This window comes from Platalea leucorodia (genome assembly GCF_965183815.1).
Source record: "Platalea leucorodia genome assembly, chromosome: 19".
NCBI lineage: Eukaryota > Metazoa > Chordata > Aves > Pelecaniformes > Threskiornithidae > Platalea > Platalea leucorodia.
Genome location: NC_138841.1, coordinates 14,872 through 156,277, shown reverse-complemented (window position 1 = coordinate 156,277; position 141,406 = coordinate 14,872). Strand labels below are relative to the sequence as shown.

At 45.2% G+C, this 141,406-nt stretch overlaps 6 protein-coding genes across 19 annotated transcripts; 2 read left to right on the top strand and 4 right to left on the bottom strand.

Moving 5' to 3' along the window:
• Positions 1-1,027: 1,027 nt before the first annotated feature.
• Positions 1,028-24,978, bottom strand: FKBP5 (FKBP prolyl isomerase 5). Of its 5 annotated transcripts, none has more exons than XM_082330217.1 (13): positions 24,917-24,978; positions 18,860-18,952; positions 17,996-18,092; positions 13,037-13,195; positions 11,969-12,113; positions 11,589-11,731; positions 10,580-10,694; positions 6,164-6,320; positions 5,540-5,630; positions 4,356-4,439; positions 3,613-3,798; positions 2,446-2,685; positions 1,028-1,269 (listed from the first exon to the last, which is right to left on the bottom strand). In XM_082330217.1, exons 4-13 carry the CDS (start codon positions 13,139-13,141, stop codon positions 1,162-1,164), a joined length of 1,374 nt encoding a protein of 457 aa, XP_082186343.1. In that variant the 5' UTR covers positions 13,142-13,195; positions 17,996-18,092; positions 18,860-18,952; positions 24,917-24,978; the 3' UTR covers positions 1,028-1,161. The 5 variants fall into 5 exon arrangements, with proteins under 5 accessions (XP_082186343.1, XP_082186342.1, XP_082186345.1 ...); XM_082330216.1 differs by having other exon boundaries at positions 13,037-13,165; XM_082330219.1 differs by lacking the exons at positions 17,996-18,092; positions 18,860-18,952; positions 24,917-24,978 and adding an exon at positions 12,524-12,891 and having other exon boundaries at positions 13,037-13,167.
• Positions 24,979-33,332: 8,354 nt separating this feature from the next.
• Positions 33,333-34,390, bottom strand: CLPS (colipase; the record flags this gene model as incomplete). The annotated part of the gene is made up of 3 exons (XM_082329913.1): positions 33,333-33,470; positions 33,551-33,673; positions 34,295-34,390. The coding sequence occupies 3 exons, from the start codon at positions 34,388-34,390 to the stop codon at positions 33,333-33,335; spliced, it is 357 nt and encodes a 118-aa protein (XP_082186039.1).
• Positions 34,391-36,266: 1,876 nt separating this feature from the next.
• On the top strand, positions 36,267-39,689 carry LHFPL5 (LHFPL tetraspan subfamily member 5; the record flags this gene model as incomplete). Its single annotated transcript, XM_082329912.1, has 3 exons — positions 36,267-36,678; positions 39,234-39,515; positions 39,673-39,689. The coding sequence occupies 3 exons, from the start codon at positions 36,267-36,269 to the stop codon at positions 39,687-39,689; spliced, it is 711 nt and encodes a 236-aa protein (XP_082186038.1).
• Positions 39,690-41,173: 1,484 nt separating this feature from the next.
• Positions 41,174-69,162, bottom strand: SRPK1 (SRSF protein kinase 1; the record flags this gene model as incomplete). 6 transcript variants are annotated; one of them, XR_014230188.1, is made up of 17 exons in its annotated part: positions 41,175-41,662; positions 41,879-43,696; positions 44,608-44,700; positions 45,142-45,211; positions 46,601-46,708; positions 47,641-47,741; positions 49,208-49,633; positions 49,926-50,139; positions 50,643-50,668; positions 51,700-51,865; positions 52,560-52,666; positions 54,143-54,230; positions 54,426-54,513; positions 54,945-55,053; positions 56,853-56,971; positions 68,691-68,751; positions 68,877-69,162. XR_014230188.1 is itself a non-coding variant. In XM_082330256.1 (16 exons), the coding sequence occupies 16 exons, from the start codon at positions 69,160-69,162 to the stop codon at positions 43,512-43,514; spliced, it is 2,247 nt and encodes a 748-aa protein (XP_082186382.1). In that variant the 3' UTR covers positions 41,174-43,511. The 6 variants fall into 6 exon arrangements, 2 of the variants coding, with proteins under 2 accessions (XP_082186382.1, XP_082186383.1); XR_014230189.1 differs by having other exon boundaries at positions 41,175-41,620; XR_014230190.1 differs by having other exon boundaries at positions 41,901-43,696.
• Positions 69,163-70,103: 941 nt separating this feature from the next.
• SLC26A8 (solute carrier family 26 member 8) lies at positions 70,104-93,624 on the bottom strand. 2 transcript variants are annotated; one of them, XM_082330252.1, is made up of 21 exons: positions 92,834-93,624; positions 91,258-91,514; positions 88,540-88,679; positions 87,687-87,803; positions 86,622-86,797; positions 85,962-86,126; positions 85,110-85,259; positions 84,793-84,875; positions 84,282-84,429; positions 83,214-83,327; positions 82,349-82,426; positions 81,041-81,136; positions 80,388-80,494; positions 78,880-78,949; positions 77,981-78,073; positions 77,762-77,896; positions 76,162-76,521; positions 74,744-74,798; positions 74,411-74,589; positions 73,001-73,257; positions 70,104-70,770 (listed from the first exon to the last, which is right to left on the bottom strand). In XM_082330252.1, exons 2-20 carry the CDS (start codon positions 91,425-91,427, stop codon positions 73,045-73,047), a joined length of 2,649 nt encoding a protein of 882 aa, XP_082186378.1. In that variant the 5' UTR covers positions 91,428-91,514; positions 92,834-93,624; the 3' UTR covers positions 70,104-70,770; positions 73,001-73,044. The 2 variants fall into 2 exon arrangements, with proteins under 2 accessions (XP_082186378.1, XP_082186379.1); XM_082330253.1 differs by lacking the exons at positions 70,104-70,770; positions 73,001-73,257 and having other exon boundaries at positions 74,419-74,546.
• A 178-nt stretch (positions 93,625-93,802) lies between these two features.
• MAPK14 (mitogen-activated protein kinase 14) lies at positions 93,803-121,507 on the top strand. 4 transcript variants are annotated; one of them, XM_082330259.1, is made up of 12 exons: positions 93,823-94,533; positions 102,390-102,519; positions 106,069-106,127; positions 106,500-106,611; positions 107,130-107,159; positions 107,612-107,659; positions 108,112-108,226; positions 109,248-109,319; positions 117,439-117,518; positions 118,065-118,143; positions 118,455-118,628; positions 119,100-121,507. In XM_082330259.1, the coding sequence occupies exons 1-12, from the start codon at positions 94,418-94,420 to the stop codon at positions 119,165-119,167; spliced, it is 1,083 nt and encodes a 360-aa protein (XP_082186385.1). In that variant the 5' UTR covers positions 93,823-94,417; the 3' UTR covers positions 119,168-121,507. The 4 variants fall into 4 exon arrangements, with proteins under 4 accessions (XP_082186387.1, XP_082186385.1, XP_082186386.1 ...); XM_082330258.1 differs by lacking the exon at positions 117,439-117,518 and adding an exon at positions 115,152-115,231 and having other exon boundaries at positions 93,826-94,533; XM_082330260.1 differs by lacking the exons at positions 109,248-109,319; positions 117,439-117,518 and adding an exon at positions 115,152-115,231 and having other exon boundaries at positions 93,824-94,533.
• Positions 121,508-141,406: the final 19,899 nt, after the last annotated feature.

Below are 141,406 nucleotides of genomic sequence, written 5' to 3'. Positions count from 1 at the left end.
ACAACCGGAAAGCTGTTCTTACACAGTAATGATGTCGTCCCTTTAGGATGGAGGGGGACGATGGCTGAGGCGGCAGCAGCACCAGTACAGGAACACAATGCACGCCATGCACACTGCTGTCCCCCCTCACCACAGGAAAGCTGCTCACCGATGAGCCATAAACCCACAGTACCAGCTCAGACCCAGTCACTTCCTTTCTGAACCACAGTACGTCAACCTGCTCTTTTTTCTCCCCCATGTGGATCCCAAATAAGCAATAAAACTCCCATTTAAAGACGGGAGCCGAGAGATGGGCTGCAGGCTGTGGACTGAGCACCTGTGAGCAGCAGAGCTGGACAGGAGGCTTTTGCTCTCCAAGGAAATAGAAACCAACTTCTTCAGAAGATAAAATCCACCCCTCAAAACAGTGCTTTAAAGGCGAATTACATCCCTGCACCGAAGGGCTGCAGCGGAGGTGATGCGGGTCCTCACCCTCATGCCTGGCTCCGCATCGCAACCCCTTCAGCCACAGGCAAGAAGCCACCAGGAGAGAAAACCAATTTCCCCCCCAACCCAGTGAGCACCCATAGGTGAGCAAGCTGCCGGGTGCTCTGGGGTGCTGGGTCCCTCGTGAGCCAGCTGCGGGCTCCAGCAGCCAACTGTGTCCGTGCTGGTGGTGCTCCCCTCCACGCTCGGGGCTGGCGGAGGCACTGCAGCACCCTGTGCTGACACCGGTGCGGTGCAGCGCGGTTGCGTGCCAGATACAACTGGAGGTAGCACTGCAGCGTACAAGGAGCATCTCCCACATCCCAGCTCATAACGGAGGACCTGGGATGCTGGGCCGACACGAAGCCAAAAGAGCCGGGATGAGCTGTCTATGGAAACCTCCCAGGAGCCAAGAGTTTCAATTTTTATTTATTTTTTTTTCTCTTTCTCTCTGTTAAAAAGCTATTTGTTCCATGTGCGGTGGTCCCACGGCATCCCGCCACTCCCGTTCTGCCCCCGAGCGCACCCAGGGTGGTGGGACAGGGTTCATTTCTCTTTGTGAGGCGCTTTTTGCTTCCACGATCACACAAACTGTAACAAGCTTTACAAGAAAACACTGGCGAGTCCCGAGGTCTGGCAGCAACCTTTTTCTGCGTGGGCCGAGGGCAAGAGGCTCTCCCTTCCCCTCCTCCTCCATCATACGTGTCCTTCGGCCTCTTCTTCTTCAGCACCAGGAGTTTTCAGTCCCTTTTCACAAGCTGCTTTCTCCACTGCTTTTTCGACCCCGGTTTTGCTAGCTGCTTCCTGCAAAATAGCAAATAAAGCACATGGATGAGAAACAGGAGTGAGGAGGAAGCAGCAGACAGGTGATAGCGATGCTGGGGATGGGTACAGGCAACCAAGCCTGGCAGGGCAGGCAAAATTCCTCTCCTTGGCTCCCCCCTGCCTATCGACCACTGTGGCTCACCCCAGAGGCTCCCGTTTTCTTGGCTCAGCGGCTGGCAGAGGTTAAACCTCATTGGCTCAGAGAGCTTTTGGGGAAGGTATGGGATCCCCTGGGAATGATGTGACCCACCTCGACGGAAGCAGGGTGAGCCCAGACAGATGGATGCAGGGGCACAGAGGAGGGGGACAAGGAGACAAGGCAGCAGCATCGGAGTGGAGATATGGGACCGAGCCATAGGTGCAGCCCATACACCCAGCCATGGGTGCAGCCCGGCCAGCAGGTGCAGGAGAGGAGTGCTAAGGCACAGTAAAGCCTTACATCTGCTCCAGCAGCGACTCTCCTCACCACAGCCAGCTGCATGAGCCAATGCACCATGGTGCCAGCAGCCAGCCGGGGCGGCTCTGCTCCCTGCCCTGAGCCAGTTACCCCAGCACACTGCTCCCCAGGGTCTGCACTGGTAACTCATTCCACAGCCTCAACCTCCAGGCACCAGTTCAGAAGAGATTATACTAAAAATGACCCATGCAGATGGCTTGCAAAGCTGTGTCCTCTCTCATTACAGTACACCAGGTTTTGTGCAGAGGAATTTTGGATGAGAGCCTGTTACAAGACAGCAATCTCCCCGTACGAGCAGAGGAGCAGGCTATTGCCTTACCAGGTTCAGGAAATCCATACTATCATGTCTCAAAGTACCCTTGGCCTTGCCAGAGACAGGATGACTTTTCATTTTACCAATGACCAAGAGGTCAACAGTCACTAGATGGGAACAGCAAAATTATGTACAAATGCCAACCCTGTTATCAGCCCTCGTGAGCCCACATCGCAAATACTTCTATTGATGACTGAGCATCTGATAGCAGTCTCTGCATAAGAGAGACCAAGAAACAAATCACTTCCCATTGCAGCAGGCTCTATCCCTCCAGCCTCAACCTGATCTATAATGTAACTGGTTTTAACCCATCCCTTCTCATCACAAACCTGCCGAGCATCCTTCAGCGCAGCCTGCTAGATGGCCAAAAATGGGCAACACGCACCTTTGCATCCCTCTCCGCAAACTTTGCAAACATGTTGGCATAGATCCTCCGGTCCCGCTCATTGTGCTCCTTCGTCTTCTTCTGGCAGACGGAGATCTGGGATTTCGCTGCTTTGTTCTGTGGATTCACTTCCAGCACTTTTTGAAAGTCACGTTTTGCCAGCTCAAACTCGTTCATCAATAACCTGGCTTCGCCCCTCCGGTACAAGCCCTTCTCGTTGTCCTGGTCCAGTCCTAGCGCCTGGAAACACACAGGTCCCTGTTAGCAACTTGGGGATCCCCCAAAGACCCCCTTGTGGTTAAAGCCTCATTAAATCTGCCAAAATTAGGACAAGGTGGCTTCAATTCTCCAGAGCACTTGTATCTTGCTCAACAAAAATTGACTCACCTCCATCAGCAGCTGGCACATCATTAATATAGTTTAGTTATTTCTCCTTGCTTAAAATCCCCCCGAGAGTGGCAGAGTCGGTGGGAGATAAACCCACAGACAAGAAATCAGGTGTAAAAACTAAACCTGAGCCCAGAGGAGCACGGAGAGCTCAGAGACAAGGGAGCTGGATTAAACGTGGTTTTGTCTCCCTGCTTTAGCAATGACATCATTGTCCTTTAGTAAAAGCCACATATGCATCTCAGAGATTATTTACCTTTTAGATTAAGGCAACTAGCTTCACTGTCTTTCCCATGTGCAAGATGCTTAAATTTAAGCCTTTTATAAAAGAATTAATAGTTTCCTGACAAAGACAAGGTTGCAGCTCTTTTAGGGACTGGCAAAGCCCCATCTCACCCCTCAACGGATGTGGAGATCCGCTGCAGCTCTGGCAGAGACTGCCTCTGTCGTACCCAGATCAGCACCCAACACCCAGATCCAGCCTGGGCAGACCCAAACAGCATCCTACGGCTGTCGGTCCATGCAGCATCCATTCATGTGGATCTGGCTTTGGAAGAAAAGCTGTTGTAAGTGCATGCCCAGGTGGACTTTGAAGTTTTGCTCCTGCAGTCTCTGAGCACGCAGCATCCACAGAGACGCCAAGATGCAGAAGGGATGCCACCATCCCACTGCTGGTTGGAAATCGCTTCTTATACAAAAAGAAATCTAAAAAACCCAAACTCCCAGTGAAAACATGCAAGAGGAGAGGATGCTCCAACGCCCAGGCTCGTGCACCTCTACCTTATCGCAGCACTCTACGGCTTTGGCATACTCTCGCAGCTTCAGGTAGCACATGGCCAGGTTGAGGAAGGCAGCCAGGAGGAAGGAGTCGGAGGCTTTTGACTCTTTCTCAGACAAGCCGTACTCCATTTCCAGCCAGGACACGATCTTCCTATACTGAATCACTGCCTGCAGGTATTTGCCTTCCTGGGATGGAGCAAAGAAGAAGAGGCTAGAGGAACCCCCAACAACAATGCTCGGTCTGCTCCCAAAACATCCTGCAAACAGGTTATGAGTTTAATGCAGCGTGTTAAATAAATAAATGAAGGAAGGAGGATGCCAAATACCTACAACCACACCGGGGCTTGGCTGGAGCTGCTGGTGTGCAGCCCCTATGAAAAGCCAAGTCAGAGCTTGTGTTCCTCCTCTGTGCAGAGCAGAGGAGCATCAGAATGCCCCAGCCCGGGAAGGGGAACCGCAAAGCCCCTCAGCATTAGCCCTGGTCACATCCACCCCTGGGAACAGTCCAATCTGCCGTCCTGCTCCGCAGGGAGCACACACGGGCAAGGCAATACTGGGAAAGGACAAGGTATCTCAGGGAGTGAGAAAAAGGCAGACAAAGTGCAGGACTTGCCTTCCCCAGCACTGTTTGGGAGGACATAGCTTCTCCAACACTGACGACTGCTAAGTCGTATATCCAACAGTCACCCCGAATTTATTTCCAGCTCCCTTGCTCCACCTCCGCCATCCCCAAGTTTACAAACCTTGAAGTACATTGTGCCTTTCTCCTTGACGACGGCAGCCTGCTCCAGCTTCTCTTTGGTGTCCATCTCCCACGACTCCTTGGCCTGCAAATAAACGCTCGGCGCAATCCCAGTGGAGCACGAAGCACAGCAACCTACCGCACCAGCAGAACCACATGGCTTTCTAGGATTGCTTGTTAAGGAGTGGGGCTCCTCAGGGCAGTATTACAGAGGGCAGGTCTGGCAGCTTTTTTAATTTGAGAGGCTGGGGACAAGGAGACACCCAGAGCACAGTGGAGGTGCAGACCTGGAGCCCTTTACAACAGAGAAACCCCCACCAGGTTCACGACTTCACCCCAAGCAAGGTGGTTTGTCCACCACAACCCCACAGTAGGAAAAACCCTGACAAAAATAAACCCCAAAAAGGGAAGAGGAGGGTGGGGAGAGACATCCCTCAGCAGAGAAGGGATGCAGTGGGTCTCGCTCCGGCCAGGGTGATGGGGTGGGGAGGGGACCCAGTCGGGGATGCGGCACAGCAGCACCTGCCCCATCCCATGGGCATCTCCTGCATCCCGTCCCCAGCCTCCCCACAGGCACAGCCAGCTTGGCATGCCAGCTGAGCTCCTCGGGGCCAGCTGGCCAGACACACCAGCTTTCATCTGTGCAGCCCAGGGGAGGCGGGGGGGGGGGGGCGAGGGGAATAAAAGGAAAGGGAAAAAAAATAAACGGAAAGGAAAAAAATAAAAGGGAAAAAAAAATAAAAGGGAAAAAAAAATAAAAGGGAAAAAAAAATAAAAGGGAAAAAAAAATAAAAGGGAAAAAAAATAAAAGGGAAAAAAATAAAAGGGAAAAAAAATAAAAGGGAAAAAAAATAAAAGGGAAAAAAAATAAAAGGGAAAAAAATAAAAGGGAAAAAAAATAAAAGGGAATAAGGGAAAAAAAATAAAAGGGAAAAAAAAATAAAGGGGAAAAAATAGTAGGAAAGGAACAAGGCTAGGAACAAGTAAGAGAACCAATGTTGGACCCCAGCCAGAAAAATAAAACAAACGAGCAGAGGAGGACAAATTAAGAACACAGAGATCCTTGGTGACGTATCCACTTCAGCAGGGGCCAGGCTGCAGCCACGCCAGGGACAAAGGGTGGACGCTGCAAAGGGACCAGCGTTCCCATAACCTGGGAAGGGACCAGCACGCTCCTACCCTCACCTTTTCAAAGCTTTTCAGCGTAACCTCGTACACCAGCTCTGCGTTCGCCTGGATGCCATATTTCGGCTTCCCTGCCTCACCAAAGCCATACCTGAAAGGGTAGAAAGGAGCTATCACAGCAGGGGGGGGGTGGAAAAATCTTCATTTTGGCAGCATTTGGCTATAAACACAGACCCAGGTTACTAATTCTGGTTTCACACCCAGCTCCACGCCTGCAGCTTTCTAACGCTTTGGGGTCAGGGTGATGTTGTTCTCCACGAGCAAAGATATCTGACAATGTACAATGCATTATGTATTGGGAATCATCCTCTCTGGATACATCAAATCTGTCTATTTATACAGGTTTCTCTCCAGTGGAAGGACCCAGCCCTGGCGATTTCCAGGGAGACATTTTCCTTTCAGCCACAGGACCCGGATAAACGCCTTTTACCTCATTTTTTTAAAGCATCTCGACATTCCTGCCTACATGCCCCTGGTCACTCTTGCCATCCCTGCTGGCATTGCTAACCCGAGGCTCTCTTGGAGAGTCCTATTTTCAGGATCGCCATCTTCCGCCAGTGCTAAAATGACCTCAGATGCTGGAAGCCTAAAACTAGACAGCATCCCTGTGGGAATGCTCCTTACCGTGGCCCGAGGTAGAGGACGCAGTGCTCTCCCCTCTGCATCTTCTCCAGGGCTTTGTCGATGCCGATGGGGATGTCATGGTCCTCCCCTTCACCCACGACAAATTTCACGTCTTTGCAGTCAAATCTGGTGCCGCCGCAGAATCCCTCCAGGTGAACTGCAGCGGGGCGAGAGGGCATGGGGCAGGATTGCACCCAGAGCCACCCAAACCAAGGCAAGGTGGGTTCCAAAGGAAGCATCTTTTAAAGCATATCTCCCAAAATCCAGCAAAACCTCCAGCCCTGGAAGCGGGAAGACACGGGGCTGGGGGCAGCCGAGAAGCCTCTGGTGAGCAGAGAGGGATGGGGAAGGCTTGGAAACATTGCTGAAAAGCCGGACAGGCATATCTCATCTAACCAAGGACCAGACAACAGATAAACATCATGACTAATATGTTCCCCTCGTACTCAACTGCACAAGTCAAGTCTTACTGGAACTGGATATTGCTCCTGGCACGCCGCCACACAGTTTATCACGGCGATTACAAATCTTCTATACAGTGCTATACTGCCTTGCCTTCTACCTCGAAAACAAGGCTATGTTCTCCTGCCTGTAAGAACTCAAAGTACAAGATAAACGTTTTTTTTTTTTTTTTTTAGTCTTCAACCAATAACCACACTGTTCCAGCCCCAGATGCTGGCAGAAGCACAGCCGGAGCGGACACCGGGTACCTGGCACATTCGCCACCTGGTACTCCTGGCTGGGTTTCCACAGCAAGATTATTCTTTATTTATTCAGTCCTGAAGATGTTCCAGGCTTTGGGGACAGTTTTATGTTCTCTGCACTCTGCTTGCAAGGTACAAGGCATACACATGCAGGCAGGTATAAAGTAAATGCAATTTCATAAGGAACTCCTATGTACTGTTAAAAAAAAGCTGAAACAAACAAAAAACGTTTTTTAAGAGGAAAAATTCACAGTAGGCATTAACGTTGTCACAACTGTGCTTAAAGGCTTTCCAGCCTGGAAGGACGCGAGCTTTACCTTTGCTCGCTGCAGAGCAGAGAGAACAGGATGTGACCCGAGCTATTGCAGGACACCTAGCAGCTCCTCCCAGTGGCAGGGGTAGCAGGAGGCAAGCACAAGGACAAGTCGAAACAGACACCGTGCTGGACACAGCCAAGAGGGTCTGGGCTCCGTACAGGAGAGCTGCAGCCTGGGCTGAAGGAAACCTGCCCATCTCTGCCCCATGGACACTTTCCTGCCCTGGGACCTACGGAACGTCCCCAGGATGAGACGCATGAACTAAGTGAGACTGCAGGCAGACCCCCGTTCCCAGGTCAGGTCCATCCCTCGGGCGTTAACCACCACTGTAACACAACCCAAGGATGCTCTCCCCACCGTGGGGACAGGACTCCAAGCTCTGCCTCGTCACCCCCCTCCTGCCACCAAAGCCACGCTGGAACTCAAGTGCAGTAGACGAGAGGATGCTCATGTGCTTGCCAGCATGCCAGGATGCATCCTGCATCCACCACTGGCATGCAGTGACCACGAGGCTCAGGCTGGCGTGTGCTCACCCAGCTCATAACAAGGACAAAAGGCAAATCCAGTTCCTCTGGGGCTGACCTCTATTTTTGCACTACCCAAAACCAAGGTGGCTATTTTCTTCGGTGCAAAAAAGTGGAAAATTCAGCCTAAAATACAGGTAACCCAGCAACCCCACAGCACCATGCCATCTCCCTGCATGTTCCCAGTAAGTACAGATCCATAATCCCTCACCCCAAAAGCAGCACTACAGCTCTCCCAGGTCCCCTGTCCCCAGCGGGATGTGGCAGCGACGGGAAGATCCTGCTTTAAAACAGGACACAGGAAGATGCTGTGATTCTTCCCTTTGAGGATAGTTTTGCTCTATTTTAATTGCACATAAAATACACTAGGTAAAAGGGGGGAAAATCTCTGCTCAGGTTTCCAGGAGCAGGTCAGCTGATTGCAGCCACTCTTGGATTACAGGGAAAAAAAAACTGCTGAAGGAACATCACTCTGGTTGCAGCCCTGACTTATTGTTCTCTCGGTGCCTGCAGCGATTTTGTTTTTGAAGAGCTGAGAACAGAGTGTACCGAGTGCGGCTGGCACATGAACTTGATGTGCTGACAGCAATTTGTACTCAGATTAAAAATGAAGAAGGAGGAGGGGTGGGGGGGAAAGGTTGTAACAGAAGCTGGAATACCAGATTTCAATTGCAGCCCGTGTTTTAGGGACCGGAACTGTGAATTAGGCTCTATAAAACTTAAAACCTATAAAAATGCTTTCAAAACTCCAGCCTGGAGATGCTCACTTCTGGAAGCTTGGTTTCTTCCAGCTTAATTCCAGCGGCGATGCACCTCCCAAATACATGGCTGAGATAAACCATCGCTGCTCCCCTGGGTCACAGTCTTGCCCCGGGGCAGGCTGCCATGCTGTCCCCACGGCTGCCATGCCGTCCCCACGGCCACTCCATGCCCACAACAGGGCCCATCATAAATAGCACTACATTTGTTAAAAAAAAAAAAAAAAAAAAAAAAAAAAAAAAAAAAAGCGCCTATTTGCACCCAAAATGCTCACTGCGAGGCTGCCTGGTGCTGCTTCTCCTCATCCTCTCTCACGGGGATATATTTAAGGGTCTCCAGCCCCTGGATGTATACGGATGTACAGGAATGTACAGGTCCAAATGAATTAAGTGCCACAGGAGCAGGTGGCGGCGGACGGAGTGGCTGGCGCGACAAGCGGGCTGCGGGCGGGATCAGCGCCACGTTCCCCATCTCTGCCCTGCACAAGCAACACCAGTTACGCAAGATCGCCTCGGAGGGCATTAATCTCCATTATTCTGACTGACCACACGTGTGCTCATGCTCGCAGTGTTTGCTCCAATGGACGCTTTCGTTTGAAACACGTAAAGCAGCAGCAAGCTTTGGGGCCTCAGGAGTACGAGGAGCCTTGTTATTTGGCTCCTTATGTCCTTTCAGAGAGATGATTCCTGGCTGGTGCTCCCCCCTCCCTGCCTCAGCCACCTCCTGAGCCATTAAAGCATCAGCATGTTCATGAGAACCTTGAGCTGCAAAGGGAACAACCACAGAGGGACCAGGGGTCTCCCCATCCTCCGCACTGGGCATGGCGCTGCTTGTAACACCCTCAGACCTAGTCAAAATAAAGAGGAACGCTAGATCTGTGATGATTTCAATTATATTTAGTCTTTTAGTTTAACTTTTGGGGTAGCAGAGCCAGCTTGAAGCTCGGCTCGTGGCTGGTCCCCAGCTACAATGCTCACAGTGGGAGAGGCAGACAGTAGAGGCTGAGTCAAAAACTCATTTCTTGTCAGAAAAACCAGCCGTTCAAGGCGGTGAGCTTTACGAGCTGTCACAGCTCAGAGTCAATTTCTCCTTTGCTAAAGGGAGTTAATCTTTGTGTACGGGAGCTCTGAAAGGGAGAAAAGAAAGTAAATGCCTCCCATACGGAGCGAGCTCTGTGTCTGTGGCCAGGTTGTTCCAGGGAAGGAAAGAAAAAATGAGCCTGGCTTCTCCCGTCCAGCCCCACAAAATGTCTGCTCCAGAAACATGATCAGAACGCGGAAAGCTCAACGGGACTCGAGCTCCTCCTCCTCCCATGTCAGCTGGGACCACTCTGGCCTCAGCAAACCCTCTGTATTAATTTCCTTCCCCCCACCACCAGCAGCAGTCCTCTAGCTGCAGGGAAGGAAAAGACAAGGCTCCGTTCTGCAGCAGATGCGATAAAACCCACCAAAATGACGATCAACGTTGGAATAACAAGGCCAAAGAAACTGCCGAGCACCTGCATCAGTGCCCAAAACACTTAGCAACGGATGCCATCAAGGGAAGATGTCCCTGCTACCGATACTTTCGAGACAAGGCAGAGCTGCGGTTTTGGCAGCTGGTGCATCCCAGAGTGGCTTGGACACTGCGATGGATGCAGAAGGGTCGGAGGAGAACACAGAGCCCCAAACCCCCACGGGAGTTTTCTCCCTCGATCCTCCCCCAGCTGCTAGCTGAGCAGCACCAGGTCTTGCAGGGATGTGTTTGCCAACATGACTAAGAAAACAGAGCGCAGGCTATATTCGAGTGGTCGCTCCATCACTGCCTGGCTGCTCCCATGGCTTGAGGTTTTCCAGTCAACCCTCCCAGCCAGCAGCTCTGGCAGAGCCACCTCCGGGGCCATGCCAAGGTGAGCTTGGAGCAGCATCCGTGGGCAGACAGCGAACCGCTGCTCTCCCAGCTCCTCTCCATCCCGTCCAGCCTCCGGATGGATGCAACTGCATCCCACCGTGATGCATGGCCACCTACAACCTATACAGTGCCAGCAGCTCCTTGCTAGGGAGAAGAAAGCAGGGCCACTCTGGGGCAGGCTCAACCCTCCAGCCCCCCGGCTCCAGAGGGACCAGCACTCACTTTCCACTGTAGCACCTTCATTAGGGTTAGAGTAACCTTCTCCCTTCCTCTTGATCCTCCGGATTATCCCTCCATCCTCAAACAAGTCCTCACCTTTGAAGTCAAGCAATTCAACCTAAAAAAAATTAATAAAAATAATAAAGAAAAGGGGGGCAGAGCTCGGGGAGCGGGGAAGGAGAGGAGAAAAACAACAGAAAAGCCACATAGCAGCAGTTCATCCTCTGGATGGAAAGCCAAGCCAGCTAATTCTCCATTCAGCTGACGAGCAGAAGTTGGCCATAAAAGCCAGCTCCAAGCCACAGCATAATACACCCGATTTATTAGAAATTGGGACACATCCAGTACCTGAAGCATAACACAAAGTAACAGTAAAAATAAATTTATTAAGCCTGTAAGAGTACAACACAGCCGGTGCTGGAAGATGCTGTGAAAGCTGCCCGGGACCAGCACAGGCAGGAGTTTCCCCTTCATTCTGCAACAGGACCAGCTCTGACCCACAGCTTAGTCCCCACTCGACTTGGAAGGACTAGGCCTTAATTTAGGACAGACCCATTCCTCCCGCCCCATTGCGTTGGCCCAATGAGCCCTGCCCAGCAAGCGCACCATGCAAAAACCTTGAGTTTCTGCCACCCTATGGCACTCATGGGTTTTTAGCACCCAGAGGCATTTCCCAGCCGCTTTCTCCTTCCCATGTGCATTTTTAAACCGGGAATCTGCCCACTCCCCCCCTTCCCGGGACGAGGGCTCTCACCAGCTGGAGTTTCAGTCCCAGCCTCACAGCTCAGACACACATTTCTGAGAAAACCCTGGCAGCGGTTCCTGGAGCAAAGGGACACGTTTCAGGAATCCAAGCTGGTTTTTCTGTTGGGTTGGTTTTTTTTGGTTTTGGTGGGTTTTTTTGGGTTTTTGTTTTGTTTTGTTTTGTTTTGTTTTAATTTCTGAGCTGGCTGGCAAGTCAGAAAGGGAGCAAGCAAGCTCATCCACGTGCTGGCTCACTGGCATTACTTGCCTCGAAAAAGAGGGTCGCGTTGGAGGGGATTTTGGGGGCATTTCCAGCAGAGCCGTATGCATACTCAGGTTTGCAGAGCAAGTAGCAGATCTCTCCCTTCTTCATGGTAGCCACCCCGATGTCCCATGCTTTGATTACCTGACCTAGGAGAGAGGCAGATGTCAGGCAGGAGGGAGCAACCGGCAGCCCAGAAAAAAAACCAGCCTGGGTGCTGCGAGGATGGCACCCCAAAAAACCTCACCCTCAGAAGTCACTTAAGGCAGGGCTGACACTGTCCATCTGTCCTGCGACAGGGTCCCACCCTCCCAAGATCATCCCACCCCCCCGGGATTATCTCGCCTTCAAGCATCCCCATGGACGGACGCCCCAGACTGGCTCACCCTTGCCCAAGCTGAAGACAAAGGGCTCGTTCCGATCGCGGCTGGAGTCAAATTTTTTACCGTTGGCCAGTTTGCCTTTGTAGTGGACGTAAACCTTGTCCCCAATCATGGGGGACTCATCTTTGCTCCCGGGTCGTTTAATGATCTGAGAGAGAGAAACCACCCATGAGAAGGGACGCTATGGGACAGCTAAGGATGCATATGGAGAGAGAGAGAGAGAGATACACAAACATATGCATTTTTATATACACACACACACATACATGCATATACATAAAAATATATATACACACATCCATATACACCCCAGTGCTGCTCTAAAGCAAAGGGAGGCTGGAGGGGGAGTCATAGAATTTGTCCTCCCATCAGCCCCTAAAAATAAATCCCAAACCTGAGCCACGGTGACAGAGCAGGACAGGGCTGGGGGCAAAGACCTGCCTGTGCTTTGCAGAGGTGTCTGGATTTCCGTGGTTCAAAACCTGAAGTGAATGCAATTACACTCACTTTCTGTCCGTACGCATTTTACTCGCAGGGGTGTGTCATTTCACTACTCACTTCTTGTCAACACTTTTTTTTCAATGCTACAGCCTGGAACAAGCAGTTCTCGAGCTGAGGATGGCACAGGGGAGGATACTATTCTTAGAGGAAAGGTCCTACTCAACTGGAGAAAAGCAAGCGCTGGGGAGCAGAACTATCCAGAAATGGCGCTGAATATGAAAAAGGGGTTGTGGAGCAGACTGGATGACCTCAGTAATGTGCTCTTTCTAATGTCTGTGAGTCACACACAGAAATGCTTTGTGGATTTACAGCTAATAATCTGATTAGGAACACAATAGCAGTGAAATTCATTGAGCAGCCTGAATCCATCAGTCTCAAACACCACTCCATCCTTCTTTATTCCAAGTGGTGCTCATCTCCTTTGCCTTTCAAATAAAAAAAAAAAAAAAAAAATCAGTCCTACAGCCTTGGAAGTACTACAGGACCCCAAAGGCTGGGGATGCAGCCCACCAACATGACCACGCACCCCAAAATGCAGAAAGGCAAGACCCTCCTGGAAGTCCCCCTCACCTTCAGGACCCCTCGGTCTCGAGCCGGTGTAATGTCCTCCCCACGCTCAGCAAGAGCCACCGCCTGCACCTCCCCTTCGCTCTTGGTGGCCTCATCAGTGGTCATGGTCTCCTTGCATAAGCCCCGGACCTGCGGAGACACGGCATGCACCCCCTCAGCCTGCCAGGACCACAGGAGGTGGTGTAAGAGGAAAGGGTTAAAGAAAATAAGCAGCTCGCTCTGCTGCGGGCCAGGGCAGGAAGCTTTGAGCACATCTCCAGCTGCAGAGCGGAAAATCCCTTCCCAGGGGCCACCCAGGCTCTGCTGAACCACAGGGCACAGGAAACCCCGATGCGCAACGCCAGCCATCCTCACCGCCTGGGGACAGGAGACAGCCCCGTGGCTTCATCTGGCTGCAGCAATAGGGATGCTCATGAAGGTCCCAGCCTTCATCTTCAGCCTCCCTAGGTCAACATTACACCCCTGGCATTGCCCCGGGAGGCTCCCCCAGCAAGAGTTTTACCCAAAAAAGCACCAGCAGGTAATGCACATGCCAGCCAACTGACTCCTGACACCAGGCAAAATGTGGAAACTCATCTTGGGGTGCTGCACTCAAATCAGTGGGATCTTCTGCGGTGATGCTCTACCAAGCACCCATGTTGATGCAGGACTAGCATTGAAGCACCTACATTAGCAGACACCAAGGGCAATGGTGAAGCCAGGAGAGATGAAAGTGCTTGCAGGAGAGAAGCAAAGGGCTGATGGCCACCAAGCTTCACCCATCCCTTCTGGCTCACGTAGAGGTGGGCATCCCTTGGGTATGGGTGCTAGAAATATGTGCACCAGCCTATCATTTCCCTTTTGAGTTATTTTATACAGTTTAAGATTATTTTCCACAAGGAATTACCTATTTATCAGGGACTCTCTTATTCGGAAAGCAGCACCTCAACCCCAGGCAAACCTCACTTTCTCTTGCTCACCAAGAACAACCCAAAAAGAGAGAGCAGGCTTCAAGTCTCAGGCAAGCAAAGCATCACCTTGCACGGAAAAACCTGAACACACAGCAAGTATCTTCTCCAAAAACTAAAGCAAACCCAACACCAAAAGAATCCCAACTATTTGGGTGGATAAAGAGAAAATACACAGCAAGACTCTAAGAAACTGGGTATTTTTGGGCAAACTGCTAGAGCACCATGCTCCCAATGTCACCGTGCGAGCAGCCGAGGTGCTAGAAAAGCCACGTTTTATGTCAAATGCAGACTTTTTCCAATGGTGCCTGGTGAAAAGAGAATTGCCTACGGTTTAAAAAACGTATTTCCTGATGATTTCCTTCAGATCATAAGGCTATTTTGGTAGCCACACTGCTGTGCAACATGTAATCAAGGAAACATGTGACGGAGAATTAGAAAGCGATGGGTTTTTTAAGACATAAACCAGATCTATTAAAGTCACTCTAATTGCAAAATTTTCCCACAGTCTTTGGTGTGGAAGCTGATGTTAACCAGCAGGAGAAATCATTCATTTGGGGGATTCAAAAAGAGCAAAGAAAGGATGTTTTCAGCTCCAACGGCAGATAAGTTGTGCTGCAAGAAGAATTGTGCTCCTCACACCCGGGTGGAAAGGGAAGAGCTGGAGCCTGGCTCCCCCAGCACAGGAAGCCACCGAGACACAAAGAGCCCTACCATGGAAGAAGGAAATAGAAAAATACGGGAACTACTTGCTGCAATGCTCAATTATCACAGTCTTTGGGGTAATATTTAATGAGATTTTGCATCTGCTCCCTTTCCCCTGCTCTGCTGAGGTTTCAGATGGGAACATCTAAAAAAAACACTTAAAAAAAAGCAACTTTGGTGGTGAGACTCATCATCTGGCAGGTATTTATACAGTGGAAAACATGCCACCGGTTACTTTGGAAGAAATTTTTTACAATGAGGGTGGTGAAACACTGGCACAGGTCGCCCAGAGAGGTGGTACATGCCCCATCCCTGGAAACATTCAAGGTCAGGTTGGAAGGGCTCTGAGCAACCTGATCTAATTGAAGATGTCCCTGCTCATTGCAGGGTGGTTGGACTAGATGACCTTTAAAGGTCTCTTCCAACCCAAACTATTCTATGATTTGGGCACTGAGATGGTCTCCAAGCCACCATGGTCCACTCTGCCATGCCTGCACCATGGCCATCCTCTTGGAGATGAGCGAGGAGGTGTTGGTGCCCATCATGGCACGGGCACGCTGCCAGCACCGGCTCAGAGCTTCCCAGCACAGATCCTGTGCAGCACCAGGGATGCAGCATCTATAACCCATCTATCAATGAGCAGGAGGAGCCCGAAAAAAGGGGAGCAGCTTGCAAAGGAAGTGTCACCTCCTGGGGCAGAACCTCCCGAGCTCCACCAAGCAGCCACCACTGGGATGCAGAAGACAGATGGGGAGGTGCTGGCTCCGGCTCGCCGGTTGCTAAATCCCACCAAGAGACATCTAAAAATACATCATACGCATCCTTCTCATTATTTTTCTACGTAAGCAATTAATGGAGTCATCCAGGGAAGCTAGCCAAGGCGAGTGGGAGGGGAGACGCTCTGCGTCAAAAGCAGTGGGAGGGATGGAGCCCACAAGACTGGCTATTAAGATGTGGTCCATGTTATGAAAGAGCTTAAGACTTCTCCGTCCAGCGAAGACAGCTCCAACTAGGTTAGAGAAAAGACCACGCTACTCCCGCTTATCTCTGGTTTCAAGGGAGAGAAGGAGGCTGGCTGGGGTCCAAAATCCCAATTAATTTGAAACAAACAGTTGTAGGGGAAAAAAAAAAATATCTGCTACTCCCCAAGATTTTATACCAGCAAGCCGGGGACTGTCGCCAAGAGCTGTGCAAGCTTGCTGGAGGTGTCAGAGCCTGAATCTTCTCATTGTGGGACCACATGTGCTCCGGATACAGGGAGGGGATTAATTAATTACCCCGTGCAAAAGCCTTTGGGTGTTTCTGACACCCCAAGCAGATCCCGCTCTCCTGTTGCTGATACCCACAAGCTTAATGTTGTAAGTCTGTAAATGAACCCAGGCTAAATCATCCTCCCTCCTCCGAACACCCATGCTGCTTCGGTTCCCTGGGGTGTAAATACAGATGGGTGGGAGGAGGATAGAGGGTGGGGAAGGATTAAACCCCCCCACGCTGGGGGTCCTCCTCCACCAAAAGGTGCAGCAATTTGCAAGGCATTGGGCATTGCTGAAAGGCCACCAAGAGGGAAGGGATTTCCGTGCACAGAGAATAAAGGCAATGGGAAGGTGACTCAAGAAATGCCCCAGCAAAGGTGCACACACACGACAGGGCGGTTTTGCACAGTTTGGGGTGGTTTTGCACAGCTTGATTCTTCGCATCCTGAAGCAAAGTCCCTTGCAGGAGCCTGTAAACCCCCCAAAAAAGCCTCTGCTCGAGCTCTGAGCCCAACACTGGGGTCTGGTCCATGCCTCCAGCCACTGCCTGGGCCCTTGTGGCTGGGCACAGGGCTGCCTTGCAGCTGTAGGGACCCAGAGCTTTGCAGCCAGAGGGACCCAGAGCCGTCACCTCCACCCTCCCCAGGCCCTGAGAAAGGGCCAAGTTATGCCTCAGAGCTAAAGGAAAGGGTTTGGGGTTTTCACTTGTTTGCTTTTAATCAGTCCCCACTCTACTGGACGATCTGAAAATTCAGTGTAGCTGTTTAATCTGTAATTTAAGAGCTATAATAAACAAGCTTTAAAATCCAGAGGTTTTGACACCTGGACACAATCTCTCCTTCAAGTGCAACTATTTCAGTGTTAATTAATATGAAATACATTAAAGAGCTTCTAGCTGAGCAAAGGAGGAGGCTTGCGAGTTCAGAAGACTCCTACGCATTCACAACACGTGCTTCACTCGGACCAGCACATCCCGACCCACAGCACCAGCGCATGCCTGTTCTCAGGCCCACTAAACTAATATAAACTCCTTGAATTGATCAAAAGCAACAACTGCTGCATCTTTCCTTCTTGCAAATCCACTGTCTCCCCAAACGCTGCCCTGCACGCCAGTGCAAGCAGTTGCAAATATCATTTCCCTCCTCCAAACAGAGAGCGGCATCATCATGATTAACGCTCATGAACAAACGAAGCCTCGATGGATGCCCATGAGCAATTAAGTCACAATCGATGCCCACGTGCAATTAAGCCACCTGCAGCAGGCACAGGCTGCCCGGGCAGAGCACCCACCTGCACAGCCCAACACAGCCAGGCAGTGCTACGGCTTTGACCTCAATTTTAGCACCTCCATACAATCAGACATTAATTCAGCTGCTGCTTCAGAAAAATGAATTCTGAGCTTTTTTTGTCTATTTTTTTTTTAAAAGCAGGTATGACAAAAGGCGCTTTTTTCCTCTTTTTAAGCTGTGCAGTGTCTGGTGTCTTCCCCACCTTTGTTATCCTCTGAGCGCTGTGTGTTTTTCAGGCTGTCTGTCTGTGTGTTTTTCAGGTTGTCTGCAAGCAACGCCAGACATATGCTCGTGGGAAACCGAGCAATTGTGACCTGCAACAGGAGCATCTTGAAGCCCTTTCCCCTGCACGTGCCTTTCAAACGATGATCTTTTCAACAAAAACACTGCTCCGGGAGGATGCACACCATACGACACCAGCACATGATGCGCAGAAATCCACGCCATAAAAACAAGCCATTTATTTTTACAATCCCCTCTCCGCATGGATGTTGCTAACTTCCAGCCCGGAGAAACATGAGAAAATTCAGAGCGGAGAACAGGATGCAGATGTCCAACCCCAGGCTGAGGACAGACAGGTATCACACATCCTAGGGTTTTACCAAGCACACGATCCCGAGCCACGTTTCCTAGAAATCGGCATAGCAGGAATTTGCCAGCTCCAAATGAGAACTTCACGTTGCAGATCCCTCCCAGAGGCTCATGGGAGGGGAAAGGAAGGGAGGGAAAGAAAGGCTGGGGTGGGGTGGGGTTGAGGGGTCTCACCTTGCCAGCATGCAATTGCTAGAGAAGGTTTGAAGGTCCAGGGTGGGGTCCTGGGAGGCACCCACCCAGAAACACAGTGGGGATTTCACACAAATACCTGGTAAGAAGCGAAAAAAAAAAAATAAATAAAATAATAAAATAAAAAACCCACATATGCTTTATTCCAAAACAGGATTTAAGAAGAAGGGAGAACTGAGACGATGGTTTTAAGCCACAGACCATTCTCCAGCATAGGCAGAAAGGGGTAATGAGACCATGGACAAAACCTCCTGTGGCAGCTCCTTTGCTCCTCACAGCCACGGGAAGATGCTTTGACTCGCTGTTTCCATAAGACAGCATTTAGCATCTTAACATCAGCTTAAAAAAAAAAGGGGGGGCGGGGCTATATTCTGTCCAACTTTTTTATTGACCATTGCTGAAAGTCAGGATGAAAATTAACAGGCTGGAAAAATAAGAGCTGACTGCTCTGGGGTTTGTTTTTAAGAACCACTTAGCACAAAGCGCTTTCGCTTCCATGGCACCGCAACAGCCCTAAAAGCTTCAAATTGCAACACGGGAGGGAGTTTCTTTAAAATGCAAAGGTCAGGCTAAAAAACAGCGAATCTAAATGCACAGGGGGGAGACGCGGGGCCCCAAATCCTGGCCAGCATCACCCCAAATCCCAGCTGGCATCACCCCAAATCCCGGCCCTTCGAGCCAGGCAGCAGCACGGGGATGCACCTCCATCCCCCATCCCCAGCACACCCACTGACAGATAACGAAGAATGACCCAATTAGCACAGCAGCTGGGGTGTCTCCACCATCCCACTGTGGTTTCGCTTCCCCCTCGATTGAGAAAACTATTTTTTCTAATAAAATACCTACTTAGTGCAAACTGTCCCCGTGCAGCAGGAGAGGGAAGACCAGAGGAACGATTTTCCCTGGACGAGGGTGTTTTCAGATGCCTGCAACGCCAGCCTATGGAGCAGAGATCCAGGGAGATGGTGTTTGAGTCGGTAAGAAGTTAAAATCGGGATTTCTAATAAAACATGACCTTCCTAAGCCCAACAGGGCAGCTCCACATAATCCTCAGCTCCATCCCAACACATAAGGATGCAGACATCGAGTGCCATTTCTCACACTCATACATTACAGCTTGATTTAAAAATTAACTTTTTTTTTTTTTTTTTTAAATCCTGGCCACTTGACTTTTCCCCCCCTCCTTTAAAATAAACGGGGAAGCCATAAAATTTAAATTATCGCTGAATGAGACTCACATGGATTGATTTACTTCCTAGCATGCACATTGTGCAAGCAGCTAACATCCCGGTGGGGCAGTCATGGCAACTTTTATTCAAACAAAAAAACAAAATGCAAACAGAGCTGCTTTAATCGCCCAGCACCCTTACGAACCTCCATCAGGCCGAGGGCAAACCTTGACTCACTGGGGACCAAAGAAAACTCCCTAGTCTCCTTTATCTACAGCCAGTTGCTGCTCCAGGGTTAACTCATTCTGCCCATGGAGACCCCGGTACCCTCCTGAACAACCCCGTGCCATCCACCCCATAGCCTCACATCCCCTCCCAGCACGGGACATGTCAGTGAGGGATGCGGTAGCCTTTATCCCAATCCACCTCCCAAGGACCAGAGGGTATCGGTGCTATAGCAGCAAAGGGAGGTTTTTAAGCAATTAAGAGAATAACGAAGGGAGAAAAGGAAACTACTGCGTGCGGTTAACTTAAATACAACGGTATGTGTTCCCGTCACACTTGCTTAATCATTTTGCCTAGCTAGTATTTTTAAGCTTCTGAAGTGGTTTTAGTTAAGATCCAACTCATAACTAATTCCCCCCCCCCCCCTTTTTTTTTTAATATGTTGAATAAGAGGCTGCCCTCAAGTTTCAGCTGCAGCAAGAGGAAAAGTAAGCAGGACGGCTCACAGCTCACTGCTCCCTGCCAGAATAAATATTTCAACAGAAAGCAAGATGGGTTCAGCCTGTCTGCATCCCCCAGGAGCGAGGCGAGTGCACCCACACCAGCAATATGCAAAAGACTTTCAGAAAGGTTTTGGGTTTTTTTTCCCCAGTTTACAATATAAACCCATTAAAAATCATCTGGCTCTTCTCCTGGTTATCTAGCAAGGCACCAGCGAGGAAATGCTTGCTTGGTGGTTTTTCAGGTTGCTTCAAAATAAGAAATCACAGGGATAAAGCTCCTTTGGATTCAACCCTCTTGTGAGCATCCCACCAGCAGCCCCTGGTCCATTCCCCTCCAGCGTGGGTACCCAGAGACACAACGCCCTCCACTTTAATGTGAAATAACCAAGCAATATTTTTTTTTCCCCTCTTTTATTCTGAACAACAAACATATACTGGGGAAGGCAAAAGCCCATAAACATTTATGGGTTATTGCTCTTCCAAGGGGAGAAGGTGCCAGGGATGGGATGTGGTTGAGGATTTTACACAGTGATGCTCCATGGCTTGTATCCTGCCTGCCCCTGAAGCCGGCCCCGGCCCCAGAGAAGATTTCAGCTGTTCCCACCACAAAAATCATTACAAGCCTCTGCCACAAGTGGCATATCCCAAAAATACTGGAAAAAACAAGAATGCTGGGACCAGCAGCAAAGCCTCTGCTCTCCATCAGCAAGGAGAGAGGCACCAGCCCGCAGCCATCCCGCTCCTGGAAGGGCTAACACAGCCTCACTGATGGCAAAAATATAAAAATAATAACAATAATAATAAGTGTATAACTAGCTGTTCCACACCTGCCTGAGATTCCTGGGAAACAGCTGGCAGAGGGGCCAAGCACAGCATCCTAACAAGCTCAGTGGCCATTATATACAGACACTCACGTAACAGCGGGGAATGCAATTTCCGAATGCTTTCATAAATTAGGATTATGTAACCGGAGGGAAAAAAAAAATAATAATATAGCCAAGTCAGTTATATAAACCATCTTTAAAAAGTGAGAAAGTACTTGACATCCTACTACCCACTCCCTGGCACCCTCTAACTGGTTTTTTTTGCCATCAAAAATGAGCAGGCTCCTTTCCATCATGTCTTCTCCCCTGGTCAAAACAACTAGGGATAACAGGCCCAGCCAGGCTTTTGGGGACACTGGAAAGAAATATTCCACCTCTGGCTAGTAAATGTGAAGTTCCCCTCCCCATACAGCACACCCCAGTAAAGCTCACCCCCTCCACGGGCGGCTCAGAGCATCCTCCTGGCAGCAGCTACACCAACGCCAAGCAAATTCAATTTTAAGAGACAGCTTAGGGAAACTAAACTAAATACAAAATGGGAATAAACAAGAAACGCCTTGTTTGCCAATTCTGTTCAAATTTAGCCTTTTCTCCAGGATAAATCTGACAATTAAACTTGGATTTTTTTTTTTTTTTAATTTCTAAAAGCATCTCATTGCTTCCAACAGATTTAGGGGTTTCTCCAACAAACTTTCAGCCAGGTGACCCTAAACGACAGCAACCCCCCAGCAGTGGAAATGCTGTATTTAATCACTTATTCCCCACACACAAGAGCTTGGCAGCATCTTGAGAGCCCTGGTGCCAAATTCCAGAGGGGATCCCCAACTCGGCATCCAGCATTGCTGCCGGCAGTGCCACACACCCAGAAATAACCCAGCACCCAAGACCTTTTTTGAAGGCACGTGTGCCTCACGATGGTCTATAAATGCCAAATTATATTGGGCAAACGGCAATTCCCAGCATGTTGTGAAACACCAGCCTGTTGCCACGCCAAACTGGAATTTCTTGGAGAGGACAAGGAAACACCATGAGCGGCCAAGTTGATGGAGGGAGACCAGGACCGCCGCTGCCATCGCTGGGGGATGCTGCGAGATGCAGGGAGCTCAGCCCTGGGGCGGCGGGGCAGGAGGCTGCCAAGGATGCTGTGGCTTTGGGGATGATGCTGCACCGCTGCCGGGTCACCCTCGTCCCCGCCAGCCCAGAGGAGCAGAAGCATGCATGTACCAACTGTGCATACATGTGTGCGCACACACACACACGTGCATCACTCGATGACGGGGAGGGACCCTGCATCTCGCTAGGGCTCCTCACCGGGACAGGAGTCACATCCCAGATGTTATTTGCAAGGCCGTGCCTCCTAGGGCTTGTTTTATTGAATTATGTGATTAAATTTAACATAAATAAAAAAAATACTTGAAATAGGAATACTTTCAATGAGGCTAATTTTCTAAGAGTGATACTACTATTTATGAACAGGGGACATCACAGGCAGAAGATGATTTAATTGCAGTCCCTCATCATCCCATCTCTTCACTTCTGACAGTTACTTTACTACTATTTTCCTAATTTTCCAGTACACTCACTTGCAAAATCAGAAATCCTTATTTCAGCCACAATTACTGATTTTGGAAAAAGCTTGTCGGCTCCATGACAAACAAGTTACATGAACAACTCATACATTAGAGCACTTGTGGCCATTTCTTTACGCCCACAAACATACAGCATTAAAATAAAAAAAGCCTTGCTAAGTGATTTGTTATTTCCCTGTGATATGCATGAGATTGGTACGAGCTCCGCAGCTCCCTCAAGGGGCTGTAACAACTTTATATAAATATATATAACTGAGAGTGAATATAAAATAGAATGAAATATTAAATAGGATAAAAGTATAAATAACTGAGAACAAATTATTCTCCAAATACTTTATAGAATATTTTCCCCCTGAGCCAGCCTGGGGAGCCATGGTCGGACAGAGGGTGGTCTTGGTGCTGAGCATCTCGAGCCTTACAGCAAACTTTCTCCTTCTGCAAGCCGGTAATTAAAACATGCCTAATTACACAGCAGTGATGTTCCTGAAGGATGCAGTTTGGTTTTCACTTGGGAATTGTCCTTATTTTCTGGTTTGTCCCAGCAGGGAGACACTTTAACAGTGCTGGGAAAGAACCTCAACGTAATTCAAGCGTATGCTCAGCAAATACAACCTTGGGAAGCTACGATTATTTGCTTTTATTTTCTTTTAAAAAGAAGAAAAAATAATCGCACAAGCTGTCATCCTGGCAGACACCTCTGCTCCAGGCAGGATGGGCATCATGAGCGGCCCACATCATGCCAGCCTTCTGCCCCGAGCCCACTCCAGCACTGGTCCCGCTCCATCTTCCAAGCCCACAGAAGAGGCCATGTGCTGTCGTCCCTTCCAGCAAGTCTTGGCAGAAGTGGTAACTTCTCCACTAACTCCCCAGAAATCTGCTTTTTTTCCTCACACCATCACATATCTTCTCCAGCACAAGCCCTGCCTGCTTCATCACCCCAAGCCCCCCAAGACATCTCTGGCCACCCCTTCCTCCACCAGGACCCCATTGCCTCTGGCTCCCATTAGCACCCAGCTCCATCACACCCTCGCCTTCCTCCTCCTGCGTCCCAGAGGTTGCTGTCATCACCCATCACACTGCAGGGCCAAGGACCAGCATCCCCACCAAGGACCCCAGCATCCCACCTTTGGGCTCAACACCACTGAAAAGTTATTCCTGCCCAGCCCCATACTCCTGGTTAACCCCTTGCCAGCAGCGGCTGTTGTTCCCTCTGCTTCGGCAGCGTTTCTTCCCTCCTCCCTGCAGTTTTGTCCCATCTCTGGAGTACCAGGTTGGAAATAAAACCTAAGCATCTTCGAGCTGCAGCATCACCACCTGACCCAAACCCACTGCATCTCCAGGAAAACACCCCATAAAAGCCAGATATAGACTCTGTCAGAGGGATTTAATGATTTTCTTCCCCCCGGCCCTTTGCAGGGCAGGGAAGGGGGCAGGAGGGACATGACTTGTGCACGTTTTAAGAGAAGGAGCGATTTGTGCCTTCAATTTTTTATTTTTTTTTCATTTTAACTTGTAATACCAGTTTCCAGGCTGGATTTGATGCCCCAGTGATGTCCCAAATCCACCTCAACAGTTTAATAGCTCATTATGGAGAGACATCGTTTACACTCTACCTTAAAAACCCTCAAGTATCAGCTCCTGGCCTTCCACACACCCCCCCCCCCCCCGGCTTTTTTCCACTGGCAGCAGCATGGCCCCATTTGCTTAGCATGACAGCACAGCGAGGACAGAAACACAGCTGCAGCATGGAAACCACCGGCCAGGGATGCACCAATGATGGATGTATCGCCCATGAGCTCTTATAGCTCATCACATAAAATACTCTTTCTTGATAAGAGCAAGCTCACCCAAATATGCATTCTAAAAACAGAAGCTTTGAAAGAGGTTTTGCACCCGGAGAGGAGGGAAAAATAGCAGAAGCTTAAAAAAATATTCACGTTTACCTTGTGCAATTGCTTACACCTACTGCCAATGAAACTACACATTTATGCATATGCCCTATAGAGTATTTTTGGTAGGCAGCATTAGAGGAAACATTTTAGCTGAGCACAGGAAACTCATTTTGTGAGGGAAAAGTGGGAAAAAGAAAAATCCCCTCCCTTGAGCACCGTCCCGCTGGCACAAATGGCGGGACACCAACCCCCATCCGGTGTGATCCTGTGCCGCCAATGCCACCGCGTCCCCCGTCCCCATCCCAGTGCATCCCAGTGCCCCCAGCAACACTCGGGCACCTCTGCATTAACTCCCCTCAGACATCCGTGCACTGGGGTGGGGACCCCCATCCCACACCGCAGTAATAGCTGGGGACACCATCCCCTTCTCCACGGGACTCCGCAGCCCCACGCAGGACTCCAATGGCCCCCATGGAGCCCCACGCACGCCTCCCTCCAACCCCATACTGCCCCACGCTATCCCCCCCAGCCGCACACAGACCTACAGTATTTCTCCAGCCCCACACAGCCACACACACCGCCCCCAGCCCCACACAGACTTCCCGCAGAAGCAGGCAGCCTCACGCAAGGCACCCCCGAGTCTCTCCCCCAGCCCCATGCAGCGCCCACGCAGACGCCCCCAGCCCCACGCACGGACCCACCTGCCGCTGCCGCTGCCGCCCGGCTCCGAGTGACACCGCGGCCCCGCGCCGGCCGAGTCTCCCCGGCCGCCGCGCCCCACCGCCCTGCCCCTCCTCCCGCGTCTCATTGGTCGCTCCGCCTGCCCGTCTCGGCGACGGCGCCCGCAGAGCCTTCTCATTGGCTCGAGTGGCTGCGGTATGCAAATCAGAACGTTCTCCCCTCCCCTGGCAGGCCGGCCCGGCTTCACCCGCCCCGCCCCGCGCACTTGCCGGGGGCAGCCGCGGTGAAGCTGGGCAGGAACTGGGGGAGGCCCGGCCGTGTGCGATACCCCAGGGGATCCGGCCCCATGCAATTCCCCTGGGCGGGTGTTTGGTCCCGTGCGATGTCCCGAGGGAGACCTGGCCTCGTGTAATGCTCCAGGGGGGTCCCCAGCCCCGTGCAATGCTCCGGGGGATTCCTGGCCCCGTGCAGTGCCTTGGGGGGTGCTCGGCCCAGTACAAGCCCCGGGGGGGGGGGGGGGGCGGCGCGGCCCCACGCGTTGCTGCAAGGACGCTTCGGTCCCGTGTAGTGCTCCAGGGTTCCCCCAGCCCTGAGCAGTGCCCCTGGCGGGGGGGGGCAGCTTTCTGCATCCAAAGGCACCCCAGCCCCTGAGGACCAACCAACCCCGTGCAATGCCCCGGAGGCACCCGAGCCCCCTGCAACTTCCTCGGGATTTGTTAAGGGAAATATCGCACTAGAAAGCAAATAACAATCTCCCGCCGCTGGGGACAGGGAGACACGGGTTTGGAGGACACGCTGGCTGCTGGGACACACAGAAATGTTCCCGTTCAGTATGAAGGAGATAAGATTTTTGTTAAGAGCTGCCTCAGAATACCCCCCGAGATTAGAAATGACGTGCATTTGCAATTAAACATCTGATTGCTGCTCGTGCATGTTCAGCTAATTGCAGCACCTGAGATGAGAGGGGCAAAAAAAGCTGGGGGGGTGGATCACTGGGCAGATTTAAAATGTGGCATCTCTGAGTATTTTTATAAACTGTTCGTTTTTACCAGGCTTGTGTTGGAGCTGGTGCCTGCTGCTCCCAACCTGTGCCCTGATTCCCACGTGTTGATCCATCCAACAAACTCCCCAGGGCCGGACTTAAGGCAGCACTGCCTTTACAGATGCTTGCTCACAGGCCTGCTCTTTGATGCAGACTTCGATTTTCCCAGCTGTAATTTAGACACCAGTGGCACTCACTGGAAATCTGGAGTTAAAATTAAAGCCCACTTTAGAAAAAAAAGACTTATTTTCACAACATTTCATTTTTCCCTCTCTTAAATAACCCAGGTGAATCTTGCATTTTGCTTTTAAACATTTCCCGGCCTGAGAGCTTTAAATTTCCATTTACCATAGAAATATTGTGGGTTTCCAGTATCAGGAAAAATCCCATGGGGCCAACAGGAGCAGTGGGGGGTCGTCTAGCCTGGTTTGCTCTTTGCACCACAAAAATGGTAAATTTGTTTGCACAGAAAAAGAAAAGCAAAATAGGATGGGAAGAAAGCACCAGAATGTTTTTTTTAAAAGACACCTTCCAAATCACTGTGATACCAGCACCAGACCCCCTGGCTCACTCTGCTTTCTTGGGTGGTGGGATGCCTGAACCCCTCCTCCAGTGCCAGGGTCTGCCCCATCCCCCCCATCCCTGTAACACAACCTGGAGGAAATCTGCTCCATAAATAATCCCGGCTGGCTTCAGGGCAGCTGCCAGGGGCACTGCTTGTTCCCCCTTGCCATCCAGCTGGCTGCACATGTCCTGCCCCAGCCCTGTGCCCACCACGCGGCCATCACCTTGGCCGTGAAAGGACGGGGGTCTAGGGAAAAGCCTTGCCCCCCTCCTCATGCCGGCGCCCAAGCACCTTGTGTGATTTGAGAGCAGCGGTTCCAGGAGAAAAAAAAAGGGGGGGGGGGGGCTATTTTTATTCATCCTTGTCTTCTGCTAAAAATAACCAGCATTAATCTGCCTTGAGAGCATCGGGAGGAGAGGCGTCCCTCCGCCTCGGCTTCACATCTGAAAGCCGCATCAGTGAATCTCTCAAGTGCGTTGGAGAGTGGAGGAAATGGGTTTTCTCCCAGGTTCCTTCTGCGTGTGATGGCACAAATCCATGGCCCCAGGCGTAAATGGATGGCCCCGGGCAGATGACCCATGCGGGATGCTCTCCCTCCCAGGGGGACCGAATCCATCCTTCCCCCGCTGGTACCCAGATACCCACCCGCTGCCCATTTTGGGGAGCAAAGCAGTTTTTTGCAGCCTGGCGATGCTGTGGCCTCACCCCCCCCCACATCCCCTCAGCACATGTACCCCTCCGAGGGCCTGGTTGTCACCTGGGGCGGGGGGTGCAGCATGGTGGGAGCCTGGCAGAACTGTCACGGGAAGCTGGGTGTTTACGGGAGGCACAGCCGGGTGTTGCACAACAGGCAGCAGAGTACAGGAGGACACCGTGTCCTCGCTGCCGGCCATAGGTGCAGTTGTGCCGGCGGCAGGGACGGGTGGTGGGGACACAGGGGGACACGGGGAGGGGCAGCAGGGCAAGACCACGCACTTGGCATGGGGCTGCTTGACCCAGGGGGTGCAAAGCAGCCAGCAAGCTGCTTTCTGCATGAAATTCCCCCCCCCCAAATCTTCCTACCGGAGAGGCTGTGGGAGGGATGCTGGGTGTCGTCGTGGTGCCTGGCCGGCGGCAAGCTGCCAGATCCAGGCCGGGGCGATCCCTCCTCCAGCTGCAAACCCCCTCTCTTTGCTCAGACTCACAGCTCCTGCAATGAATTTTTACAGGCAGAGGGGCCAAGGCATCCCTGGCACATGGGGACCCCGGAGCAGCCCCTGCTCCATCACAGGTCTGATCCTGCTCCGTCCCCCAGAGTGGCCAGGGCTGGCCCTTTCCCCATGCATTTCCAAACCATAAATTTCCAGGTTGTGATCCAAATGCTGGGCCCCGTTGCAAAAAAACTCATGCAAGCAGGCACGGGCACCTCCAGCCAGAGGCTTTGCTGAGGAGGGATCTGGCCCTGAGTCCCCATCTCCCCCACGGTGCTTCCTCCCAGACACCAGCTTTTTCTGGCTGAAAGGACACAAATATTTTCCCAGATTATTTCCACTCTGGTCCAGGGCTCCCCCAGCCCCGCTGGAAATCCAACCCCGCAGGATACAGCGGGGCTGGAGCACGGAGGATAAATAAAGTCCGGCTTTGCTGTCCTGGCTTGGGGCCACTTCTAACACAAAGTACATTCCGGTCTGGACGTAACGAACTGTACCAGCCTCCACTAGGGCGGGAGGGTGGCCGGGGGTGGCCGGGCCTCCCCGCAAGCCCCGCCGGGACGGGGGTGTTGAGGGGAGCAGTGTGTGTGTGCAAGGGTGCAGGGGTGGCAGGGGGGAGGAGCAGAGGGTGCCGCACCCCCAGGAATGCTCAGCTGTGAGGCTGTGCCGTGTGATGGGGATGCTCCTGCTGGAGTGATCTGGACCCCAAAAACACCCTGGGGAAGATCCTCCCAGGGTGCCCTAATGCTTGTGGGGTGCCTGGGAAGCCCCGGGGTGGGTGGACACCCGGCAGGGACATGTACAAGCATGACTCAGGCCAGTGCTACGGTTGCACCCACCCCCCCAAAAAAAAACCAAAAAAACAAACAAACCACCCTGCAGCTCCCAGGGCTTTGCTCCTGGACACAGCATCGCCAGTCCCATGAGCCGCATCCAGGGAGCCCAGAGGGGCCGCCCGGGGCCGGGCCGGGAGCAGCACCGGGCGGGCGGGCGGGAAGCGTGCCAGGCGCCCGGCGTGGGGACGCGATGTACCGGCCGCGGGAGCGCAGGGAACAGCCTGACTCAGCAGCCGGGGCAGTGGGTGTGCGGCGGACGAAGGAACCGCTCCGCAGGGCCCGCCGGCAGCCCCAGGCCTACCGGGGGGGGGGGGGGGCTGCCTGCGGCGGGGGAGCTGCCTGCTGCCTCCGGACATGCAGGCAGGAAACTCCCTCCTTGCTGCTAGCAAGACCCGCGGAGCAGACGGCCCCCTCCAGCTTGGTCCCCACTGCATGGTGGGGCATGGCATGGCCACCAGTATTGCCCGCACAGCATCCCCCCCAGCATGGCTCCCCGCCCCCCCCAAGCCCCCCCCCAGCATCCCCCCCAGTAGCCTCCCTGCATGTCCCTCCCACCCCTGGTGCTGGTCCACTTTCCCAGCCCAGCTCACCAGCATTTCAGGAAATTTAATGCTAAAAATACACAGCTGGGGCGAGACACACACCCCCACCCCCCATCCCCCCCCCCGCAAAGCGCCCAGCCCCGAGCTCTCCCTGGGCTGACGCGTCAGCCCCCCCTTGCCCTCCCCACCTCCCTGTATCACGCTAATTAATTCCTCCAGTAGCACAAATAATTCAGCCAGAGGATTTTTCCCACTTGTGCCCCGCTGGAAAGCATCCATGGAGGGGTTCATAGAAGTGCATGGGGTGCCTGGATGTCCTTCAGGGCCACCTCTGCATCCCCAAATCCTGCTCACTACTGCCCCAAGCTGGGCAGTCCTCAGCCCTGGGGTGCTTTCCTGGCTGCTCTGGGCTGGGGGAGCATCCTCAACGGACCCCACCCCTGGCCATGCTCCCAGCCCCAAAGCCAACCCCGAGGATGGAGGGGGGGACGGGGACCAGGTTTCAGGTCCCCCGGGGCTGTGGTTTGCCCAGAGTTGGTCCCTGCCCTCCCGCCAGGTCCTTCCCCTCCTCCAGCCCCAGGGAAAAACATCAGAGCGGAAAAACAGGAGAGCATCTGATATTGTTCCCTCCGTCACATGCGAAGGCAAAGCCAGAGAGGCCAGGAAAAAATCTTCAACAATTGGTTTTGGCAAGAAGAGGCAAACCAGAGCTTTTCATGATTTTTTTTTTTTTTTGGTTGTTGCTAGAAAGGTTGCTTTTCCTCCAGCAAGGATGGCTTCTCACCATCTCCATCCCTAAACCATCTCCCCAAGATGGTGCAAACCCAGCCCAAATTTAGGAAAACCCATTGGGGTGTCACAGGATCAGGCCCCCGCATCCCTGCAGCTCCTGCCTTGCAAATGCAGCAGCCACATCCAGCCAAAAGCCACCCTGGCTGAGGGATGCCCTTAGAGGGGACACCACCCCCCCCAGCTGTACTGGCTACTACCTTGCGATGCCCCAGCTGAAACCAGGGGGGAAGAAGTCATCCAGAGCAGGGAGAAAAATATAACCCAGCCCCAAAAGCAAGCAGGCAGGCCCAGATGCCTCTGGGCACCCCCAAACACCTCTGGGTCACCCCCAAACACCTCCGTGCACCCCCAGATGCCTCCAGGCAGCCCCTCAGGTGCGTTTCCACAGCACAAGCCTCCCACAAAGCACAGGCAGCCCCAGCACCCTCCAACCCAAACCCCATGAGACCCCCTGACCCTGCTGCAGGATCAGGTCCCTACACACTACCAGTCTGCGGCAAATGAGGCTGGGGGGATTGGGCTGTGCCTGGGGTCTGCCCCCCTGGAAATCATTGCCCCAGGCTGGGTGCTACAGGGTTGCTGCCTTCCTGGGCTCCTCTGTGGGGGCTGGGGGCAGTTCAGGGGGGTTTCTTTGCTGGGGGTGTCTGAAGGGATGGGCATCGGGTGGGCACCCCACTGGAGCCCCCCCTGCAGCCACAGCTCGTGATGGTATGGGGTGGGGAGCACAGTGAATTGGGGGTGCAGGGACACTCCAGGATGGGGAAAGAAAGAGCTTCACCGCATCTTTGCAGAAATGAAAAAGAAATTAATAAGAAGAGGAAAAGGCAGTGTTTTGCAAAAAAAAGGGTTAAAGCAGCGCGGAGAAGAGGTGAAGGCCGAGGGCTGGCGGAAAGGGGAGGGGGAAGAGAGAGGGAGGAGGGAGGTTGGGAGAGGGAGCGCGGCTATGCGAGAACATCCTGTACCCTCCTGGTAAAAACAGCCCAGGCGGGGGGGGGGGGGGGGGGGGGGGGGCGGGAAAACGTTCCGCCACCACCCCCCAGTGTAAGGGGGGGGACACAGTGCGGGCACCCCCGTGGTGAGCAGGCAGGGATGGGGGTGCAAAGTGGGGTGCAGCCCTGGTGATGGGGTGAGAGTGGTGGGGGGACTTGGGGTGCCCCCCCCGCAACACCCCTTCAGCGTCATACGCCTCCTCGTTTCTTTTTAATCAACAGGGGGACGCTGTGCAAAGCAGGGTAGGAGGAAGGGGCACCCCAGTGCTTGCACCCTCCGTCACCCAGGGTGAAGTGAGGTCTCCAGCAGAGGGAGGGTGCCTCTCTCCGTGTCCCCCTCCCGGGGGGGACCTCACTGCAGCTAAATCTGCCCGCACAAGGATGCCCTGTTCATACCCCTCCCTCCCAGCTCAGGGTGCCCCCACCCTGGTGTAGGGCCCCTGTCCCGTCCCCATCCCCAGGGCTGGCAGCACCCCACACGCACCAGGGGCCCCTTCCTGTGTTTGTTAAGACTCCGTGAGTCAGGCGTCTGGTTTTCGGTTTAAGCCAATATTTACCAGCCGAGAGCTGCCAAAATAAAGCTGCTGCTTCACCAGTAAATTTAGGGTGGAGATGGGGGGGGGGGGGCATTCATGTGTCGTGTCCCCCCCCAGCACAGCCACCCCCTTCCCACCTCTCCGGTGCCCCCATCCTCCTGCCAACGTAGGGACACCCCAAAAATGGGGACACCCCAAAATCCCCATCATATACACCAGGAGTTGGCCCAGGCTACCCCCTCCCAATATCCCCCCCTCCAGGGAGGGTGTGATCCCCAAAGCGGGGCTCAAGGTGTGTCAGGGCTGTGTCAGGGCTGTGGGGCTCGGTGCATTTCAGGGCCCCCCAGGGCTCAGCTGCCCCTGGGGTTGGGGGATCCCTGCTAGGCTGGGGGGTCCCCAGGGCTGGGGGGGGTTCCAGGCTGTGGGCACGCTACGGCTGCCCTCTGCTGGTGCCGACATGGCCAGAGCCTGGGCATTGGCCGCATCCTGCCCATGCCAAGGATGCAAAGCCCCAGGGGAGGCTGGCCCCTCTTGCAGTTCCACCAAGCCAGGCTTGCAGAGGCCAGCAGGTCCCTGGAGCATCCCCTATCCTGTCCCCACACTGCCCCCCATCTCCCCCCCCCCCCCCGGTGAGGACACACACCCCCCCCCCCCCCCGGTTGTGCCACCCTCCCAGCCACATCCCTGGTGTTTCTGCAGGTGCAGAGATCCTGAAGCTGCTGGTCATCCTTGTCCTGGAGAGAAAAGTTTCCTGCGGGACATCCTCAGCTGCATGGTATGGCCCGCAGCCCCCTGCGGCCCCCCACCCAGTGCAGAGCTGCCATGGGGCGCCCAGCCCCTCGGGGTGATGGGGAGCAGTGTTGTAGGTGCCTGGTGCTTGGTCTGCCCCCAGGGACAGAAACATGCGGGGTGAAGACGGCACCGGAGAAGCCAAGAACCCCTGCCTATGGTGACCCCCTCACCTCCTGCTGTCCCCCCAGCTCTGCCAGGCGGGTGCCTCCTCTTCCTCACCCCCCTGCAGCATGTCTGTGCCCCCTCCCCATGCCCAAACCACTGGCTCCAAGTCGGGCATCGCCCCCCCGCAACCCACCCTGCCCAGGGCACAGCTCCACCGGGGGCAGAGTTAAGGGGATTTGCTGCCTTGCTGCCAGCCAGGGCTGCTCCCAACATCACCTCGCCCCAGATCCATCCCAAATTCCCAAAGCTCCTGCACATCTCACAGCCAGAGAAGCTGCTGGTGGAGGTGCTGCATGAGGGGCCCCCACAGCACATACAACTGCTGCCCGTACGAGGTTCTTTTCAGGGAGAACTCCCACCTGGCCTACCACCTCCTGGCCACATCTGCTCACCCAGAGGAGGAGGTGCAGCTCCCAGTGTGCAGGGTCATCCAGAGCCCTCAGCATGGCATGGCAGAGGCGGACACAACCACCAAGCACCCCAAGCACCCACAGCTTCCACACCACCTTCAAGTCCCTCTTCTCCAGCCACAAACCTTTCCCAGGGGAAGTTTCCAACCAGAGCAGCTGCAGTGGCAAATAAACCGAGTCCAGCACAACCCAAGTAGCTCCCTCTGATCCTGGGGCTGCTGCATCTTCCCCTCCCCTGGACCCCCTTTGCTAACGCTCCCCCCAGGCAGAGCTCCCCCCATGGCTTGCTGCTGGCCTGGCCCAGATTATTATACCATTGCATATGATGTGCACGCATGTATAGGTAAAGCCATCACGTCCCTGCAGCATTTTCCAGGACCTTCTGGCCCTGCAGCCCCTGTCCCGGGCTGAAGGGACGCGTCAAGTGAAACGCCGGCTTGCAGCTCGGCATAAGATGCTCTTTACTTGAACGTCCCCCCTGCAGCCGTGGCAGCACGGGCAGGTCCAGGCATCCCTGGGGAGGGGAAAAGGCAGGGTGGCAGGGGCATCACGGGGGTGCACTGGGGGTTGTCTTCCTTCACCACGACCCATCAGAGCCCTGAGGGTCCTTGCAGACACCGAAGTCACTGTTGGTGATGGAGCCCACGATGGTCTTATCAGCGTCACAGGTCAAGCCGCTCTCGCAGGGACACTTATAGTAGACTCCATAGATGCTCTACGGGGAACGAAGGCACAGTGCAGTGCAGGGGACATGCCCCTGTCCCTGGCCACCCCTGGGAGCAGGGGAGCACGTACCTTTGGGGAGCACTCCTGGAACTCAGCCGCTTTTGGTGCACATCGGGCCAGGCTCAGGCCACTGCCCCGGTGGCAGCAGCCGCTCTTGCACTGGGCGCTCTGCAGGCACAGCTCCCCAGTGTCCTGCGTGGCGAGGCAGGGCATGAGCACCAGGTCCCTCTCCGTCCCCCCCTTAATCCCCCCCCAGCCTTGGGCCTGGGGGGTTTGGGTGGGTGTCGGACACCAGCTCTGCCTTTTGGCTGGGGCTCAGCACTGCTGCCAGCACACCCAAGCCTCCCACCCTGCAGGATTTCTTCAGTCTGGGCCAAAATTCCACCTGCTGAAGTGCTGTTTTCTGCTGGGCTCGTGGGAATAGGGCTGAGACACTGCAGGGAAAGCGTCCCCCCTCCCCATTCCTTGCAAGCCCCCCCAGGGAGGGGGTACTGGCTGGCACAGGCAGCTGAGAGCTTCAGTCCCATCTACTTTTAGGCTTCCCTGGGCCTTTACACAACTGCTTTCCCAGGTGTCGAGATCCCTCACAACCCCAGAAAAACCACCACACCATCCCCACCTGCCTCAGTTTCCCAGCTGCAATAAGTTTTGCTCTTGGTGCATGCAGCCATCACCCCAGGGCTCCCCCACGTAGCTGCTGCCAGAGACTAAAGTATCGCAGACCCCTCCAACCCCACAATGTGCCACACACCCCATTGCAGCACTCGGGGCACCCCCTGGACATGGCAAGGAGGGGTTTAGTGTCCCTCTTACCAAGTTGAAGATGAGCCCTCGCTTGTGCCGCGCTGGCAGGGCTGGGGCCAGGAGCAGTGGGGCCAGGAGCAGGCAGAGGGGCAGTGCATTAGCCATGGTTGTCTTGCTCATGCCTCCTCTACAGGGCCAGTGGGCACTTTATAGCAGGCGTCCCCATCAGCTGATGAGGCTGCTCCTATCACACTCCAACTCGTGGCATTGGGGCAGTGCCACAATGCTCTGCCCAGGGCAGGAAAACAGCAATGCCCGTGCTGCCAGGCAGTGCCACAATGGAGACATCTCACCCTGTCCCCAGGTGACCGTCCCACACTGGTAATGCCAACCTGCCCTTTGGCAGCTCCTTTGGCTGAAGTGAACGTGAAGTAACAGCACTCCTATACTTCCCCCAAGGGGGATTTCCAGTCCTCCCTCCTCTCCTTCACCCTGGCTGCAGGGAGCCATGAAGCTGGGGTTCTCTGAGACACCCTCCTTGCCGATGGGTTCATGGGCAATGCAAGAGCCAGCGCCATGGCAGGAGCTCCGCTCCGTGGGAAAGTGCCCACCTCCAGATCCTCCATCGCTCAGACGTTATGATCACAGACGCCAAGAAACCTGCTCAAGAAAGCCCTAAGCATGGCAGGAGTGACCCCACACCCCTGCTAGCATCCTGCTGGCCTCACTTGGTGTTCCAGAGCCCACCCATGTCCCTATCCCATGGGTCACCACCGCATCCTGCCCTGCCAGATATCTACTTTCAGTGCTTCAGTGCTTGGCAGGTGCAGCTGATGAAAGGAAAACAGCCCCAGGAACGGCACAGCTTTTCACACCTGTGTTGGTCTGGCTGCTCTTGGCAATGATTAACACCCAGGCAGCCCTGGCCTTCGGCAGCCGCAGGGGTGACACTGAGGCTGGCGCTGGCTGTGGGATAGCTGTCACGCTGCCACGTGGCATCTGGACCCCATGGCAGGAGCTGAGCCTCTACAGTCCCTCTGGATGCGGGACAGATGTGGGTCCTGGAGAAAGGTCCCAAGGTGGCCACGAGTGCCTACAGCCCATTGGGGTAGGCTCTGGGGCTGTCCACACTCCTCTGGCAGCAGGACACGGGGGCCAGACAGAGTCCTGGCCCTGCTCCAGGTGCTGGCTGATGCCCTGGGGTGTCCCTTTCTGCAGCGGGGATGCGGGGATGGTCCCCTCCCTGCCTTCAGCCCCAGCCAGCCCTGGAGCTGACAGTGGGGGTCCAGGGGCCCACAGCCCCCCCACCCCTATGATGTAGCACCCCATGCACCACCCCTCCAGTGGGGGAAGACCCTGGTGACGCCAGCTAGGAGGGCAGAGGGGAGCAGCCGAAGGGGCACAGCATTTGGGACACATCCTGGGGCGCACAGCACAGCCCAGGTGGATCCCGGGGATCGCGGCAAAGCCCATGGCACATCCTGGGGCACACGTTGGGGGGCAAGACACATCCTGGGGAGCATCCCACCCCACATCCTGGGGCATGTGCACATCCTGACACACATCCTGGGGGTGCATGGCACTTCCCAGGGCACACAGCATGGGCACAGGGTACATCCCGGGGCACACACACAGTGAGGCACAAAGCGCATCCCAGGGTGGATCCCGGGGTGCACGCTGGGGACATAGGGTTCATCCCACAGGCACTGGGCACATCCCAGGCTGCATCCTAGGGTGCATAATGGAGGCACAGGGCGCATCCCGAGGGAGCATCCCAGGGATACAGGACACACCCTAGGGGCGCATCCCGAGCCGCGCCGCCCGGCTCCTCCCGAGCCCACCCCGGCTCGGGGCGGGGGGGGTCGTGGCGGCTTCTCCCGGGTCCTCCCCGGGCTCCTTGAAGGGGGGGGTCGCGCCACCGCCCCCCGGGGCGGTCCAGCCGCAGCGCCCGCCGCCGCCGGAGCCTCCCGCCGCCGCCGCTGCTCTCCGCCGGGGCGGGGCAGCGCCGGGCGCCCCGGGGAGCAGTGCCGGTGTCCCCGCGATGCCCAAGCTGCTGCCGGCACAGGAGGCGGCACGGATCTACCACACCAACTACGTGAGGAACGCGCGGGCCATGGGGGTGCTCTGGGCCCTCTTCACCCTCTGCTTCTCCATCCTGATGGTGGTGACCTTCATCCAGCCGTACTGGATCGGTGACAGCATTGACACGCCACAGGCCGGCTACTTCGGCCTCTTCTCCTACTGCATCGGCAACGCACTCACTGGCGAGCTCATCTGCAAGGGCAGCCCCCTCGACTTCGGCACCATCCCTTCCAGTGCCTTCAAAACTGCCATGTTCTTCGTAGGTATCTCCACCTTCCTCATTATCGGCTCCATCCTCTGCTTCAGCCTCTTCTTCTTCTGCAATGCAGCCACCGTCTATAAAGTCTGTGCCTGGATGCAGCTGGCAGCAGGTGAGCGGGGCTGGGGGTGGTGACTGGGGGGCCAGGGGCTGCCAGTGGTCTGTCCAGAGCTGCTTTTCCCTCTCTGCCCCCACCTCGACTCTGCTGGGGGGATGGTGGCCAGGAAAGGGACACCAGCATAACCCCTGTGCCCCATTTGCTCCCCCTTACTGGTTACCAGTGGGGAATTTGCAGTAAGTAAAACCTGTCAGAGCAGCTGAAACCCAGCAGACGTGCCACGTGTGGGCAATGCTCCCCACCGTGTGCTGCTGCTGCTGCAAAACCACGCAGCACTAGCGGCCCAGCCACGGCCTGTCCCCGCTTACCTGGGGGAGCTTTCCTCTGGCCATCGCACAATGCCGTTGCTTCTGCTCTGCCCCATGGTGCAGCGGGGTCGTGGCTTCAGAGTATCAGTCCGAGAGCCCCGAATGCCACAGGGCCAGGGCACAGGGTTCCCTGCTGTGTTAGGGATCCTGCGGCAATTAATGAGGGATACGGTGATAACGTTTGCTGGGTTATTTGGTGCCTACGATATCCCCTGCAGCAATCGGTAACTCCCTGAGCTCAGGGGACAAGATACTGGGGAGGTGGAACAGGAGGAGGGGACTGGCTATAGGATTTGATATCATCACCCACATTTTCCTACTTTTCCGCTCGTCCTCACATCCCTCCGCTCATCCCTGAGGATCTCCAGCCTTTCCCATTCCTCCCTGCAACGCAGCAAGACACCTGAGATGTCCAATAATCCAGCTCCTGAATTCGAAGCCTCAGCTGAAACCCAACCCAGCCCTTTGCTGCTCTTGAATCATTCATGCCGGGACCAGCCACAGCCCCCGCTGTCTACAGATACTCTGGCTGAAACCCTGCAGGAGGACAGCCGTGGCATCGGGGTTGCTCCAGTTGCCAGCTAAAAAAATGAGCTTAAGCAAAGATTTAGATAAGAGGCTTGGGGCAGCTCAGCCTCCCAGGGAGTTGGAGCAGGGAAAGGCTTTGCTGTCATATTTGGGGCTTTTACATACGTTTTTGTGCTGGATGGGGGAGAGAAACCTGGCGCAGACAGCTCTGGCTGCATGGATGAGCCTGAATCATCCCCTACAGCCCAGTTTCTCTGCACCAGACAGGCTCTCAGGAGCTTTCGAGCTGCCACCAGGCAATACAGGTGCTGCTGCATTTCTGGGAGTTATTTTAAGGGGGCAGGTGATAAATGGACCTATTTTCTGGCCTTTGCTCCACACCAGGGTGTGTTTTCATAGGAGAAGCAATTTCCTTCCAGCTTCCCCTGTTTCTCCATGCCCCTCCTCTCTGTTAGCTACAGGGAAGAGTAATTAAATACAAGAGAAACCAGCTGCTTTGCAATGAAGAGAAATGTTCTCTGCAGACCTAGGAAGCTGCCCGCTGGCCTTGCCACTCTCTTGTCCCAAAACCAAGGGAAAAAAAAACATCGGCAAAGGATGAGGCAACCACCCCAGAACTGTTTTCTGGTTTAGCGAAGACCCAGTGACAGAGAAGAGGCACTGCTACGGGGCAGGGAGCATCTTGCTGCTGCAGGAGGCTGTGGATGTCCACAAAGGGCAGGGACAAATGGCCGCTCATCCAGAGCTCCCACTATGGGGTTGTTTCTGGCGTGAGAGGAGCCTCAGAGGTCCTCACACCTGCATGAAAAGATATGAAGGACCAGTTACTTCCATGCTCTGCACCAAGATAACAGTGGAGGATGCAAAGAGTCTCTGTTTATCACATCCCAAAGCCTTGCAGATGAGCTCAGCTCTTCTTCCTGCCGAACCCAGTCACTCTTGTCCAGCAAATACAACAATTTCTCTGAGCACGTGCGGAAAAAAAGCACTTCTGAGCTTTTGGGACATGAGCTGCTGGGCAGAAGACAGCCCTTCGGCAGCTCGCGCTGGGTTTGTTGCAACTCCCATGGCAAAGCCGCAAGGGTGACGTGCCGAGGGCCCCGCAGCTGGGCTGGAGCGGCAGTCGAGGTCATGTGTGAGCCAGGGTTGGGCAACAAGAACGGCTGCAGGAGGAGCCAGTGGCTCACGGCTGGGCTGGAATCACCACAGCTGAACAAGCATAATTAATCTGCCTGCAAAGCTGCTGCTGAGGACGGTACTACCTTGGCAAAGCATAAGCTGAAATCCAGCTCCGCATGGGGCAATAACAAGGTTCTCCACCTTGCATGGACTAAATCCATCCCAGTTTTGTTGGGAGAAAATATTTCTTTGGAACAACATGGCCAGGGATGCATGCGGAGGCAGGAGAGGAGAGATGTTGCCTGGGCAACAGAGTGATGGGAGTTGCTGCCGCAGCATGTCCTTGATGGGGAGCAGCGTGCCATATCCTGCTCCTCCCTCGCTGCAGCAGCATGAACGAAGCAGAGCCCATGTGCGATGGGCAGCTGCAGGGCGTAGGGAACCTTTAGGCCTAGTTAGCTGGTCCATAGTATTTTCTCTTTGTAGCATTGTGGTTGTGGCTGGACGCAGCACTGCCATACTCCTCTACCTGCAGTATTGGCTCAGCAGGTAGCTCGTGGCCGCTGTAATGTCTCCATCTCCTTCTTCCTGCAGCTACAGGGCTGATGATTGGCTGCCTAATCTACCCCGATGGCTGGGACTCGAGTGAGGTGAAACGCATGTGCGGGGACAAGACAGACAAGTACACACTGGGTGCCTGCACTGTGCGCTGGGCGTACATCCTCTGCATCATTGGCATCCTTGATGCTCTCATACTCTCCTTCCTGGCCTTTGTGTTGGGGAACCGGCAGGACAACCTCCTCCCATCTGATTTTAAAGTGGAAAATAAAGGTAAAGAGCTTAGAGCCCCCATCCTGCTGCAGAGTGTTTCCATACGTCAGGGGAGTACTGTTATTTGGGAGGATGGTGGCTTCCTCCAGTGGGAGGAGCAGGAGAGCTGTCAAGGTCATCACACTGTAGGTGAAAACACACCTGCACCTTTGTTGTTGTTCCTATACTCCATTAACACAGTAATTATCTTTTTGTTTTACAGAAGAGGGCAACGACTGACAGAGCTGATCACCACGTAAGTGATGCCCACAGGGATTTTTAATGTTTCTTCCAAGCACACGTCATGCTGCTGTTGTATTTTGAGGATTACTGAAGGATTGACAACTGTATAGATTTTGGTGCTAGTGTCACATTGGTTTTATTTGTGGTTAAATGGGAAGTAGTCTTTGCTTTGCCTCCTGAAACCAGGAGAACATAAATCCTTGCCAAGTGACCAGAAAAAAAAAAAAAAACAAAAACCAAGCACCAACTTAAAATTTGAAGTCATACTCCATTTGGCAACAGCTGACTTCTTCCTTCTCTTCCCAGGGACACCTAGAACTCTTCTTCCATCAGCTTCAAGAGACAGCCCTTTTCTTTAAAATGACTTTTCCAGGAGCTTTAAACTTACCAGTTTCTGTGGATCTTCTACAACTGTTCTTTTCACCTAAGGGGCCACTATCAGCTCACAACTCTCATGGAGTTTATTTGATGGGAAGAACCCAAACTGGACACAGTTTTTTTTGAGTCCATCAGCAAACCTGGGGAAAAGGGGAGGGATGGCAATTTGCTGCTTCTTGGGGTTTGTACACCTTCTTTCAAGGAAATTACTTCTGAATAAAAAAAAAAGTTAGCGTTTTGGATTTTGTGCTAGTCTTCTTACAGCAGGAGAAGTCCTCTGCTGTATCCCAGGTTGCCCTTGTACTTGAAAAATACGACACAGCCAATTCCTAGCAAAGCCATGAATCAGCGTCCCACTCTGGGCAACGATAACCAAATACAACCTTTTAAAAAGGGCACTTTTCGGGGGGGGGCAGAATCTGCCAGGCTGCAGCAGGCCTGTAACAGTACCTGCAAACTGCAGCAGGTGATGCCAAGCAGCATCAACTCACTGCACCACCGTAACCTGCTGATTAATCCAATTTAGCTATGATTTCTCATCATATCGAACACCCACCTGCAGCAGCCTTCAGCACAGTCCATTTTTGCAGAAGACAAAGCAGCACATCATCCCATCCAGCTCTTACCTGGTCAGAACCCCAAATTAGCCTGTATTATGATTTTTCGTTTCTACTTGCTGTAATTTTTTGGTTCCTGCAGCAGTCAATTCAATTCTAACATGCACATTCCAGTTTTATGCTTCCCTATAAAAAAAAAAAAGTGTTTGGGAAGGTTTTGTTAAGAGTCTTTACTAGGGAAGACAGCAGAGAGATGACAGACTCTGAGAAAAACATATTTTAGAATGGAAAAATTCCAGCAGAGTTGCCCTGCCATTGACTACTCTTCTCCCTCTTTTAAAATAGACCACAATACCAGCAACAAAATCTTCACCTACACCATCTCCCTACGTCTCATTCTGAAAATGAAAACTAAGTGCTCACTAGCAAAGAAAATGCAATCAATGGGCCAGTAGCTCAGAAAGAACAGACTTGCAGAGGGAACATATGAGGAATAGGGCTCAGTTATTAAATAAACTGTTTATTGTATGGCTTTCACAAAGGAAAAAAGACAAAGCACCCAAGTAGAAAGAATAAAAATGTATTTTCCTTCAGGTTTTAGACTGACACAGCAAGTATAAATCCTTTAGTGTGAGCACTTTACAGCAATTTGGAAATTTAACAAACCCCAAGTGAACGAGCACACAGTACAAGACTGAATCCTGACAGCTGCTTCTGCTGGTCTTCAACTCACAAAGCTGGCTCTAGCCTTGGCTATCACAGTAAAAAACCTCCTCCTCCAGTCAGGGGTGGCAGAGGGTAGGGAAGGACGGGAAGGAGCTCTCAGAGTCGAAGTACGCAGACCCCTTCTAGGAAAAGTTCTTTAATCAGCCAGTCTCAAGTACACAGGACCGGGTGAGCTTTCAAGACAACAGAAGTTGTTTGCCCTGCCAACGTATCTTCACAGTATGTAGACAGTAGGTATTTTGGAACCCAGTCCTGTCTGCAGTCCTTCTGTAACAGATATGGAAGTGACACACAACTGGAAAACTCCAGCTGAAAGGGAAAAAAAAGTCAAATCAACAGTTTAAAACTCTTTTGGTAGGTTACCTTCCTTTAATTTTAGATTATATGCATAGAGAACCTGATCTACCCCTAAAAGAACATGCAGCATCATTGCATTAATAAGCCCAATCAGACATTGGAGTGGAGAAACTCTTTTCAAGTGGATTAAATGACACCAAGGTTTATGAATGAACAATCCTTACGAACCAGGATTTCCAGACACACATACAGAAGCGACACATAACAGTGGTCTTGGCAGCTTTGGCAATGTAATCGTCTCGGATAGCATCTCTGTGTGGCCTCCAGCATGCTCCTGCAGCAACTTCTGTCCTCTCAGAGCCACCATGAATCCAAAGGCCTGTTTGGTCCAGGGTAAGGAAGTGCCTCTGAAGTCTCAACGTTGCCAAATTTTGCTTTAGAGTAGAGTAGGATGCACTGAATCTGTAATAGGATGGGCAAGTCTAAAAGAAGCCATCATAAAACTATCAAATGCCACAGTGATTTAACTTTTAATTAAAATTAACCCATTTACTCATTATATCCAACCCCCTCTGAGAAGTTTATATAGAAACCCCACAGAACATTTTTACTTGGGGTAACTCTAGAAACAGCTTCTAATCCAGTATCTACATAGAAAAGTCAGTTCTGTTCCACTTCTGCTAGCTCTCCTTGTGCTAATGGCCCAGAAAATAAAAGGCAGTCCCATCCCAGGAAGTTATTTCTGAAGGCTAGCACCTGAAGCAAGCTAAAGGAAAAGAAATCTTTACACCAGGCCTTTAAGTGTTGATTTTGAAAGTCAAGGGCTATAGCATGGCTGCCACCCTTTTCTTGGGAAAAAGTGAATGGTCAAAAATTAAGAGCCAGAGTAGACTGCATCAGTGAAAGCCAATCTCTCACGGCTACAGCAACCACCTCAAGCAAGGCAAAAAAGTGCCAGTAAGGGATAAAAACAAAAAATCTTATAGCTCACTAAAACATCAGAAGAGTTGCCTGCAACAGGCTACCTCTCTGCAGCCAAAGGGTGCACCCATCTGCATGCTGAAGATTGTGCATTGAGTCAGTTCCAGCTTTTGCTCATTTTGCTTGTCACCTTTTAGTCACAGGCATTAAAGTAGAAAATATCACCGAGTTCAGAAACTATTTTGACTATCTGGCACGGGGAAGGAAAAAGTAAAGGGGCAGGGCACTTTGAAGAAAGAAAGGATACTAAAACCTAGGTTTAAATAGCTCTTTTGAAAAGATTTAAGCAGCTAGAACTAAAGAAAAGTTATGTGACTGGAAAGCAACGAATACAGGAGACACCTAGAAAATGATGGAGGATTTGGAGGTCTTTGCTCTACAAGGAACTAGCACCACCTTGGTGCCATCTGTTACTTCTCACCCCATTGCTAGCTACTGGATGAACAGCAAGAAATTGACTCCTGAGTCAGTGAGATAAGGAGGCATTCAGATCTTCACATTCCCCTCATGAAGAAAGGAGAGTTGAAATTTAGCTAAGGGAGCATATCTGAGCACAGGTGAGCTCACATCTGTAGCACACGGTGATTAGCAGCGAGGAGACTCAGAAAAAAACTTCATATTCTAGTCAATTAGTCTTTGGCGAAGCCCAATCAAGGCAAAACACAGATGATGGCCACTGGCTGAGGAGAGTCCCCATTGAGTCACACAAGCAAACTCAGCAGAACAGTTTAGATTTATCTAAAATCTTGGAAGCCTTGAAGGAAGAACTTCACACTGAAAATGAACAAGGAAAAAAAAATGGATCTGGGAAGGGGCAGTTGGGTGCGTGTACACTATGCTGTAAACCAGAGTGTAGTGCTGTAGCATTGGGTTGAAGCCTCTATGAGTTAAGCCAGGGGTGCCTGAGACACTCTGCTGCTGTAGCTCGTTTCTCTGGGATCAGCTCCAACATCGGCAATAAGAAGTCTGTGAATGCAGCTGCCTCATCTTGGGACCACTCGTATTTTTCCACCAAGACTTCAAAAAGGCCCCAGGGCTTCAGTTTGGTGATGTGCTTCAGATCACCTGAAAACCAAGAGAGACAGGTTAAATGCAAGACATGGGAACAGAGCAGCTGAGTAAAATAGGCTGAACATCTAAACAAGACAGACTGAATGCAGAAACTGTTCTGAATAGTCGGGCATTGGGAGTATAAAACGGTAGGGCATGCTGAAGGAAGAAATACGTTACACTAAAACACCTTTTCTATCTGCTTTTGAAGATTGTTCTAGAAATGTACTTCCTTGAAGGCTTCTTTTTTCCCTTCTGCTATTTCTGATCCAGTATCAGCAAATATTGTTTAACTTCATTAAATCACCAGTTATACCGGTTGACATGACAGATAAACACTGTGCCATTGACTTTGGAATACCTGCAGCACTGTTTGAGGAAGCAATATAGTACTAACAAAAAAGGGTTTGTTTTACGAAAAAAAAGTATTAAACTAGGTCAAAACCTTCTTCTTGAGACTCAATACATTTCTGGGGTATTTAGGGCTTTATGATAATGGTATAACGTGTCCTGAGCAACATGGCTCAGGATACAAGGCACTATTTAGATGACTGGCATGCTAGAAATGGAACAAAGTTGTCTAGAGAAGACTTCAAAAGTGAGTCAACACTTCTAGTTGACAAAGATCAGCTAAATAAAGCCAAATCAAGTCTGAAGAAATATCTACAGTACTGTTTTTCTACCTGCTGCATTTGATCTACACCAAGATGTCAAGTACTAGGACGCAGGGTACTTTTAGCAGTTAGACAAGAATGCCTTATATTTAGCTGCAGTTTCACTGAGAAAGCCTTTCATAAAACAAAGGAAAGACTTAAAGAGGCATCTTTGCTAGCATCTATTGTTAATTGGTATTTTCAGCAAGGCACTCTTGTGTATTTGGAGCAGGGGATGAGGGGATAAGTGACATTTGCTTTGTTTCCTTTTACCTTTTTTGGTGAAAAACTCCTTGGAATATTTTCCTGCCAAAATGAGCTTGCGAGGTATTTTCCCCAGAAGTTCTATGATCAATGCAATGTGATCTGCATTTTTCAAAAGAAAAGACAATGAGACCCATCCACACATCTCTATGCCCCAGTTTCCTTCTCTGGAATATAAGAATAAAGACATTATCTTCCTTAAAATTATTTTGAGATCCACCTGAAATCAGATTACACTAAGCAACAACAAAGTCAAGGGGCAAGGAGGAAAAAAGGTAAGGGCAATTTGAGGCATGATCAGTTTGAGAAGCAGGATAGAGAAATCCAGTGGTAAGAGGAATGGGAAACACCAGAACAAGAACATGGACTTTATTGCATGGTGTTTTACCACAGAGGCTCGAGCACAGTTGGTGCCAATTTCAGTAAACAATCTTTTTGCAAGGAGTCTTTGCATTGCTAACTCATAAGAGAAGGCTCATTCTGAAGAAGCAACCATTGTATTTCATGTCCCATTTTAAAAAGGAAAGACTTAGACAAACACACCTTCATCCCGTGAGTAATCTTCCCCAGAATGAGGCTCAAACAGATAGTCTCCTGTTGCTAACTCAAAAGCCTAAACAAACAGAAATGAGCACATTAAATCACTTTAATACACTTCACACACTGTTAGACTTGCTGCAGGTTGATTCTGCGTATCTCTGTGGGCCAGAAGCAAAGCAGTGGGAAGAATAGCCTGCAAGACTCTAGTACACCATTACCATCTTAAGATGTGCAATTACTTTGCAACATTTTAACAAATGCATTAAAAAACATCATAGGCATATCTATGATGAATTCTGGATCACAGCATAATGCAGTACACTTGTGTGAAACTGTACAAAGTTAAGGCATTTCACATGCTTAGCCACTCTTCCACCTCAACAGCATTTTGCAAAATGATGTCATGTCCAAACTCTAGTGTGGGTTTTTTTTTGTTTTGGTTTGGGTTTTTTTGTTTTGTTTTGTTTTTTCCAAAGATTCTCCTCTCTCCCCAAATTTCAGATATTAAAAAACATTTTTCAAGCAGTTAATCTCTGAACATTTGTCTGTAGATACAAAAACATGTTCTAAATGAGAAAAACATTTGCATTCATTTCAACTCACCACTCCTAAATTCCATGACACATTTACCCTTTACATATTCACTTGTATGCAAAACAGTACCTCTGACCTTCTATATTCTTAGTTTTCTTTACAGACTGCTGTTGTCAAACTATTGAACTAGGCACTCGGAGTAACCACTGTGTAATTTTGGCCACGCGTTCTGCAGAGTCAACGCGACCCCATAGCATTCTCTTTTACCACATTCATCAAAATCACAGTTTGTTTTCCAAGACAGTGAAAATTATTTTGATCACTGTTTTCCAAGCTTAAAATAGAAAAACCAAGCTTCGATTTGTAGAAAACACAGAATAGAGACATCAAAGAGGCACACGCAGTAACAGACTAGACTTTTTTTTTTTTAATCGCCATAGTTTACATTTGCCAGCTATTACAGGAACAGCTTCAGCCTCATCTCAGCATTACTCAGATTATAAAATCATTCCAAACATGCAGAGGATGCATATGATTAAAATATTAAATTATACTGAAGAAGACATCTGTGAAACAGTGCCGGATGCAGCAGAAAGGCTCTTTATATAAAAAGATTCTGTCTTCGGAATTGCATAGTTGTCTCATTTTTCCACAAAGCGTGATGACAAAAATACAATCATATTTGAAATCTGATGGTGCTGTACAACAAAACTAACTTTCAAAATGAAAGCCACACATGGCAAAAAAAACCCAAACAACTTCAGTATGGAAACTTGGTATTCAGCAAGTCTGGAAGCTGGCTGAACACCTGTGAGGGTTTTTTGCCAGGCTTGGCTAGTGACTCAGCAGTCCAGAGGGCACAGCATACATGAGTTTCCCAGAATGCTCTGCAGAAACAGTTTAAAATCCCCTGGATGACACCACTCACCATACATGCCGTGCTCCAGATGTCAGCAGGGGTATTATACCCCGATCCTATCAATACCTCCAAGGATCGGTACTGTCTTGTCTGAATGTCTTCAGTGAAGTGCTTGTGCTAAATAGAAGAAATATTTTACTAAACAGTTAGAGACTGTTTAAAACAGGAGAATCAACAACCTGGAAGGCCAGAGCAGATCAAAGCTCATTCCCATTACATTTCATCTGAATTTTATATCCTCATTAAATATTTCCTTATATTCCTACAAGTACTGTTTAAATGCTCTACATGAGACACTCCTCAAGTAAAACAGTCCAGCAACTTAGAGGAAAGCAAGCCACAGAAATAGAATACGGGAAGACTGTTCCAGAAGCTGCATCCTCTCCTATCCAATCATGACAGATAGATAGGCCATGATTCAGCTACCTTAAAGCAACACCAATGTAAGAGACCACGTTGCCAGATGCTGCAAGCCTGATGTGCAATTCTGAGTTTGAGACTCATCTCTTCCGTAAGATCTGAAGTATTTTGCCATTTAAGACGACAAGCAAAATAGAAGTTTCTTCTATTTGAAATGTCAAACATTTAAAAGCAGCACAGCACAACCATCAAAGAATAAAACTATTTATGAGTCTCTTTCATGTGCTCATGAATCCACTGAAATGGTTTGACAAGATTATAAACTACAGAACTAGCACATCAAAGCAATTGCTTGCAACTTTCTCATTCTGCAGGAGAGCTACAGACCCTTCAGAAGTTTCACATATGCAGACTTCTACACATTACATGTGACACTGTTCACAGGCCCATCAGAGGTAATCTAATGACCAGTGAGGCACCCAGAACGCAGGCTGAAATCCTATGTTAGAGGACCATTTCCTTCTTTGCGTCCCTGCTCCCCCCTCTTTTCCCCAACATAGTTTCAAACTGTCACCACTTTGACAGACAGGTCTAAGATAGATTCTATTTTACAGATTCTTTTCCATCTTGGCATACTGCAAATGAATTAGCAGGTTTAAACAGCCAATGTGAAAAGATTGTAAACTTACCACCCAGCAGGCATTTCCTAGGTCAGCTATCTTCACTTTGAGCTTATCTGCATTCTTGGGCTCAAGAGGATTAAGAAGGAAATTCCCAGCAGTTGATTTTCCTAGAGGCAACATGTACAACAGCTGATTAAAACTATGCAGACAGTGTCACCATCTGTCATCCAAATCCTATTGCCCTCTCCCTACCCAGGAAGGGTTTTGCTTATGGATCTGAACTTTCCCCTCCCCAAAGCCTAGGTATAAAAATCAGCACCAGTCTGCACTATGAACACCAGAGCTACCACCATTAAGACCTGACTGGTGTTACAAAGCAGAAGGACAAGTAAGCATATGCAACAGTGACTGTTTCCCAGCCCTCTTTGCACAGCCCATCTACATCTAGACAGGCTTTTTAAATAAGGGCATTGCCAGAAACAAAACAAGCCTCTCAACCCTTATGTCTTCCTAAATCTTTGAAGAAGGAGAGTCTACATATTATAGCATCTTTTTGACATACCCATCACTCACTGCTGCAACGCAAACGGTTACAAGAGCTAAAGTATATATTGGGAAAATCTCAATGACACAGCATTGTCAAGAGAGCAAAAATATTGAGTCACTAAATTACATCCAGCTGTAGCTCTAAAGCAATTTGGGAGGGAGCTGCGAGAAGCAAGATACACCTAGTTATCTAGCAGGGGCATCCAACTAAATGCAGTTCAAGTTTCAAAATCTTTAAATTTCACTCGCTACTTTTCATCTATATAACTCCCCAGCAGTACTCTGCCACAGAAATGCTACAGAAATTTTTTTTAAAATGAAGTACAAATGTTAGCTTCTCCCTCCTTCTCCAAGCAGATATGCTTCACCTGACCTTGACTCAAAGATGCAAAAAAGGAAAGTTTTATCAATTGATTCAAGTTTTTAAAACACACACACCTGGAATGCGTTTAAACTGCTGTACACTATTGCATGTCTTATGTTCTCCTAAACCTACAAGACTTACAGTTGGTGTCCCCCCCCCCCGAACAAATTATATTTAAACAAAAGCATTGGAGAAGTTTTTTTTCCTATGCTGTATAAGCTTTGTTTCAGTCACGCTGCATTTCCAGTTCTGGGAAAACATTTATTCATCTCGAGTAACTGAGAGGAGTTACCTGTGTTCCATGTTAAGAACAAAACTATCAGAACACACTGAACAGTACTTATCCCGTAATTTAACAGCCAGTGACAATTTGTAGATTTACATTTCTAACTACTAATGAAAATCACATAAGCAACACCTGATACAAAGGAGGAAATGTTCTTATACTGAAAAACAAATGCATAGGTACTTTTAAAAAGTGGGAATACTTATGCATTCAATAGTCAAAACTAAGGTACAGCTACAATTGGAAGCTACAAGCAGCAAATGTCTGAGTAGGACTGTCAGGTTAATTACTCCTGGCAGGAAAAGTCTCAAACAGGTGGTTCTGATCACTTCAGCCTACAAAACAGAGGTTTCTATTAATACTCTGATGAAGTGTTGCAACACCACTCTCCCACATCAAGGAGAAAGGAGTCCTTTCTCACAGGGTTCTTCTTATACCTTTGTCATCTGACGGGCTATTATTCTCATTCTCATCCTCTGAAGGTATCTCTGTCCGGATGCTTTCTTGCAAATGGTTAATCTCCTGCTCATTGAATGATCGCTCTTCGTTGGACGTGGGCTGACACAACATGGAATCTTCTGAAACTAAGGGCACGAACGAGTCCAACATTGCTTCTTGAGGCCTGTTCTCTGAGTCACCATTACGCTGACTGTAATTACAACTATGGAAGTTCTCCTTCTGTGCGTGACGGTGATCGCCACAGTCATTGGCATTACGAAGGTCATCCTCAAGTCGCACAGACCCTTGACTGCCGGAGTCTGGGAAGTCTGTCATTTGTATCACTCCATTGCAATTTATTTCCGTTACACATTTTTCCACGCTGCTTTCCATTAGAATAGATTGCTCTCGTACAATGACTTCAGCTGGAAGAGTGGAAAAGGAGAAGATAGCAGAATATGTCTAAATAAAGTAATAGCTGAGGCTTGTTCAGGGAGCCCTCAGAAGTAGGTAGTTCTCAAAATGTAACTAACTGAACACAATCATTCATTAATTCAACTTGTAACAGGAAATTTCCTAACCTCTTTAGATGGGTAGAACACAACGCAAACACATTAAATGACAATGGCCACCTGTACTAAAGGTGCTCACTCTACTCATGCCAGCATGAGTGAAAGGACAACACTATGCTACTTTAGCAATACTTTAGGTCCATACCTGTCTTTTTGCTGACATTTTCCTCTGGTGGACTAACTTTTACGAGCATTTCCAGAGGGCTCTGAGCTTCTTCCTCCTCTTCAGGCTGTGTCTGGCCAGGGCTTGCTTCCTTCTCCATTTCCTCTATCTCTTGCATTCGCTTCTCTAATAACTCAGCCTGCCGTTTCTGCTTTTTTTTCAATTTCTTTTTTTTATTCTTTGACATTTTGTCAGCCTACACAGAAGCAAGCAGGGGAATTGGACTTAGCATTTCATATTTCAATAAAGCTAAAATGCATCAAGTTTTAAATTTATTTTAGAGCTGAGGAAGCAGTCCGGGATGAAAACTCTGGAGACCGTTCTTCTCCCAAATAAAAAGCAGATATTAAGGTTTTTGGAGCAGTTGTCTATGGCTCTTATCAGTGCATTTCTGTCCTGACCTGAGAAACCTACAGTATTTGCCAAATGAGGGATCTCAGACTCTACAGACAACAGTCACCTTCACAACAGACCTTGAGACCACCAAAAAGACTACTCGTTCTGGTGATATATGAGCTAGTACTACTTACATCTCCAAGACAGCATTGAACCTGATGCTTATGTCTATGACAAACACAAATCAGACTTTTCCTTCTGATACTATAAGGTTGCTTTCCCTTAATGCTGACTGCATTATCAAACAATGCAGCAGATACTGTAAGTAGATGGATGCTTACGCATGAAAGCTATTACACTTACTGGTTTTGGCTGTGGTGCAGTGCTCACTGAAAGGGAAAGGAAGATCAGCAAATTAGTATGTTTATAGTCAAAAACTGCAACTGCATTCTTATCCTAATGTAAGCTTTTTGCTATGTGGTTTGGTAACAACATTGTAAAGATATCAGCAAATGTTATTTTGAAGGCTCATTTCTCTACAAAAGTACAGAAAGAATAATAAAAAAAAAGATAAAAACATTAAATGAGTAGATGCATCATTAACATTCCAGATAGTAGACTTGCTTGACTGATATAAAAGACTTAAACTTCCTGTCATGCAGCTTCTTTTACTGCATGCATTATACATTCTACTGAAAAGAAAATGCAAACCAAAGCATTAAAATACCAAAGTTAAGGGAGCTTGCCTGAGCTAAGCTATGCTATGATGGGCTCAGCTAAACATTGGTGTTGTGAGATTATGACTGACAGAGCTTTCGAATGCACACTGCAGTAGTTCTTGAAAAACTACACACTGGTACAGATGGATATTGCGAGGAGGAACACAAAGAAGTAGGAACAAGAGAAAATTTGCTCTCAGATCTTTAGGCATGTTAGCATGTCAAGGAAGCTGTTTCTGTTACAAGTTTTTAGGACTTCTGCAAACTGACAACAGGTAAATGATTTTCTTGAGACCTTAATGAAATGCATTTTCAGCATCACACAAAGAAAGAAAATTAACTTTTGAAGAAAATCTGTACCTCACCACATTTTCACTCCAGCACTATTTTGAGTGCATTAGCATTTATGCAGGGGTGTGCTATATAAGACTGATTGCCCTACCACTTCATCAGTGCCAGATTAGCTGTGTTAGAAGCAGGTGCCAGCATGCATGTAATCCTCCCTCCATTTTTCTTATGCAAATGACTGCCTTCCTGATCATCTTTGAGTTTACAACTTACAACTAACTTCACAATTTCCAGTTGGCTTTTCAGAGGTTATTTGCATTATTGTTCCACTGTACTCAATTAGGAAGTGTTCCCTAGTGAAATCAGTTATGATTTGGGGGCCTGAGGGAGCCAAATTCTCAGGAAAAAAGCACCTGCAGAGCCAGATGGTGGGGGAGCCCCAGATCTCTGCCACTCTGTTGCTTCTGCAGCCAGCCTGCGGATATACTGGTCGTTAACACACAGAAGAATGTTCTCAGGTTTAATATCTGTATGAATGATTCGACATTTTGTGTGCAAGTAATCCAGACCCTGAAGAACCTGCAGACAGGAGAGAAGGAAATTAATCATTAGAAAAAGCAGAGAATGAGTAAATTGAGAGTGAAGTGAAAATGCAAAATTGCCTAGGATGACCAATACATTGTCTAGGGTAACCAATAAACCTGAATGACTTCCATCTTTGAGAATACTCCAGATTAGAGCTGATGTGATTAGTGTTACTACTCAGTTCCAGAAAATATAGATTCACATACAGATTTCAGCTCTGAATTTAAAATATTGTCTCTTTACCTTCATAACTTAACTTACTACAGTTGAAAGTCTAATCTTAATACCCTACAATAAAATCATGTTTTCCTCCTCCCACATGCAGAAAGATATTTCTTCTTAGGCAGCCATCCAGTAGGAAGAACAGGTTTCTCTTGCTCTTCCCATCATTAAGCACTGTACTTACTGTGACAGAGTTTTTAAAAAATACTTGCACTTATGAGGAATAACCAGGGTAAGAAGAGGTTAAAAGCAAAGCTGGCCTTCCGTCATGGTTTAAGTGTCAGAAAATAAATAATCTGTAGCAGAAGGCTTTTGCAGTAGAGGAAGGAAATATTAACCCAAGAATGATTTGGTTGCATGCAGGAAATACCAGATTTTTAACTTTTGTTTTCTTGGATCTAAGAAAGATTAGTGAGAGAGTTCTCACCGGGTCGAGGGGAACAGTGCAGTCAGAACTGGAACTTACCTGTTTGATGATCTTTTTGACACAAGGGAGCGGAAGCCCCTGATAATTTGACTTGATGATCCACTTCAGGAGATGATGCCCTAGAACTTCAAACACCATACAGATATCTGGAACTCAGTCAAGGAAAAATATGGACAGTCTGACCCAAGGAGTCCTGAATTCCCAAGACTGAGGATCAAAAGAAATCCATACCAGTTAAGCATTTTATATTAAAGAACCCTCATCCTTCTGACACAGCTTAGAGAAGCTGCCTTCCTTAACAGCACCACCCTATCCTACACGTCAGTGTTGTTATCTAAAACCTAAAATACAGAAGGATCAAGTTGGGTAGGACAATGGTCCTAATGCAGCAGTAGCAATCTCCTGCTTTGAGTGGAAGCCAGTTAGACAAGCAAGTGTGTATTAGTATTTCCTGCTAGTATTGAGACAGCTTCAAGCCAACACTGTACATTTTGGAACAGCCTAGGCTCTTGCCCCAGGCAAAACTCGATGCCAGATCTCTCTGTACCAGCATTACCTGAAAAGATAATAAAATTTCCATTTCATAAGTCATCTTTAGAACAACTGAGTTACCTTCTCCGCCCTCTCTTGCCTCTTTACCAGCAAAACAAACTTTTGACAAGCCTGGACTTCAGCAATATTTACATTATCTGCTTTTTGTCTATAAGACCTCAGCAGCTACAGTCACTCTAGTGACATATTCAGTATTATGCCTTTTCTTTAGAAGTCAAACTTCTAGGAGTTTATTAGGCTGCTTTTCTTCTACACTGGCAGAAGGCATGCGTTTCACAAGAGTGAAAGAAATACAAGATCAAGTCAATGTTTACTCGGTGCTATGTACCAGGAAAAAGTTAGAGGAAATACATTATGGAGCTACTGTTTGCTAAAAGCGTTAGAACATTTATAACCTACAGCTCGATTCTCTCAAGCAGCCCACTAATTCTCACTGAAATAAAATTCAAGGTACTGCAAAGCGGAAACATCCACGAAAGACCAACTTTCAAATTTTAATGATGCATTATTAGGCCTTGCCAGAAATCGCTGCCTATTAGAAGGCTGTTCACAGAACTACAGGGGGTTTTCAAAGCAATACACTTTAAACATCCTAACAATGTTTATAAAGTCCAAGGTAAGATGCTTCTGTAACTGGAAAACCACCTTATTATCAAGCTATAGACTGCATGTGTTTGCTATTTTTAATTACTCATCTTAACATTTTGTACTGCTTTACTTGCTGCTTGCAAAATTGAGGCATTGAGAGAGATGGGCTCTCTTTCCACAAAGGTATCTTGGACACTAAGCCATTCAGTCCTGATTCACAAGTCAGATGTAGCGACCCCATCTCTCATATCTCAAGCATGACTAAGCAGTACCATCTCCATGACTTAACGCACATTATGTCAGATTGACTGATCATTCTGGATCTGAGCTTAGCAGGCAGTTTTGAGGCAGATGATTCTACAGCAGGTTTCCTTGGGCAGTGAAAGGGATGCCTGGGCATTGCTCACCAGCCCCGACATGATGGCTACCCAGCAAACTCCCATCTTTATGCAATTCTTTGCCTTTATTCCACAAAAGGATATGAGAACCATTAACCCCTGAAATCTTGAAGTCATCTAATAACTGAACAACTCTCTCTTTACTTGGATCATTTGGATCACTGTTGCGGACCTGCAGAGAAAAGGAGGATTAATTTTGTGTTCCTTGAGGTAATTACCAGGCAAGAATATATTTTGAAGCCAGATCTACAGCACTACTGTTAGGTTCCTATCCAAATTCTTTGCAGCTAGATGATCCAGAAATATCAAGCACGTGACTAATGTGAACTCTCCAAAATTAATTTAAAAAAACCTCTCAGGCACTCACCGATTTTAGCAACTTGATTTCATCCAGTGCTGTCTCTGTGTAGTGCTCTGCACTCTTCACCACCTTCATTGCCACAAATCTCCTCCCTCTACACACACGGTAAGTAAATTGGAGACTGTTAACACTCATACAAAGAACTTATTCTCCAGGATTATCCTAATTCCTTTGCACAGAAAAAAGTGCTACATATTTAAGGCATCATGGAAAAAATAAGGTTTAAGCACTCATGAAGATTGTCTTTGGGTCTCTTTTTATAGGACATCCATGTTAGTCATTTCTCAAAATGAAATAATAGGTCAGAGACTGCTGAACACAAGAGCACTCTTTCCACATATATGGTTTGTCCTGTTAACTCCCTCCCACACACTTGCATGCACAATATCAAAAGAAACTTCTGTATCAGGATGTGGACAGCTATGTTTTGTGTTTTTATCTAAAAGTAAAAAGATGCCTTCTGATCATGTTTGTGCAATGCTGTACATTCCCACCAGAAACACTAACTGGATCAGAAAGACTTACTGGATATCCCAAGCTAGCCACACAGTGGAGAAGTGGCCCCATCCAAGCTTCCGAATCACATGGTATCGTCCATTAAAGAGATCTCCTATTTTCACGAGGTGATAACCACCTAGAAAATCAGTGGGAAGTTTATATTCCAAGAGATCACACAAGTGCTGAAGGGCAGGCATGTGGAACAAGCATCACAACTTGAGGCAGACTTATTTGATGTGCTTAAATTTTTAATCATATAAACAAATGCAAATGTTTCTTTAATTGGATCTTGCTAGAACAAATATACAGTATGTCAGAGGAAGAGCTGTTAACAGCCCTCTAGTTGACTGAAAAGTATCTTTTTAATATAACTGAACTAGAATGACTGACTTTTCCTCCTTTTCATTGTAGGTCATCACTGCAGCATCACAAAAGATTATTTTCTCAGTGAAAGCATCTGAAGTCTGCTAGGCTGACCACCTTTGGAAAACACAGCTTATGACGCTCGGTAATAGAATCTTACAGCTAAATATCAGCATTGCTTTTGCATGCTCTATCCTTGTAACGTGAAAGAGTACTGAACCCAAGATCCCAACAGAGTTTCCCATGCAACTGCTTCCCTGACTGAAAGGCACATTGCCATTTAACATCACCACTGGAAACTGAAGTCTCCTCCCCATAGCCCTAGTGTCTCTCAGCTGCTGACTATGCAGGAAGATTCCATGATGGAAGTGAAGATGTGAAAAGCCAGACAAAGACACAAGGGAACTGGCAGAAAACCAAATGAAGAGAAGAATCTGTAATTGTTAAGGTATAAATTTTTGCCAGAACCTGGAATTACACCCTAGATTCCAGGCTCTTACTATTCAGTTGTGGTCAGCAAATATCACCCATGAAATGCATGCTTTGCCAGGAAATTTAATCTCTCTTGATTGACTGGTTCACAAACAAGACATAGAATTGCTATCCATTACTTCATTAGCTCAAGCAGCAGAAGCCTCTTTTCTTCACTTAAAGATTTCAGTTACAACAGTGACAGCTGCACCAATTGCTAATTCACACAATGGCTTTCTTCTTCCCACTTGCTTTACAACAAACAAAATCCCACAAATATTTGGATAGCATGCTAAAAGTAACATAAATGCTTTGAAGTAAAGCACTGAAGTGTAAGAAACATTGCAACTGAAGTTCCCTGTGCTATTTCTACTTTGCTTTTTGTTTTTATACACATATATGGCATTTGTTATATGCTCATCCCTCTGTCTTATTCAATATATACAATAAATAGTATCACAGAATTAATCTTACAGAGCGCTTGGAGGTGGTGGCACACATTCAAGCTTCAACTAATTGATCAGTTGAATTTGTATGATCAGTGTTACGTCTTTTTTAAAGTATTTGCTATGTTAAAAAACAGCCTGACCCTTTTGATATTGGATTATATACTGTAGTATTTCCACTCGCTCTGTATTTAGCTTCTACTCAGAGAAACAATGGAAGACTATATTTGCAGACACAAAGTTATCTGAACAATGGCTACTAAGATTATGATCTTCAAAAGAAAACAGTGAAGAATTTGAAACTGATTTGAAGGATTTGAAGTTGCCATTTTTCTGATGAAAATCAAAAAGAAATTGAATGCCTACTTGTTTTTACCAATTTTGAAAGCCCTCTGGCACAGAGGAAAAACTAACAGGTTTAAACACATGCATTAAAAACAGCTCTCCAATTCAAATCTTGACTGATGACAGAGGGAACCTTGGAGAACAGTTTTGCCGTTTCAGGTTAGCTTGAAAAATGTTATTATTGTCATGCAGTTTCAAAAAACACTTTAAGTAAGAGGGAGTCTCTTTTCATTCTCTATAGTAGATGGGAAATGGAGGGAATTTCTTGGTTATATTGAAAATTCTGCACCTTAAACTGGCAAGTTCTCACCTTTACAGTAATCATTTGGATCCTCTTGTTCATCGTCATCTGATCCCAGGATTTCTTCCTCTTGCTCTGGAAGATCATTCTCTGAATGAGCAGCAGGGCCTCGATGCTGAGTGTCGGGTCTGAAAGAGAACACACTGCATGTCTCACACACATTACTCTTCAGTTCGGTAGCTTTCACTTCATGTGAGGGATTGCTGATAATGGAGGAGATGCAATATTCAGCCTTCAGAAAAACTATTTTCACATTTAAATGCTTTTACTCCTGAGCTAGTATCAAGGTAGATAGAAACAATTTTTCATATACTAGTGAGAAATACAACTTAATGCCCTAGATTTGCTTTTACAGAGGAACAAAGAAAAGGCCAGACAAGATAGCGAGTTAAAAACTCAGTGATCCCACCAAAATATTAGTCTCTTTGAACCCCTTCTCAGCCTTTCATTCAGTGAGGACTTTTCTAACGCAAATTTATATTTTAAGCTGTTACCTCATATAAAACCTTAATATTTAAATGTTGATGAATGTTATTTTAAAGACTACCATCAATTAATTCTTACTCCTCTTGAAAAAAAATTTACCAAGTGTTTTAGAACTTGTGCCCTTTGTCCCTTTCACTCAAATGAACATTTAACAATCCTTCTGCTTCTACCACTTTAGAACTCTAAAATCCCTAATATTGCCCTCGATTGCTCCTGTCTTCATGTGTTAGCTGTGTTTCTAGTTTGTCTCTTCACTGAAGGTCTAAAGTTTGTTACAGTTGTCTGAACTAAGGAGAGTGGGCGTATGCAGAGCAGATGTTCTATAAAGCCATCCGAGAGCTTGCCATTGCAGAGGGATTGAAATCAGGCACCGAGATGGTAATTTTTCTTTCCACTCCTACATTCATAAAAACATTAACTTTGTGTGTTTAACTTTTCACCAAACATGCTACTCTAAGTTCCTGCTTGTGAAGATCACATTGGCAAAGGCCACCTCATTGCTCTCACGCATTTAAGATGTGTTCGAGTTCCCTGAGCCAAAACATATTGCTATCGCCCCCTGTGCCCCAACTCCTTCTTCATGGCAGCACACTGCTTACATCCAAACAGCTCATGAAATGATAATACTAAAACAGGTAAGTTATTTACTTCACAAAGCATTACAGGGAATGGTTAAATGTCTACAAAGCTTAATCTTCAATATTCTTTTGTACAAAGCAAGCATTTATAGTAAAAACAATGCTTACAGCCCGTTTGCATTGGCAAGATTTAATGGCAAAGTACTGCAGGATATCAACATTAAGCTTTTCTTTTCTTAGAAGTATGAGATATTAAAAAAGCTGGAGTTGTTGAAAGAGGTGGGCAATGATTTTCTTTACAGCAATGACACACAAGCACGAGATAACATTCTTTACAATGAGCTTCCCGGTCAGTGTGACTTAGCAGAAGTTTCTTGCATTGAAACTATCGCTCCAGTGAAGCAGCAGATATAACTGATGCCTTCCACCACTCTATTTCAAATTCAACTCATTTTGCTCAAAGGAGTAACTGCTGAGACAGCCACTGGTTATGCCAGTGGACATGCTAATGCATGTGGGCTTTCCGATGCAGTTTTTATAGCTTCTAACCGAGTTGGAGTCCTGTGCATCATATCATGGCCATACTAACTAATCTTAATCCATGGGGCAAATGTAATATTTCAATGTTGAGTAGTTAAACAGTAGAATGAATGTTCAGCATTTACCTGCTACGCATGCACTCTGCTGAGACTTCGTACATTAAATACATTATTACACATTAAAACTACAGCCATCTTAAATATCTATGGAGCATGAAAAGGAACAAATCACATATTCTGCCATTTACAACGTGGAACTGAAGTTCATTAAAGCAAAGAGGAGCTACAAAGCTCATCCTGGGCATGACCAAACCACCCGACATTTACTTTCAGTCTGTTATCAGAGCTATTAAGTCCTGCTGATTTTTTAATTTGGGAACAGATAAGCAACACGGATTAGTGGTCCCGAACCATAAAACAGGACTGCCAGGCAGTCCATTCCACTGCTGCCAAGCTAATAAGACATTTATTAACAACCCCATAGCTTGATCCAGCCCCAAGATATTTAGCATTTAGACTTCTTCCCCCAAGAGCCACAGAATTACAAGTTGAGGGTAAGAAGAAGGAAACCGGGGGTGGGGCGGGGGGCAAGTCTTGGAGGTCAAAAAGCTACTTTAGAACTGCTGCATTCCTTTGGGGACAACTGAGCTACGAATAAAGTCATAGACTATCCCCAAATTAAGAGCAGATAGCAAAGGCAAGAAAGGGCCATGGACAGAATGGTTGAAAGGGAGACTGGATGATCATATGTAACAAGTCCTATAGACAGGGTAAAGAAAACCAAACCACAGAATTGGATAGAAAGGAGAATTTAAGACCAGTAGCCACACCCATAGCGTAAGTAGTAAAGAGTAATTCTCCCCAATGCTGTTTCAAGATTTTCACTTCTATAAGTGTGCAAGATGTAAGGCATTAGAATGGATTCAAAGAAAATTCATCTTAAGAACCACTGATGCAGACAGAAACATCATGCCATTCTGCAGTCCCAGTGCTTTTCAATAATAGTAATATTTCATGCATCAAGGAAGAAGTTACTGGAAGCACTAAACCCCATTCTCTTCAAAGCTTTCTGTACACCTCCTAAGAAAGGGCTGACGAATCATGCCACTGACAACCTTGTACACAACACACCCTGTAGTCTGCATCCGAGTCTGTCCTGGGGATCCAAAAGCATTTCACTATATTATAATCTATTACACCAACTAATGTGATAGTGAGCCATATTCAGGTCACATACATTTCTACAGTGCTATTTCCTTTATGAAATCACCTCCAAAACATATCTCATTCCTTTGCCTTCCTGTGAAAATTCATTAGATGTTACTACATCCCACTATCTTCTTCGCCCAAAATGACCATGTCAACTGGAGATACAGATCGAGAGAGACTTAATCAGTGCAGAATACATATTAATACCAAACTGATACACAAAACCACAACCCTCATCTGTCTGCTTCGCTCACACAGACTGTACTATAGAAGGCACAAAAGGCTGCTAAGGACAGCAGAAAAATCCATAGCCAGTATTTAAAGATGACAGCTGAAACAGCTGTCAGCAATATTGCAAAATGCAGATAAAATATATAGGGAGCCTATAAAAAACGGTTAATGGTTTATACATTAAAAATCAAGTGTTCTAGGGTACTTTTTTTATAGCTACCTCTGTTCTACTTAAGAACACCTTTTACTTTTGCTCCCTCAATGTGCTAATTAATCATGAGAATTAACTGGATTTGCAGGGTCTCTCTGCAACTACATAGCAATATTTTACTTAAGGAAAACAATGCAGTACAGCAATGCTAAGGCAAAATGCTAGATCTTTTATGGGATTCGTGTGAATCCACATCTAGAGACCCCCCAAAAGTCCTTATTCTCTCAGGAATGCCTGAAGAACTGCAGATTCACGAGACAAAAAAAAAAAAAATTAAAGAGGGTAACCTACCTGCATGAAGCACGGCCTCCCATTGATAAAGATATTCCCGAAGACAGCCCAATAGTTTTCGAAAGAGCCATTAAAAATCAGATGCCACACTGTTCAGGAAGCAGGGGGACATCAACGGCAGGCGGAGGGGCTGGTTCTTCTCGAACACAGCAAAGCTTTGTGCAAGAGTGAGGGAGAAGAGGGATTTGCCTCCACCACCTAGCTGCAGATGTACAGCACTGCATTGCAGGTAAAGGGCCTTGCAGCAAGGCTGGGGGTTGCTCTCAGATGATCTTCCTGCAAATTCAGTCATGTTAGGGGTTGAGCATAAATAGATTCATCTCATTGTCTTGATGTTTACCTGTCTCAGTCTTCCCTCTAATGAAATTAGAAATTCAGTCAGATACTTTGTTTCATCTTCCTGAACAAGCCTGTTTTATTTGTGTATTCAACAGTCCACTGGATTCAAAGCTCAGATGAAGACAAGGATCATGGTAATTGCCAACAGTCCAATCCTTTTGATACAGAAATGCCAGCACAATCACACAGAAGAGAAAAGGCGTTCAAAGTAAAAATTAATTTTTCTGAAGTAATTCCAAACCTCCCCATCCAGAGTAACAAGAAAAACTTATTCTTTATGCTTAAAAGTAATAAAAAAGGCAGGAGAAGGAGTCAAATCTTTAAAAAGGTGAACTGTTTTTCACAGCAGCAGGCACTTAACATCATCCTCCCACGACGTAGAAGAATTACCAGCCATTTCCTGTGCCTGTTTATCCTGCTGGTTTATGTAAGTGATAGGGGAAACAAGTCAGCAACATTGTGACATAGCAAGTAATAATTTAGAGATTTTTCTCTGCTAGGAAGGACTGCTTATTAGTGAAAGACATGCTGAAGCTGGCTCTGCAGTTTTACATCAAGAGGTTTAAAAGAAGAATTGGATTCATCTGATAGTATATCTAAAGTATTTTCACCTTAAAAGCTCAATGAAGTTAGAGCATCCTTTTAAGAGTTTAGCAATGCCAAACCTCTTCACGTTAGAAGAGGTGTTAACAACATGCAAAATTTTCCACTGTAGACAAGATTTCGCCCCATGTTCATTGAATGTATCACCTGACAACTCTGCTCACCTCTGCAATGCATAGGGACAGTAACAGTTATTTGCAGGAACTAAGATTTCAGTCACTTGCTCGTTCATTACAAAAGGTGTTCAAAGAGTCTGGAAAACACACTTTTGTATTCTCTTGCCAGTTTCCCATAGAATCACTTATCTGGTCCACATGCTAAAAATAAGGTAAAAAACAATAAAGAAGCCTCAATCGCACAACGTGTGTTCTTACAGATTTAAACTGAGGTAGATCCAACAGCATCAGGAGGATGCGAAGAAGGGAGACCACAGCCATGCCCAGTAGTACAGACAGTGCAATTAAAAAGCAGCGCTCATTGTGCTGTGGAGAGGCACTGGCATGGGCTCCTTTACTGTTCTCTATAAATTACTAGTCAAGCCATCATAACAGCCAAGTCTCCACATGCAACTTCACCGTCAAAACTCAGAACTTGTTTTCTCCACCCCGATAACTTACATGACAAAATGCTGGAAGAGAGGTGTTTTGTTCTCCTATTTAAGAGCATTAAGAGCAACTTCTTCAAAACTCTTATTTTGTACAGGAAATAAGTATTTTTCCTTGTCCCCAAAACAGCAGAAATACTGTCCATGCTACCTATCTACCTGCTTTGAACAGACACAAAGGCAGACCCCGTCCACCTTCAAGCAAGGAAGGCAGTGTACATTTAATAAAAATCACTGTTGCCACACCTATCTTCTTTACATATGTGCTAACAAAAAAGATAGTCCTTACTCCTCTTTACCTCAGTTTGCCATTCCCTTGATATTAGCAGAGATGACGCCTACCCGCAGGAAAGTGAAGACAATTGCTTTCCTAAATGACTTTTAAGCCGCCTGCAGCACAATCTTTATAAAGTCATCCTTTATTTGTGAGCTCCAATTACACACATGAAACATCCCCAAACAGAATTCAATTCGCTAATGTAAGACTAATGACGAATCCAGCTCATACTGTAAGAGATGCAGATAAGAGTACTATAACACACCCTGGGACTCTTGCTGAAGGAAGCGTTGCTTTCCACTTTAACCATCCAGCCAATGATTTCCAGGGCTGTACACCCACCACAGCAAGATCTTGCTTCAAGCGCTATTAAGGATTCCTTGTTTTCATTTGGGGAGGAGGATAAAAAAGCTCCGTATGGCATGGTGAAAAGCCAGGATTTAAAATCTCTCTCCCGTATTCACATCCGTGCACCAAGATAATGTCTCTTTAAGGGAAGTATGCTTGGCCAGAGTGCATCTCATGATCATATTAAGGCACATGTAGTCAGAATGACTGCTTCTGGTGCCAGCCTCCAACATGTTGACATGCAGATCCGCTGGCAAACTGAGTGTTCGATAAATATTTTAACTGTTTAGACTCAAACTTTCAGTATGAATTCAGGTCTGAAATTATAAAAGTACTTTCCTGCTAGTATGCACTTTACCCTTCTGCTCAAGAAATTTTTAAGCATTTGAGGGGACTTGGGGGAATTATACATCACAGATTGTGGGGGACTTACAAGTCTACAATCCACATTATATTGTGATTATTGCAATTCACTCACTCTTCCATCCCTATTTTTCTGAATAAAGAACTGCCATTTTCTGCCAGCATGGCAGATCCACAATACTTGCTGCTGTAGGGCAGCCATCCCAGAGCTACCAGAATACCACTGTTGAGAACTTAGAGAGGACTGGAGATGGTCTAACATTTAGTTTTGAAAGAATGGCATTCAGAGGCACAAAGACATATTTTTGTTTAGTGGATCTGTGGGAGCTCAGTTTGAAGATAAGTAATAATGAATTTCACATGAGAACGGTACTAACGCACAAATAACAGAGGCAATCAAGTTTCTTGCTCCCCGTACCCACGCACCCACAGAAGCATTTAACAAGCTGTTTGTAGAACCATCTGCTATTCCAGCTATTACAAAACAAGGGACTTCCATGGAAACCAGCAGATCTTCAAGTTGTGTCCTGTCATAGTCCAATAATCACTTCTGTATTCGAATGAAAAAAATCTTGTGGGCAAAGCATTCTGACTCTACCTTAAAGGTATGTTCAAAATACTTACTAAAGATGTAGCCCTGGTATTAATTATGAAAGACGAGTGAGGAAAACATAATCCAAGATCCTGATCCCAGGCAAAGTTTTGAATAAGGAAGCTGAGAAAGAACCCGAGAGGCCTCTCAGAACTCCAGGGCTCCTCAAAGACAGCAGGAAAGTGATACAAGCAAGACATGCAATAACAAACTGGAAAGTATCAGACTACTAGGAATTTTCTGCTCCCCAGACTGCATAGATGGAAAAATTACCAACTTCCTCTCTTCATAGCAATTCTATTGAGGAGGAAGAAAGAAGTGAGGCTTCACTGCATGTCAAGAGCCTGGCCAGAAAATTACAAATAACTGTAAACCAGCTTCTTGAAAATACTGAATATTGCATGCATTTGGGAAGAGGAAGAAGCAGCAAGACAGCAGTACTGTACCAACTCATCTCTGCCACTGCCCTCACTCTGGGAGCAGAGGGAGCCAGAGGAACTATTGAAAGTCCTGTGAAAAAATATATCCCGCTCAGTAGAGCCTGTAAGAAAGGATTAAGTAAATTCACCAGTCCACGCAGAATTAGAAGAAAGTACTTCAGATCACGTACGTTTTTCAGAACAAGCCACATACTGTAACTGTATGGCTGCCATGACCTTTGTAGTTATTCATGCTTACAGTAATAAAATGTTCTGCTTTGAGGCACAATCAGTTCAACACCGCTTACACAGAACTGCTGGTTTTGTGCATGAGTAGGCCAACTTTTCCTGAAACATAGAAGACTGCTGAAGCAAGACACTGGACTTGATGAAGCAGTATTATCATCTGGGCCTGCCAATGAAATACCCATCATCTACACATCATACAGACTTGTAGCGCAGTTCTAGTAATACACTTATTTTCTTCATTTCAGAGAAAGTGAGCTATAATACAGAACTATTTGTTCAGTTTCTTGTCTGTTTCTCTAACTGCTTTGAATCTGTGTGGGTTTTTTCACCTAGTTTTTAAATTCTGGGTCTTAATCTCAGTAGTAACCTAAAGAGTCATTTTTTCCTAGGACAAAGAGAACAGTTTGCACTTCTAAGGGTTTGCAACATACAATGTAGACAGAAAAAAAGCCACAGTATTTTACCGGCAATTATGGTCTAACAGTCACAAGTGCCTGATTCCATTACAAATTACCAGAGCCATTAGCAAAGTACACCTATATTTGTATTTTAGTTCAAATAGAAGCTTTTATTTTCAAACAGAAGCCTAGTTTTGAAGTAAATACCAGATCTTCCTCACATATTGGGCTTTTGTTCACATAGCACAACAGTCTCATAGCATAGGAAATTAATCTCTTTCAAATGAAACCATGTAGATGGCATGCTCCAGCACCACTTCAGCCAGGAATGGATGTTCTATCCATGCTAGAGCTAACTCAAAGCAACATTCCCCTCCAAACAGCATGTGGAGCCTTCAAAAATCAAGCTTGTAATCTCCTGTTAGCCTGCACTGCTTCCTAAACACACACTACCTTGCTGCACCAAGGTATTACAAGTACACACGTGGCCTGGTCTGTGCTATTGAACGTGCAAAGCAAGAAACAGCCACCTCGTGGCCGATGAAAGGCTGAACTGTTGGAACGCCCATCGCTCCTTCCTCCTGCTGAGTTCATGGACATCCCCATCCAACACAGCTCACAAAACACCGGAACACAGAAATTCTGTTTTCAGTTCCCTAGAAGTCATACGAGGAAAACTAGCACAAAAACTGTTCCCGGGAAAGTACTGTGCAGCTTCCCCACCTTCCTAAGGACCAGTGCATATATTACGCCTAACACATTTGTCTACCAATGCTGAACTCCAAAGATATTGATAACTGCTTCAAACTAAGAACTGCAAAAATCTTCTGCATTTTTGACAACTGGGCAAAAATAACTACCTGAATGCACCTCACCAGATACAGCTGTCCGAAGAGTTCACAGTCTAAGTTACTAAAGTTTTAGTAAGAAAAAAGCTTGTAAGCCTACAAGCTCCTTTTTTAAAGACAGGCTTTTTTGAGTGTCTTTGGGAATCAACTGACTGTTAGTGCCTGAGATGTTCACACCTCATGAAATGCTATCTTTTGGCAGCAACATACATTGCAGTAGCCTACATACCAAACTCCCTATGTTTTATTAGCAACTAAAGCTTTGACATGCTTATTTCCTGACATATTCTTGATATTAAGGAAAAGGCCAAGTAGAAGCTTGCTCTCATTTTCTAAAAATAATTTAATGAAAGCAATTTTAATACTAATTCCTTGCCTTTTTGATTGAAAAGGCTGAGATAAGAAGAAACTGACATCAGTGTTTCACTCAAGGCCACAAAGCAACCCAGTGATAGTCAACATTAGAACTCAGGATCTCCCTGTATCTAGGCTTGCTTTTTGTCCCTCCAAGGCATTCAGCTGTCACTCTCCCTCTCCTTCCTTCTCCTCAATTCTTATGGAAACAGGAGCTGAGCAAAGGTACACAGCTATGATATTCTTCCTACTCTACAATGGCAGACATGGAACCAACAAGCAGGCTAGGCAAGAAGCAGCTTCCTAAGCAAATATTTGAGACAGCTGCTTTAATAATTCTTCCAGATTACCAAAAGATTTGGGGTAGTTTTACTGGAGTGGGAAGACACAGGTACCTCACCTTCATATTACCAAGAAACTTTGCCTGCTCTCTTTCTACAGAAGAGCATGTTAGGATAAATGCACTCACTCCTTCACTGATATCAAATAAAACTTTTAAGATGGGAAGGCTGGGAAGAAATAGGAACATCTGGAATTTGCAGAAAATTAAGAACTTGGTTGACCTTCCCATTAAAAAAAAAATCTTATACACGGAATCATAATTAGTATTTACAAGGGTTTTCTGTAAATAACCAGTTTAGGCTGGTCTTGTCTGAACCTAAATAGCAGCAATTTTAACTACTGAATGATGAAAGAAGCAGTAACTTTTCAGTTTTGTACTATACACAGTCCATTTTAATTATTTTAACTTTTCCAAGTGTTTTTTTTTCCTGTTTTTAACCAGATTGGGTTGACAGGGAAATTTAAAGCAGGTATAGCTCATTTCTAAAGTGAAAGATATTTTGAATTGCTTTAAATCCCTTCAGAACATTCTCTGCATTTTTATACTTATCCATAATAAGATAATTCCTAATACTTACCAACCCTAATCTTTTAAAATCAGCTGTTTCATGCTTTTTACTGCCCTTCATACAGAAAAAATTACATGTGTGTGATCTAACCAACTACCATGGAACATTAGATGTTAAAAGGACATTCCATGTGGTTTCAGGTTTACATTTTATGGAAAAAGTCTTGTAACAACCCAGTTAAGCTTATTTTAGAAGATCTAACTAGAGCAGCTTTGTATGTAAATAGCATAAATGTCATGGAACTGCATCTAAAGTTAGAGGCTGACACCGGGTTCTTTTTGTTGTACAACGTACAGCATAAAGTACATGCAAGTTTCTTTCATTGCTGAGGCAGGATCTAATAAACCTATGGTACCAGAAAACAGAGTTGAAGCATGTAGTTTAAGAAGATAAATGCAGCATTTTACAAATAGTATAGTTCTCCACTCAAATCAAGGTTAGTGGGAAAATCAACAGCTAATCAGCAGTGCAGTTAACCTGTTCTGGCTACATGGTTAAAAAAGAATGCTTTAAAAAAACATGCTAGCACTGAAAGTTACCATTCAGCAACCTCAGAATTTACACAGAAATCAGTCTTCGCAACTGCAACTGTGGACTCTATGGGCAGAGTCAGTATTGTTTGTCTGCAGCCGGACAAGGAAAAAGAAAAAAAAAAAAAACAAAACCAAAAAACAGTAACAGTTATAGAATTAAACAATGGATTATTCATTCAGAAATTAGGATGCAGATAATACTATAGAAAAAGGAGAGCTCTTCAAAAATTGTCCTAATGCTATCTTCAAGAAATACCAGGAACATGTACAAAATAGCACGAAAACATAATGCACATCTCCCAAAGAGTTTAGTTAATGCTCTTCACCCCTCAGAAGCCCCATCTCAAAACAACTGAATCACTGCTGGAGACAACCAGAAAATTTTTTAAAATCCCTGTGATTTGTCTGAGGAAGTGACTAAGAAAGTGTTACTCTAGGCCTAAAGAAAAACCCCTCCAACTCCCACCCTCAAAGCCTTACTCACTAAATACCTTTGGTTCCTAGGCACCAGAGAGTATAAAACCTCCTGAGGTACCAGAGATTTTACACAAATAAGCAGCATTTTACTGAGCACACAAAACCGGCTCTAGGATTTACATCACTTTTCACTAGAAAGGAATCCACGACCAGCACTGAATGCGGTACTTAATGCAGTCTGGTGGGAGCCATTGTTTAGTATTTACTCGAGATCTTTTAATTTTTGTATCTGCATCCAAAAGTTCACCACATATAAAGACTTGTGAAATTCCTGTGGTAGGAGAGAAGCCACACGAGAGCATCAAAGTTAGAGAAAGAAGTAAACAACACATCACAACATTCCTATGGCAAGATTAAAAAAAAAAAAAGGGGGGGTGGGAGCGGGGAGAGAGTCAAGAGAAGCTGGTTCCTAAAGCCAGCAGTTACTGAACTGCTCCGGGGCCTCCAGAGAGGAGAGGGGACACTAGAACCCCCAACGGGTACAGTCTGGGGCTGAGGGAAGGAGCCTGGAAGGACAGAGCACGACACGAAGCGGGTAAGCACAACTGCAGCTCTATCATCGAGTTTCAGGGCAGACGCATGGAAGAGGGAGCCGCCTTACACAGCCAGGCAGCTCCGCTCCCCCGTACACAGCCCGCCAAAGAAACCACGACAGGGGACGGCGAGGAACCGTGAAGTTCTGGGGAAAACCAGCCTCGGCGGAGAGTAGGGCGGCAAAACCCGCCGCCCCGGGCCACTAGCCGCGCCAGCTCCCTGCCTATGCCGCGAAACGTGTCTTCAATTAAACTCGTGTTAAAAGCCCGTTTAGCCCGAGGGGTTTGCACGCTCCTCCGCCCCGGGTGTGCTCGGCTCCCGCCAGGGCTCGGCAGCCGTCTTCCCCGCGAGGAGGGCCAGGGGATAACAGAGGCGGCGGTGCCGGCGGGAGACAGCGACGCGGCCCAGCAGCTGGAGCTGCCGCCTGAGGGGAGCCGGGGGGGCCGTACTTACTTCCTCTGGGCCTTGTCCTTCTTGGCTTTGGTCCGCTTCTTTCGGGCCTGCAGCGCCAGCACTAAGGGAGAGAGCGGGAGAGAGAGAGGCGTGAGGGGCGGCGGGCCCGGGGGGGGGGGGGGGGGGGGCGCGGGCCCGGGGGGGAGCACCGCCCCGGGGGGACGAGGGGGACCGCGCGGCGCTCACCTTTCCGCTCCATGGCCGCCAGAGCCGGTAGCCCCGGGTGCCCCGCGCGCCTGCGCTCTGTGCCCGCCCCCTGCGCCACGCCGGGCCGCGCCGACCGGAGCATGCGCAGTCTGGGCACCTTCGCGCACCACCCGGCGGCCTCGATCTCACCCTCGCTGGGGGCGCCACTCGAGATCGAGCTGTGGGGGGAAGCCACGCCCCCACGCCCCCGGCCCCGGCCCCGACCCCGGCCGCCCCCCGCGGGGCGGTGCTCCCCGAGCGCCGGCACCGCCTCCGGCAGCGCCATGGCGGGCGGCGCGCAGGCGCGGGGCAGCGCTGGTGTTTGAAGTCGAGCGCCGCGCGTGTGACGAGAGCCCCGCGGCTGTGACGTCAACGCCGCGCGTGTGACGGGCCGTTGGGCAATCCACCCTACCCGGGCTGTCCCTTAGCCCTGCCAGGGAGAATAACGGCGCTGAGGCCGAACCGCCGGAACGCACCGGCCTTCCACACGCCTCACCCGCTTCTCCTCAGCGGGTAAAGCTTTGCATCAAAAAGATTTGTAAATCGTGTGCCTTCAGCAGAGTGAAATGCCCGTTACAATCAGAGATTCTTAATATTAAATTATTTCTTTAATAATTGTCACAATAAAACCCTTTTCGGCTACTGGGCCATTCAGGCATTTCACTGTAAACTCTGAACAAATACATGTGTTTTAAGGGAGTTCTGTATTCACCTTAGAACTTCGGCAAGTTCTATTCCTATCCGCAGTTTTGCTTAACACTATTTTACTCCTAAAAACTTCTCACAGCTGTTAGAAGCACATTATATATTCTATCACGTTTCTATCAGGGATTCTCACCCCGTTCAGCTGCAGCTCCCACTGCCCCGTTCCAGCCAGGAAGCCACTGGACAGAGCTATGGCCATCAGCCGTGACTGGCGCATGAGCCATGTCTGCTCTGCTTTTGATTTCTAGGACACGGCATTTTAAAGTGTGCCTGAAAGCAGGGCCCTTTGGCATCAGATTATAAATATTTTCACGGAAAGGCAGGTATGTGTCTGTGCAATTTTGGAGATGTTTATAGTACCGCTGTCTGTTCTCTTGCAAAGAGCTTTAAGTGAGAAACTGCAGCATAAGGTTTAATGATGATAATGCAACAGTGAGGGGCAAATTTCAGCCTTTGCACAACTACTGCATTCAAGGTAACGTTGAGTTGAAAGACCTCAAGCACAATGGAGTCCCTCCTGCTTCTATCGCACAGCAACTTCCTACCTCAAAGAAATCACAATATAAACAGACCACAGAAGCTGTTACAATTTCAATTTATAGGTAGCCTATCTGTCATCCCATATTTGTAATGAATGACTCGTGCAGTTGGCTCTAGGAAGGTGTGTGCTCACACCTGCCATGACAACCGCTCTGTTTCATACTTCTGCTGGCCTAGGCCAGGTTTCTTCATGTGAGGACATCAAAGACGGCACATGGACAGATTTGGAAAGCCACACAGTGAAGCAAGCGTATCATATTCCCTCGAACAGTAGCTGCCACCACAGTATGAATGAGGAGCCTCATGCAGAGGTCTCCTACAGAAGCAAGATATTACTGAGCATCTTCACTCCTGCCAAGTTTGTTCCATGACTCTTCTAATTTGGGATAGAAAAATGCAGTCTGGGGTAGCACCTCAAAGGGTTGCTGAGCCAGGCCTAAGCCAAGATACCCTCATCTTTCCATAACCAGCCTGGAACTAATCTGTAAAGCAGAACAAATGCCCCCGAACTATACTCATATGTAACTAGTTTACCTGGTCCTTCCTCATATCTTCCTGCGCGGTGTGACACACCGCAGCGCATGGCCCCAAGAATTGCTTCTGCTATGCTCTGCGTGACTCCCAAGGTTCCTCAGCTGCTTTACGTCTTCTGCAGCCATTTTTGCACCAGAGTAATATGTTAATAAAACAACAACAAGATTGAGGATGGTTACGTACACTTTGCACTGTCTGCAATGGTAATGTGCACATTTGGGGATCTTTATCCTCTAATTCAATGCAGTGGGAGAGCTGCCTGGGTTTCTGAAGCCTGCCCCGCTAGGAAAACATCATGGCATCACACTAGCTAGGAACTGAAAAGTTGCTGTGTGCACAAAACAATTGTAGTTGTTGCAACTAGGTCAGGTAAGAACATCAAGCTGCCTTCAAACACATGATTATAGACAGGCCTTTGAACTCTGACTTCTGTGGCTTTTTAGAGGTACAGGCGGAGTCCTTGGCCATAAAGTACGTGCTTTGTCACTTCACAGCCCGTGTCCAGGGATCTGTGCTTGGCTAAACACAGAAGCCTTGTGTACGTATACGGGAGCAGAGTTATGGCATCGCACAGCTATAAGGGAAAAAGATCAGGATTGTCTGGACTTCCTCTCAGCAAGATATTTGTTTTGCAACATGAATACCCATAATTTGAATGCTAACATACTGATGTCTGAGTTGTCCCCAGGTGCTCAACTCTGCAGACTCATGGGGGTAGGAAAGAAAGATTCAGAACTTTGCGGAACAAGCCAAAAAAAAAAAAAAATCTCTTAACTTTGCAGTGGAGACTTTTGATGGTGCCAACAGCTAGGAATGCCATTTCATCTTAAATCAAGGCTGCCGTACAAGAGCCAACAGAATCTGGGAATTAGGGCTATACTTTTCATGGGTTTTGTATTACTCTGTTTTTAACAGAGCTGAGAGGAGCTTGGCGTGAAGCCACTGTCCAAAACAATGTAGGGAAGCATATGTGGTTTGAGAATTACTCAATATCATTTGAGCTTTCAGTTTTTCCTGTCTTTCAATCCAAAAGGTATGAGGGTTCCAGGACTCAGTTTCCTCTGCAGTAAGCAACTCTACACAGTAATGTTCACTAAAATCCTTTACCACTGGAGTTTACACATGAAATACTGTGGCTTCCCCCTAGAAACTGCTTGGAAGGAATAAGAATTTAAATGAAAAATTGAAAAAAAGATTAGAAGAACTTATGGGAATACATTAGAGATAGTTTAATATTAATACTCCTATTAGCCATTGTATCAATGCTAAAATTTAGCAGCCAGGAGCAGCAGAATTTGCAGGAGCCACCTTGCTGTTACTGCACATCCAGAAACCACACAATGCCCAGCAGCAAAAGTTAGAGCTGTTCACATGTTAACAAATTTCGCCCAGAGCATAGGATCTGTACACAAAGGTTCCATCATTTAAATCCAAGTTTTGCCCTAAAATAGTGACTGAATGGTGTATATACACAGTCCTGGCCACTCATCTAAAATTTCACCCGCAGCTCTTCACACTGGACGATTTGTGTCATGGGATAATCCACCAGACGAGGGCATGAAGCCTTGTGATGTGTATTGCTGGTACAGTTAAATGCTTCTGCTTTCAGTGGAATCCTAGCTTACACCTCTGTATTGATATTACTGCGTCAAACTCTATGGCTGATCTACAGAAACTATAACTAAGTTGATTTTTTTTTCCCAAGTGCTAACTGTATCTAAGCCTACAATTTTCCTGGCTCTTCAGAACAAAGTGAATACATTCCTCCATTCTTCACTATTTCAGTAAAGGACTACAAAAACATGAAAAAAATATTATTTTTTTTACTGGGATTTAGTTCTGGTGGATTAGAAAGGGACTGATGCAGAAATAATGGACAGACACCACGTTATGTTAGTGCAGACAATATCAACTTCAGCAAAGTGAAGAGTAATAAAACGTTTTCTTTGAAGCTTCGTTCATTCTAAATACATCTGAAAATAATGAAACTGCCTGCATGTAACCTGTTGAAATATGGCAGATTAATTTCACTTACTAGCAAGCCATAAATATATAAGAAGTGCTAAGCTAGGACATTTAAATTTCTACAGAATTTCAGAAAACAAGCGCAAATAATTTGCTAGAATTGGCTACAAAACTAGGAATTAGCTTATACATTGAAATTTCTCTGTTTTTGGCATTGCTGGGTAGCATATCTATTTGAAAATGCTTGAAAGCAATAACATACATGTTGCTTTTTGTTTAGAACAACAGAATTACTGGAGGCATTAGTCAGGCTGTCTATTTTAAGAACTCTGGAACAGAAAAAAGTAAAAAGAAGATCGAAGGCTGTTGCTTAACTGTACCTTTCTCCTCTCTACTGAAATCCCAATTCCCCAACACTTGTCATTCAGGGATTGCTGGTATACTTCCATCTCTTTCCCCAGCCTGGGTCCTGGAAATCCGATTGAAGGGGTGGAGTATGATACTGCTGGAGAGAGCTTGGCTCTGCTTTTTTCTGGGCTGAGCATGAGATACCCGATACTGGCTCTTCATGCAGAAGTTTGTCAGAGTTCTTTGCAGAGGAAAAATCTTTATTCCTCTTCAAGAGCAAACTTCTTTCCTGAAATGTACGCAAACATTACTGTAAACCAAGGGTGGCCAATCTATTGAGCCAGTCAAGCACAGTTCCCGTGCCAAGGCAACATCATGCAAGCAGCGAGAGGGCCAGCTGTCATGGGAGCACAGGGTAGTCCAAATCCCCAGCTGCTGAGGAAATGAGCTAGCAGGGACTGCTGAAGCTGACATCACCGACCTGCCGTGGGTCCCATCTGCACACCCAGCCCAGCCTCATCTCAGAGCAGGCTCCTGGGGAACCATTGTCGCCTCCTGCCTGGTAGCTGCTCCCAATCCCTGCCCCCCAACATCCATTAAAGGGAGATTGGTGAATATATACTGTCACCTTCATTCTTTGAAGTTTTTTTCTATGGGGGAGAGAGTCCGGAAGGTCAATATCCTTGCATTAGACTATTCTGTACAATGCCAAGATAAGAGAGTTAAATAAGTTGTTCCATGAGCAGCAGAACTCAAGAACCCTGTTTTCCTGCAGATTTGGATAGGTTTTTGCCTTCATTCTGGCCTCATTCAGCTATAGGACCCCAGCCTGGCGGTATGCATAGGATGATTAGCCAACGCTGGGTTCTTTCCTTAGGTGGGGCAATCACTGGAATCTTCTACTCAACAAGGGCTTTTTCTGGAACTTGCAACCATCTGCCCTATTCAAATTCGGCTGAGACAGCCAGTGAGCTTAAAAATTATTGCAGAGTACTGACAGAAAGACCACGTGCATAAACTTCAGTTCTTCAGGAAATCAAGCTAGCACTGTCCTTCACTTCCCCCATCAGCCCCAAGGGAGCTGGTGCAGTAACCTCTGGAAATAAAAAACTTGGAGCTTTTGCTCTGCCCTGGCAAGGTCCTTGCTCTGTCAGAGAAATTGAAACAATTTAAAATGCAATGAAGTCATTCCCTGCTGCAAAACTCAGCTGGATGCCTTGCCAGCCTGCACACAAAGATGCCTTTCCCCGAACAGGAACACAGGACTCAGAGAAACAAATTGGATTATCGATCCATTGCAAAAAGGCAAGTACTTGTGAAAAACTGGAGAATTCAAAAGAGCACCTACTCTGCCCTATTTCCTCAGCCACAGGACAAAGTTTAAGTTACTGACAGGATAATTTAACAACATGAAGGCATAAATGTTAAGCTAAATATTCTACCTTCTGCTGTTCAGCTAGTGGTTCTTCAGCAAACTCTTCTGCAGTAGGTTCTAGCTCATCTGGCTTTCGATGATTGTCCAAAGCAGCTAGCACAGCATCATGAAGAGTTAGAAAGAATCTTTCTTTGGTGACACAGCTGTCAAAGAAATCATTCTTCTCAAAGTCTGCTATCACAGAGGCTATATAAAATGGGGGGAAAATAAATAAAGCAGCAAAACCACACCAAGCAGTATGGCTAAAACATTTCACTTAAGTTTGGCTAAAACATTTCACTTAAGTTTAAAACTTATCCTTGGAGATAAGTCAGTATTAGTAAACAAATACTATACTCACAGTGACAGCCAGCTATAAGGACTGTAATGCCAATATTGTGAAACATATGGATGATCTGTGGAAAGAATTCCATACAGGCATTAGAGCAATTCTGTTTTATACAAGTGCACTGGAAGGTAAAACATAAACAGGGAAATAAAACCTCCCTTGTACTGTTTTATCTCTGAAGAAAACCCTTATTCTGGTATCTCAAATCCTGTTTTTTAGTTCAGCACTAAACAGCCAAGTTATCCAAGATCTTAATGAATGCTGACTCCAGAAGCAGGGCAGGTCACAGCCAGACCCCATGCTGATCCTCCTACAGTTCACGACACAGCACACAGTGCTATTTCTTCACTTAAACTAAAAGTTCTCACAGGAACAGACTAACTTGAAACATCTCTCCATACGCAGATGCCATGCCCACATGTAAATGAGAACATGAACCTGTATTTTCAAGCATGACCTGTAATTCTTCTTGTCTCAATTTTCATGTCCAACATTTTTAGTTATATCAATTTAGTATTAAAGGAATCAGATTTTAGAGGGGATAGATTCTCACAATTTTCTCAATGCCTGACCCTTTGTAATTAAAAGATCTCAAAGTAGTTATTTTTTTTTTTAAAGGCAATGAAACTCATTATTTCAGAGAACCACAGAATTTCAGAATATGGGGCTGGAAGGAATCTGGAAAGACTTTGACTTTACCCCCCTTTCCCAATGGGAGGGTCATTCAGTGGGTGGCAAATACATCTTCAAGGATTTTAGGGACATTTGCTCAGTCCACAATTATTCTTAATAGGTGTTAGTCTAACCTGCTATTAAACAAAATTCTTTTGAAGTTGAGCTACAGAGTTTGAGGAAGCTGTCTAAGAATCCATCTGGAACTGTATCTTTCTGAGAAGCACGGCTACATGAAATTTATTTTTGCTAAATATATATCTCCATTGGCTAGGATCCCCACTTGAAGACTTAAAAGTTCAAGGCATACTTCAGAGAAAAGGCTAATTAGGCAGTCAGCAATAACAAGAAAATCACTCTAGGAGAAGACAGCTGGTAGTTTTATATCTGATACTTCTAAAGAAGAGTATTATTTTAAAGTGTCCAGCTAGAAGAAAAAATAAACAGCCAAAATGGAAAAAAACAAATTAGACATTTTTATAAATGTGGGTTTAGTGATTCTAGATTCTAGAACTGGTGACAATGGATGAAGGTTTTTGCATGTCTTTTGTATGGATAGTGGGGCTTTTGTTTTTTTTAAAAAAGTGGGTTTATGGGAATTTATTAATTTCTGAAACTCGATAGCTAAATCTTGCACCCTTAAAGGTCAATTGAGAGATGTGCGGAGTGTTATGTACCAGGGCGTTTTAGGCTAACAAGAAACATAAGACATTAGGTAAACTTTAGGCTTCACATTTATGTGCAGTTAGGTTCCTTACCTGTCGCAGTAACTCTGAACCTATCAAATCCACAAATTGCACCATGCTGAAGTCTAAAATAATGGTGTGAACTGGACATGGCAAATACTTCGGCTGTTCTTCCTGATCTAACTGTACTGAGGAATTATCTATTGCAGAGCCTTGTGAAAGGCAAGCTCTTCTCCCTTCATCCTCGTTCTTTTCAATCCTAAGTCCCGTGTTAAAGCCTGGGGATGCACACTGCGCATCAGCTGCTCCCACCAACAGCGTCCTAGAGCTGAGTTTGTCTCCATACTTTGACCAATGTACCAGATTAACTGAAGATGCTGAGGAATTGCTGTCTGCGTGACGTTGCTTCACCAGTTTCTCTGTATATGGTATCTAAGATGGAAAATGGAGAGTACACCAGTGGTTGGAAGATTTGGGCCCAGGAAGTGGAAAATTTATTGCTGCAAGTAAGACAGCACTGTAAATCATATGATATTTTTTCTCTCATGGTAAAAAAACACATCTGAAATAACACTAAATATAGCACAAAGCCACAAGAGTATGCAAAGTAGCAGGTGACTTAGGCAAGCCTCAGATGTGGTTAGCAGAGTGCCTTCAGCCACCAAATAGTACAGTGACACCTCATTCTTCCACACCTTGAAATGGCCTGTGATACTGGAATCTGACTTTTTACTTCTACCTTTCAGAAAAGAAAAGAAGAAAAAAAAGACTGCCCACAGCCATTGCCTTTCTGAGCAACAGTAAGCTGACCCTTATTGGCTGAGTTCTGCAGACCTTTGATTCATCTACTTGCTTGTATGGCAGCTGGTCACAGAATGGACCCACTTAATTAATTTTTCTTTCTTAATAGTTCCAAATGTGTTTTTTTAATTTTTATAACACAAGAAAGGAAAAGTCAATCTGCATTTTTGTACTTCAAAGGTGATGTTAAATGATCTATCACTTCCACTTCCTGAGCACCTTGGTGCCACATTTTTTCCAAACCACTGTCTTTCAACCCATTTCTCATACAATGGCTTTTACAAATCACATATAACTGGTTAAAAAATACCTTCTGAAGATAGTCCATTCCCTGAAGTTCCTTTCATTGTCTAAGACAATTCAGAAAATTCAGATAAAGAGGGATATGAGTGACTCTAGAAGATGCACAGTGGCCAATTATAGTAAAGATGAGAAATACTCTAATCATGATAATCATAGCTGCCTTTGAGGTATTTTGTACTTGTACTTGGCAGTATTGGCAGTGAAACAAATTCCTCATAAGCAAGGAAATTCTCTCACTTCTATGAGGAAAAAGAAGAAAATCCCTACTGAAGCACCTGACAGAATTAATTCTTTCAGCTGAGGAGAGGATATGTTGAATACTTCAACTGCTAGTTAATTCACCCAGTAAGCTGAGCTACTATTGCTCTATCACATAAAGTATGTGTAAAGAAATACAGCGGTAATGTTTGCTTATTTTCATACAGCAAATATATATATATGTACACACACACTTTATATAAACATTTACAGCCTTTTCAGTACTGGCAAGTTAAGAACATTGTCCTCAGTAACATGAAACCGGGCACCTCAAACAAGCAGACTAGATAAATATACTTTTTAAGCTGACCCTAGGTGGTGGTAGAGGTGGATCACAGACGCAAGAGCATTTAAGATCTTTTCTTTCCACTTCAGTGTCAGACAGACTAAGTGAAATTAAAGCCCTCATTTCACTTTCATCTAGAGGCACTGCTTTCATGTCCATCTGAAAAAGAAAGGCAGTTTTATTAGAGTTTTTATCTCCCTAATACAGGAGATAATTTCCACTGACTGAAAAAGCGGCATTTACCTTGTGTAACAAATAGGTTTTGAAGTGATTCATGTTTGCAAAAGAGATGGAAGAACAGCACTGGAAGATTTTGATACCTTCAATCTCCCTTGCCTGTAAAACCAAAGTTGTATCTGTGAGGGTTGTATCTAGCAGAAGCTATTTTTCTCCTCCTGACTGTGTTGTAGTCTGCAAGGTCCTACCCTACACTGCATACTGGTAGTGGCATTTAGTGGACCTAATTACCATAAATTAATCTAGTTCTCTTGCAATTAAAAACATACCTCCAGCAGATCTATCACAGATGACAGCTGGCTGCTCTAATATAAAATAAACCAAATTATTTTTAATGCTCATTACAGAAAACATACACTATACCTTTGTCTTACTAACATCGTCCTTACATTATTCCATTTTTTGCAAATCCTTCAGCATGGCATTGGGAATGTACCCATGCGGCAAAGGCAAAGCTCTCTACTACTGTACTGCCTAATTCTGTATGGTGCAGGTCTTGAAAATAACATGTTAAAAAGGCCCGTGCTCTACCTATTATCCCATCACCGGGAGAACCTGTGAGTCAGTCTAGCACATGCACAGTTGTTATTGTGAAAACAACGTACGTAGAGTGGACAAAACCAGACTGAGAAAAGCAGGTCAGTGAAAAACGCCAAACAGCTCTGGAAATGACAGCGGTGCAGCTTCCACTGTGGAGACAGCACAGATGGACACAAGGAGCTCCACAGGCCCAAGCAGACTGAGCTAGGTATCTGAATCACTTGACATTACAGATACTTAAGCATTTTTCAGTTTTCAAAGTTTTAAATCAAATGAACTGAGTCTGAATGGTCACCCCCAGATATTTAAGGGAAGAAGTTGCATTACAGAAAGAGATGGAACATTTGTTTTTTGTTTCCTCTTACGGCTCTGTAGATGGATAAACTTCTATAAATATTCATGTTTGGAATCTGTCCCAGCACCACCATCTTCATTCTGAAACAAGATGTTTATTAGGTTTTCACAGAGAACAGAGAAAAAACATCTGTTCCCAAAAGCTTGATCTCCATTTCTCTCCTCTTCACTGGATACACCAACTGTAACTTAGAGGGTGCGAGTGCAAAAAGTTATTCACTCATAATTAGGGTTCTTTGAGTAGGGGTGCAGTACACAAACACAGCCTTCATCTACACTGGTGTCCTCGAGAACGTATAACGTCCCATTGCTAGCTCTGGAACATTTGGATTATTGTTATTACGCTAGGAAGTATGTTCCCTCCCCGTCTCCTCACAGCTCTCCTCAAAGATATATCTACACAGACAGGTGGAGACAGCTATAACTTGTGCTTAGAGCTGGCTGCACATAGGTTAGGTCTGATCCAGAGGTCGTGCAGCAGCATTAATGCAGGGTTTTGCCTTGAAGGAGAATATCCTGTTTTGGGTACCGTGCTTTGCTAATGGTGCTGCATGGTTTTGGGGCAGGTTCTGGTCAGTTCAGGGCATGGATGGAATAAACATGTGGCTGGCTGGCTGGTTGCTGGCCCTGATGTATGGAAAATTGTTGTCAAGACACTCTATTCAAAGCAATCTGCTTGCAGATAACTTCCCAAGCTTTTTTGAGTGTTGTCAGCATAATGCTCTCACCTGCAAGAAACTGATAAGCGGTTATATACCCTGAAGGTAGTATGAATAACAGGGATACTTAACGGAACAGTGTCTGCAGAAATGCCCTTTCATAATGCTCATTAATTCCCAAGGCAAACCCAAGAGGATAACTCTAAGCAGATGTAATACAGCAAGTTTCAGACAGCAATTGAAATTCTTCCTGAAGGTATTCTTTCAGAGCCAGTCTGGACCAGATCACAAGCAGTTTGATATTTGCAGCAACTGAGTTATTTCCTACCTCTTTCCATGTTATTCTGGAGGGTTCAGTCTACTCAGACAAGCACCTCCATAACATGGTACATCTCATGAGGTGTGGCTTGGATTTATGAATGATTTTCCTGTTTGGATTAGCAGCTAATAAACTGAGTAATGTGTGCCTGATGTAACCTCCCTCCCGTATCACAAACTGAGTTTACAGAGAAGATAAAGCAGCTTGGTAAATGGCAGTGAAGACAGAGGAATGCATTTGAAATAAAGGCAGAACATCTCATTTTATCCCTACAGAAGAGTGTATACAGATCACTTCTCCTGGCTGATGCCTACACCACAATAAGCAGTCTTCAATAGCATGGTACACCTGCAGAAGGGACCAATCCAGAGCCCATAAACTCAAAGAGATTACTGGTTTGGGGTAGCATTAGAGAGACTCCGGAATGACCTGACTGAAGTGTTTACAAACATGAAACAGCTTTTTCATTGTCACGTGTATAACTATCTCTAAAACATCAACTCTAAGAAAAACTAGTATTTTGTTTAAAAGTTACAAGTACCTGTGTGACCTAATGGTGATTATGAAGAACGTAAATCCCATGGCGATCACTAAACCGACATCAAGACCAAAACAAAGCACTGCAGCAAAAGTTACAAGCCAAATAACCTTTGAACAAGAGACAGAGAGAACATGAGCAGTAAGAAGATGCAAAATGACCTCCAACTCAGCCCCAGCATTTGCGAATTGCAAACAAAAAAAAAAAGGCTAGAAAAGGTAATACGTGAAAAGCTTTGTTGGCACATCTAGACCAACCCAGTCCTGGAAATAGTTGCAAACAAGAATCACAAATCACAGTTCAAATCTCCAGACTTTTTAACAGGGCTCCAGTTATTAGCAAAAAACACATCATATTGGGGGTCTTTCTCTTTATGAGAAATCCTGCACAAGAGTTGGCATGAGAATGTGGCCCCAGCTGGCAGCTAGTCAATTTTCTTCTCAGAGGATCTGGGAAGTGACAACAATAACCAGTTTTCCCTGTATAGAATTAATTGCAAATTGATTTGAAGAGATTTCAATACACTTATTTCAGCGGATATTTCAAAGGATCCCTTTTCTAAGGGAATGGCCACTGCTTTGCCTTGCCCTCCCAAAACATCCATTTCTCCCTTTAAGACACATTCCAAAACCTAGATGGCTTTTTTTGTCACTTACAAAATGATACTTATCCTGTCTCCACAGGATGGGGATGTCCAGAATTTTTTCAAGAAAAGGGAGCACGTTAAATACCACAATAGCAGCCAGTATACCCTGTGCAAATCAGAAAAATAACATCTATTATTTTGTTATTTTTTGTTTGCAACCACAAACATGCCGAGGAACAGATATCCATGACAGACAAACTGCTTAAAATTAAAATCTTAGAATAGCTTTATTTCCATAATTTTTATAGACATGTATAACAGTTCTCCTCTGATCCGCAAACCAACATGAAACTAGCATATAACTTCTTGTTGGATCTCACAATGACTTCTGCCAATACGACTGGACTTGCTTTTGAAATGCTATGTGTAGTTTCTATTGCAGTGTTCTTCAGTGAATCCCTACGCCTCCTGCAGCACTAGGAGAAAGGCCAACACTATCTACAGAATTAAGAGTTGCTGTTTCAAAGTATGGTTTCAATTAGCATGGGTAGTTTATTGGCAGATTTAGGAAGTTATTTGATACCATTTGTTGAAACAGCCTTTCTTAGCAAAGAAAAGGAGACTGAAGGGAAGTAGATGGTTAAATTCTTTTTTGTCAGCTAGTTTTGGGAAAGGGATTAATTCTCCCATCTTACAAAGAGGCCAGGAAAAAATCAGGAAGTAATGCTCTGTCAGTGGTTCCCTAAGAAAACTTACAGGGGAAAAAAAAAAAAGTCTAGATAAAAATTTAAGGGAAAAGTGGAAAACCAAGTACTCTGAATAATCTGTGACAACAAAATGTTTATGTTTATTGCACTGGCAATGCAAAATCCACAGAAGGCAGTCTAAGAGCCCATATGGTTTTAAAATAAATCTCAAAGACCAAGCTACAATCAGAGACACTAAACCCAAACTTCCATTTGGAAGATTTTATTTACCTCTCTACACTAAAGATTTTGAAGCACCCGTCTTGGAACTACTTATACTGATGCAAGAGAGAAACTCATTAATTTGTTATACAGGTGTGCAAAAGCTTGGAAGATGTGAAACCAAAAGTGAAATACAATTATAGAGGCTGGCAGTGAAATTTCAATCCGGTTTTAGCCAATGAGTTTTAGCTTGTACCGATCAGTGAGAGATGGGAGAGAGATGCAATATTTATTATCTAATATGTTAGCCACTGAAATTTACGCGTTTAAAGTAATTATTTTGGTTTGGCCCATCCCTGAAAACAATTAACTCTAGCGCATAATGTAATCCCTAACTGTCCCAGAAAAATCTTCATATTATGCTTAGAAAGTAAGTAGACTGCTGCCATAACTATTTCAGGTTCACTTACATTAGGTATCATCTGGAAAAAGTGTCCTAGTTTCAGTGCAATCACCAGCATCATAGATGCTCCAATCGCTGCTGCTAACTGAACAGAAATACTTTTATTAGAGAGGCCTGACAGAACCATTTCCTTACTTGTCCTCTCTAAACAAGCAGGTATGGTCCATGAAACACCACCGACTTGGAAAAATAACCAGGGGACAATTAACAAAGGCCACAGGTATGCTGCAATGCATGGTACAAATTCTAGAATACTCAAGCTGCAACCGTTTTCTGTAGATATAAATTTTTCCTAAATGGACTGTTCTTAGGCACAACAGAACAATGCAGGATTTTGGTTTGATAATTTCACCTGAGTAATAAGATACTTCTCTTGCAAGTCAGACTTTGAAATAAACTCTTTATTAAACGAAATTATTTCTATCATGCAGTGAAGTGTGCACAGACATTCAGTTAAGAGGTATGATAAAAACATTATTACATATTATCGTTACATATTACACCTTCTTTCTCCCCTAAAAAAAAAAAGATCACAAAGTCAAGTACTCAAAAGTTAGGAAGAAGTGGCAGAATTAAGGGTTCGTGAGCAATTTTCCATTTGGCTTTTTGGGTATATTCACTAAAATACAGTTTTAAACTGCATGAACATATCCTATTCTCCCCACAGGATCCTGGCTTCCTTCATGGCACATCATGTGCTGTAAATATCATGTAAGTATAGTACATAATATAACATACACAGAGAGGGTATCTGAATTCACGTTGCATGGGTATATATCTCACAAACTATTAAGATTAAATGTCAGCCTATACTCAGTAGACAGTGATTTCAGATGAGAGTTTGGAAGCTTAACAAATCCAGCCCAGCTCACCTGTGTTCTTCCACCTGTCTTCTCTTGAATGACAGTTCCAGAAATAGCACAGCTGACAACAAAGCTTTTGAAAAATGAGCTGCAAATATTGCATAGCCCCACAGCTATTAGCTCCTGTAAAATAGAAACAGAAGGAAGCAGAGAAAACCCCAAATGAATTACTTACCTTCATAGAAGTAGCTTATCAGAAGTCCTTTCCTTTTGTTCATACTTGCTGGTTGGTCATCTGTGTTGCTAAGCTCAGGAAACCTTCTGGAAAGCAAGGTCTCCCATGGTTAAATGAGCTTTCTTAAAAGGCGTACAGTTTTCACAGCTGAGGATGTCATGGACCCAAAAATTCAGCTCCTTCTTTCAAAGAAATCCACTTAGAACCCCAAAGCTACAAAGCACTGACTTTCACGCTAACATGTGCCAAATCTCAGTACACAGCATAGTACACCTGGACAAAAGCTGAGTGGAAAAGACGTTCCCTTTATATTTATCCCCAGAGGCTTTGAGAAGTCAGGGCAGCTTCCTTACTGGCTTAGTTCCATTCTAGTAAAGATCCAAAGCCATCACAACAAGCTAAACATGGAGTAGTGCAAAACGCCTAATACTTACTAACTCTAGCACACTGGAAACTAACACAGTTTTAGCTTAAAAGCCTCTCAGAGCAATCACTCTGGGCAGAGAATACATACACTGGGATAGTAGCCACATATAGAGAACTACAGCTGCTCTGGCCATTTACAATTTCAGCTACTAATTTATCATGCTTTTGTAGTCTCATGAATTCATGGCAGCAACGGTCCTCAGGGATCAGTTGCAGCACCATGTGTGTGTGAGGTTCATCCCAATCACTGGGAATATACAAAGGCCTCTTGGTCAAAGAAGGCCATGTTTTGGTCTTCACATTATTGGCTTATAACATCCACTTTCCATAGGGAAGGGTAACAAGTTGCTACAAAACCATCATTGGGCATATTCACTCCATCCTTGCATTTCCACCACTGTCAGATAGTTAGTGGCTTTGCAAGTAGAGTTCAGCTTTCTTCTTGGCCTAGGAAGTATGTGTAGTTTTGTTCTCACCTGATTGCTGGCAATATTGTAGTTGTGAAGTGACGCATACCTCTCCCCAACAAAAACAAGAAGGAAACAGCTTACAATAGCAAGGGAGAAGGCATGCAGTATGATCTTGCTCAGGTTTGATAAATCTGGTGGTGTAGGAGGCAGAAACCTACAGGATCAAAGAACAGATAAGTTTAGATCTGTTCTGAGCTCTGTCCACAGCAACTCCAAACCCAGGATCATCATCAGAGGCATCCAGCACCCCACAGGAGATGCTCTCAATCTGGAAGACTTCCACCTCACAAAAAATGCAAATTTCTTCCTCTTTGTGCTAATAAAACCTGAATCTAATAAAGAAAACTGTAGTTTGAATTCTGCATACGCTTGGAAATGATGATGCAATTAAAATTCTCGAAGAGTTATTCCTCTCGCTGTACTTCCCAGTAAAAGTCAGCTCATGTCAGATTTCAAGAACAGGCTGAAACATCTCTTTTGTATCTCAAAAGTACAACCTCATAAACAGCATACTGACCTCTGAGGAATCATACTGACCACAGCACTACTAGATTCAGCGTGAAGATGAATGCGATTAGAAATAATGGTGACTGTGATAATCTGGGAAAGAAAACAAGAAGCAATACTAGAGATTATGTAGCATTTGCTCCTGAAACTGTACACAATCCATCTAAAGACAGTTAATCTTGTAGGATTATTTAAAGGACTTCAGCACAGATTCAGTGTGTAAATATAACAGCATCTTGAGGTAATATGTGAAATGTTTTTTAAAATAAAGTATATTATACTCTCTGTTAGTTCAGTTATCACAATGGCATTCTGAAAATCACTTACCAAGAGCAGCTCCATAGGAAATGCAATAGGCCTATGTTTATAAGTTATCATGACAGATGTATTGAGTCGTAGTGTGGCCATGCTGAGCAAAAATAGCAATATGCTGGTGGCATTAGCCTTTGGGAGAGCCAGGAAGAAATTAAATAGATTCTGAAAAAGAATCATCATAGAGAGGATCAGAGGCAGATACTACAATAATTTTTATATTCCAGGAGATTCACATAGGTTACCCTGACACTTGAACTCATCCCTTCTGCTATGGTGATATCTTCAGTTAGAAGAAGAGAGATGCTAATAGCAAAACAGTATTTAAAAAATCTATCTCATCTAGTGGTATCTGCAGAGAAAACACTGCCACAAATAGCTCAGATCTAGTACTGTCATTCTTCTCTCTTCTACACTACCTTTCTCTCAAGTTGTCTGATTGACATTATTAAAGTAAATTAGGATGAATTAGCTTTAACATGTCTTTAGCTTGGAGTCTGCTGCTTCTTTGTCAGGTATGATAAAGATATTGTGTGCCGAATAGCTTGCCCATGATGATCTATTGAGGAAAAAAGTACCTTTTCCTCTAACCTTTACTCTACTACAATTATAGACATGCTGAAAATATATTATAGAGCTACATAAATAATTAAAAATATGCACACAGACTTTTCTTCTTGCATGTCACACAATAAGCTCCATACACAGTTCAAGACAACAGGAAGGCGAAGTAAACCACAGCTGAAACTTGCACAAATATCCCTTAGCAACTGACTTAGATTGAAATTGCCCTCAATTTCTGAAGCTGTTCTTTTCTTTTCCCTCCAAGAAGCATGCATTTCTTCAGCTAATAATGAATTTACTCACATAGAAAATGTCCAGGGGGCCCTTATGGAAGTCAAGCATGACGTCAAAAATAAAGGTAAACTGTGATACAATGACATGCAATGCTGCTGCAGTGAGGTAAGCATCAATGAGAGTCTTCGGCACATATGTTGTTACAAACCCCAGGCAAAAGCAGCCTAGCAGCAACTGTATGGAACAAAAGAGAAGTGAGATGTGATATAATTATCAATGTCTAAACCTGTGCATCTTGTTTTCATATTTGAAGAGCATGACTCTTCACTGCCACACATGATGGACAGTTATTTGAACACGCTATTTTCATTATGCACAATTAAGTAAGACACTGCTAAACCAAAATAGGAGCACTTTACATCAAGTGTGTGCAGTTACGTAGGACTACCTAAGGGTCAACATATTGCAGAACCGGTCAACATAAAAGATAATAATTTACTTCACACATATTAATCATGGACACATAAATCTTAACCTATCATATCTTTTTCAGACAGCATGAGAGGAAGAGACAGACGTTCATGTCCCACTTTGCACAACATATGTATTCAAATGTGCTGAGCTTAGTATTTGTGGTAAGAATATGCAAGCAGTACTAATTCTTACATTTATACAAAGAATGCACATAAGGATACATCATTAAGGATATAAAATAGATTCATCTTCTACCTGAATGATGCCAGTCAAAAATGTTATGGATGCGGTAAGTGTCAAGGCCTCCACGTAATCTTTAATAAATGTAGGGTCTGAGAAGTTGTCCAGTGAACCATTAGAGGACAATGTTTGGTTGAAATTAAGAGTCTTCAGAATGTTTGTCACCACCACATTTAGGATGCTGAATGAGCCTGGAACAACAGAACAGAGAACAGAAAATGGAACTGCATGAGATGTTGCAACAAAGACATCTTAAAACCACACATCCATCTCTTCCCTCTACCATCAGCCTGTGCAGTATGAGACAGTTTATTGTCATTCATATATATAATCCACATATATAATCAATTTTTGCTGTTTCTAAGTACCTAAAGTTTCCAAAGTCCTGTCTGAAAATTTCACATTCCTACCATTTTATGAGTGAAGTCTTCAGCTGGTTAGATGATTTTAGTGTAAAGCACAAAAAATGGATGCATTACAATGAGCTGCCAGAAGGCTGAAAAACATAGTAAGTCAGAGAAAGAACTGCCAGCTTACCTAAGAGGCTAGAGCTCCACATACCCACTCATTATGATAATATGAAGGGCCTTCTCACATGTAAACAGCATTTTAACAATCTAGCTTCTGAACAAATTAAGAATGTAAACCCATGAACAGTTCAGTCATGGCAAAAAACTGCACGTAGAAGACCACGGAGCAGATCAGGAGCCAAATCATGATTCATAGTATCATCCTGAGGGTAAATGTGAAGCACTTGCACTGGTCCTTTACTTTACGTAGAAGATGCCTCCATAACACTCCAGCTGTCTCCTTTGCACTGGTGTCTGTGATAGCTTATGTCCTCGGGGGTACAAAGGACCTCGCAGCTGAAATTTGACTGACTCGGTGAAATTCTCACCATAGATCAGCTGCAGAAGTGGAACAACAACGAACGGAGAATCTGGGGGTCTGGATTCTCACCTAAACAACGTTTGCATATTAGACGAAACAGATTAGGATATCTCACCAGTTTTTTGAAGCAGCATTGAACATAATCTCTAAGTCCTGCAGAAAGATTTCACAATACAAAATAAACCTCACCAATAGAGATATGATGTGAAGTCCCAAATATAACATATGTCATCGAGCAGCAGAACGCAGAAAGGAAGCCATTGATATTTGGCAGAGGTAACTTGGTGAGCCAAACTCCTAAAAGTCCTGGAAAGCAAACATATGTTTCTAAAGTCCAGCAAATTGGGAAGGCTCTCTATCTTTGGTTACTATTTTAAAGTAAAATTTTGCTGATGAAAACCTGCCAACCCTTATGAAAATCCCATTGTATTTGTTCACAGAATCACCACACACAGGTAGCACATGCGCTGGTCTTGCTTACGCTACCTGCCACTTTCCAGTTTGGGTCTAAACATGCCAAATCAGTGAGCAAGATGGCCATTCAACTCCCACAGTCTGTTTTTTAGGGAATTTAAGACCTGATAAAGCCAGGCCAGTTAGTGACAAAAGCCAATGTTGTTTTACAACATGGGCCCCTGCTACGAAGAAATTAGACAAAGAACCAGAACAACTCTGCGTTTAGGCCACCTACTAGTGGAGTGGCTACGCATGTGGGTACCTAACAAACCTGATTGTGCAAGGTGGATTTTAAAGACCATGTTAGTTTGTTTGCAATATAGGAAAATATTTGAGTTAGTTTGAGGGAAACTTTATGAAAAAAGTAGTGTCCTGTCCTTGAAATTACACCATGTAACATCTGATAATAGAAAAGAAGTTCTCCTGCAAATATGCAAATAAACAGGAAATGATTTAAGGAACTTCCAAGGTTAAAGTTCCTACATAACCTGATGACATTAGAAAGAACAGAAACACACACAGAAGATAGATTATGAAAGGCATGATATACGAAAGGAAGCTAGAGTGTTTTTTTCTCGCTGCCTACCTTGAGGAATCTGAAACATCCCAACACTTAGGCCTGCAAGTAGATCCCTCAAGATCCATTCTCTGAACCGATATGAAAACAGCCAGTTCAGGACAGGGAACATCTTGAGTGTGATCTTTCTGAACCTTCCCCAGGAGAAGCTGAAAAGAATCAGATAAGCTAAGCTATATGCAATAGCTTTTACAATCTCTCTCTCTGCAGCGCTTTTGCATGGCCTCATGCTCTGCAGGCACAGAAGCCACAGTGCTACGGTTAGCTCTCTGCAGGCACCATATACTTTGAACCCACACAGGCGTTAGCCTTACACAGATCCAGCTGGCACATAACATGAATCCTACATAGGCACCTTTGCATTCCATTCAGATGAATCACAAATACTCTGTGTGCCATTCCTATGATAGCCTGTCAGCACCGGTGTCCAGAGCGCTGAATGCATCAATTACTTGACCTCAATAACACCACAGAAAAATAGGAGATGGTATTTTGATTCCTCCTATTCTGATCTAGAAGAAAAACGCTACATCTGGGGGGAGGGGGGTGGAAATAGGCAAGCCTATCCCACTTCCCAAAAAACAGTCAAATGTTTCCTGTATTACATTATTTAATAAGGGGATGCAAGCAGCACTTGACCTACAGGACTTATTTTGCGTATATGTTTTTGAATCTCAATTTCCAGTAGGTAAACACTGACTATCCCCGCAGCCCTGTGCTCCTTCTTCCCCTTTTTAATCCCTGGCAATGTTAGTGATTTTCTACTTACAAACCCAATATAAGCGATGTAGTGTCTGCGCAAGGCAGCCTTGAACAGTGGCTGTGGGGACTGACCCCAGTTAACATTATAGACTTGAAGCCCTTTCCATAATTTTATTGTCCAAGGTGACTACACACTGGGCTGACAAGTGGATACAAAATGGAGAACAGAGAAAACGCATGAGATGATAGGGAAGTGGAAAAGAAACAGGGAAAAAGAATATGAGGAAGCAAGGCAGACACGGTTCTTAAATGACACATTGGGGGAGGGAATAAAGAGATTTTCTTATTAAGCATCAAGTGAAATGATAAAGTTTCCAATAATATTAGCTATGACTTTAGAGCAAAATTCTCCCTTTGATCTCTGGGCAAGACTTATTTTATTGTACCAGGTGTTTCTGGGTGGACAGACTGTTAACTCTAGATCACATGTCATAATTATACGCAATTCAACCCTTTCCATCAAGTAATTTTGTTTCTCTGACTCCAGAACTGCATCCAAACTCCTTCTTATGTTTTTTTTTGTTTGCTTGTTTGTTTGTTTGTTTGTTTTTAATATATAAAAAGACAGCACTGGAATAGAAGGCTATTGCACAATCTAAAGGATCTCACTACTACCGAAATTAATCTTGATGACAAGTCTTCATGGTGTATGAAAACTAGAAAACACAATAGCAACTCAAACTATGGCTCCATTTCCCTTTACTTATTACCAGGAAATTACTTTACAGCAGCATAAGTTAGACATGACCCATAGTTTTAGTTTAGTCCCACACATAGCTGAGCTGATGTAAGAGCTAGTTATACAGAAAGAGAGAGGTCTGGCACCCCTACTGTCCTTTCCCTGTGTGGCCCTGTCCCTTCTGGCAGCAGCAAGCTGCTAGAATAGCTCACCACACCTTGTGGAACCTCACCCATAGATAGACTTGAGTCTCAAGTCCTGCCATGGTCTCAAAACAACAGTTTAAGTTTCAGTATACGTTCAGTGTACATGCTAAAACAAAGCCCAGATAAATTATGAATCAGAGATTTACTTTTAATCCCTGGCAATGTTAGTGATTTTCCACTTACAAACCCAATATAAGTGTAGTGTCACTACATTTACTTTCTTAGGAGGACTTTGTAGAGTAGACACAGCCATAAGCATTGACAGTCCACTCCGCATCCAAAAAGAGATTCAGAAAGAAAACTGAGAGTATTCATAGTCAAACAAAACTAAAAGGGAAGCTGATGAACAGGCTTCCTATTTTTTATTATATTTGCCTTGCTGGAAGAACATCAGGAATTCTCCCATGCTGCCAACAAAGACTGCCTTCTGGTCAGCCTGCAGCCCACAGGGCTTCTCTGGCAGAAGAGATGCTTCTACTCCCAGTATAATGCCGAAAAGAGAATTTTGGCAGATGGGAAAATGAGGCTGTAAAAGCATTAATGCTTTATCAGTATCCTAGCCTCACCCGTTCTCCTCAAAGAACACAGGAACACAACTCCAAAATAATGCCAAAGCGGTTCAGTCAATCTCGGTCATACCATTATGTAACTTTCCATGTCTCCAGCTAAGAGGGAACAGAAAAAGGCTCTTGAAATTTAAGAAATAGAAGTATCAAAAGGCACAAATCAGAAAAAAAGCAAATGAAAGCTTCTGTGTGACAGCTGGACTGAGGGAAGCACTGGAGAGAACTACAACTATTGGCAGTTTCTCTTTACAGTGCATTTATCCCTCACACTATCATAGTCCTGCAGTGAGCAGACGCTTTTGCAGATTTTAAGTAGCAACTTTGGTAGTGCAGCGCTAAGCTTGCACACTCCAGGTGCAAGCTGCTGTAACTGGGTGTTCTGCTTTGGTTATCAATCAGTGCAGTTCAGCATTTTAATTACCAGCTGTGGAAAAGTTAGTACCTTTTTTACACTTGGGCTTGAAGAGTCTCCTTAGTTTCTTTACACGTGATAAATTCCTGGCATAGAACTCACCTGCACTGTAGCCGTCTGTTCTCTTGAGGGATTTGTAGTGCTCCACCCAAGGTGGAAGACAGTTTTCTTTCAAAGTATGCCTGGAAGTGCTGCTCAGTCTGCATTTCTCTTTGGACCCTGTAAGCTGCTGGTTGCCTGTAAGTACCAACAGTATCGTTGTCTAGTGCCATATTTTCCTTCTGATCACAGTCAGTCAAAACAAGAGGAACAGCAAATGCACGAGGCCACAATGAACGTTCTCTTTCCTGGGAGTGAGACTGAAAGAAACAGGGTTATTGACTAAGAATCTACTAAAACCAAAATTAAAAGTATGATACATGATCAGTCCATCCCAACATAACTCCTGTGAAGCCAGCAGTTACAGCAGGGATAAGCAAGGCTCTGGAGACTGAAATCCATGAAAGACATGCTGCTCTTAGGATCAGACAAATCGACTGCCAAATCAGTTGTAGGAACACTGGGTCCTTCTGGAACTTGCCTTGTTCCTATTCTGTAGGAAAAAACAGCCTGAATCCCCTCCATTTTGTGATCCCAAAAGCAGGCCCATGTTTAGGGAACTAAATACAATCCCTCTCATAAACCTACCACAGCTGAGGAAACCATTGGAATTCTTCGTGTTTCTAATCCTGGAGGAAAAAGGATTAGTCTGAATCATACAGAGAGCAGCTAAATCTGAGGCTGTACAAATGCTTCAACTTGCTGTATAAAACCATTCGGGTTTTTAAATCCCTCAAATATCTGACTCCCATTCCTTAGAATTTTACTATCAGGAAGGAGATCTGAATTCAATCACTATCACTCAGAGTAGGTAAGATGTTACTTCCCAAAGCGAATACTGAGTAACTAAAGGTCCAGTGCAAGAGCAGATCTAAGACAAAGTTCTCATACCGACAGCTGAGGTAGAAAAAAATTCAAATCCAGAGCTACCAAGTGAAAGTACATTTAAGAAGGGTCGTGACACGTAGGAACATATTTTTTTGCTACGGGCAGAACAAAGAAAGAAAAGAGGAAATATAAAAAGGCTGTGAGTGAACAGTTGAGAGTCTATTCAGAATGCAATCTAAGTTTAAAGTATCAAAACCTGAAGAAAAAAATCATTGGGATTTAAGTTTTCTCCTCATATTTCATTACCTGAACCACCAGGATCAGTTTGTACAGGTCTAGTGCTTTGCACCACCACTGAGATACGCTACTTCTGATACAGCAGCAGGGATTCCAGCACAGTATTTACTGTCTTCTGAGACATATCTACCAACATGTAGACACGCCCCAGTCATTCTAAACCACAGAAAGAGCTCGTAGTAGGAATGTCTCAAACAGACTACATCCCTAGGGCACAGTTTCTCCCTCTTTTTGCAGAGAAGATAAATCAAGGTCTTCCACAGATAAGTTTATGAGCTATTTTGTTCATTAGCTTTTCAAACCCGGTACAAGTTTTTGAAGACTTAGCTGTTTGTGACATCTTTGAGCACAATCACCTTTTCAAGACAAGATAATACAACAAGAAAAACTAAGAAGCAGCTAAAGTTTGCAAACTAAAGACATTAAAAACCCCAGCACACCAAGAAGTAGTTACTTTTTAGATGTAAGCAGTGGTAACTTTCAGCTGTTCACTCCTGTTATTTGGACTTCAGTGATGACTCACAGCAGCAGAGGACAGGGTCCCACTCTGTTACACTGTGTAGAGAAAAAGAAGGGTTTTGACATGGGAAGCCAAATGTTTTAAAAGCAGGCTTCCATATTCCATTCAGAATGTGTCAGTCTTGCACAGTACTGCTAACGAGAGTCATCTTCCTCAAGCTTGAGACCAAAAGCTAAGTGGCCTTAAACACAAATCCCTACCACTATTTATTTGCTGTGACATTCTGTACTTACTACCTGGCGAAGACACCCTGGGGCTCCACTCCAAAACATGCTTAACCTGCAGCACTTAGTGACTTCATTGAGTCTTAGGCACGTACTTGAAAGCAAGCACATACATATCTTTGATACTACAAGGCCTATTACAGTATTGAAAAACAGTTTATTCTCCAAACACACAAAAGATCAGGGCACTGGGAATTCTGGGCAGAGAGAGATCAGCTTCCCCTATCACCACTGGCTTGAAGCCCCTGGAACAAAGTGTCCTTAGGAAGTTTACAAGAGCAATTAGTATTGGCTTGTAGGACTCCAGAAGCTCTAGAGCTACGCTTAGCCTGACATACACAGTGGCAGACTGACAGGTTACCCTGGGCCTGCAGAAGTGCTGCCTTAGTAAGTTTTTTCACCCACTTCCTTTTTTTTTTTTTTACGTAAAAGCACACCCTAAGGTGGACTGTGCAGGAAAGCCAAGTAAGCCTCGTGAAAAGGCGAAAGAGGGGCAGCCCCTCCCGAATTTTAGCTCACCGCATAACGTTTTTACCGGTGCCCTTCAACCCGTGAAATGCGCCCCCCCCCGCAAGGCGTTCCCCAGAGGCTCCGCCCCCTCCCCGCGGGGCCGCTCTCGCGAGAGGCCGCCGCGCTGGTTCCATATTGGGTCATCTCTGGCATCGGCTCCTTAGCTCTCGCGAGAGCGGTCGTGACGAGCGATTGGGCTCCGCCGTCGCGGCGGGGGTGGCCGTTGCCTGGGGCCAGTCCGGGCTGTGCCGCTTGGGGCGGGGCGGAGGCAGCGGCTGTGGCGTCGCTTGCGCCGTCCTACCTGCGGCGGGAGTGTCTTCCCGCACCACCACCGCCCGTCAGCCCTCCGCCCCGCTCGCTGCCGGCTGGACTACTCCCGCCGCGCCTCGCTTCACCTCGCCTCACCTCGCAGGGCTATCTCGCCCCTCGCCGGGAGAGAAGCGGGGGGGGAAGGCGGTGACAGGGTCCCCGGTGCCCCGCTGTCACCGTGCCCGCCCCCTGCGGTGCGGTGAAGGCAGGGGACCGAGCGGGCGGGGCGGCGGCCAACGGTCGGCGGCGTGAGGGGACGGCGGCGGCGGGGAGGGCGTTGCTGTTGCAGGGCCGCCCCCGCCCGCGGGAGAAACGAGGCGGGGAGGGGACAGGAGGAAGGAGGAAGCCGCCGCCGCTGCTGCTGGAGGAGGAGGAGGAGGAAGAGGAGGCGGTGGTGGTGCTGCTGCTGCTGCTGCAGCCGCGGGCAGAGCCTCCCCCTCCCGCCGGGCCGGGCGGGGCGGGCTCCGGAGCCGAGATGTCTCAGGAGCGGCCCAAGTTCTACCGGCAGGAGCTGAACAAGACAGTGTGGGAGGTGCCCGAGCGCTACCAGAACCTCTCCCCGGTCGGCTCCGGGGCCTATGGCTCCGTCTGGTGAGTGCTGGGAGGAGACGGGGGTGTATGTGGGTGTGTGCGGGGGGGTGGTGGTGGGATGGGGTGTCGCGTCAGGTTGTTATCCACCCCCTCGGCCCCTGCCCGGGCTCTCCGCCTGGAAACGTGCCCCAGCTTGTACGGGGAGCCACGGCGGGATGCATGCAGGGCGGTCACCGCGGGAAGCAAAGCGAGGAGAGCGGAGCTTGCTTGCCCTCCGGGGGTTTCTCTTCCCCCAGATTTTTACCAGTCTCCTGCAAGAAACACTTTTTCTCCCGGTTTAAGAGCGGTAGTGCTGGGAAGCCGCAGTCTTGTCTTTGGAATGTATCGGGGAATGCACCACATGGCAGGTGGCACTAAAACATTTTTGCAGGGGAAGATAATCATGTCCCAACCGCGCCCCCCCCCCCCCCCCCCCCCCGAATGATCTCATATGGACATATTTCACCGTGCCTTCATGCAGTTAGTAGGTGGGGGGTGGAGAGGGATGGAGGCTGGCAAGTCCCCTGTAGCTGGCTTTGCAGAGCTGAGGGCCTGGCAGCTCTTGTCCCAGTTTCCTTCTGGGAAAGATTATATTTGAGGCAATTGTATTTTCAACTGCAATCTGTTGATAGGCAGGGAAGGTAGAGGGAAGGCTATGAGGGCTGTTTTTGCGTCCCTGACTCGTAGCAGTGGGTTTACAGGTATTGCTATTTTCTTGGCAATAGTAGATCAGCACAGAAGAACTTGTTTTATTGCTGTAGAATGACAGAATTAATGCAGTATACATGGCCTGGGAGAGTTAAATCCTGGTATGAGACCTGCAGAAATACGGAGAGCTTGAAGATAAGAGTTTAGTTTTTAATGGTTACCTCATAGGAACAAAACATATGACAGGTTACATGTGCGAAATACAATACTTCCTTGGTTTGTAGTTTCTCTGCTGAAGTAGGTTGGATCATTAAACGTAAATTAACTGGGCTGTATACATTGTTTAATCTTAAATACAAGGTTGTATTTTAATTGGTTTGACAGACTTTAGCAGTTGTATAGTAGAGCTGTATGAAAGTGCTCACAGATTACTGTGTCCTTTTGTTAAAAAATGGCTTCCAGACGAACATTCTGGTTTTTATTCTGTGTTCCTTGGCTCTGTCAAAGTGTGATCAGAATTTTCAAATCTGGGTGCATAATGATTACATAGCTGCTCTGCTGCTGTATTTGAGCAGGCATGCGTGTTTTTTCATTAACATAATGTGCAAATTCATATAATGAATATCATTTATGTTATGTCATAAGGAGGGATGCATGCTGCACTCTGCTAGTAAAGAAAAGGAGTTGTTTTGCATGTGCTGCAGTTTTAAAGAAGGAAAGTTCTCAGCTGTTCTTAACCTACTGTTACAAAACTGTTGGTAAGTTCAGCTTAAATAACATGTGTTTCTTAAAACTGCTGTGCCTCAAGTATGCAAATGCCTATATTTTATAAAAGACAAAGGCTGGTCAATTCTAGTAGCAAGATTAACCAATGTACTTGCAGAGGAGTTGGGTTTTTTTTTAAATAGAAGGTTTTAGTTCTGGTGAAAGAAGGGCCTCGTTGCCGTAGCTGATAAATACCCCTGTAAGTGCCACGGAGTTACGTAACTCCCTGAATGTAATAGGAAATGAATTTGCTCAGTGCCTTGTTCATTGTATTTTTAAGGTTGACCCTACACAGTCTGGCCCATTCCTCTTGTTTCCCCCCTCCCCATAATCTCCATTGTGTGTGTAATACTTCCAAAGTTTGTTTTCACAACCAATAGCTAAAGAGTTTGCATCATGAATTTCCTGTTTTGCTGTGTCAAAACTTTAAAAGATTGTGCAACCGCGTTCAGCCGAGATGAAACAATTTTGTATTGGAAGCAATTTCGGACATGTGGCACGTGAGTCTTTTTGCAGTACATGTTAATGGTTTTCTGTATGTTCTTCTAAAAATATGTTTCAGAAACGATACAGTTCAGAAGGACTACTGATATGGAAAGTACGTCAGAATTAAAAAAACAAAAACAACCACCAAAACCCCTTGCATATATATGTAATTTTATTAAGCTGCAAATGGTGATGCATAGTATTTAGGATTTTCCTGCAATGACTTGTTCTGTGCTCTGTCCCTTTAGAGATTTTTTTTTTTCTCCCCAGTAAAAAGTTACCTAGTTTTGTTTGAGACTTTGTGTTTGGTGTACCTCTGTGTTGGGATGGTAAATTGCGGGGTTTTAACAACCCTTAAACTGAATGGTTAAACGTAATTTCGTGTATGTCTACTGCATTATTATCTTGGAAAGTAATACAATGCTCTGTTGTTTATTTAGTTGTCAAAGTGAGGTATTGAAAAATGAGGAATTTCTAGAAACCGGGGGAAAAATTAATAAAAAAGAGAGAAAGAAGCCAGCAGATGAATCATTTAGACTATGGAGCTGTCTGCTGTAGGCTGCTTTAAATGTCTAATGTGAGTATGACTTGGAACGTCCTAATAGAACGTGACTTTATTTTGTAGTCAGTGGATGGAGGGAGAGAGGCATTTTCTGCAGGCAGCTTAAGGCACCCAAGGTACGTACTTAAACTTAAAGCAAATATTGCAGTGTTTTTGGAAGTATTGTGTGCAGTGTTCGAAGGAGGACATTCAAACAGCTAACTCGGGTATTTTTCAAGATCCGTTTTCAAAAACTGAAAGTATGTGGAGGTGCAAGTAGGGATTCCGTTCCAAAACTTTGCGAAACATCGATATGTATCCTCAGATTGTTCATTACTAGGTCATGTAACAATTGCTGTGACATCTATTGTGTGAAATGCTATTTCATTTATTCTTGCAACAGTTTTGTATATTCATACAACATAGTCTTTTGCATGAAAAGGATTTTGTAACCAAGTCTGCACTAAAACACATGTGGGTTCCTGAAGTATCAGTCTTGCAATACTTCATGTAAGGAGGAGAGGGGCCTAGATATTGCAGCATCTTGCAGTGGGAAGTTGCTGAATGGAGATGGGATTGATTGGTGACTCACAGTGTAGCTGGAGGATTGCTTCGTTTCTTGTATGTGGTGGAGGGAAGTCTCAGCAAATGGCATTAGCTCAGCCAGCTTTAAGCTAAGCAAAGAGGTGTTTTGATGATCTTTGCCATCAGTTTCTAAAATGCTGTGAAGGCAGACTCGGTATACTCTTAGGAGTTTACTTTGTTGTTGTATTTTTTGCAGCAGTTCTTTGTGTATTGTATTGATACCTTTGTAAAAGAAGGGTTTTGGTTTAATTGCTTTGCAGACTATCTGTATTGCTTCATTTAATTTGGAAAGGAATTGAAGAGCCAAGTCTTACTCTTCCTCAGAATCTTGCATAAGAATCTTTTAGCTTTTTTTGTTTTAGACTGTCGGGTCATATAGCCCTTCCAAAACCGGTGATTTCTTCCTGTTTTACATCACAGTTGTACCAACACTGACTCTGAATTTCCTGGGTATTATGAAGATACTGAGATAATTCCCCTCTTTTTAAACTAACAGAGAAATACTATGGATTTAAGAAATTTTAAAACATTAGGCTCCAGAGGAAATGAAGTAACAATCCTAAATATCACCTTTATAATAACAATTCCTCTGTGTGTGGTTTTTTTTTTTTTTTTTTACCAATGTACGTCTTTAGGCTTACTAATCCCGTATCAAAGTGTGCAAGTGCCTCCAAAGTACATGTGCACTTGGAGGGACAGGTGCCTGCTTCTCCAGTAAGGTGTGGTAGGTATGTGAGGAGTGATATGAAAAGTGGTAGACATGTGAGGAGTGATAGGAAAAGAACTGTAAACCTGTGCGTGGGATGAAGCAGCCGTACAGGTAGGATTAGCAGAACACATGTGAGGAACAGAGATCGAGTAGGAGGTGGTGTGGTCATGCATCTCCCGCTAAGGTGGGAGTAGCACTGACTGTACCAGGAATAATCAGTCGCCCCCTGACGGCCTTGGAACATACCTTATCTGGGTTGTAACTCGGGCGGATCAGTATGGGTGGATCTGTACCAGTGTCACTGGAATTTTTGAGAACTGCAGTAATTACTGACCCAGATTATGACGACAGGATGGAAACTTACTGATGCCTAAAGTTAGTCGTCTTGCGACCCTATAAAAGAGTGATACCAAGGGAGACCCTTTGAGCTCTCCTGGACTGGCTGCGCCAGCATCTTCTGAGTGGGACGCGTCTCAGAGTTTGCGAACTCTTAATTAAGTTTGCAAAGTACAGAGGCCTGACGACAGGACCTGGGCTGAACTCCAGGGGCCCCCCCTTGAGGCTTGACCTTCGCCTATTGAGACAATCGTTTGAAGTGAGTATTTCACTTAGCTCGAGGGGAATTTTTAACAGGTACCTTTATATGCATATTGTGTGTGTGTGTGAATCAATTCAAATGTAAATAAATTGCACTCTTAAATAATTTTGTGTGTACTTCAGTTCCTCAGACTACTTCAAATGTTAGATATAGATATAAGTTGCATTAGTGGATAGGTTCTCTAAAATAATTGTTTTATTCTAGCTCTTATGTTCTGGATTCAATTCAGGTTAGATCAGAACTGTAGTTTTAGCTCACTTGGGTTGAGGTGGATGCAGTTCGTGTGCCACAGCACAATACTATGTAAGAGGTTAAAAAATGTGGAAGCTGTGATAAATTCTGATGTTGTGCTGATCTTGTTTCGAAAGGGATTTAAAACTGTGGATCATGCAGGTTTTTTTCCCGATTCGGCTTTTTTAGCTGAAATATGATCAGTGTAATGCAGCTGTTTTAAGTCTGATGAAAGCCAGCTTAGTGTTCTTTAAAATGTTCTCCAACATGACAGCTGTTGTGTAGCTGTGTTCCATACTCGTGAAAACCATTAGGCAGTTACCTGTATTGTCAGAAAATTACTCAGCATGCCTTTATCTGTAGAGAAATAGTCTTTAGGCCTCAAATGTGACTGAACTTAGAGTTCTTCTGACTTCAAGAGTAACTCTAGATTGTGAATGTGCAGTAATAAAAGATTTTCTTTCCTGGGCACAGTGTCGTCGTGCTGGTTAAACAGTTTCTCAGTTCTGCCGATTGCAATTCTCCTTGGAGGTTTTACATCTACTGTGGCAGAGCAATGACTTGATGTCATTAAAAATGTCATTAAAAAGAAGGTGAAATTGAATTTCCTTTGGACTCTGAAATGGCTTATGTTATCTCTGGTGGCTCTGAAATCTCTAAAGAGAATCTTGTGGAAACCAAGAGAAAAATACGACTATGTAGCTGTGAAGGTGGCTAATGTGCAGGGGATCCCCTTCTTTTCAAGATGAAAGAGATACTGGTATATACTGCCTTTTGTACCCAAAATGTTTGAAAGCTGGTAAAGATTCATGACTAATTCAAAATAGCATGTGTTGAATTATGATGACTAATCTTATTTTTGCTTTAAGTCCTAGAAAACACCTTGAGTATCATTAAAATATTGTCATATAATTACAGCCTGAATTAGGTATGTTTGTATATTGCAAAATGGTGTACGTGAAGCTTAAAAAAATTAGAATTCTGTTTCCGGAAGTGTTGTAGCTTAAATATCGATATTCTAGTGGTATGTGAAGAGTTGCTGAAGATCATTTGAAATCAAGATTAAAAAATGAATGCTTGATCGATTCTTTTGTCTGCCCAGGCTGAGTGAGGTGTAAAGGATAACTCATGTGCAGAAGTGGTTGAAAATGGGCATTCTTTGAGACAGTATGGTGTAGCTTGAGTAGTTCAGCTATGACAGTTCGCTGTTCCTGTGATCTTCTGTCTAGCTGTATCTTCGTATCTTTTCCAGAGAGCTCTTTCCCGTGTGTGTATGCAGGTGCCCCTTTATAGAGAAGGAGATACTCTTCCATTGTGCACAGTGGGTTTTTACATTTTCTTGCAGGACCCAGGGGAAGGATTGCTGTTCATAGAAACAAGCTTGTGTTTTGTTTTCTATTTCTCATAAACCTCATGTAGCAAGTTCCTTGGAAACTGAGCAACTTTGTGATACGGAGTCTTTTTGCAAGTTAATTCCGGTTAGTTGCTTTAAAAATAAATGACAAGTACAGTTATTTCAGATAGGTTCTTTGGCAGGGGTGGGGGGTGAGTTGGGGTTTTGTTCTAGGACTACTTTTGTGATTGGTTTTGAACTTCCTGTTAGTTAAGCTCTTTACATTTGCAAATGTATAGCTTTCCTTTTCATAGAATTATAGAATCGTTAAGGTTGGAAAGGACCTCTGAGATCATCGAGTCCAACCTGCTAACCTAACTGCCTGTTAACCATGTCCCACCTCTAAACCATGTCCCTAAGCACCACATCCACACATTTTTTGAATACTTCTAGGGACTGTGATTGTACCAGTTCCCTGAGCAGTCTGTTGCAATGCCTAACCACTCTCTCTGTGAAGAAATTTTTCCTAATACCTAATGTAAATCTCCCCTGGCATAACTTGAGCCCACTTCCTCTTGTCCTGTCACTTGTTACTTGGGAGAAGAGACTGACCCACACCTCACTACAGCCTCCTTTCGGGTAGTTGTAGAGAGCGATAGGGTCTCCCCTCAGCCTCCTCTTCTCCAAACTAAACAACCCCAGCTCCCTCAGCCACTCCTCATAAGACTTGTTCTCCAGACCCTTTACCAGCTTTATTGCCCTTCTTTGGACACACAAAGTTTCACTTGATGTTTATCAAGAACTAGTGCATACTCACTTTTAAATGGAATCAGGAGTTCACCCCGAATCAAAATGCAGCAGGAAAATAGACAAATATTGTCCTTCACTGACTTTCTCCATCTATACTTTCCCCATGTTTGTTATCTTGAATCGAGTGTAACCTTGATTTCACATCCTCTGTTTCTCTTCCTCCTTCCTTTTTGACAAACCAGAGCTGTTTTAGGTAAGAACATCAAAGAGAAGAAGGAGGAGTAATTTAGTTCACAGCTAAATACCTACATTTCTTTAGTTCCTCACATGTAAGCCCTGAGCTCTGGAAGATTTTATGCAGTGTATGAGAAATTTAACATAGTTCTTCATGTGTTAAATTTTTGCTTGTTTCAAAAGTATCTGGCTTTTGCTTCTTAATATTATAAATAAATAGGTTGTGATAGGACTTACTTCAAAAGATGATTTTACAGTACAAAACATCAACTATATATATGAAGTTAACAAATAGGATGGAGTTAGTCTTTATGGGTTCTAAGAAGAAACATTATTTATATGTACAAGCATTATGTGTAAGTTTCTGCTAAAGGGACAAGTTTCAGTAATGTACAGCTAAATATCATTTATTCACATGCATTTTTGTATAACAGGAGTTGAGGATTAGATGCGATTTACCAAAGAGGTTTGACTTCAGCTTCAGTTGTGATTAACAGCCATCATAGTTGATTTTATTAGGCACAGGCCTTGGATTTTTTGTTTGGACTTAAATCGTAAAGGACAGTATCTTGAGCATAGCGTTTTGTGATGAAGTGTGGTGTATGAAAATATGTTCAGGAATACAGATAATATTTGCAAGTATTCTTCCTCTCTCCAGAGTTTTATTGCCGTATTTATGTTAGAGTACAACTGGTTTTAGACAGAAAAATCATAAACATTTATTTCTTTTCTACAAAGTTTCCCTTTACTGTGTGAACAAGACTCATCTTGTAAACATTTTCTGTAGAAATTAAGAATTGTGTGAATAGGTGGGGATTTTGGGTGGGGGTGCAGGTTGTGGACCAGGATGCCTAGAAATTATTTTCATTGCAGAAGTGGAGGAATGGCGTTGACTGTGACTCAGTGTCCAGATAGTTGCTATCTGGAGTTGCTAAGTGTGGATTTCAAGGTGTTTATAAATAATTCTTTTTGATAATTTGATTACTCTTTATTGTAGTTCTGCCTTTGACACAAAAACGGGGTTGCGTGTGGCTGTAAAGAAGCTGTCCCGACCATTTCAGTCTATCATCCATGCCAAAAGGACCTACCGAGAGCTACGGCTACTTAAGCACATGAAACACGAAAATGTAAGTGGAAGGAGATGGTATGAAAAGTTGATCTAAAGTCGGACTGTTCAGTGAGCATCCAGCATGATTGCATTTAAGGATCTTGTTGCATACATTTTTCTAATACAGATATGAAGCCTGCAGTAGGCCAAGGGATTATGGTTGTAGAAAAGCATGCAGATTAAAAAAAAAAAAAAAAAGAAAACTACATAAACAATTTTTGTATTAAAAAGTCTTCATATTTCCTAGAATAATCTGGAAATTACTGCTGAGCAGGTTCGTTCTGTCTTAAGCATTTAGGACACAGGTGATGTCACTTGCATTTTCCTGCTCTCTTGCTGTAGTAAGCTGTAATTTTCGTTACGTTAAGAATCTATTAAAAAAAAAAAAATCTCAAAGTTCGTTTTCAGTGTCTTCTGGAGGGTTTTTCATATTTGTTTCTTTTGGCTTGCCTGTCTCAGGGTGTGGAGTAGATGTTCACTAGATTCCTGTAGGTAAAATAGGGAGGAAAAAAGTGCGTGTGTTTGTGTGTGTGAATTGGATGACTTTTTGTACAAGCCATCCACTTAAATCATCAACAGGGAAACAAAACAGGATGTGACAAATGTTATGTTGAACTATGGTATATACTGTCTACCCATTTTTCGATATAATGTCCATTTGGCATAGAAAACAGTTGGTAGAACAGTTCTGTGCGTTTGTGGTATTAACACACCAACGTATTTATATTGCCTGCTGTTTGGAGCAAATATTACATGGCAATGGAACAGAAAGTCTCATAACCTGCTCTCTGTAGAGCTGTCAGAATGTCAAGAGGAAAGGAAGGCTCTTGATTTCTTTTGTCCAAGCAGACTCCAGCTTAGCAGAAGGGAAATACTGTTTTGGAAGGGGGCTAAGCAAATCTAGGACCTTTATCTAGTACAAAAAGCCAAACAAGCCTAATGTTGTTGGAAGGTTCTCCTTGGAAGGTCTGTTCAGGACTTCTGTTGTGGCAGTGGTGGTTGTGTGTTGTGGCTTGTAACCACTGCAGGCAGCAGCTGGTATCTCGTAAATCTTCGTGGCGTTTTTAGTGTGGCTAACATAATTGGAACTTTTGATGCATATATGTACTGTTGTCAACAATACTTCCTCAGTGCCTCTGTACAATACCATTGTCTCAACAGGAGAGGTAGCATTTGATCCTGCTTAATATCCATCCCTTGGATTTTTTTCTGGATCTTTTCTCATAGCTGAGATATTCTCCAAACAGGAAAGCTTTGAATATCTGTTAGGGGGAAGAAAAAAAAAAAAAATTAGCATATCAATCCATTTTGTCTAAGCTAATAAGATTAAGCAATGAAAATTAGATTGTGACTGGTGCTACAACAGTTCTATTTCTGGCATTCATTAATATTTTTTGATTACTATCACAAAGAGCCTATGTATATTTGAGAGTAAGGGACAAAAGGAAATTAAGTTGTTTATATATAGAAACATTTATTATCAGTTCATTGTACTGTCTTCTATCTGTGGGAAGTTTAGGGTTGTGGTTTAAAAATCCTGCAGATGCAGAAATGTTCAGAGCCAGTTCAGGCAGGCATACTAGTGCTAGCGTGTTGACTATTCAGATCTCAGTTCAGAAGTAAAAGATTTGATTTTACGTGGCGCAAAACACACCAGCAAATCTGGAAGGTGTGGTGGTTTAAGGGGCTTGAGCATGGGATAGTATTCTATATCCTGTATCTAGTCTGATCATGATGATCTTGAGCAAATAAATGGACCTGCAGAGCACTCGAGTGTGTCTGCATTATATTTTTCAAGTTCCAGGAGGCCTTGTTTAGCTTGCATAAAGCACATAACTGAGCAGATGAGAGAGCAAATGGGTTTGTTGTCACATGAAGAGATTAATAAGCTCTGTGACATCCTAAAATGCTGGGAGGGGAAAGCAAAAGGTGAGGGGTTGGATTCTGAACTGGTGTTCATGCTTTCTTAGAAGCGACTCAGTGATGCACTGCAGAAAAACTGTATAGTGTTTGTGAAACTCGATGAAAGATACAGATAGTTTGACACTGTGCTTTACAGTGTAGAAAGATAAAAATGATGAATGAAAAAAACCCTGAAGGCTCGATAGCAAAGTCAGTTTTTGTCTTTCCATGCTAAACTGTGTGGATAATGTTGATTTTTTTCTATAAAAACTGATATGGAAGAGTCCACTGGATAAAAACTGTAAGCACAAGAATTATTATACAGGATGGATGTAAATGTTAGAGTTTGAAGAAGATGTCTGTCTAGAAATGGAGTTGCTGCGATGTATATCAAGAGAGACAGAAAAGTGTTCTCTCCAGTTTCCTCAATATAATGCAATCGATAATCTATAATATAGATTAGACAGAGGCTTTTATTTCCTACCCACTTGCTCTCTTTTCCAAAAACATAGTCTAGGTTCCTCAAAGATTTTGTCTTTAATTCTCTGCTTAGAGATAACTCAATTGATTCTGAAAAAAGGATGGTGTGAAGGGGAACACAGGAATCTAACTCCTGATTTCATATGCAAGCTTGAACCATTACTGAAGTTGCTGAAATGTGCGTGATGCTTGTGTACCTGAGACAGGTGAAATGCTGACTTAAAAAGGAAAGAGGATTTTTTTGGAGGTGGATGAAGAGAACCTGTCCTTTTATATCATACACTGATAATTTTTTTTTTAATTTTAAAATATTTAAAAAAAAAATATTATTTGCTATTAAGAGAAGGAAAATAAGGTTTAAAAGCACATTCCAGTGAAAATTAGAACGGTCTTCATCAACCAGATGGATTTTTTTAAAATGCTGTAAATGACCTAGAAGATAATGATGGGATAATAAGGTATAGTTATTCTTTTCCACAAGGTAACACATGCATATCCTTTTACTCTCTACTGTTAGAACAGCTCACCTGTAAAACGTAAGGTGGAGTGCCTGCTCTTTGAGCAGACACTCTTTGCTCTTTTTCACAAATGACAGCATGAAGCTGTTTGTGAAAATTGGTTCCTCATTGTGTTGCACTGTCTTCCTGACTTATTTTCTACTGTAGTCATTATTCATTGCTTGTGTTACAGATCCTTGAATTTCTCCAGCCATTACTCATACAAGTGAAAGAAATATAGTCTCCCAATTCTTATTTTAGTATGTAGTCAACAGTATAACTAAGAATTGAGCAGGACGCAAACAGTTTTGTCTGGTGGTTGTTTTTTTGTTTTTTCTCATCCATTTATTTCCTGAACAAACTTTAGTTGCCTTTTGAAATAAGGTATTCTAAACCAGTGTTTACGCCTGCCTTTGGTTAAGGCTCCCGTTTGATGCTTTAAGTAGATGGCTGGTGTGAAGAGACAGCTGTATATTTTTAATCTTAATATTTTTTTTGCACAAGAATTGAATGTTTGTTTCTGATTGTATATGAATACTAATTTTTCTACATCTGAATGATTCATGTCGTTGGAAATGAAACATCTACTGGAATGAGTTGTTTCTGTTCCACAAGGGATCTTGTTAACTGTATCATATTATTTTATGAATGTATTTCACCCTGTTTTCACTTTACTGTTTTCTTCCTAGGTGATTGGTTTGTTGGATGTGTTCACCCCTGCCAAGTCACTAGAAGAATTCAATGATGTGTAGGTAACTTCTCTGAAGACTGCAACAAAAATCTTTTGTATCTTCCTTACATCTCCCAGATTATTACAGAAATATTTGCCATCTTAATTTGTCTGCCATCATTCTCAAACAATTCTGAATTCCAACACAAGAGATACTAGGACATCCTAAGCTACTGGACTCTTCAAACTTGTTCACTTGTGTTTTATTGACCAGCGCTGTAAGAATCGGTATACTAATCTGCTATATTATTTGAAGTGTCATGAACTGTATTTCATTCAGCAACACGCTTTGGGACAGTCAGCCCTGCTACTGGAGCTTTGTAGGGAATTTTTATCCTAATCCTGCTAAAGGGATTGCTTCATAGCCTATGTGTTTCCTTTTGTCCATAGGTACTTGGTGACACACCTTATGGGAGCAGATCTGAACAACATTGTGAAATGCCAGAAACTCACAGATGACCACGTGCAGTTCCTCATATACCAAATTCTTCGAGGACTGAAGGTACTCACACCTGTTCTACTTGAATGTTGATAGCTCATCAATGGGAGGTAGAAGTTCTTGGTGAATGTCATATCCTCAGAGATTCATATGAGTACATAGTGGTGCTTCTGCAACTTTCCTAACATATCGTAGGATAACCTTTTATTATTATTCCTTCCCTTCATGCCTCTTTGGAGCTCTGCATTGGTAAAGCTATGTATCCCCTAAGAAGATATTTCTGTATGTTCTTATGGGCAGAGTCTGGACAATTATGAAGTATGCTGCCCTCTAATCTGCTCTGACTGTGAATCTTCCATTTCCAGTTTACTTGTTTACTTCTGGTGACAGTGCTCCTGGGTGTTCCTAAGGAGAGACAAAGTGAAACACCTACCTACTTGAAACCCATAGACACACACTCGATTCCTTCTGCAGACAAGCTATAGCATTTGAATTGTGTAGGATGGGGTAGGGCGGTATTGTCTAGTGAAGAAAAGGAGCTACTTGGACTGTTATATAAAATTTGTCATTTTGCCTTACAGTACATCCATTCAGCTGACATAATACACAGGGTGAGTATTTATCCTAAGGTTGCTTCCTGTACTGAATCAATGTCTTTAAAAAATGTAACAGAGAATCTTACAGTGTAGCACCTATAGAAACAAGAAGAAATCTTCCAAGAATTATTTCGGTTAAACATGGGAAGTGGTTGTCGAGATCCGTAGTTTCTGTTCCTGCCTATGTTTGACTTGTATCTTTGTGAAATAGGTTCTCTATTTGTTAGATATACATCAACAGTACTGGTATACATATGAGCCTTTATGTGTTTTTACTTATACGTGACACCTCTGAGGACCACAGAAGAGATAGCTGACTCTGGGATAAAATAATTTTCCCAAGTATGGAGAGTTGATGTTTACGGCCAGTTAGAATCTATTTGCAATCTGTATTTACATTTTTATCTACTTTAGACTTATGAAACAACATGTACTGTTGATAATGCTGATGTTGTTTAATTTTGTAGGATTTAAAACCTAGTAACCTGGCTGTAAATGAAGACTGTGAGCTAAAGGTAATGTAATCACAAGGTCTGATTGGTTTGACTGTGATTTGAGTGAATGCCTTGTGGATGTCCCTTGGAATTAAAGCGACAAAATAATTCCTTATGGAAATACTTTTGTGGTGCAAAGTAATAATGTCCTTCCCAGCTGTAAAGGGCTGTAAAGATGTTTTTTTCTGTATCTGTTCATGTATTTTTAATGAATCATCATGAAAGCGAAGAGTTAACGGCTTTAGTTTGGGTTTAGTTGTTTTAGAGAGAAGATAGCCAGACATAATTCTGATTGAGTCCTATGCTGTTCTAGGCTAGTGTCTTTTAACAGGTTGTGAAATTTAGCTTCATAATCTGCTTTTGCAGTTGCACCACCTCTCCTCCACCCAATCCAATGACTGCCCAATTATTGGCTCTAACTGGTTTGCATTGTTGCACTGCAGTAGTTAGTGGATGCCTTTTCTGTTCTGTAGATCCTGGATTTTGGCTTGGCCCGACACACAGATGATGAGATGACCGGGTATGTGGCTACCCGGTGGTACAGGGCTCCTGAGATCATGCTGAACTGGATGCATTACAACCAGACAGGTAATGCATTTAACTAACACGAGGCTTTTCAGTTCCTGAATTTTGAAAGGGGTGGGGGGGGGGGAAGAGGTGGTCTCCTGTATGTGCTCCTTTCCGTTTGATTGCATAAGTTGGCAGTCATGGTAATTATGCTTCAGTAACGGTGATTAAAAGAAGGAAGGCATAGAATTAGTATTTGAACCACAGTCTATCAGATGTAAGTTAAGAATCATTGTGATAGCATTCACAAGACTTCTTTAAACTTGGACCTTTCAAATTGCAATCAGCAAAATACTGTCAGCACTTACCCTTATTTTTCCTAGCACAGTAGTTTTTAAAGTAAGTGTATGGAATGTATCTGGATGAGGAGAAGGTGTTTTTCTAGGAAGCTGCTGGGAATATGCTGAAAAAGTCTAGAGTTATGGTGTGAAGAAATGCTAAAAAGTATATAAATCTCCCTTCCTTTCATCACTTCTTCCTCGCAGTTTCCAGTATCTTCTCAGCAGCATACTGTGCTTCCCTACAATACTTCCAGATCAGGCACAGAGAAGAAAAGCAAGTGCTAAGAATAGGTCTTGTACAGGAGAGCATATGGATCAAAGAAAATAATGTGCTACTCTGATTTCATACTTCATTACTTTTTCTTCTGTTCTCTTTTCCTCTTGCATGTATGTGGACTTGTCTTGTATCTGTAGTATAATAGTTGGTGGTTGTTTGGGTGGAATAGAATTTATGTAAGGCCATATGCAAATTCATTCCTCAGAGTTGTCTTGAACAGATTTCTTCCTTCTTGATTGTGTAGATTATGCATGTTATGCTCTGGAAGGAAAATTTGCCTGATCTAGTATTCTGTATTTTGGACAAGTCTCAGATGATGTAGTTACTGAACAGTATCAATTAGCTAGCAACGTATCCTAGATTGTTTCAATGCCATAAGACTATTTAAGGATAAAGTTGTTTGTACTTGTTGGATAGGGTGATTCTATTGAGACTTTATTTTTCTGCATTATGTTGTTTTGTTTTTTTATTTTATTTTGTTCAGTTGATATTTGGTCAGTGGGATGCATTATGGCTGAACTGTTGACTGGAAGAACATTGTTCCCTGGTACAGACCGTATCCTTTAAAAGTAATATATTTTTTGAAATGGAAGTTAGATATCTTCACTTTCACATACTTCACAGGAAAAGAAGTTCTGGGTTTGGTTGTGGGTTTTTTTTGTTTGTTTGTTTTTAAATTAATAGCTGCTTTTACTCACAGTACGATGAGGTGAGTTCTTGATTTTGCTGCACATGAAACAATGACAGTGTGCAAGAAAGCAAATCTGTTCCTCTTTATTGTCTGTTAGCATCACTAGAATTACTCACATGTTTTTTTGTTTCTGGGAGTTACTTTCCTTTAAGTTTGTTTAAATTCATTGCTCTGAGTTTGTAGAAAACAACTGCATGGAGCAGGCGGTCTGCTAAGAGTCCTCTCATGCTTCAGGTTTCTAGCAAATGTGAAGCATCCCTTCTGGCCTCTCTTCTGTATCCTGGTGGTATGCTGTGAAAGCAGTGGGTTTGCAGATTCATTAGTGCCAAGGATATCATTCCAAATTGCTCTGAAATGTTTAGGTTCCGCTTCCATGCTTGAGCGTAAACAGATTGTGAGCTGCCTTTTACTGTATGCTTGTATTGGTGTGAAAAAGATCACATCAAGATGTGAATGACATCTTTTCAAAATTATTGTTTTGCTGCACCGGAGTGGGCTGGGTAGGACACTTTGGCAAATTTATGAGAGAGCACATTGTGAGAGCTGGCCGTGATTTTCCCCAGGAAATTAGAATTGAGACTTGATGCAAATTGTTATACTTACAACTTTTGTTTGTTCAGCCACACAACATATAGGGGTAATTAACTACTGGCAAGATTTTTCATTGCCTAGAATTGGACTTCATTTGCCAGAGAAAATTAGATTGCCCGCCTTTTACCAAAGTTTATTCTTTCAACCACAGTTTGTTTATTTTAGTAAGTTTTATTAATGTATTAGTATTTGTATCTGTTAATTCAAATAGGTTAGCAATTGATTAAAAGAAAACTAGTGTTGGAAGTGTTGGCCTTCTGTGTACTACGTTACTTCTGGAAAGCATCTAGATTCTAAAACACTTTGGCGGGGGGAAGGCTTTCATTCCAGTTTTGACAGTTTCATTTCCCTTTTAAATGTGCTTTAAATTTACCCTTTTTTCTCTTTTTGTGCCTGTCTCCATCTCACCTCTCTCCAGATTTGTTGAACTTGCTCTTCTTTACTGTTTAGTCATTCCTGCCACATTTTTCTGTTGTCAGGGCCAGAAGCAGAACTAACATGAAAGTGGCTTAGAAGCTAGAAAAAAGTTGCCATATTTCTATTGGCTGATTTAGCACGTATAATTTGGTTTGGGCAGATTGTGTTTGTTTCTATCAAGAAAAAAAGAGAAATCAAGAAATTGTTGATGCAAACAGAGCGAAAGTCTTTAAGCTGTTGCCACTGTTTAACCTTAGTAATACTTTAGATTTAAAAAATCTTGATATTTGCACATAAAATATTTGCTAATAGGATTTGCAGTATGTAAGAAATGCTTCACAATGTGTTCTTTATGAATTGAACAAAACAAGTTATCTTCCAAACCTGGAAGTTTTTCCTCCAACTGTGTTCTTAGCTGTGAATTATAGCCAGCGACAGCAATATTCGCAATGCAAAATAAAGTTTACTTTTAGGATCTAAATTGTTTGGTTTGTCATATTAAGATACTTCACTAATTTATATCTCCTAGCAGATGCGTGTGATTCTTTACCTTTATTTTGCAAATGGTAGTAACACTTTTGAATTAAATGCTTTTTCTGTTCTGAATTGGTTAGTTTTTTAAGAAAAATAAAGCCCAATCCTTTCCCATTGTAGATAATACTTTGTAGTACTATAGTTCTTACAGTTTGTGTGTGTGGTTCCCTGCTTTACGTAACTTATATGCTGTTTGATCTTGAAGTTAGAACTATAAGGGGAGCAGGGTTTGTAGTTACGAATCTTGTTTGCGTGTGTAACACTTATCCAAGGATCTAGAAAGGCACCAAGCTGTTAGCTTTCACTCCAGTTTTGCTGACATCTAAAGACAGCAAGCGGAAGTAAGATAACAATGGGTTCCAGCTTCTTCCTGTCTTGGAAGGGTCTTTGAAATCTTTATATATGCATGATTTTTTGAGGAAATTTTAGGAATTTTCCAGATGTAGATCCTGTTGGGTACTTCTGGGCTCTTAATAATTTCTTTGTACCCACAGATTTGCTGAGGCCTGTGTTCCTTCAGCAGTGTCACTATGCAATTGCTGATTTACTGACTTTGCAATTAATATTAACATGCCTAATTCAAGGCATATTTACCATGTTTCTAGTAGCCAAGGATATGGTATATCCAAATCCACTGCAGTTCTGGGGAATTCACTTTGCAGTTGGAGGCAATGTGACTATGTATTCTGTGTGTTCAGGAAGCTGGAAACTGCTCCTGTTCGACAACTGAAAATTTTACATTCCTCTTGCTTTTTGGTCTCAAGATGTTAATTTTCTCAACTATATAGCTTCACATTTCCAAAATGAAATAGATAGTGACAGAATAGGCAATGCCTTCTTAGGATGATCATCCTCCTGTTCAGATGGTTCTCTTGTTTGAAATATTGGTCCCTTTTGCCAAGGATTTAGCAGAAATGGTGTGATGTTATTTACAGTCCATCAGATATTTCTTTATACAGCCCAGAGATGCATATATTAATTGTAAGGGGTTTCACTACAGGCAAGCTGTACAGTTAATTTCATCTGGTAAGTAAGAAAGTTGTATTCTGACATGATGATCTTCAATGCTGTCTATGATGATTATGCTGCTGACAAACTAATGCTGAATTTAGTTTTAAGTTCTGAAGGACCTAATCTGTCAAGATTCTGAACGTGGCTGTCATTGACTTAAAGCAAGAATTGTAGATACTCTTAGAAGAAAACCTGTGATTAATATGGGCTTAGCTCTGCAGGATTGCTACAATATTCCTAACTTAAAACTGAACGTAGGCTAATTGAATTGTTCTTATTGTAATCTATGGGTGGAAATATTTGGATGAAAGATGGTTTTCTAATATTGGTAAAATATCTGCCAGGAGGTGGAGAAGGGGAGCAAGATTGTGGGAAAGACTAGCCAGAGACAAAAAAATGGAGGTAATGAAAATCAGAGTCCTTTGGGCTTTTAATGTGAGGCACAGCTAGAGGCTTTCTTTTTGTTATTATTGTATCTGTCTTACACCGAGATCAGTTTCTGTTAAATGTGTATATTCTTAATTTTTTTATAGCTCTTGTAATGTGAATGTCAAGCTTAAAGTCAACTTTCCTACTTATTTGTATGAATCAATTTGACTTGCATAAAATGATATAAAGTATGAATAAGAATATCTTGCATGTTTTCTACTAGTTTAGCCAATTTTCTTTTTCTGTATGTTTTAAGTTGACTGTATTCCCTTTAAACTCGGAAGAGTATTTTTATTATTGTTTTTATTCAGTCTCATGAGACTTCCATGATAACTGACTAGTCTGAAATTACATATTCTTCTGATATGTCTTACTCTTGCTTGTGGTGGCAGCTAAAACAATTTCTGAACTTTACTTTGCCTGGATAAGCTCTTAAAATCTTGTGATGCCTGCTACTGATAGTGATGGCAGGTTGTTTTCTGAATTTTAGAATCACGGAGACTCATGAGTTGTTGGGGGTACCTTGGTGATGGCATTTGCATGCTGCGCTGTCCTTCTCCATGCACGTGTGTGTGGTTTTTGTGGGTTTTTTTGTTTGTTTGTTTGTTTTTGGTTTTTTGTTTGTGTTTTTTTCCCTTTGTTTTTACTAAGTGTTTTTCCTGTTTTTAATTGCTTATGGCTCATTTCTCTGGGGTGTGGTAGGCCCTGTAATTAAATGAATGCTGCAATTCAGCAGGCTATAGATAGCAGGCGTAAAACTAGAAGAAGGGGTTGGGTTTTGCAATGCTTATGCAGTGCCAGCTATGCATACTGTGTTTTCTCTTGTTTATCTGAGAAGACACTGAAGCGTATTACACAAGTATCTTCCAATAGCATGCTGTCCTCTGGCAAAAGAGCTGACAGCAAACTGGGAAGCAATATTGGTGGCACACCTGGTGCACAGGATTTTAAATGCCTTTAAAAGAATTTAAATATTTAAACTGAGGTATGGCATGTGACTTCTGAGGCATGCTAGTGGTCCAAAATTTGCACAACTGTTTCTTGCACAAGAATGAGTGAAAGGTGTAAGGGCTGTTCTAAATGGCACTGAAGAAAAGCCAATTTAAGTGAGCTAATTGTGGTTATTATAGCACCCTCTGCTGATTCTCTTACTCCAGTAGATACACCGATTTCATTTTAAGCATTGACAATCAAGAGTTGGCAGTTCAGCAGCTAAGCTAGATCCAACTGGATACATTGGATTTACTCTTAGGTTTCAGCTGTTTAAGTAGGTAGGAGTTGGCCAAGCAACTTGAGAAGTGAGAAATCAGTTCAGCTGTTCTGACAAAGTACTATTTCCAGGGCTTTTAATTCATTTCATATGTAAAGCTTGAGACCAAAGTTTTACATCAAAAGGTAAAGGTTTTAGCAAAGTATTGATTATTTCCTTCCTATACAGTTTGCCAGTATTACAGGAGCTCTAAGGCTTTTTTTTTTTTTTTTTTAAAAAGAGGCAATATTTGAAGTGCTTATAGCATTTGAATTAAAAGATGTTCTAGCAAGGAATTGTAACTGTATCTTAAAACATCAGAAAGGCATTGATCCCAGAAGAAACATTGTCTAGTAAGTAGACGGCTCTTATTAAAAGAAAAATGTATAACTAGTTTGATAAAATTTTAAGGGCAAGTATAAACATTACAGACACTGTCTGAAATCACTAGTAGGTTTTGAAGGGCAGCATGGAGGATAATTCAGAGAAGAAAGGAGATTTATTCTTTTAATGGTTTTAGAGATACCTTGTGTCTCCTTACTATCTTGAGTTTTAGACGTATGACACTGTATTTACTGGATTTTTTTTTTTCCCCTCCAGTTTATGTTTTGTCACCTGTGCCAAATATTTAGTTTTTCCTGCCTTGTTAAAGAGGGCAGCTCAGATTAGTACGTGGCCTGGTGGAAGCTCTGTTCTGGATAAAACATTCTTTGCATCTGCAATGTTATGTCCCGAGAGCTTTCTACATAGAGATTTCAAATCTGAGCCCATATTCTGTTCTCTCTGCTGCTCCGGCAGGTCTGTAGGGCAGAAGGGAGATCCAGGTGCTTTGGCCTCCTGCCCTGCTGGTCCCTGGGGAGCTGGTGGGGGCGAGCCCCCTCTGCCAGCTGCAGCACCCTGGCTGCTCTGGGCCTGAGAAAGGTGCACCCCGTGTTCAGGGTTAGGGATGCTGTAGGTTAGAAGCAGGGTCCAGTCGTTTTCTTACTAAGTTTTCTAAGTGGCTGAATTACCTTGGAAGGTGTTCATGAAAGGCCTTGACTTTTTTTTTCATTATTAGTGCCTACACTTTTCAGCCTTCTGCTTTATTTCATCTGTCACTAATGCAACCTAATCCTGCTAACTGCTTCTACTTTGGTGTGGGGCCTGAAAGGGTGAAGTGAGCATGTAAACTGATCCTTTGCCAGTGGGGCAAAATCTTTGACTTCTGCTTCACAATAGTTAAGGATGCAGTGACTGATTCAATGCATGTGGTGTATTTGTAGACAAGCTGTTCAATCTGTCTGATGCAGACAGAGCTGTGTTATACCGGGATATTCGACTGTAAATGAGAGGAATGAATACGGTTTGCTTAAAATAGCTTTTCAGTCGAGGCCTTGGCAGGCATTAACTTTCAACATTAATAGGCTGATATGTTGCGCTTTTCATTTTGATTTGTCCCAGCATTTTCCTTTATGGTCCATCATTAGATATTGATCAGTTGAAGCTCATTTTGAGACTCGTTGGAACCCCAGGGCCTGAGCTTTTGAAGAAAATCTCCTCAGAGTCTGTGAGTTTACACTTTGATTGTAATATCTGCCCTTTTGGAAGTCCCAAGTTTGTGTGTTGCCCTCCTGTAGTCTATCTATAGTATGTGTTGGGATTTATTTTCTGTTATTTTTCTGACTTTGTCATTCTTTGCTCTTGGATGGCTTTGAGTTCTTACGCCGTGTGTATCTGATCTTAATTCCTCTTACCTCTGCCTGTGGTATGATTTCTTCCTTCCATATTCTCATTTTACTGCTTCGTGACTTTTCTTTCAGTTTGTGGGTTTATACTTCATGATATATTGTATGATCAGATGCTGCTGGGGAAGTACTTTTCACAGCTAAGAGCTTGAGGCTTGTCTCAATTGTTGTTTCTCCAGATTGCCTACCCAAGGATCTTTCTTAACAGGAGCAAGTGTGTTATCCTCTAAACACATACAGTCCCTTCTGTAGTATGATTAATTTCTGAAAAGCTACTGCCACCATCTTTGTTTTTGTAGCATAAAATCCAAAATGCCTTTTAGATACTTCTATGTGGCAGCTGTTTCCAGGGCACACAATATGTAGTCTGCTGAGAATATAACTAAATTGTGCCATGTATTTAAAAGGTATTGCTCTATGGGGCCCTTTTATCAAGGTAATAGCAAAAAGCTTTCTCTAGTCTCCTTTTTAAAGGGTGACCTCTATTTTCGGCCATACTGCCATTTCTATATTGTTCTAATCTTGAGTTGTGAACTTCTGCAAAGACGGTATTAAATGGCATTTAATTTTACCTGTTTCTGAAGGTGAAGTGCGTAAAAGTTTGAGCAAGAGATGCTGTAGCAGTACAGATTAACAAGTTAATGCATAGTGAGCAATGAACTTGCATAGAGGTAACTAGCAGCATACTTTAGCAAGTCACTCTGCTGTTTCTGATACGTAATAGAGGATCAGCGCAGTGGAGAGTGATGATAAGATGATTTTGTACTGCAGCTTACGTTCTTTTTCATCTAACAGTGACAGTAAATGTGAAATGTGGGGTTAGCCTTGAATTGTTTTTGATGAAGGTAGACATGCGGTGCAAGTTGGAATCAACTGGTCGACTTGCTGAATATTGCACCAATTTAAAAAGCCCTGGGATGTTCTGCCCTCGAAAAGGTTAGAACTGAATAACGCAGGTTGCTTTGAGTGCCTGGTGAACTGACCTTAAGGGTAGTCTGGTATTTGAAGTACAGGGGATTAGCAAGAGAGATAAGCTTAAAGGTTGACTAGGTTAAGCAAAAGATTAGTTTGCATATGTAAGATTGAAGTGGGTCTTTTTTAACATTGCACAATAAAAAGAATAATTGCTCTTAGTCAGGTCCAAATCAAGAGTCTGTTTAAAAAAAAAAAAAAAATGCAGTAAAGTACTGTTTCTACTACTTTTTTTCCATTGTATGGGGATAGCAAAACTATTAAGTGTTTGAGGGCCTTTAGTGTGTCACTGTAACGAATTCTGTTTTTCTGCTGCATTACTTTACTTGCTCTTACTTTCTCTGTCTGTTCACTGACATCAGCTAAGTTTGTTTTATGCAATGCTAATATTTTGCTAATTTTGCATTTACTGCCTTCTGTCACCTCGCCCACATATCAAAGTGCATTCAAAGCTGTTTAGAAGGAAGTGTCAGTTGTGAGCCGATTTCACTTTGCACCACAAGGAGCTTAAGTGCTTTCTATGCAGCAAGAAAAAAAGCTGGTAACCAGTGCAGAGGATACAATTTTTGTTTCTGTTTTAATTTTTGTTTCTGTTTTAATTTTTGTTTCTGTTTTAATTTTTGTTTCTGTTTTAATTTTTGTTTCTGTTTTAATTTTTGTTTCTGTTTTAATTTTTGTTCCTTTTCCTGAGGCTGTTTGCAGCTGCAGCAGCCTAGGAAAATTTTTGAGGAGTAGCTTCAGCCAAAGGAAACATCTACTCTGGTGGTTTAAACTGTTGTGAAATGTGAATGCAACCGTGTTGCAGTGTAATGCTACTTATGGCGGACAGAAATACTTTATGTACTGACACTTACCAACTGATCAGTAGCTCTCCATTGTTTTTAATGTTCGCTAGTGCAACTGCTAAACTTTTCACAAGTATTTGAAAAAATTAGTGGACCCTGCCTGTTTGGCTTTTGCCTTGTGGTTTGCAGAAAAGATGCTTTGTATGCAGCTGTTTTCTGTTTAAAATGGTTTTTGCACTGTTTTTAACAAAGCCCTTGACTAGGCACTTAAGATATTAACCAGCTTCAGCAGATCATGCGTCTGACGGGAACACCCCCTGCATATCTCATTAACAGGATGCCCAGCCATGAGGTGAGACCTGAGCAGATGAGGGGGGGTTTGCAGGGCAGGTCTTCACTTGCAGTGTTTGCTGCTTCAGTAAATGGTATGCTCGCATGTGGCATGGGGTGGGCAATTAACTACCTGCTCTTTGGCAAGATGTTTGTACTAAATGAAGACTTGAAATTTGGACAGTGCGTACTCAACCACAGACTTCTGAGACTCGGGAGAGCCTGGATGTGAGTTGGTTTTGCATTGTGTGCCATGTCGGGCGGCTTACCAACAGACACCATACTGCACGCAGCCTCACTGGAACTCCCAGGCAGTCAGTTCTTGCAGCACCTCTTTGCTTTTCAGTCTTGCATGAACCCCAAATAATATCAGCTCTTCCTTCACTCTCTTGAGCGGCCTTTAGTTGGGAAGGGATGATGTTGATGGCCTTAGTAAGTATCAGAATAAGTAAAGAGAAGGCAAAGGGAGGACACAGGCCATAATAACCGGTGCTTCAGGATGATTGAAATGCACTCTGTCTTAGTGGCTGGATTGTATTATACTTCAACAGAGTGTTTATTTCCGCAGGCAAGAAACTACATTCAGTCTTTGTCTTACATGCCGAAAATGAACTTTGAAAATGTGTTTATTGGTGCCAATCCACTAGGTAAGGCTTGCTTTTTAAATGATGTGCTCTTCCTGAAGCTGAAGCTAGCATGTCCTGGGACACCAAGGCTTTTCCCAAAGTTTTATTTTGACTGCAGAAGTAGTTCAGAACAGAGCTATGTACCATTTTCAGAGTTTACAAAGTATGTGTGGGCTGAGGGTATAAGAGGAAGAAATTGTGGGCGATGGATGGGTCCTGAGAAACTACAGATTCTTCATATACATTGGGCTTTTACAAGCTATGTTTCAGAATACAGTGTCACACAGCTCACTATGTAAAATCTGTTCTTTTCTGTTTTGGTGCTTTTGCAGCTGTGGACTTGCTGGAGAAGATGTTGGTACTGGATACAGACAAACGAATTACTGCAGCAGAAGCGTTGGCTCATGCCTACTTTGCTCAGTATCATGACCCGGACGATGAACCAGTGGCAGACCCCTATGACCAGTCTTTTGAAAGCAGAGAACTTGAGATTGAAGAATGGAAAAGTGAGTTTGGGGGATGGGAGAGGGAGACAACCTGCTTCCCTTCTGGTCCATTCCTTAGCTGTGGTTTAACTAAGCCACGGTAGTTAGAGGCACAAAAGAAACTGATAAAAACATGGACATCCTATTTGTTCTAGAGTCCTTAGACTGAGTGAATCTATTACTTGTGGTGCACATAATTAGCATAATTCCTGGTAACTGACTATTACTATGAGCCTACAAACATGTAGGCAACATATTTGCTGATGTCTTTGTTTTCAAACTTATTCACGTCTCCTCAATGCTCTGGAAGTATCTTTTATTGTGTACGTTAGTCTCTGAGAATGGTGTAACCATTCTTTTCTTTTTCTTCTTAATTGAACCATGTTTTTCATTTAAGATAGTGTTAGAACCTTTAAGATTTTTACAGGCTTTCTTGCATGAGGGGTGTCTTTAGTACTGCCCATTAAGATTCTGTCACGCTTCTCCCACCAGGCCTGACTTATGATGAAGTGATCAGCTTTGTGCCACCACCGCTTGACCAAGAGGAGATGGAGTCCTGAGAAACTGCTCTCTCCTGTTCGTCCCACTTCACTGTGAGGGGAAGGCCTTTTCATAGGGACTCTCCAGTTATTGTTCAAGTGCCTCGTCGTCCTAACAATATTCTCCTTGGTGGAGGGGGTTTGTGTGTGTTGAATTGGGGAGGGTGGGGGGGAGGGAAGAAAGTTGAGTCTATGTAAACATGCTGCATGCTCTCTTGTATTCTGTGTACAGCCTGGGGCAAGCCCCTGAAGACCTGTTCTGACTGCTCTTTAGTCCTTACAGAGTAACAGCACTCAACCAGTTTGCACTGCTGGGGCAAGGTGGGGAAGCTGACGTTTAAAGTTTGGTTACAATCATTGCCATTTATCAATTCTTCTACAATTAAGTAACCTCAAAATAATGGAAGTTGTTTTATAGGCTTAGAGAGTCCTCTGTTTTCTTCAGGACCGAAGGTGGGGTTGAGGGATGTCTGATTTACATCCAGATCTTCCTGATACAGGAGAATGTACAGGCCTTCTAATGTCCGATTCTTGGAACATGAAAAGGTTTTGTTTGAAACTGTAAATATGTTTGTGCCTTAAATTGAATGGGGAGAGGGGGGAAAGGAAGTCTGGAGTGGAAATCTCTGACCCACTGTTTTTCAGAGTGAAGGCTCCCAGATGGCCAGGCATGAACTTTTTGTAATCGGGAAATAACTTTCTGAGGCAACAGCCTCTACCCCTGGATTGAGTATTACTGTATTTTTTCCTCTTCCCTCCTCTCATTCTGAGGCTTCCCAGCATTAGCTCCCAGGAGACAAAGGCTGGAGAAGACCCTTGCTAGTCACATGTTTGTGTATTTTGTTCCTTAAAAGGTGGGGTGTTTTTGCATGTCGTATCTCTATGTGCACGTAGAGCTGCTTGACTTTTTGTCGTTACTTCTTTAGGGATGGCACTGGGGCAGTGAAATCATCAGTGAACTATTTTACTGAGTACCTCAGTCAGTGCCATGAAATCACAGCATCCTTCCTCTTGTGCTGCAGCTCATTGTGAAACACCTGCCATTCTGGAGGCTTTGATGAGGAAAGGATAAAACATACAGTATAGAAACATGCACCTTTTTCGTTGTGTTCTCACCTTCTGGTTTCAGAGGAGAGCTTGGGATGGAGGGTTTCTCGTGAGATCAAATGTAAAAAATGTTCTTTAAAGAAACAACTATGGCATCTTGTGCCAGAACTTAAGTTATTTCGTGAAAATATTTTTTTAGAAGTATTGGAATCCAAAGCAAAGAAATAAGCATGCATAAAACCACAATCTCCCTTTCACTGTCTATATCTATAAATATTTATATATATATATATATAAATATATATAAAACTAACATTTACTAGAAGGTTTTTTTTACCCTCTCAGATAAGAGCTTCTTGGCTGTTTTTTAGCAGGTTGATCTCTGCCTGAGGAAACATGAAAAGGGAGTATGTTTGAATACAAACATGGTTCAAATATTTTGTATTTTACAGGACTCTGCATGAATGAAATGCCCAGAGTTAGGGACTGGCAGGAAGGAGGTTTCTCAGCATGTTTGTGTGCTAGAACTGTACCTGGGGAGCTCAGGAGCCTGACTTTAGGACTTGGGGAGGAGACGTTTTTAGACATTTATTTGTTGCAGGCATCCTGTGTGGACAACGTACCTGTGTATGTGAAGAGAAAGGCTTTTGCAGTATTGTATTCTTGTTACCCATGGGATAGAGAGGAACTGTTTTTAGTGTTTTTACCTCGTATTTGAACGAGGCAGCACAAAGGGATGGGACACAGATGACAAAACCATTGATTCTTCCTAGGCTACTTTCCAGTGATCTCTTCAGGTCAAACACTTAATAAAAGTCTGGGGTGAGATGAAGAGAGGAGTTATTTCATGCTCCGGGATAAAACTCTCCTCAGCCCAACAAAATCAAGACAGAAAACCTCTCTTTTCTGCTGGACCAGCAGTCCAGGCATTCAAATGGAAATGTAGATATACTATGTAAACCTACAGCAAGATTATTTTTATCAGCCATTTTATGTGTAGATGCTACAGTGTGATTTCATGCGGAAATACTGTTAAAGATTTTTAAAAATATAGATGGGGTGTGTGTGTGTGTGTCTGTGCGCATGTGTGAATGGGAATGTTTCATTCAGAGTCCATACTCTGACGGGAGCCCATGTGGCATGCACTCCCTACCTTCAGTGCAATGCTGTTCAGCTGCCTGCAGGCTGAACAGGAGGCTGCACTTCAAAGAAGAGATCTGCTATTTTGTTTCTATCCATGAATTTTGCTGTAATTGGTTATGCCAGATAAGATGTCACAATACCACTGGTTAAAAATAAAACCTATTTTTCAGATTTACTGCACTGATGGTACTTAAACCTCTTGCGCTAAACGGTTAGTTTTAGCACGGTGTGAATTTCTCCCTCGGGTCGTATGGGATCCTGTCTGTGATGGTTGGGGTAGGGGGGCCAAGGCCACATGACTTGTTGACTGACTCTGTCTGCTGACACTGGGCATGTGTTCATAGTTGTCCCAAGTGAATTCTTTGATACAAAACCAGCTTAGAGCCCGACCATGAGTACTGGACACAGGAAAAAATACTTTTATTTTCCGTTTAGTGTAGGGAAGCACTTATTCAATGCAACAGGCCGGTGTTTTGGTACTTTCCCGGACCTGGGGCCCTTCCCCAGTAGTACTGGTTTGTGTTTGTTTGCTATTTAAAAGAGATTTCACACACCACACCACACCCCCCCCTTCACCTGCCATGCAGTTGGTGGTGGAAGGGTGTTTATGGGAGCAGGAGCATCATGGCTCTCCATAGTGGAGATTTTCTGACTTCCATTGTGTATCATCAGTGCCATTTGTTTGGAAGAATGATTGACCAAAGCTGTGTTCTTCACACTAAAAGCCTCGATAACTGAAGTTCCCAGGCCTTGATAAACCCTGGTGGTTCATGTTGATCCCAGTCAGGTAGCGCATACCCACAAGGTATACACTCCTCTGTCACAGAGCTGTGTGGCAGCTGATTTGAGTAAGTGCAAAGAATGGTGTGGGGGTGTTCTCTCAGCTATACGGAAGCTGCCTTTCTGCTTGTTTACACCTTCTGCTTGCCTTGGTACAAACAGAGGGGAGGGGAAAAAAAAAAAGCTAAACAGGACCTATCATTTATTGGTTTTGGGAGGGGGGAGGAGGGAGGAATCCACAAAACCCAAGATACACGATTCCTGAATGTGCTCAATTACAATATATTCTGGTTAGTAAAAAAAAAAAAAAAAAAAAAATCACCACCCCACAAACAAACAAAACTAAAATCAGTGAGAATTGAACTGTGGAAAAAAATAAACTACACCTACTATATCAAGTTATTTAACTCAAGGTTTCCTATTCGATTTGAATCAGTCACTTGAATTAACTCATCTTTCTACAGCCAAGGCATGCCCTAGATATTTAAATTCCTTAATTTTGCTCTGATTAGCTGCATGTGCATGTGTAGTTGAGCAAGAGTTGTGTTCATAAGATGACAAATGAGTTACACGTTTGCTTATGTACCAGCAGTTTTTGCTGTAACACCTCTTGCTCACAGACATATTTATAGAACCAAGCCAACTGTTTGTTTGTTTCCTGACTGTGTGTTGCTATAGCCAAGGCTTATTTACACCTATATATACATAAGCAAGGTTAAAAAATTGCCATAGCACCTTGTCCCTAGTTTGTGTTTTATAAAACAGCAGACCTTACCATGGCTATTTAAAGAACATAAGGGCCAACACTAATATATGTTGCAGCGGTTGCCTGTAAGCAGGAAAAATGAGTCTTTCCTAAAACCCTGATGGTGCTTTTTCAGTAATTCCTATTTATTGGGTAACTTGTCTCTAATCCTGCTGCACAGACATGCTCAGAGTAGGGACACCTTTGAGAATTAGGCTCTGGGCAGGGTTGAGGGCCAGTGGGGTAGAGCACAGGGTAAGCTGCTGGGCTGGCTCGTTAAAGTGCAGCTTAGTCACTTCCTTTGGAAAGTATGTAGGATGCACCTGCCTCCTGTGTGGGAGCCCCACCTGAGCCTCCTAAAGTTGGAGCAAAATGTTGAGGTGTCCTCTGCTTACCAGGAACGGACCTTCTCGCAGGCTGGGTTTGCTAGTCTGGTGTGGTACTGGTAGGCGCAGCAGCGAACTTAGGCTTTGCGCTGCCCAAGAAGACCCAAGAATGGGGTGAGACCTGCTGCAGGAGGTGGAACCAGACCCAGCAAAGCCTGGGGCACGAGCAGTTCTCAGTTCCATCTTGTGGCTGCTCCTGAACCTCCTCGCTTCTGTCACCTGGACAAAGGTGGAGAACCTCAGCCTGCTTTCACCACATCCCCGCTCTGCTGCGAAACAAGGCTTGGCAGAAAATCACCATGGCTTCCTTGCTTTTCTGTGGATGTAACACGCTGGTGTCTTTCATCATGAGCCTGGACCAGCCCTCTGTCAGCTGGAAAGAAGAATGTCCCTGCTTGTGTGACATACAGAGAAGCGGAGGTGTCTGAGGTAAGGACTTCAGGACCAGTCAAGGTTTGGCAGAAAGTACGCTTTCTACAGCGCACTGTATGCAGTTTTTTTTTTTTTTTTTCAGGTCAGTAATTTTGTATTGGGTGTTCAGGGGTGGCACGATGGTTTAATAGTATGTTTTTTGGTTTTGTTTTTATTCTAAGCACTTTGTATTTTCCTGGACTTCCTGACTTTATTGAAGATGGAACCTTGTTTTTTTCACCAGTTTTGCAGCATACTGTGCAAGTTGTTGACACCATCTCTTAATAGGACTGATGGTGAGGTGATCTAGCAGGGGTTAAGGTGGGCATCTTGTATGCATCTGTATATGGGGTTTCAGCATTTCTCAAGAAAGTAGCAGGGACATAAGGCATAGTGTCTTTCAGGGTATGGAACAGCTCATCGCCTTTCCTGATCGCTGACAGCGTACCATGTTTTCCCTAGAACCTTTGCAGCTTGCAGCAGGCCCCTCATCAGTTATAAGCATCAGGACTTCACTTATTTTGTGGGCCTGTAGCATAGCTTGGAGTCTGTGGGAAGATGGAAGATAGGAGGTGCTTGCAGAATGTAGGGCATAGCTTGGAAGAGCAGCTCCCGAGGAGCAGCTGACACAGGGGATTCAGGGGTGCAAATACAGTGCCAGAAGGAAGAGCGCGAAGCTCAGTTTTTACAAAGAATGCTTGGCTTACAGGGCTTCCAGTAGGCCCATATCGATTATTTAATTAATGAGTACTTTGGGAAGTCTTGTATACCATTGAGCCTCATGTGGTTTGAGATTCTTTTTCAACAAGCCATTAGTTCTTTCTACCATCCCATTTGATTAGGGGTAGAATGGGGTGTGAAATACCCATTTAATTCACTCTTGTTTTGCTGGATCTTGCACTTCTTTCCATGAAAAATGTAAGCCATTATCACTTTAGATAACATCAGGAGTAGGTAGATTTGAGAACCAAAATGATGGCCCTCACGCTGTATTTCACCCGTCGGCTTTCTAACATTTAGTTGCCATAAGCAAGCTGGAGACTACTTCTGTGAGGATGTGTCAATATCTCACAGAGGATATGAATGGTCTGATTGTCCTGGTTTCGGCTGGGATAGAGTAAATTTTCTTCTTAGTAGCTGGTATAGTGCTGTCTTTTGGATTTAGGATGAGAATAATGTTGATAACACACTGATGTTTTGGTTGTTGCTGAGTAGTGTTTACACTAGTCAAGGACTTTTCAGCTTCCCATGCTCTGCCAGGTGCTCAAGAAGCTGGGAGGGGGCACAGCGAGGACAGCTGACCCAGACTGGCCAAAGGGCTATTCCATACCGTATGACATCATGCTCAGTATATAAAGCTGGAGGAAGAAGAAGGAAGGGGGAGACGTTCGGAGTGATGGCGGTTGTCTTCCTGAGTACCCGTTACGCATGGTGGAGCCCTGCTTTCCTGAGGATGGCTGAACACCTGCCTGCTGATGGGAAGTAGCAAACGAATTCCTTGCTTTGCTTTGCTTGCGCGTGCAGCTTTTGCTTTACCTATTAAACTGTCTTTATCTCAACCCACAAGTTTTCAACCACCACCCTCCCTCCCTTATTTCCTCTCATTTGATTTCTCTCTCAATCCGTCTATTTGGCTCCCTGCTCATCATTTTCTCTCCCTTTCCCTCTCTCCTGCTCCCTGACCCTGTTTTTCTTCCACCATGTCCCTGCAGGGCTCCTCATCCCTTTTTTGATTGACTTATCCATCTCACTATCCTTTTCCCTGTACTTTTCTTTCTCTGCTCCTCAGTCCTTCTCCCTCATTTTATTTTTCCTCTTTCTGCTCCTCTGTCCTGTTCCCCATCACTGTACTTTCATTCTCTGTGTCTGCTGCTCCAGTAACGACTGCCACCTTGTCCCAGAGGAAGGGTGAGTGTACAGGCAGTGAGCCCCATAGCAGACTCGCTCCCGGGACTTATATGCATTAACGACTGAACATTTGTTGTCATCTCCTTTGCACTCGTGGCTGTGTTTGTACTCCTTTGTACTTGGTGAGTGGCTGTCAGAGAGTCCGAGGGAGCAGATTACAAGGTGGGTGTCAGGGGCCATGGCTGCAGCTGTGGGCTGGGGCTGAAGGAGCCCCAGGGGGGCCAGCGAGGCTGATGGTGATGGCCCCTCTGTGTAAAAGGGCTGCAGCCCCAGGGGATGGTGCTGCTGCTGGAGAATGCCGATGAGTCGCAAGGATATTTCCAACCCACTGGTGCAACAGGCTGACGGTCAGTTGGAGTCAGGCCACATCAGGGCAGGTCCCAGGGATTTTCTGAGAGCTGGTGGAGAGGATGCAGGAAGAGGGGCAGGAGATGGCTGTGCGCACCCCAACTCAGCAAAACTCCTCCAGCCCTGCTCACCCCATGCAGCTGCCCCCAGCTCCAGCGCCTCCCCTGAAGCCTGTCCTGTAGCCACAGACTGCCCCCGAACGCTGTCCTCATGGCAGCAAGCTGGCCCTTGAATATGCTTTATTCTCCTTAAAAGCAGGTGCCATTAGCATCAGTTCAGGGAAAGAGCGGCATCTCCAGCAGCTCCTGCAGAAGGAGGGATTCCTGCCTGAGGGGAGCTACAGTCATCCCTGTGGATAACAGCTGCTTGTTCTTTCCCTCTCTCAGAGGCAGCACTGAGGACTTGGTTGGCGGTTCCTCTCCAGGGATACTGGTGATTGCATCTGGCTCAGGTTTGTGTGGGTTGCCTTTGGCCTCATTCTCCTAGCGGCATGGTCAAAAATGGACAGCTGGATGCTTCCTGGCTGTGGACGGGAGCTGCCACAGCTGAAGCTGGAGAGGCCAGAAAAAGGTAAAGCAGCTGAAGAATAAAATAAAGAGGAGCCAGCCGGCAGCTGCCTCCAGCTGCAGACAGGAGACAGCCTGCCTCTCAATGTGAGGAAGGATCCCTCCTAGCGTAGTCCTCAGCAGATCCGATTGCCAGCATGCACCGCAGGGTCTGACGCGTAACCAGAAGCGCAGTACAGCCAGGTTGCACGTGTGAGGCTACGTATCCGGGAAGCCTTGTATTGTAAGAGCTGTAAGACACCAATCTAATCTCTTAGGTGGATGACAGTCAAGCAACTGGAGCTATGGGGCGGGCAGATAGAGAGACAACAAAGACACATCTGAGCTGTCCAATTCTCCCAGCAGCTTTGAGAGCGGGAGCTGCGGTGAGTCCTGGACCCTTGGAGGCATGTCACCCCTCTTCTGCATCCTGGTCCCTCCCTGCCCCCCTTCTCTTTCTCTCGCTGCTGTCATTTTTTCTGCTTCCCTGCACCTCTCCCTCCCTCATTCTCCAAGTCCCCCTCTTTATCTGTTGTTCTACCCCTATGTTTTCTTTTTCTCTCTGTGCTTCTGTCCTGCTCCCTGTCCCTCTTTTTTCCATCCTCTGTCTCTGTCCTGCAGCCTGTAACTAATTTTGTCCTTCTCCATCTAGGTCTGCCTTTCTATCCCAACTTTTAAAATCATTCTTTGTCTGCCCTTTAGCCCTTCACGATTCCCACCCCTCCACCTCTCTGTCTCCATGTCCCTATTTTTAAATTCCTCTATCCCTGCCCTGTATTCTAGATAGACTATTTCTTTCTTAAGAAAGAAATATCTCATTCTATCTCATTCCAGGTCCCTGTCTTTTAACTTCTTCCCTCTCTGTCCCACAGCCTATTTTTGTCTTTATTGTTCTCTCTCTGTCTGGCTTCATGTCCCTGTGCTTTAATCCCCCTGTCTCTCCCCTTCAGCTCATCAAGGTTTTTTGGCATTTATCAGTTTATCTCTGTCCACCTCACTGTCCCCTTTTTAAAAATCCTCCCTCTCTGCCCTGTGGCCCATCACTATTCTTTGTTTTTCTCTATCTTTCTCAAGCTGGTTCCCTGTCGCTTCCTCCTCCCTGGCCTGTAGCCCATCGCTATTTCCCCTCCACCATGCCTCTCCCTCTGTGGCTCCCTTTCCTTATTTTTCAATCCCCCTTCTGTGCCCTGTAGCCAATCGCTGTTGGATTGGGTTTACGTGGCAAGGTTTTGTTAGCTGGGGCGGGGCAGGGGCGGTTTCTGCGAGAAGACACCAGGAGTTGTCCCTGTGTCAGGCACAGCCAGTTCCAGCTCCAAGACGGATCTGCCGCCGGTCCAAGCTGAGCCCCACAGCAATGCCAGTTGTGCCTCTGGGATGGGCATTTAAGAAGGGGTAAAAAATGCTGCACAGACACTGTGATAGAGAAAACGTGAGCATGAAAGCCCTGCAGACACTAAGGTCGGTGAAGAAGGAGGGGGAGGAGATGCTCCAGGCACCGGAGCAGACATTCCCCTGCAGGCTGTGGTGAAGGCCATGGTGAGGCAGGTCGCCCTCCTGCAGCCTGCGGAGGTCCACGGTGGAGCAGACATGCACCTGCAGCCCGTGGAGGACCCCATGCCTCAGCAGGTGGATGTGCCTGAAGGAAGCTGTGACCCCACAGAAAGCTTGCGCTGGAGCAGGCTCCTGGCAGCACCTGTGGCACCGTGGAGAGGAGCCCACACTGGAGCAGAAGAGGAGCATGAGGAGGAAGGAGCGGCAGAGATGATGTGTGATGAACTGAGCATGACCCCTGCTCCCTGTCCCCCTGCATTGCATGGGGGTGGGATGTAGGGAAGTTGGGAGTGAAGATGAGCCCAGGAAAAAGGAGCAGGGTGTTTTTTAGATTTGTTCTTACTCCTTATTATCCTACTCTTGATTTTGATTGACAATAAATTGAATTAATTTCCTCAAGTTGAGTTTGTTTTGCCTGTGACAGTAATTGTGAGTGACCTCTTTGTCCTTTTGTCAAACTACAATCTTTTTTGTTGTATTTTTGTCCCCCTGTCTTGTTGAGGAGGGGGAGCGATAAAGCAGCTTGGTGGGCACCCAGCGGCTAGCCGAGGTCAACCCACCACAGTTGCCTTTTATCAGGCTCCCTGTCCCTATTTTTCAATTCTTGCCTATGTTTTTTGTATCCCATCGCTTTTCAAATTTTCTTTCTGCCTCTCCATCCCTATTTCTTAAATTCTTGCATAAGTTTCTCAAACCCGGTCACATTTTAAATTTTCTTGCTACCTTTCCCTCTCTCTGTCTCCCTGATCTAATTTTAATTTCTTGCCAGTGTTTCTTGTAGCCTGTTGCTTTTCAAATTTTCTTCCTACTTCTCCCTTTATGCAGCTCCATGCACATATTTTTTTTTATTCTTGTGTATGATTCTTGTATCCTGTTGCTTGGAAAATTGTCTATTTACGTGTCCTTCTATCCACCTTCCTGTCTCTAGTTCTTAATTCTTCCCTCTCTGTCCTCTACCCTGACACTTGTCACACTTTCTTTCTACATCTGTCTCTTTCTAGGTCCCTGTCCCTATGTGTTAGTTCTTCCCTATGTTTCTTGTACCCTGTTGCTTTTAGAAAATTTTCTTTCTATGTCTATCCCTATCCCGCTGTTTCTATTTTTTTATTTCTTGCCTATGTTTCTTTTCCCCTATTACTTCAGAATTTTTCCCCATCCCTTGTCTCGTCTCTATCTTGTCTCCCTGCTGGTCCCTTCAGCCTCTCTCTCCTGCCCCCCTGTCTCTCTTATTTATTCCTCCATCTCTCTGTCCCTGTTTTGTCCTGCAATCTCTCCGCTCTCCTCTACACAGTTGTCCTGCTCCCTGTCCCTCTCTTGTTCACAGCATCCCATTTTCTGGCTTCCTGTCCCACACCTCTTCTCTATATCCCTCTGTCTTTCCTCCTGCTTTTCTCTTCCCTTTTCTCCCTCTCTCCTGCTGTGTTTGGGCACTGAGCCTTGCAGACAACTCACTGCCATGATTTCTTATGTGCATTAATGAATAAACTTTTCCTGCCTCCTCTGTGCGCCTGGATGTGTTTGCAGCCCCTGGGTGCAGAGCTGGTGGCTGTGGACAGGGGAGGGGGTGATGTGCTTTGGGGCTTTGGCAATGGCCCCTGTTCCTGATGGGCTCCAGCTGGGGCCAGTGAGGCTGAGGCTGAGGCTGGGGCTGGCCCTGCTGTGTGAAGGGGCTCTTGCAGATGAGGAGCATCGACGTGTCCGCTGCATGCTGCTGAATGGGCGAGGGTCGGGCAGACGGCACTGCAGAGGAGGAAGGGGCAGAGGCAGAGACAGAAGCGTCAAGGCGGTGAAGGTCTCCTGCCGGCACCAGGAGCTGCAGTGAATCATGCGTCCTCTCCTCTGCCACCTGGCCCATCTCTGCCACCCTCCTCCAGATGTCTGCCTGCCTCCCTTCCTCCGTCTCCCTCTCTGCCAATCCACCTACCTGTATGGCTCCCCAAAACTTGTTATTCTTCTGCCAACTCTGCCTAGTACCCTGTTGCATTTTAAATTTTTTCTATGTGTCTCTCTAATTGGCTCCCTCTCCTTATTTTTTAGTTTTTCTGCACTGCCTTGTACCCTACTACTTTTAAATTTTCATTTCTATATCTTCCCCCCCATCCAGCTCCCTGACCCTATTTTTTTTTTTTAACACCTCCCTCTGCTCTGTACCCCATTGCTTTTCAAACTTCCTTTCTATGCCTCCCTCTATTTGGCTCCATTTTCCTATTTTTTATTTCATCGCACTCTTTCCTTTACCCCGTTGGTTTTAAAATTTTCTTTATACGTATGTATCTCTCCCACCAGCTCCCTGGCCTTATTTTTTAATTCTCACCTGCGTGAATTGTACCCCATCGCTTCTTGAATTTTCTTTCTATTTCTCCTTTCTCCCTCTATCTTCCACCCTGTCTCAATTTTAAAATTCTTTCCTGTACCCCACCACTTGTAATTTCTCTTTCTGTGTATCCACCGTCTGTCTCCCTGTCACTATTTTTTAATGTTTTCCTGTCTGTCCTGTACCCCATTGCTTTTGAAGTTTTATTTCTATGTCTCCCACTATGTGGCTCACTGTCCCTATCTTTTTAATTCCTCCCTTTAGCTGGGGAAGGGTCTGCCCAGGCATGCCTGCCTGCGGGAGCTGGTGAAGGGGAACTGTCTGATGAGGGAATCCAAGGGGGTCCTGCAGACAGCCGCTTCCAGCAAGGAATGGCCAGTGCCTGCAGCGAGGAAGCATCCCTCTGAGCCGTCCCTGACAGAGCGCACCACCAGCACGCGGTGCTGGGAGCTCGGTGCCTCCATCCGCTGCCTGGGAGAGCCGCTGGGAAGCTTTGTGGTGGAGGAGTGTCGAGGCACCTGCTACCGAGGCAGACAGAAAAGCGTTAGAGCAGTGAAGGTCTCCTGCCGGTGCCAGGAGTTGTGTTGAGTCATGTGTTCTCTCGTGTGTATCCCAGTCCATCTCTGCTGCCCTTCCCCAGATCTCTGCCTGCCTCCCTGCCTGTCCCCGCTTCTGTCTCCCACTCTGCTGGCCCACCTACCTGTCTGGCTCCCCAAAACTTGTTACTCTTCTGTGAACTCTGCCCTGTACCGCTTCACCTGTTTTTTTTTTTCTGTTTCCCTCTTTGTGGCTCCCTCTCCCTATTTTTTAACGCTTTCCTGTGTTTTCCGTACCCTGGTGCATTTTAATTTCTCTTTCTACGTTTCCCTCTCTCCTGTGCCCTGTCCCTATTTTTTACTTCCTTCCTCTGTCCTGCACCCTGTCACTTTTAAAATTTTCTTTCTATGTTCCTTCTATCTGTCTCCCTGTCCCTGTTTTTTTTTAATATTCCCGTGTTTCTTGTACCTGTCCACTGTTTAAATTTTCTTTCTGCATTGTCCTCTATCCATCTCCCTGTCCCTATGTTTTAATTCTTGTCTATGTTTCTTGTACTCAGTTGCTTTTTAAAATTCCTTCTAGATCTCCCTCTATCTGGCTCCCTTTCTTGATTTTTAAAATTCTTCCCCATATTTCTTGTACCCCATTGCTATTTAATTTCTCTTTCAAGAATTCCTTTTATCTGGCTTCCTTTCCCTAAATTTTAATTCCTCCCTGTCTTCCGTATACCCTCTCACTTTTTAGATTTCCTTTCAATATTTCCTTCTCATCCCTGTTCCTATTTTTTAATTCTTTCCTGTTTCTTGTAGCCAGTTGCTTTTAAAAATTTCTTTCTATGTCTCCCTCTATCCCATCCTGTGTCCCTATTTTTTAATTCCTCCTTCTCTGTCCCGTACCCAGTTGCTGTAAAAAATTTCTTCCTTTGTCTCCATTTATTTAGTTTCCTGTCCTTTTAATTTTTTTTTTCCTGTCAATACTATACTCTGTCAATTGAAAATTTTGTTTCTATGGCTACTTTTACCCAGTTCACTGTCTTTATTTTCTAATTCTCTCCTGTCTGTCCTGTACTCTGTTGCTGCTTCAATTTTCTTTCTATGTCTGCTTTTATCAAGCTCCCTATCTGTACGTTTTAATTCTTTCCTGTGTTGTGTACCCTGTTGCCTTTAAAATTTACTTTTATGTGTGTCTCTATTTCCCCATTCTTATTTTTTAATTTATTCTTGTCTTTTCTTAAAGCCATCACATTTTACATTTTCTTTCTGTGTCAAAGGTTATCTACTTTGCTGTCCCTATTTTTTGTTTTTGTGTCTATCCTGTACCCTGTAGCTTTTAAAATTTTCTTTCCATGTCTCCTTTAACCACTTCACTTCTTTATTTGTTTCTCATCTGCCCTGTACCTAATTGCTTTTTTTGCCTATTCTTATTCTGTTACTTTTCCTTGTCTTTCCTTAATGCCTCTGCTTTTATAATTTTCTTCATCTGTCTCCATCACCCTACCCTTATTTTAATTTATTTCTTGTCCTTCCTTAATGCCTTTGCTTTTAAAACTTTCTGTCTCCTTTTATCCCCTTTGCTGTCTTTATCGTGCTGTATTTGTTTTAATTATTTCCTGTCTTTCCTTAGGGCCTTCCCATTTTAAATTTTCTTTCTCCACCTTCAGTTTGCTGTCCCTAGTTTTTAGTTTCCCCCTTCGTTTCCCTAATGCTCATCGCTTTGCAAGTTTTCTTTCTACGCCCACTTTTATCCCGTTCACTGTCTGTGGTTTTTAATGATTTTTTGTCTTTCCTTAGTGTTGTCGCTTTTTAAAATTGCCGTTTAAGTCTGTGTTGTAGTTCACCGTTGGTTCGTTCTTCTCTCAGTCCTTTGGCTTTTCAAGCGTTCTACTTTTATCTCACTTGCTGTCGTTAGTTTTTAATTGTCCTTTCTTGTCTTTCCATAGTGCAATCGCTTTTTAAATTTTCTTTTCCCTCTCCGTTTTAGTTCACCAATGCTATTTTTTCATTTCTTCCTTATTTCCTTCATCGCCGTTCCCTTTAACATTTCCTGTCTCCTTTTCTCCTCTTCGCTGTCTCAATTTCCCTCTCTTCATGTTTTAATTATTTCTTGTCTTCCCTTAGCGCCCTCAGTTTTTGGATTTTCCTTCTCCATCCCTTTAGTTCCCTGTCCTATTGGTTAATTTTCCCATTTACTTCCCTAATCCCCGTTGCTTTTCCAATGTTCTAGGTTTACTCTTTCCCCTTGGACTTATTGATTTTTAATTATTTCTTCTCTTCCATTACTGCCCTTGCTTTTTAAATTTTCTTTCTATGCCTCCGATCTTGTTCGCCATCGCTATTTGTTAATTTTTGCCTTATTTCTTCAATCAAGCCATTTGTTCGTCCCTCTGAGCACCCCTCTGCTACTGCCACGATGCCTCCTGAGGTCTTAGACGTTCCCCCCAGGACACTTTTAGCTTCGTATGCCCCCTCTGCTAAGGTCTCTGTTACCAAAAAAGAGCATTCTTTTTCTTCTCTATGCCATCTAGGATGCCTCCTGAGACCTTCCTTGTGCTCCACAGCATTTTGATCTCTCTCTCTCATTCAATCTCTTTTATCCCTCCAAGCCTTTTACGAGCCCTCTGCTACCAGTCACCCTGCCTCCCGAGAACTTTTTTGTGTACCACAGCCCTGTTTTAGCTCTGTAGCAGACTTTGATCCTCTCTCGTTCCCTCAGAAACCTGTCCTCAGGTTTGTTTGTGTCTCAGAGCACTCTCATCATCCTGTCTGCCATCTAGGGTGCCTCCATTTGGTCCCCAGCCTCCTGAGGACATCTCTAGTCTGTTCAAAATCCCTCCAGACTTCCTCCTTGTGTCCCTGAGCCTTCCTTAGTCTCTCTGGCCCATTCAGGACCCCTCTCATGGTGTCACAATGGCTATCTATGCCTTCAAGGTTGCCCTTAGCACACCTTTAGCTTTGTAGTGGACCTCGCACCCCTCTTGTTCCCTCCGAAGACTTCCTGAGTCCGTATCTGTGACCAGCCCAGTTATTCTGTCCTCTCTCCCCTCTAGCCATGCCTGTATTCGTTCCTTGGCTGTCTGATGCCATGTTTACTCAGTTGAGATCCCCTATGGATTTAACCATCGTGTCCCCAGTCCTTTTTTCTGTTTCTCTGGCTATCTCGGGACATTTTTTCTCCCACTCACGATGCCTCCAGAGACCTTTCCTTGTGCTCCACATCATTCTTGTAGTACTTTGAGCTGTACAGCACCCATTTGTTCCTCTATGCTATCTAGGATTCCCATGTTCAGTCCCCAGCCACCCAAGACCATCTGTACTCTGCTCAGATGATCACCTGAGCTCCTCCTTGTCATCCCAAGCCACTTCTTGTCTATCAGCCCCCCTCAACACCCCTCTCCTCACAGTCACGACACCTCCCGAGACCTTCCTCGTTCTCTACGGCACCTCATAGCACCGTCTTGCCCTTTCCATCTCTCTCATTCGGTCGGAGCCTCCTGTCTGGCTTTGCTACGTAGCGCTCTCTTATCTCTCTGCCATTGAGGGTGTCTTCATTCGGTTCCTCTCTCAGTCAGCTGTAGTTTGCCTGGATGTTCTCCTGAGATTCCAAGGCTCTCATTGTGTCTCCAAGACTTTTTTCTTACCCCGCCCCCTCATAATTCCTCTACTCTCCATAATGATGCTTTCTGAATCCTTTCTTGTACGCCACAGCACTCTTGTAGCACTTTAGTTCCATTTAATTTTTTTTTTTTTTGGTGCTCTTTGGAGTGCTCTTATCTTACTCTTTACCATTTAGAATGCCTTCATTCAGCTCCTGGCCCCCTGACGACATCTCTACTGTGTTGAAATCGCCCTCAGAGTTCCTCATTGTTATCTGTGACGCTTCTTTGGTTTTTCAGGCCCCCTCGGGACTCCTCCGCTCCCTTTGCCAAGCTCTCACGAGACATCCCCTACACCCTAGAGCCCTGTTTCAGCTCGGCAGGGCACTTTGCACACCTCTTTTCCCCTCTAAACTCTTCTTGAATCTGCCTCTGTTACCCTGGTGTCGTGGTTTAACCCCAGCCGGCAACTAAGCACCACACAGCCGCTCGCTCACTCCCCCCCGGTGGGATGGGGGAAGAGAATCAGAAAAGTAAAAGTGAGAAAACTTGTGGGTTGAGATAAAGAGAGTTTAATAGGTAAAGCAAAAGCTGCACGCGCAAGCAAAGCAAAGCAAGGAATTCGTTTGCTACTTCCCATCAGCAGGCAGGTGTTCAGCCATCCTCAGGAAAGCAGGGCTCCACCATGCGTAACGGGTACTCAGGAAGACAACCGCCATCACTCCGAACGTCTCCCCCTTCCTTCTTCTTCCTCCAGCTTTATATACTGAGCATGATGTCATACGGTATGGAATAGCCCTTTGGCCAGTCTGGGTCAGCTGTCCTCGCTGTGCCCCCTCCCAGCTTCTTGAGCACCTGGCAGAGCATGGGAAGCTGAAAAGTCCTTGACTAGTGTAAACACTACTCAGCAACAACCAAAACATCAGTGTGTTATCAACATTATTCTCATCCTAAATCCAAAAGACAGCACTATACCAGCTACTAAGAAGAAAATTTACTCTATCCCAGCTGAAACCAGGACACCCGGTTGGTCTTTCTGTCCTCTCACCCGTTCGGTGCACCTCCGTTCAGTCCCCAGTCCCCAAGGACATCTGTACTTTGTTCAACGGTCTTTTGATCTCATTGCATCCTCGAGACTTCTTTGGTCTCTCTGGCCCCTTCAGAACCTCTCTAATCCCCGTGACCATGCCTCTTGTTCTGTCAGAACCTTTTCCAAAGCCATCTTTGTGCTCCACAGCAGTCTGTCTGGTTTTTTTGTCTTATACTATGTTTCTATTTGGTAGCTGGTACCCCAAAGATGTCTATCATCGGCTCAGATCTCCTCTTGAGTTTTACAGAGAAGGCAATAGCCTTCGTCTATTTTTATCGACACATCTCCCATGGTGGTTTTTGTTGTGTTTTACAATTTATATTTGTTCTAGCTACTTAGGTGTTAATTGGGCTGTTTCATACAGCCTCTGAGACTTTTTTTGTATTTCTATAGGGGTTTTGTGTTTTTTGTCTTTTGGGACTCATCTAGTTCTATTAGGGGGGGGAGTCTGTCAAAGAGACTGTTGAGGGAACTCTGAATCATTGGTGATTTATAGTAAATAATTTACTTTGCACCTAGAGATATTTTTGAGAAGGGATTCTTATGGGATCTAATTCTGCTTTGTCGTTCAGTCCTATCTGGAACGTACTTTTGGTAGAAGTTAGGTAGCATGCATGGTCTTGCTGGAAATGAAGTGTAAGTCCATATAATTTTGGGTTTTTTTATAGGAAACTAACAAACGTATTTTTTGATAATAATATTGCTATTGTGTTTAATGAGCTATTTTCCTATGTAGCTTCATATGATGCCTATCTTGTTCTATCCATGCCCCAGAAAAATTGTGTATAATTCCCTACCTGGTCACGTCAGTGATGCAATAGGTGTAGTTGTAGTAAAAGAGCAGATCTTGTAATTTCCAATAACTGTTGCTTTCTCTGTTCAGTGCTTTGCATGTTGCAAGTCTAAGGCATAGGAGAAAACTCCAGGCTGCTCCTCCGGCAGCCTTTATGCCTTCTGGTGGTTTGCCCCTCCCCTTTCCCAGGTGAATGTGGGAAGGGTGGTGGGCGGGGCCCAGGGTATATGAGCCGCAGCTTCTGCTCAGGGAGCTCATTCTGCTTCTGGGCTTCTCTGGTATTAGTGTTCTGTTGTTCCTTCACCTGACTGCAGATTTGGACCTGCCTCAGCTATTTGGGCAGGTGTCTTTTGACATTGAGAGAAGCAGAAGTGTTTGTTTGAGGTAAGGGCTTTAGGGCTAGTCAAGGTTCAGCAGCATATATAGTAAAAAGTACACTCCTATGCAGCTCTCTTTCTTTTTTTTTTTTTTTTTTTTTTTTTTTTCTTCTCTCTCTCTGGTCATCAATTTTGTATTGGGTGTTCAGGGGTGGCACGATGGTTTAGTAGCCTGTGTCTGGGTTTTCTTTTTTTATTCAAAGTGCATTGTATTTTTCTGGAATTTCTGATTTTATTGAAGATAAAACCTTGTTTTCCTCACCAGTTTTGCCATGCAAGTTGTTGACGCTATCTCTTAATAGGACTGACGGTGAGATGATCTAGGAGGGGTTAAGGTGGGCATCTTGTATGCATCTGTATATGGAGTTTTAGTGTTTTTCAAGAAAGCAGCAGGGACGTAAGTCACAGTGCCTTTCAGGGTACGGAACAGTTAATCACCTTTCTTGATTGCCAACAGAGTATTGTGTTGTCCATAGAACCTTTGCGGATTGCAGTAGGCCCCTCATAGGTCATAAGCATGAGGACTTCAGTTATTTTGTGGGTCTGTAGCAGAGCCTAGAGCCTGTGGGAAGATGGAAGATAAGTTGGGCTTGCAGAACACAGGATGCAGCTCTGAAGAGCAGCTCCCAAGAAGTGGCTGACACAGGGGGTTCAGGGGTGCAAATACAGGGCAGGAGCTGTCAGGAAGGAGCAGGCTTCCTTCCCTGCTAGGTCAGGAGAAGAGAGGGGGTTTCTCAAGTTTTGGGAGCAGGGGATGGTTGGGAAAGGGAGGCGGGTTCATCAGCCGTTCTCAGATGGGTTTTGAAGTTTTATTTGGGTTTTGCTGAGGTCTGTTCTGGTTTTGTCTCTCCACGGCCAACGGGAGATACGATGGAGTGATGAGAGGCGTGGCATAAACTGTCTGGGCCTCTGCATCGCAACATGTGGAGCCAAATGTCAGACAAGTCTCATCTCAGAAAGCATTGGGTACATTAAGGTACATAAAAAGATACCCTCTGGACCTCTCGGGTCTCCACTCCTCTGTATCTCTTTCTCACTTCATTCCCTGAGCTAATTTTTGCATCCGTTCCTTCACCATCCATCAGGATGTCACAGAAACTGTTACTTAGAGGCATTGACTGGCCACTTATTTCCAGTGCAGGCTTGTGTTGCTGTCTTCCCTTCTCCTCTTCTGGAGAAGAGGATGTGTATTATTTGTGCTCTTAGAAATCTCCAGGGAGGGCACACAAGCTTCTTCTATTATTTTCTTTTTGCCCTTTTCCTTGAGCGCCCAAGGAGGCTTGCTCTAGTGTCGGTCATGACAACAATGTTCTTGTTTACAGTGGTTTTTAGCACCAGTTTCTGTAGTCGTAAGGTGTGTTTCAGATCTGAGTCGCCTTGTCATGCCATTGCAGTTTCTCTGTCGGCAGACTGCTGCTGTAATTCCCTAAGGGGCTTTGTAGGTCATTGGGCTCGAGGATCTTGAGCTGCTCTTGCGGCGTACCTCTCGTCCTCATGGCGTCGTCTGTCGGGCAGTCTCGGTTGCCTCATGGTACAATGTACTGAGCTTTTTTCAGCTTCCTGGGTTTTTCATATTTTCTGGGTTTTGGTTAGAATTTTTTTTGCAGGATTTCTGTTTTTTATTCCTGTAGGTGAAGTCAGGTCTTCTTTTGACATCCAGGTCCCTGTGGCTCTTTCCTTTCTTTTTTTTCTTTTGTAGTTATCTTCAGTGGTGTTTTCCCATGACGGGAGCGGCAGAGAGGGGAGCGGTGCTGTGGGGCATCTGGGGAGGTAGTGTCAGGATTCCTCCTGTGTTTGCAGGTCTGACCCTGAGGAAGTCTGGTATGTGGGTTGATAGCGTGAGTACCTATTATGTGGGTGTGCTAATTCCTTTCAGAGTGTGTCAGAGGGTAAGGATTTTGTTATGTTTGGTGTCATGTTGTTCTGTTTTGTGCATTTGTGGAAGATGTGAGTTTTGTGTGGGAGGAAGCTGGCTATCTGACCCGTTTTGAGATCAGGTGGGGTACCTGGGTTTTTAGGTCATATCTTATTTACCAGGTGTTTTGAACTAATTGTATCTGATTTTCCTAGAGAGTCACAACTGGGTTTGGGGCTCCCTGATGGCAAGTGCCATCGCCAAAAGGCAAAGCAGTGTCGTAGCAGAGTTTTGCATTTATGGGGATGGGCTTGGCTGTCTCCTGCCCAAACTCTTGTTATGTAGTGGTCAGGAATGGTAGCTGTCTCTTTTTTTTTTTTTGAAGAACAAGATGATGATGGAGCACATTGTAAGAGCATAATCATTTTCTCTTCCTTTGCCAGTACGGGCATCTGAGGGCCAGCCTGCATTGAAGGAACAGCACTGGGATATCAGTGTCAACTGTTGGCAGAGGACAGAAGCTTCTTTTGGAGGCCAAGGTGATTTAAGTAGAGTCCTTATGTGTTCTGTTAGATATTCATCACAGGGGTGGGGAGGGGCTGGGACATGTGGTCCCAGATGGGGGAGCTGTGTATTACCCGGGAGGCTGTGAGAAATATAATGGACACCACTGGGCATGCATTAGAATCCGGTGCTTGGGTGTGACCTGGCAGAACCATCCTGTGATGTGAAGTAATGCATACTTCTGTACTGAGATCTTAATAGCTCAGTCAGCATGAGCTTTTGCTTTTCCTCATGGAGCTTGTATTTTGGCAAGAAGCATCTATCATGAAGCATTTGGGTCTGAGGGGTCTCCACGAGAATCTTGGTGCCTGTCTCCACGAGTTTCTGTGACCATCATGTCACGTTCAGCATCTGTCTGCTGTCAGGTCTCCTATAACTACTATGCAGTTTTGGCCTAAGACTTTATAGCACAGTGTTATCTGTTAGTAGCATTAAGTATGCAAGCAGCTTGCGGCAGCCCAGTGTCCTGTCCCCTCTGTGTCGGTAGTCTTATGTGAGCATGCTGTCTATCGAGGGGATCTCCATGCTGCAGTTTATAGAGTCATTTAGGAGTTAGTTATCCATGAAGGAAGTGTCTGTCATTACACCAGCCATGGTCATTTGCTACTTGTAGCTCTTTGCCTATATTTGAGTCATCTGGCAGTAACTGAAACTTTTGTGTGTCAGTGGATGGTTTGGCTTATTTTTGCAGTTAAAGTAATAGGTCTGGGCTAAGCAGGACTGTCGAGCGAGGCATGACAGCAAAGGCGAGCGAATGGCATTGTGGGCCGTGACGGAGGTTGAGGCCCATCATTTGGGATTTGTGCTTCGGGGTCTATGTGTTGCCTGAGTACGTAAGTCAGCTGAAGGGATTTGTTAGTCTGTTTGGCGTGGAGGGCTCGCTCTTTTGGAAGGCAGTATGTAACATCTGTGTGCGTCTCTGTGATCTCCAGAGGTGGACCTGGCATCGAACGTTACGGTTCCCGAGACATCGGAGACAGACCGACTATATGACTGGGCATCTGACATGGATGCTGACCCCGGAGGCGTGGCATGGGAGGGGAGCTGACCTGTGTTAGCGGGCTGGGGGCAAGGATGAGTGGGGGATGTGGCTATTGGGGTGGGCGAAAGAAGAGGGTAAGGTGTGTACTTCTTACTGGTGTTAGCGGTTGTCTTTTTTTTTTTTTTTAATTCACTGATGTTGGCATGTCAGCCAGGCAGGTTGGACTGTAAAGCATGAATCAACAAGGTTTGTGGAGCAAGGAGGTGAGAATGGGGAAAGTTTGCTGTTTGCTAGGGTATTTGTCAGCATGCGGTTGACTTTGTTTTCTTGTTGCTGCAGATGCACAGTAGGGAGCCGGATACCAAAGGGATTGGGCGAGCAGAGCATCGTGAGAAGGTAGGTCGGGGCGTGACAACGGAGGGGTCGTGTCCCTGTCGGTGCCTATTAGACTAGCTAAGGCTTTGTTTTGAAGGCGTAAAGCAACTTGCAGAACTACATGCTGAGCAGAATGTCCGCCCCGAGCTTGTTGGGCAAGGTTAGCAATGAACAGCAAACCACAGCAGCAGTTATTTTTGAGGTGTGTAGGATAGTTTCAGGGTGGGCAACCGCTTCCAGGTGCAATGGTTGCCCTGCATCACTGGTTTTCTAGGTGCCACAGGAGATGCCGGCCACAACACCTGGCATTAGACTGGGAGTGAGCAGAATGCCACGGCGCTTCTGAGGAGGGCGTCATTGTGGAAGAGGTCAGCGTTGACTGGTGTGATGCTGAGCGACGGTGCCCCACACTTGCAGATGATGAAGAGGATCTGGGTGATTGCAGTGACATGCTAGGTAGCTGATGTGGTCTTTTTAAAAGACGGTTTCTGAGCCCCAGCCCTCTGAAAGGCAAGTCGAGGGGCCGATGCTATCTTTGGGCGGGTGGGGGAAGTGCCAGTGGGGCAGGCAGGGGTTTTAACATCAGCGTAGCGGAGGTTTGAGATCGGTCAGGCATGTTTGAGCAGAGAGAGGGCACGGGGTCCTTTCTGTAAAATGGGAGTGTCTGCCGGGCAGGGCAGGGCAGGTCGAGCCTGTATCTGTGTTACTGTGTAGTCTTTTTAGTCTGTCTTCTGTGTCTCATGCTATACCTTGCTCAGGTCTTGATGTCTCCAGTCTTCTCTGTGTCCGGTGGGAACATCGAAGTACCCAGGGTCTTGCAAGCCTTGGCTTATCAGTGTAATAGTAACCAAGCGCTTTCTTTATCACGCTTTCAGTCTGAGGCACGTATCTTTCTTGTGTGCCTCGTGTATCAGAAG

Coding starts and splice junctions, on each gene's coding strand:
- MAPK14 (XM_082330259.1), top strand. CDS start 94,418: ATGTCTCAGGAGCGGCCCAAGTTCTACCGGCAGGAGCTGAACAAGACA. Junction 117,519..118,064: donor ACAGGATGCCCAGCCATGAG/GTGAGACCTGAG, acceptor TTATTTCCGCAG/GCAAGAAACTACATTCAGTC. Junction 118,629..119,099: donor TGAGATTGAAGAATGGAAAA/GTGAGTTTGGGG, acceptor TTCTCCCACCAG/GCCTGACTTATGATGAAGTG.
- SLC26A8 (XM_082330252.1), bottom strand. CDS start 91,427: ATGGCACTAGACAACGATACTGTTGGTACTTACAGGCAACCAGCAGCT. Junction 78,950..80,387: donor ATCACCATTAGGTCACACAG/GTACTTGTAACT, acceptor ATCTTGTTTCAG/AATGAAGATGGTGGTGCTGG. Junction 78,074..78,879: donor GTTTATCCATCTACAGAGCC/GTAAGAGGAAAC, acceptor TTGGTTTTACAG/GCAAGGGAGATTGAAGGTAT.
- FKBP5 (XM_082330217.1), bottom strand. CDS start 13,141: ATGACCACTGATGAGGCCACCAAGAGCGAAGGGGAGGTGCAGGCGGTG. Junction 4,440..5,539: donor CGCTGAAAAGCTTTGAAAAG/GTGAGGGTAGGA, acceptor GTTTATTTGCAG/GCCAAGGAGTCGTGGGAGAT. Junction 3,799..4,355: donor AAGGCACAATGTACTTCAAG/GTTTGTAAACTT, acceptor GCTCCATCCCAG/GAAGGCAAATACCTGCAGGC.